This window comes from Dreissena polymorpha, chromosome 3 (assembly GCF_020536995.1).
Source record: "Dreissena polymorpha isolate Duluth1 chromosome 3, UMN_Dpol_1.0, whole genome shotgun sequence".
In the NCBI taxonomy this organism is placed as follows: domain Eukaryota; kingdom Metazoa; phylum Mollusca; class Bivalvia; order Myida; family Dreissenidae; genus Dreissena; species Dreissena polymorpha.
The window spans coordinates 107730601-107874779 of NC_068357.1; the positions used below are offsets into that span (position 1 = coordinate 107730601).

The 144179-nt window shown below is 35.2% G+C and overlaps 3 protein-coding genes and 2 long non-coding RNA genes across 12 annotated transcripts; 3 read left to right on the forward strand and 2 right to left on the reverse strand.

Annotated features, from left to right (window-relative positions):
• Window positions 1-2020: 2020 nt before the first annotated feature.
• LOC127873509 (uncharacterized) lies at window positions 2021-4724 on the forward strand. Its single transcript, XM_052417390.1, has 2 exons — window positions 2021-2504; window positions 2875-4724. Exons 1-2 carry the CDS (start codon window positions 2025-2027, stop codon window positions 3739-3741), a joined length of 1347 nt encoding a protein of 448 aa, XP_052273350.1. The 5' UTR covers window positions 2021-2024; the 3' UTR covers window positions 3742-4724.
• Window positions 4725-9752: 5028 nt separating this feature from the next.
• On the reverse strand, window positions 9753-91905 carry LOC127870915 (uncharacterized). Of its 6 annotated transcripts, none has more exons than XM_052413487.1 (8): window positions 91744-91905; window positions 82336-82704; window positions 81655-81781; window positions 80654-80793; window positions 78373-78550; window positions 65923-65965; window positions 64959-64982; window positions 62398-62762 (listed from the first exon to the last, which is right to left on the reverse strand). In XM_052413487.1, exons 1-8 carry the CDS (start codon window positions 91831-91833, stop codon window positions 62522-62524), a joined length of 1212 nt encoding a protein of 403 aa, XP_052269447.1. In that variant the 5' UTR covers window positions 91834-91905; the 3' UTR covers window positions 62398-62521. The 6 variants fall into 6 exon arrangements, with proteins under 6 accessions (XP_052269446.1, XP_052269449.1, XP_052269451.1 ...); XM_052413490.1 differs by lacking the exon at window positions 91744-91905 and adding an exon at window positions 86520-86657; XM_052413486.1 differs by lacking the exons at window positions 62398-62762; window positions 64959-64982; window positions 65923-65965; ... (3 more) ...; window positions 82336-82704; window positions 91744-91905 and adding exons at window positions 9753-10384; window positions 17919-18096; window positions 20200-20339; ... (2 more) ...; window positions 27191-27816; window positions 30763-30948.
• On the forward strand, window positions 31006-38515 carry LOC127870917 (uncharacterized). Its single transcript, XR_008045003.1, has 3 exons — window positions 31006-31378; window positions 37214-37307; window positions 38085-38515. It is a non-coding gene; the product is annotated as an uncharacterized LOC127870917 (long non-coding RNA).
• On the reverse strand, window positions 53600-54368 carry LOC127870918 (uncharacterized). Its single transcript, XR_008045005.1, has 3 exons — window positions 54313-54368; window positions 54005-54167; window positions 53600-53711 (listed from the first exon to the last, which is right to left on the reverse strand). It is a non-coding gene; the product is annotated as an uncharacterized LOC127870918 (long non-coding RNA).
• Window positions 59308-120054, forward strand: LOC127870914 (WD repeat-containing protein 26-like). 3 transcript variants are annotated; one of them, XM_052413484.1, is made up of 15 exons: window positions 59308-59452; window positions 95054-95359; window positions 97460-97559; window positions 98669-98725; window positions 99110-99246; window positions 102604-102701; window positions 103432-103588; window positions 104595-104733; window positions 106225-106365; window positions 107680-107799; window positions 111225-111370; window positions 111858-111936; window positions 113332-113461; window positions 114614-114793; window positions 115741-120054. In XM_052413484.1, the coding sequence occupies exons 2-15, from the start codon at window positions 95163-95165 to the stop codon at window positions 115785-115787; spliced, it is 1728 nt and encodes a 575-aa protein (XP_052269444.1). In that variant the 5' UTR covers window positions 59308-59452; window positions 95054-95162; the 3' UTR covers window positions 115788-120054. The 3 variants fall into 3 exon arrangements, with proteins under 3 accessions (XP_052269444.1, XP_052269443.1, XP_052269445.1); XM_052413483.1 differs by lacking the exon at window positions 59308-59452 and adding an exon at window positions 86881-87019; XM_052413485.1 differs by lacking the exon at window positions 59308-59452 and adding an exon at window positions 92321-92465.
• The last annotated feature ends 24125 nt before the right edge of the window (window positions 120055-144179 follow it).

The window sequence follows — 144179 nt, forward strand, 5'->3', positions numbered from 1 at the left end:
GATTTGCAACTTCTGACGTTCAACACTGCGTTTCACCTTGTTTTTATTGGTGCAGTGCATTAAAAAACACATCTATGCTGGACATATTAACTACAGATCTTTGACCTTGAAGTATGACCTTGACGCTCTGTCTTACATCACTTGTTCCATGGGTCAATTAATTTTTTTACGGTAATTGATCATTGACCTGAAACTCTTACATTTGCAATCAACAAATATTCATGGTAATGGTGCGATATATGCCGTCTTTCAATACTCGCCACTTTATTTTGTTATACATGTAAACATCGATCCTTGCTATACAAAGTTATGCTCGGGATAGTTTACGGATGCTTTCTGACCTTTTACCTTCATTTGTACCCTTAATCTGGGACATAGACCATGGTTCTTGGGCGCACCACTACCTCTATTCATACGAGTCGCTTCTGCAAAACACTTTGCAAATCATTTAGATCTACTCTGGACATAGTTTTGACCAGACGAGCTTTTCCTGCAGCCCCGCCCCCACCCAACCCAACCCGCCCCCAAGGATATGGCAAGCGGTTCGACGCATAATCCCAAGAAACTAGGTTTCTCATGATTGCACATGGCTTCAAGAACCCAAGTTTTCAAATGAGAACCTAGGTTTTCATGAGAACCAAGGTTCTTATTTGAAAACCTAGGTTCTCATGAGAACCTAGGTTCTCATTTGAAAACCTAGGTTTTCATGAGAACCTAGGTTGTCAGAATGAGAACCTAGGTTCTCATGAAAAACCTAGTTTCTTGGGATTATGCGTCGAACTGCTTGCCATATCCGTGGTTTTCATTTGGGAACCATAGGTTCTCTGAGAACCTAGGTTCTCTGAGAACCTAGGTTTTCAGAGAACCTAGGTTCTCATGAGAACCTAGGTTCTCAGTATGAGAACCAAGGTTCTCATAGAACCTAGGTTCTCATGAGAACCTAGGTTCTTTGAAAACCTAGGTTCTCTGAGAACCTTGGTTCTCTGAAAACCTAGGTTCTCTGAGAACCTAGGTTTTCAGAGAACCTAGGTTTTCAGAATTACGCGTCGGACGGCGTAAACTTGCTCGTTTGGAATACGGGACATATATTATTCAGGGCGCAGGATCAATGGGGTTCACATATGATTACAGACGGGCTGGACAGAATTAAAACACGCCGTAAAGAACTTTATTTTTTCAGCTATCTCAAGTTATTGAAATATGTTTGCAAAGTCTTTAGCGCATAAGTTTTTCTTGCAGTGTTGCCGATATCTTACGATTGAATAATACAATATTATACATAATCAATAGAGATAAATATGGAACGCCTTGACTGTCTTATAATACCAAAACTTGTGATATTACGTCAATCTGACTCTGCATGAATGCCTGTAACCATTATATATATGCATAATCACAATATATAAATACATAATTTGAATATATACAGATAAAGCTTTAATATATAAAGATATAATTTTCTTATATATAGATAAAATGTAAAATTATACAGATATTAATGTATTATACACAGATAATCTTCCATTATATAAAGGTATTTCTTCTTTATATGAAGGCAAAATATCTTTATATGAATGCCTGAAACCATTATATATATGCATAATCACAATATATAAATACATAATTTGAATATATACAGATAAAGCATTAATATATAAAAATATAATAATCTTCCATTATATAAAGGCATTCCTTCTTTATATGAAGGCAAAAGATCTTTATATGAATGCCTGTAACCTTTATATATATGCATAATCACAATATATAAATACATTATTTGAATATACACAGATAAAGCATTAATATATAAAGATATAATAAACTTCCATAATATAAAGGCATTACTTCTTTATATAAAGGCAAAAGACCTTTATATAAACATAAATCGTAATTATATAAACACATATCGTCTTTTTATGCAGATAAAATTTGAAAAATACGTTAAAAATCATTAACGATAACATTTTATATACGAAGCTTTTATTACACACGGAAGACAATTTGTTCTGCATCATTTTACAACAATGGATATGGATTTGATACTTGAGCGACTTGGAGTGGAAGAAGGAGTGATACGGCGCTTCAGACAGGAGAAGATAACACCGGACATCATATCACTTATGTCACTGTACGACTTTAATTGCTTGGGTGTAAATGACAAAACAACTATCATGAAATTGCGTGTTGAATGTGTTTGTTACCGGAGTAATCCGTGGGCACATAATAATGATAGTACACGGTGTCGGAATATACGTTTTGAAATTTCAAGTATCATGATTGAAACATTGTTCGAAGCCGGATATTCAGTGAAGGACACTAGTATTGCACTTGGGGTTTCTGAAAGTACCTTATTCCGGAAGATGGGTCAATTTGGCTTGTCAAAGCTCGCATTTACAGAAATTGATGAAGAAGAACTAAACATTGTTGTTGCCACGACCACCACTGAATTTCCTACGTGTGGAGAAGAAATGCTGCGAAAAGTTTTACTTCAAAAAGGAATTAAGGTACCATGATTTTACTATGCATAACTAGATCTTTTTATAATTGAAGGCGTATACGGTACATTTGTTGATTGATTTTAGTAGACAGTCTATAAATAAACAGATACATTTGTCCGTGCAGATTCCAATAAAGTATTGTCAAACAATTGAAAACTAACTAAATTGTTAAGACTAGTTTTAGAGTACAGTTTGATTTGTGCCAAACAATCATACCTGAAACGGCTATCGCTTTAATCTATTAAAAATAAGAATTCTGTTAGATTTTTTTCATAGAAAATTCTATTGTTTATAAGGCACTTGGCTAAATGTAGAAGTAAATTAAAGCATATTCATTTTTGCATAAAACCAACATAAAGTATTATTTCTTATACAGGTTCAACGTTTCAGGCTTCGTCAGTGTCTGAAACACCTAGACGAAGATGGAATTCGTGCACGAAAAAGAAGGCGATTACGACGTCGCATTTACAACGTTTCAGCTCCAAATTGTTTATGGCACATTGACAGCAACCATAAATTAATTCGATGGCATTTTGTTATAATAGGCGGCATTGATGGTTTCAGTCGTTTAGTTACATATCTTAGATGCACGGACAACAACAAAGCGGAGACGGTTTTGCATTGCTTCAGAGATGGTGTTTCGAAATTTGGAGTTCCTGACCGGGTCAGATCAGATCAAGGCCGTGAAAATATGAAGGTTGCCGACTTCATGATAAATGCTCGCGGGACAGGACGTGGAAGTATGCTCACTGGTAAAAGTACACACAATCAACGTATTGAACGATTGTGGAGGGACGTGTATGACGGAGTCTTGAGTTATTTTTATGACTTATTTTACTTTTTAGAGGACAATGGCCGGCTTGACATTTTAAATGAAATAGACTTGTTTGCACTTCATTACGTATTTATTTCAAAGATAAATGAAAGGTTAAACACCTGGCAAGGTGCATGGAATCACCATCGAATACGAACAGTGAACTCAACACCAATGCGGCTTTACACGGCCGGTATGATGGACAACCCATCAGCACATGTTGATGATATTCTTCCAAACACTCGTACAGAATCTTCGTCTGATGAGGATATGGAGTCCCTGGACAACAGGCCAGTATTATCATCTCTTCAAATTAGTGTTGAAGAAAACCGGATGCGACGGCTCCACGAGCTATGTCCTCAAAACTGGAGGTCAAACAATCACGGCATAGACATCTTTTTGACAGCTAAACAGATATTAAGTGAATGACAACACAATTGATTGCTCGATTTTTACAAGCTGCTTTATGATTTCTAAGCGAAGTTTAAGGGGCCTGTTCATAGACGTTTAACCTTTGCAGAAAGTGTTTTCGTGACATATATACCAACATACGTTTCAATTATCAAAGCAATTTATTTAGTCCCCGATATGTAAATTGACTTAATTAAATCTACTAAAACGCAAGTATTCATTTTTATAATATTTTGTACTTAATTATGGTTATTATAGTGTATTAAAATCTATACTTCAAGATACAAATGCACTTCCTTCATTTGCGCTATCAACGTAACATTTTCATTTTCAATATTAATTGAGAATGAGCAATTTTTTGATGACGGAGGTGCAAATTCAGCATACTCCGCCTGCACATTATTTTTATCACATGCTATACCTTGCTTCCCCATATTATACAGCCATTACGAATAGTTTTATAATAAACATGTGTAATATACCTTTAAGCGTTTTTATTGGCTAGTTTTCATTAAACTGACCACGTGATAATACGGAATATTACGCTAGTCAATTGTTTCAATTGTTCCGCCCCAGAGACATGCCTGTTCGTCCGTCGGAACTGACATTTACCCAGCACACTTCAATGTATGTGACCTACTTTTCGCCACTAATGTATACCTCAAGGTTGCACCATTTGATGACTAACAAGCATAACAAAAATAATCATATTTATGGTTTGTTACATTCATTTCCTCGTTTATGAACTACTGTAGGTCAAGAGGGTTGATGTGAATGAGGAAATACGGTGTTATTTTTGTCAACACCATTTCAATCATATAACGGAGTTCAGCTGCTTCTTAGTGCAACAAGCAAATTCGTTGAATTGATATCCCCCGCCAAATAAGAGCTTTGTCACAGAAAAAAGCTTTTTTCAAGATACAAAGGGCCATAACTCTGTTATTAACAGATGGTGTACAATGCCATTTGGCTTGCATCATCCTCTTATTTATATATATACTCATACCAAGTTTCAATGAAATCCGTCAAAGCACTTCCAAGATATGGCTCTGAACACACAAGTGCCGGACGGACGGATGGATGGACGGACAACGCCAAAACAATATCCCTCCACCTTTGGCGGGGGATAACAACTATGGCAAGTTTCATGGCTCTGGCTCATGTGTTAATGGAGATAAAGCTCTAAGCTTATAGTAAAAAGCATTTTTTCAAGATACCAAGGGGCATTACTCCGTTATTAACAGATGGTGTACAATGCCATTTGGCGTGCATCATCCTCTTATCCATATATACTCATACCAAGTTACAATGAAATCCACCAAAGCACTTCCAAGATATGGCTCCGGACACAAAAGTGCCTATAGTAAAACGCATTTTTTCAAGATACAAAGGGCCATAACTCCGTTATTAACAGATGGTGTATAATGCCATTTGGCGTGCATCATCCTCTTATCCATATATATACTCATACCAAGTTTCAATGAAATCCAACAAAGCACTTCCAAGATATGGCTCTGGACACAAAAGTGCCGGACGGACAGCCGGAAGGAAGGATGGACGGACAACGCCAAAACAATATCCCTCCGCCTCTGGCGGGGGATAATAAGTTAATGTACTTATTACTCCTCAAAACAGTTAACATTACTAACATGTCGGTTGATAAAGTAACCATTCTGCTGTCATAAGTTAAATAGCTTATGATGGCAGGGATTTGAAATGAGCTTTGCTTGGAACAAGGTTGAGTACAAGAATGTTAACAAGCCCGTCCACATAACCCAGTCAATTTGAGCTAATGACCTAGTTTATGACCCCCATGACCAAGTTTTACACTCAGCCGAGATATTGGGATATATGTTCCAGGAAAGTTCCATGGAGGCAAAAGTGTGTCATTGAGATCTAGAGTGGACAGAAGCTAATATGTTTACATACACGCTGGACATAATTAAGGCAACAACACAAGCGTTTTATGAGCATACTTTGCTCAGGTTATTTTATTTACTTTCAATTACAAATAAAACAAATTTTCTTAAATAAAACAAAACATACATGGAAAACAACTAAAATATAGGAATCAAAACAGTAATAAAGCACTTTCATTAAAAAATCTTTGGCTCCATTGTTAACAAAGTTATCTCCTATCTCTATATTTATTTGAAAAAATAAAACTAAATATAAAATTACTAAGAAATAATCCCCAATGATATTTACTGGCTCAAGAAAAGTTGCTGTATATAAATAATTTAGCAAAAAACCTACACTAATGCAATAAAAAATAAAGAAATATGATACATTATTTCAATCACTCTATTATGTATTTACAGTTGGTCAATTGAGATTATTTTGAATTTGTAAATAAAAGTTTCATGCAGCTTATCATTTTGTTTTCATATCTAGTTACAAGAACATAACAATAACACATAGAACTACTTACATAGCATGTACTGTGTTCACATACAAACACACAGTATGAACATGAAGAAAACAGCATAATCAAACATACCTGCACAAACTATTCCCACTGTACATACAGGAATCGAGCAAGATTCAAGAAGAACAAGCAAATTCGTAGAATTGATATCCCCCGCAACATATATTTTGTTCAAGGATGGGTGCAAATCGGACGGATGACGTACTACTATACAAAGGGCCATTACTCCATTATTAACAGATGTTGTACAATGCCATTTGGCGTGCATCATCGTCTTATCCATATATATACTCATACCAAGTTTCAATGAAATCCGCCAAAGCACTTCCAAGAGATGGCTCCGGACACAAAAGTGCCTATAGTAAAAAGCATTTTTTCAAGATACAAAGGGCTATAACTCCGTTATTAACAGATGTTGTGCAATGCCATTTGGCGTGCATCATCGTCTTATCCATATATATACTCATACCAAGTTTCAATGAAATCCGCCAAAGCACTTCCAAGATATGGCTCCGGACACAAAAGTGCCTATAGTAAAAAGCATTTTTTCAAGATACAAAGGGCTATAACTCCGTTATTAACAGATGGTGTACAATGCCATTTGGCGTGCATCATCGTCTTATCCATATATATACTCATACCAAGTTTTAATGAAATCCGCCAAAGCACTTCCAAGATATTGCTCCGGACACAAGTGTTCCGGACGGACGGACAGACAACGCCAAAACAATATCCCTCCGCCTCTGGCGGGGGATAATTACATATCTCATGCTGGCTGTCTATAATTTCCTTGGGCATTTTCATTTTGCTTCTACATGAAGTAACACAGACTAACCTCAAATAACTAAACATTTAATAAGATTCTCAATTACATGAACGCAGCTCGTGTGCATACTTTCACAAAGTTGTACAAAAGAAATATCACATGAAGTCATTCAAACGGACACGGGCAACATGTTATTGCTAGAACTATACCTTTAGCTCATTAATTACGTCTTTACCTGCACCATATGGTCTTGTCTCAAAAGATTGCCATTCATGCTAAGCAATTACAAGTACAAGTCGCTGTCACAGACCACAAAGGTTATGCTCCCTGAATGTGCTTTGTCTCTAATTTTGGCAATACACCTACAACAGTGGCTGAAAAATGGAACATGTGTAAGGCTCAGAGAACTTGCGCTTAACAACATGTAATAACATAGGAATCTTTAAAGGACAATAACTCAGACAAGAAGAACTAACTAATTCCCCTACATGCCACATTGACACAGAATATTTAACCCGTTGTTTTCACAAAGTAAGAGAAACTAATTTTATTTTATTTTAAAGAATAATTTATTATCATGCAAGTGTGACCTTGACCTTGGAGATATCGGTGTTGGTCTTTCATCTGACATACTGTTCAATGATGGTGAACAAATGCACTGAGTCATTCACAAATCTCACAAGGAATGACATAGTAATGGCCCAGACAAGGTCAGTTTATGGCCATATATGACCTTTGAACTGAAAATGTGACCTTGACCTTGGTGATATGGACAGAATTTTTTCGCATCACACACCGTGTAATGATGGTGAACAAACCTGCCAGATGATTTAAAAATCTCACAACAAATGACATAGTTATGGCCCAGAAAAACTCGTCTATGGGCATATTGACCTTCCAACTCAAAGTGTGTCCGTGAACTTGGAGATATTGACATACTTCTTTTGCATGATGCACCGTCCCATAATGGTGCACAAATTAACCAAGTCATTTTAAAATATTACGATTAATGACAAAGTTATGGTCCGGACAAAGTTTTGGGACAGACAGACAAAGTGATTCCTATATAGCCCCCCCCCCCACCAATGGTAGTGGGGGTAAAACAAATGAGATTTTTTAAAGTTTTTCCTTTCGCTTGCCATGGCAACAAGAGCCAGAGTTATTCATGGAATGCTTTTGTTTGAAAAACTTTAAAAGAGCTTCATGCAAGGAACATTCTTGCCAAGTTTAATTAATATTGGACCAGCTGGTAAGGAGGAGATGTCGTTTAAGTAAATAGGTTGACACAAGATACAGGACGACCAACAAAGACAGGTCACAATAGCTCATAAGTAACAATTTGTGAAAAAAAACTTTTAAACAATGAAAAAGATATCACAAAAATATGACAAAAACATGGGGTTACATACCATTAGGAACAAAACCAAATTACACGTCATTTTTATGATTTTGATTTGGGGAAATGGTCAAAATGTTAAATATGAGGAAAAGTTACCACTGAGGAGATAATATGGTTTTTAAAAGTAAATTTGAAGGTAAACAGCATAGTTTTTCTTGGGTAAAAGGGTCAATATACTTTGCTGCTGCAAAAGAAGGAAACAAGCCCAGACAACACTTAAATGAACATCACATTTACAATGTAAACAAGCAAAATGTATTGCATGTAAATAAGACATAATTAACAACATGCTAATAAGCAAATTCAAAGAATTGATATACTTAACACATTGTGTACACTACAATACAGTAAAATTTGTAAATGTTCATGGAAAAAAGGCTTATTTTCATGCTCAACCAACAATGAACCTATCATTAAAAAAAACATTATTACAAAATTACATGAAGATTAGGCATCAAATTTGACCTCTAGTGTTCACATGGTTTTTCTTTTTTGACCTAGTGTTTGACATCTTAATGACCCAATTTCAAACCGAGTCCAGATATCATTGGGACTAATTATTTGACCAAGTTTCATTTAGATCGGACAAAAATGTAGACTCTAGCGTTCACATGGCATATATTGACGATGCACAAAAAAAAGGACTATATGCACAAAAAACAAAGGACTATCACATAAGCTCTACATAGGGGCTATAGTGCTCAGGAGAGGTAATAATGTTATGGGGACAAATGTGCTGACCAAGTTTCAAGATTGCAAAAAAAGGTTGGCCTCTTGAGGGTTCACAAAGTAAATGTTGATTACACCAATATAACTCACATACTACATTCAAAACATTTTTTACTACATACATATACACAACTAGAGCTTTGTCACAGACGTGACATATACCCCAAAATGCTGCAGTGACATTGAATATTTTGCACGCTGTCTTCACAAAACAAGAGAAGCTAATTTATGGCGATTTGGAAGAATGATTATGCCATTGTCTTTTATGGCCATTTTGACCTTTGAACTCTTGAATTCTTTTGCATGACATGCCGTCCAATGACTGTGAACAAAATTAATGTAGGGAGTCATTTTCAAATCTTACAATGAATGACATAGTTATGGCATGGACAAGCTCATTTATGGCCTTTTTTTAATTTTGAACTCCAAGAGTGACCTTGACATCGGAGATATCGACTTAATTCTTTTGCATGACACACTGTCCACTTATGGTGAACAAATGTACCAAGTCATTTTAAAATCTAATGATAAATGATATGGTTATGAACTTATGGTCCAGACAAACTTTCAGTTTAAAACGCAGTTAGTGACCTGTGACCTAGTTTTTGACCCGGCATGACCCATATTCAAACTTGACCTTGACAACATCTAGATACAACTTCTGACCAAGTTTGGTGAAGATCAGATGAAATTTTTGGGACAGACAGACCGACCGACTTGACCTTTGAATTCAAAGTGTAACCTTGACCTTGGAGACATCGACGTCCTTCTATTGCATGACACACCGTCCTATGATGGTGAACAAATGTACCAAGTGATTTTGAAATCTAATGATAAATGACATGGTTATGGTCCGGACAAACTTTCGGTTTAAAACGCAGTAAGTGACCCGTGACCTAGTTTTTGACCTGGCATGACCCATATTCAAACTTGACCTAGACATCATCTAGATACAACTTGTGACCAAGTTTGGTGAAGATTGGATGAAATTTTGTGACAGCCCGACTGACCGACAGAGTGACTCCTATATAGCCTCTATTACCAATGGTAATGGGGGTATAATTATATGTGAATGTCATTTTTTATTCTAAACCAAAGAATGTGTTACAAAATGCTAGATCAAACAAATTGAACAGTTCCTCTTGCAGTGGTAGTGGATTACTTTCATCTGGCAATGATAAATTCATTCTGTTTATGCAGGTATTTGCAGTGGGCAGGAAATTAGCACTTTCCATAAATTGAATGGAAGGCTGAAGAGCAAAGCTCAAGGCATGTTCCTCCTCTGTACCAGTGGCAAACCTTAATATGCTCCCAAGATTTACAGCACCTCGTCTTCCACCTGAAGATATACATAATACTAAAATAATTTGGTAAATGTTAAACTGTTTATACACACTTACCACTCTGCAAGTGGCAATATTAAGGATATATCAACTGTTATAATCATGTGTGTGTGGGGGGGGGGATTTTGATGTGAAATAACTTTTTAGGAATGATTTATGAAATTTTAAATTTTCATAATAATACTTACCTTGAAAATTTAATGGAATAAGCTAACTTACTTAAAACATCCAACATGCTTTAACAGTATTTGAATGCTTGCTTTACAGAAATTATTCTATAATGTTTTGGGCAAAATTTTCGTTTAAAAGGTATGACATATAATGCATACATATACTTTTGCACCAACAGACAGGGCAAAAACAATATGTTCCCCAGTATAGACTGGGGGAGGTTCAAGGTTTGATGAATCCGGAAGTCAACCAGTGAATAGTTTACACAGAAAATAATATGGCTGCCAAATAACATCACACACCAGTTTAAAATGCAGTTTAAGTATTGCCAGCAAATAAACACACCTTGCTGAACAATTAACAGGAGGGTATATATGGAGGCTTATAGTGGTACACAACTGAGACTATAAATAAAATGCACAAACAAGAGTAAAATAACAAAATAATCGTTAGAAGATCTGTGTAATATATATTACACAAGTAGTCATTTCGCTTGCAATTGGAGTGTTTAACTGCAATATAGCGATTGAAATACTAAGTACCAAATTATGCTCTCTGGTGATGACAATATCATTTAAGACAAGCATAGTTTGTACTAAAATATGCGTTGGACAAGACTACTTGGTTTCTAAAAGATGGACCTTTTTCAAATTAAACATAACCATTATGAACATTTGAACTCTTTAACTATGGTAATATACATGACCCTGCCTTTGTGAAGATGAACAAAATATCTTTTGACTGCTACTGTGCAATTGGGGGATAAATATAAACATTACCAAACACAAACAAGAGGATCAATTGACAATAGCCAGAGCTCCAGATAAGGATTTGTGAAATTAGTAACGGTACTGCCACTGACAGAAAGAAAATGAGTAACGCTTAAAATCAATTAGTACCTGTACTACCATATCCAAAAATACAGGTAGTACTGTACTACCCGTGTTCTTGGATATTGAAGGGTGCGTAACTGACTTTACAGAAACATTTGCAGCGGTCCATACAATAACCGAAAAGCACCGAAAAGCACCGAAAAGCACTCAATTTCTCTCTATATATATGCAATATATCGTTTTTAGTGTATGTTAACGAGTTTAATTAGTAATAAATGGTTATATGATTGTATGTTTATACTACATTGTGCCCAAAATGGTAAATATCGGCAATTACCGACCGAAAAGCACTTCATGTGGAAACCGAAAAGCACTCAATTTCTCGCTATATATATGAATATTTGCGTTTCTATTGGGTGTAAACGGATTGAATTAGTTATAAATGGTTATATTTCATGCACATTTATACTACCTTGGGTTTATAACGAGGTATTAATGCCCGAAATTGGATAAATATCGGCAATATACCGACCGAAAAGCACTTCATGTGAAGACCGAAAAGCACTCAATTTCTCGCTATATATATGAATATTTGCGTTTCTATTGGGTGTAAACGGAGTGAATTAGTTATAAATGGTTATATTTCATGCACATTTATACTACCTTGGGTTTATAACGAGGTATTAATGCCCGAAATTGGATAAATATCGGCAATATACCGACCGAAAAGCACTTCATGTGAAGACCGAAAAGCACTCAATTTCTCGCTATATATATATAATATTTGCGTTCCTATTATGTGTAAACGGTTTAAATTAGTTATAAATGGTATATTGCATGCATATTTATACTACCTTGTGTTTATAACGAGGTATTAATGCCCGAAATTGGAGAAATATCGGCAATATACCGACCGAAAAGCACTTCATGTGAAGACCGAAAAACACTCAATTTCTCGCTATATATGTGAATATTTGCGTTTTCTATTGGGTGTAAACGGATTGAATTAGTTATAAATTGTTATATTTCATGCATATTTATACTACCTTGTGTTTATAACGAGGTATTAATGCCCGAAATTGGATAAATATCGGCAATATACCGACCGAAAAGCACTTCATGTGAAGACCGAAAAGCACTCAATTTCTCGCTATATATATATAATATTTGCGTTCCTATTATGTGTAAACGGTTTAAATTAGTTATAAATGGTATATTGCATGCATTTTTATACTACCTTGTGTTTATTATGAGGTATTAATGCCCAAAATGGGTTAAATATCGGCAATATACCGACCGAAAAGCACTCCCGCGACAGCAGAGAATCACCGAAAAGCACTCAAGTTCTCTATATATACATGCAAGTTAACTATAAGGGCCGATTTTAATGGATTGAAAAGATGTACATATTTATTTAGTCAAAGTCTGTTCATATTGAAACTTAATTTTAATGTCTGAAGTCATCATTAACAACTTGTGAACGAACGGCCGGTACGCTTCTTTAATCAGCACAAAGCAGTTTGGAAATAGATTTTCGCACCTTCAATTAATTATATTCCAGATAATGATGAGAAGTTGCGTTATGATCGGTGCCTTTAATTCATGTCCGAACAGTGCGGCTCGTGTGAATTAATGTACAGTTTTGTTGATTTACATGTGCTCAATTAATTATTCGATGTACGATGTGAATCTAATCTTAGTTTTAGTGCAGATTCGTTCATACGACACAAAGACACTATTTTATGTTACGGATCTTTTCGGTTTAGAGGACTGAGACATTCATGTTAAAAATCGAATATAATATATATTTTTTTATAAAAAACAGGTAGCAAGTTATAAATATATCGGCAATGTACCAACCGAAAAGCATTTCATGGTGTTTATCATCTTATACGTAAATTGATGTATATGTGTTAAGTATTTCTAATTGACGTGAAACTCTTGAATAGAAATTGCAGCATGACTTTTAGTTAATGTGCTCTGTATTAATAATAGCGATTTTAATTGAAGATACAAAAAAATCAACATGTACACTTGAAATTCAATAGCTCCCCAAATGAGTGCAGAAAAAACAACGTGTCAACGTGTCACGTATATTTCAGGCACGGGCACAATCACACTTTATTAGCGCCGTCTTTAAACCCTTTTAATCTCTAAAGTACAGATTAATTTGACCTTAATTAACAAAATTAACAAAATTATTTTAACTAATGCAAGCTAGAATTAATATGTGACTACTTGCTATACAATCAGTACCATTCGAAAATGGATCGTATTTAATTGTGGTTCCTTCTTTGAACTTATGTTGACGGCCGACTTTTAGAATAGCTAGTGCCAGTAATAAATGTATTTCTTTAAATTCACATGTTGTTTTTTTAAGATATGAAAGATGCAAATGTGTCTTACTTATATTGTTTTCTGGTATTTAATCTATCTTATATATATGTGACTACGTGCTAATTTTTGGAGGAATGAAAAATTCAAATGTGTCTTATATATATTTTATCCATGTATCATGTGTATTCAGTTTTCATGCGAAAATATATCTTATTTCTTAATTTCCACCATCACACTTTATTAGCGCAGCGCCGACTCAGTAAATTAATTAATGTAATAAAAAAAAAGTGCAACGGTGAGGTGGATCAATTGTTAGTGCACACCACTTCAGCAATAAATGAAAGTTATTTTGGCTGTAAATCCGATATTTCCAATACAGTAGCCATGTTCCTGTGTATTGAGATGATAAGATCACCACAGCAGGTTGCTAATACACAGTGTAGACTGAAATGAAAACAGTTATTTTGGCTGTAATTCCAATTCCAGTACAGTAGCCATGTTCCTGTGTATTGAACTGATAAGATCACCACAGCAGGTTGCTAATACACCGTGTAGACTTCCACTGTTTTATTATAGTAATTGTTATTTACCTGCTTGGAATAAATGGTGTATTCATTCGGGTCTGATGGTGTATTGTAAAATATATAATTCTGATAAGAAACAGTAGCACACAACAGGAATTTGGTTGATAAAAATAACTGATGTATTTATTGAAAGTGAAATTTGCCCAGAATAGTTGTATAAAATTTTTCGTCTAGCGGCCAAGTGCATTAATCCCGATCGCTGTTGGGTATTTTACTGTTTAGTAACACCTTAATACCATCATTTTTAAACTGATAACGGAAATAAAGAAATATTTTTTTTTTGGTAAGTATACGTGCTTGAATTAATGTTACATCTTTCATTGGAGATACATTGCGGCAGAGTTCTAGTTCGCAGCGTAATCAAGCTCCGTGTAATCGGTATCCTACAATAAATAAGTTTTTAATTATGTGTAATTTAATTCGCAACATTGCTTATCTCAACGTTCAATGGCCCGCGCACTTCACAAAATTTTAAAACATCATTATTGTTAAGTGTACATGCTTGATATATTCATAAAATAGCAGTTTTTTAAAAACAATCGGACTTTAACCTTAAATTTGATGCAAATGAACAGAAGAACTGATGTATTTATTTAACGTGAATAACATTTTGAACTAAAAATGTTTTGAATTAATGTTAATGCAAAAATAAATCTATAACATTATACCGCTGTTGGGTATTTTACTGTTAGTAACGCTCGATTGGTCATTGTCGGCTCGGGTAAAACTTACATGTACCCCGGGTACTCTTAAGTAACTCATACTCATGTTGATGCAGTTTTTCTTAACAGAAGTTTGTTTAAGATAATCGTTAGCGCGTTTTACGACATCGGATTTTGGGCGGGAAATACATGTAGGTAGTACCCGAGCCGACAATGACCAATCGATCGTTAGTAAGCCATTAATACATACATTTTTAAAATGTGAACGGAAATAGGGAAATATCGTTTTTTGAGAAGTTTACGCGCTTGATTAAATGTTAGCTGTAGAAATGTCATCCCAGATTAGCCTACGCAGTCCGCACAGGCTAATCAGGGACGACACTTTCCGCTTTTATGGTATTTTTAGTTTCAAGGAAGTCACTCCTCACCGAAAATCACGTTTGGGCGAAAAGTGTCGTCCCTGATTAGCAGTGCGGACTGCACAGGCTAATCAGTGACGACACTTTAAGCACATGCATTAAGCCCACTTTTCTCAGAACGCGCCTCATATATATATAGTGCTTTATTTTCAAACTTAAATCAATATTTAACGAAGTCATCATTGATTATATTAAATATAGAGAGAAATTGAGTGCTTGTGCTTTATCTTTAAACTTAAATCAATATTTAACGAAGTCATTATTGACTAAATAAATATGTACATCTTTTCAATCCATTATAAACGGCACTTATAGCTTAGTTTCGTTTATATATAGAGAAATTGAGTGCTTTTCGGTGATTCTGTGCTGTCGCGGGAGTGCTTTTCGGTGGCCACCAAAAATAGTAATGAGCTTTATATTTAAACTTTTTATTTAATGAAGTCATTATTGACTAAATAAATATGTACATCTGTTCAATCCATTAAAATCGGCCCTTATAGTTAACTTGCATGTATATATAGAGAACTTGAGTGCTTTTCGGTGATTCTCTGCTGTCGCGGGAGTGCTTTTCGGTCGGTATATTGCCGATATTTAACCAATTTTGGGCATTAATACCTCATAATAAACACAAGGTAGTATAAATATGCATGCAATATAACCATTTATAACTAATTTAAACCGTTTACACACAATAGGAACGCAAATATTATATATATATAGCGAGAAATTGAGTGATATTCGGTCTTCACATGAAGTGCTTTTCGGTCGGTATATTGCCGATATTTATAAAATTTCGGGCATTTATACCTCGTTATAAACCCAAGGTAGTATAAATATGCATGAAATATAACCATTTGTAACTAATTCAATCCGTTTACACCCAATAGAAACGCAAATATTCATATATATAGCGAGAAATTGAGTGCTTTTCGATCTTCACATGAAGTGCTTTTCGGTCGGTATATTGCCGATATTTATCCAATTTCGGGCATTAATACCTCATAATAAACACAAGGTAGTATAAATATGCATGAAATATAACCATTTATAACTAATTTAAACCGTTTACACACAATAGAAACGCAAATATTCATATATATAGCGAGAAATTGAGTGCTTTTCGGTCTTCACATGAAGTGCTTTTCGGTCGGTATATTGCCGATATTTATCCAATTTTGGGGCTTAATACCTCATAATAAACACAAGGTAGTATAAATATGCATGAAATATAACCATTTATAACTAATTTAAACCGTTTACACACAATAGAAACGCAAATATTCATATATATAGCGAGAAATTGAGTGCTTTTCGGTCTTCACTTGAAGTGCTTTTCGGTCGGTATATTGCCGATATTTATCCAATTTTGGGGCTTAATACCTCATAATAAACCCAAGGTAGTATAAATATGCATGAAATATAACCATTTATAACTAATTTAATCCGTTTACACACAATAGAAACGCAAATATTCATATATATAGCGAGAAATTGAGTGCTTTTCGGTTTCCACATGAAGTGCTTTTCGGTCGGTAATTGCCGATATTTACCATTTTGGGCACAATGTAGTATAAACATACAATCATATAACCATTTATTACTAATTAAACTCGTTAACATACACTAAAAACGATATATTGCATATATATAGAGAGAAATTGAGTGCTTTTCGGTGCTTTTCGGTGCTTTTCGGTGCTTTTCGGTTATTGTATGGACCCCATTTGCAGCAATTATAATTAATATATGTAGTTCTTAAACAGTTACTGTATTAGGTTTTCCATTCTGAATTATGATGCAAACCCAACTTCACATTAAAACTCATGACTAATACTATTTCTTCATTTTTCTTGACAAGAAAACACAAGCCAACTAGTAAGCTAAGTAAATGAACACTTATTTCACTGTCTCATCCGTTTCCCATCGTGTTTTCTAACGTTTTAAGCCATCGATGCAATCAAATCGTTTAATATCGGGGCGACAATGTCTTTTTCTGGGTTTACAGATTTAATGTCAGGATGGTTAGACGACACCGTATGTAGTCATTATTTGACAACAAAGTGTTGTTCTGAACCGCTTTCGGTTAAGCCGGCATTCCATTGCGCGCAGACATATTGTTTTTGACGGATTTACAAGTTACAGGAAATCACGCAACAGAATAGACAATAATATATGAACCCAGTCTACAACTTTTCGGTAATTTAAATTAACGAAAAAAGCCGTTAGGTTAGAGACCAACAAATCACGCCGCGCTGACGCAGACGAATCGGTACGGCCAGATTTTGTTCGTAAATGCGTAAATGGATATTAAAGTCGTAATTGTACGTCCAGTTTATAAAAATTAATGCGTAAATCTTCATGAAAAAAGGCGTTTTTACGGCTGTACAGCCCTTATCTGGAGCTCTGAATAGCGTTTGACAATCTTTTCCTTTGAAAAGTGGAGCTATTTAGACACAATTTAAGACTTTAGTGTATACAAAAAGGATGCATACCACAATTGAATGTATAAACACTGAATGGAACTTACTTGCAGCTTCACGCATGTATTTGATGAACAACGTGTATGTGGAATTCTCTCTCTGTCTTCTGTTTGACCCTTCAGCACTAAACTGTGGGTTCAATAGGTGTGTCAACATCTTCACCGTTAAAGGATTCGACTGTTGAGGTGTGAACAGGTGAATAACAGCTGGCAGTTCTTGAACAAGCTGAAAACGAAGGTTCAACAAAATCTTGCTGTTCAAAAACTTAAACTCAAACTGCAATTTCTATTGCAACTATACAGGATTTTAATGGATATACACATTCCAAAAACAAGATAGCCATAATATCCCTTAATCGCTCACGATAGAGTGATTGTTTTAAAATATAAAATTAATGTGCTCATAAGAATGGATTTGACTTTGTTATATTAAGATACATGAAATTAACTACATTCAATTTGTAGACCCAGAATCTGATAATGTCAAGAGTTATATATTCTGGTCATATTAGTCACATGGGTTCAAAACTTTGCCCTCTATTGTGTTAAAGATTTTGTAAAACAAGAAAGAAGGCAACTCAACTGATGGATATGATTTGCAATATTTAAATGCTGGACATTGGCCAAATGCTTTTGTATGCTATTGGTAAAAAAAGTTATACTGGTACATCATGATAATAATGTACAACTAGAGCTTTGTCACAGACCAGACGAATACCCCCATATGCCACACTGACACAGAATATTCCGCATGTTGTCTTCACAAAAAAAGAAAAGCTTATCCTACCAAGTTTCATGTTAACAGGTCAAACCAAACTCAAGTTATTGAGCGGAAACCATGATACGGATCAACTCTCTTTACTTAAGTCACAGTGACCTTGACCCCAAAAGCAGTCTGAGGCAAGGTCTCGTCATTAGCATCCTTTAAATCATGTTTCATTACGGTATCTAATATGAAATAGAAATTTTTGATCGGAAACCATTTTTCTATTGTTAGCCACGGTGACCTTGACCTTAATCTGATGCAGGGCTTTTTTCCAGCTGATTTTATAGCCGTTATTTGGTCATATTTCCAATGGCAAAACATATCCCAAATCGAGTAAAAAAATCCCAATGGATAGCCTCAGTTTTAAAAATTCAAAAATAATGAAATTTTTCAGTGCAGAAAAGGACTGGTAGGTTGAAATCACCATTTTAGTGATTGGTTTCAGCTCATGTCGTTCTATTTTATGATAAGTTACCAACATTTTCATAATTTTTTAATACTACTAATATTTTCCCAATTTGTGGTCAAAAGATGCTTAAATTACTAATTTCAAGGGTATAAGTCATGTTCCCAAAGTGGTGAAAAAAAGCCCTGTGATGGACCCCAAAATCAATCCCGAGCAAAGTCTTGATACAAGGCACTATCCTAGTTTCATCAACAGGTCAAACCAAACTCAAGTTATTGAGTGGAAACCATGAAACGGCCCAACTGACAGACAAGTGCACTCCTATATACCCCCCTAAACTTTGTTTATGGGGATATAATAATTGAATGGGAACTTAATTGTTTTACATGTTTTGTAATAATACATATATCATCCTTCTTCGCTGGTCAAATGCACAATTCCATTATGTTGAAGCACTCGTTTTGTTCATAACAAAGTCATGAATGAAGATATATTATTTCGGTTATAAAATAAATGGTATTGTCATGTATATGGGTTTGGTTAAGACATTTAAGTGGTAGTCTGCAAAACCACACATTGGGCTTATAAAAATGGAGAAAAAAACAACAACCCACCTATACTTATTTTAAGGGCCATACAATTAACTTTAAACAAGCTTACAGTTAGTATTGCACGCAATACATGTCCCCTACCATCACCTACCTGCATTACTTGAAGGTTAGCTGTGTTTATACGGCAGCATCTGCTAGATTTACAATGTTATTTGTGCATTTACAGTTACAGCATGCACGATAGTTGAAGAATGTGAATTTAATGTATGTTAATTGAAACCAAATTTCTATTTTTAGTAACAGTGACCTAGATATTTGACCCTTTGACCCCATATGCAATCCCACACCAGATCTTCCCCTAAGCTACCTACAGACCAACTTTCAAACAAATCCATCAGCCCTAAGTGAAGTTATCATCCGGAAACCACCTCGGATAGACACACGGACAGACAGACTGACATCGACAGACACTATAGTCCCCTCTGGAAACAGGCAGGGGACTAATAAGCATGTTTTGTATACCGTAATAACTGTTGGTTCATCCGCTGTACATTGGTTTAACTGCTCTAATCAGAACTTCTATTTGCAACATTCAATATTATTTACCTGAACAAGACCAAGACTGTCAAGACCTTTTCTTAGGTCCTGGATGTACTTGTCTACAGGCAGCACTTGATTGAATACTTTCTCCACTAGCTCTGCTGACATAATTCTAGGTAATCTTCCGTTTTGAATAGTGCTCAGAGCTGGAATGTTAAATGTACCTCAAAATATTTATATATTTTTGTACATGTCTCATTGGGAAATCAACTCCTCACCCAAGAAAAGTTTTTCACATTAGACTATGTAAATGACCAACTGAAAGCAAAATAGTTGATTTCCCCTCTAAACGGGAATCCTCACTTAACCTGAATTTCCTCTTGGTCCCAGGGCAATTTCATGGCAAGGGCATAAAAATGCAATAAAATATTATTAAAGTTAAAAGCTAGAAGGTTTTATGATATCTAAAAATAACAAGCTGTAAACACCTTAAAGGGACCATCAACTACGAATGATGAAAAAAGAAAAGTTCTAAAATAGAGTTCTAAGTTCTATGTTATATACCAGTCCTGGTATTTTAATCAAAATAAACTAATATAAATTGTACAAAAATACGTTATTTTAGAACTTTTCTTTTTTCGTCATTCGTGGTTGACGGTCCCTTTAAAACTGAGAATAAATTACCTTGCTGAAATGTGATATACTATCATAAATTTTCAGAATAAACAATTTGAGATGCTCATTAAAGTTACATTATACTGCAGTGGCCTGTTTTTGAACAAGGATTTACAAATAAAAGCAAAACAGCACCACTTTGGCAATTATTTTAAATCACTATGGGGGAAATTTGTTTCTGAAATGGGAGAACGTCATTATATACATTTTCACTGTGCTTATGGGGCTGAATTTTTGCCTCATATATCAGAGTTCAAGAACCCTGTATGTACAACTGGGATAATGTATTTTTCAAAGCCTGAATGACTTGGACTTTGCCTTTGGAACACTAAGTACAGGCCACTATATGGCACTTTGTCCCAGTCAAATAAGCTTAATTTAATAAATTTACCCAATATTCTGCCAACAGCTTCATAGTCATCTGACCACTCTCTCACTGGCTCGAAGTATTCTTCCTTAATGCAATGCAGGACAAGAGAGAAGAATTCCTTTCTTGGACCTCCAAAATCAGCAGCACACTGCAAAATTAAATGACAGGTACAACCCACTAGATTTGTTACAGACACTAATGTTCGCATTTTTTTTACCAAAATGGTGAATCACCGCATGTTAAAATTGGGTCTTGCACATATACAGTTTTTCCTTATGACACATGTCCAGTTTCAAGTCAATTACTTACACAATTTATGAGTAGTTTGATCCACCTGTTGGAGCAGTCAGAGAGAGATGAACAAACCCACAGCCGACCAACCAACAAAATGACAACTACATACTCCCTTGCAAACTTCGTTTGCTGGGGTGTAAAAGATTACGTTATTCCCATATCATGGCTAGGCAAGAACCCGCTGACACTAAAACAAGGAAATTCAATGCCCCAAAATTTCCAAACCTCTTTGCAACATTCTTTCTATATTTTTCAAAGTTTGAAAAATCATATTTATGAAAAATGTAATATAGTGAAACACAATAATCACAAACAGGGAATTATTTTCAGTGAAGTAGACTTGGAATTGGAAAATCGTATGGTCATTTGGGTATGTGGATTTTTTTCTACACTTTATATGTATTTACCTCTCCATAGAACTGAACTTCAAGGCATTTCCTCATGTCGCTTATTGCCCTTATTTCCTCAATTGCTGTTTTCAGTAGATCGCCTCTGTCTACCAAAATGAAATTGGTTTCACCATAAATGCCCGTAGATGATGTCTCTTCTGTTAGTTCTAATGGTATCCCAGTGACAATCTCTTTTTGAAAGATCTTTAGCACATGAATAGGATCAGACACATCATTGGATTTACAAAATGTAGTACACTTTTTAACAATTGTACTTAAATAATCTCCATTATGCTGATCCTCACTGCCCGGGAGTACATTGTCCAGGGTCACCATGGAAGTTATGCTGGCAATCTCTGGTAAATCATGGAATTCCATGGAAAACCCCTGAAATTGAAACAACTGTGGTGAGGGGTGTATAGTGTGGGGGTCTGGGCATTTATTACATTATCTTCCAAAAATAAGAAAAGAGGGCCTGAAAGGCCCAAAGTCGCTCACCTGAGATAACAAGATATTTTTGGGACAAATCTTCTGACCAAGTTTCACAAAGATCGGAAAATAAATGTGGCCTCTAGAGTGTTAACAAGGTTTTACTATAGCCATATAAGGAAAAATGCCCCGCCCCCTGGCAGCCATGTTTTTCAACCAACCGGCATCATTTTTGAACTAATCTAAGATATTATCAGGATTAATCTTCTGACCAAGTTTCATGAAGATCGGACAGTAATGTGGCCTCTAGAGTGTTTACAAGATTTTACTATAGCCATATAAGGAAAAATGCCCCGCCCCTTGGAAGCCATTTTTTTCAAGCAAACATAATTATTTTCGAACTCATCCAAGATTTATTGAGACACATCTTCTGACCAAATTTCATGAAGATTTGACAATAAATGTGGCCTCTAGAGTGTTAACAAGGTCTTACTATAGCCATATATACCCATATAAGGAAAAATGCCCCGCCCCTGGTGGCCATGTTTTTTAAGCAACCAAAACCATTTTCGATTTTCGAACTCATCCAAGATATCATTGGGACAAATATTCTGACCAAGTTTCATGATGATCGGAAAATAAATGTGACCTCTAGAGTGTTAACAAGGTTTTACTATAGCCATATAAGGAAAATAGCCCAGCCCCTGTGGTGGCCATGTTTTTCAACCAACCGGCATCATTTTTAAACTCGTCCAAGATATTATTGGGATGAATCTTCTGACCGAGTTTCATGAAGATCGGACTATAAATGTGGCCTCTAGAGTGTTAACAGGATTTTACTATAGCCTTATATAGCCATATAAGGAAAAATGCCCCGCCCCTTGGCGGCCATGTTATTCAAGCAAACGTAACCATTTTCGAACTCACCCAAGATATCATTAAGACAAATTACCTGACCATATTTCATCAAGATTGGACAATAAATGTGGCCTCTAGAGTGTTAACAAGGTTTTACTATAGCCATATAAGGAAAAATGCCCCGCCCCCTGGCGGCCATGTTTTTCAACCAACCGGCATCATTTTCAAACTCGTCCAAGATATTACTGGGATGAATCTTCTGACCAAGTTTCATTAAGATTGGACAATAAATGTGGCCTCTAGAGTGTTAACAAGATTTTACTATAGCCATATATAGCCGTATAAGGAAAAATGCTCCGCCCCTTTGCAGAGACAGATAAAACCTCAATACAAACAAGCAAATTCGTTGAATTGATATCCCCGGCCAATATGCTTCTGGACACAAAAGTGTTCTGGACGGATGGAGAACAACCTTTGACCTCAATGTGTGACCTTGACCTTAGCCCCTAGGATTATGGGTGTTGAATGTGAAGCACCCCCAGATGATTGAGAACATCTATGGCAAGTTTCATGGCTCTGGCTCATGTGTTAATGGAGATAAAGCTCTAAGCTTATATTAAAAAGCATTTTTTCACGATACAAAGGGCCATAACTCCGTTATTAACAGATGGTGTACAATGCCATTTGGCGTGCGTCATCCTCTTATCCATATATATATACTCATACAAAGTTTCAATGAAATCCGCCAAAGCACTTCAAAGATATGGCTCCGGACGGACGGACGGACAGAAAGAAGGACAGACAACACCAAAACAATATCCCTCCGCCTATGGAGGGGATAATAACTCATGACTGCATGCTTTAACAGGACAATACGAGATGTGCCCCTTACATTACAATACATGACATCCCCTTTTCTTTTTTCTTTTTTAATTATGATTCGTGCGTGATACATCAACTACTGTATTGTTACATAAGTGAAAAGGTATATGAAAGAAAGAAATTAACATAACCTGTCGTAACACATTATATATTACATCTCTCTTCATAAAATCATAATGGGACTGTGTCTTTTAAAGGGGCCTTTTCACGTTTGGGTAATTTACAAAATTGAAAAAAGTTGTTTCAGATTCGCAAATTTTCGTTTTAGTTATGATATTTGTGCAGAAACAGTAATACTGAACATGTACCATGCTCTAAAATAGCCATTATATGCATCTGTTGACTATTTAAAAACCCGAAAATTATCAAGCGTTGCAACGCAAAACAAATTTATAATTTGGAGAGTTCTGTTGTTGTCGTTATATTTTGTGAAACTTAACAAGGATTGCTTATATAAAGTATAAAATACATCTGGCATTGTATCCAGAACAGGGGCGTAGCTAGCATTTTTTAGCTGTAGGCCCGGATATAATACATAAAAACGGGGGGTCCGGATGTCCTCCCCTGGACAATTTTTAAATCCTATAACGCCTGTGGTGAGATTTGAAGCTTATCTAGACAAATAATAAGATATTTGCCGAAAATATAAGACTTTTGCCTGTTTTTCTTTGATATTTTACTGTTTATCTCGATGTTAGTGAACTAAATTTTACTGTATTATCTTCATACCAGAGAACTAAATTTTAAAACAATATGGAACAGAGAAACATTTAAAAGTGTTACACCACACTTATTCACAAGTCAAACCATGGGAATTCTTTCCAATAATACTGGCTGCATGTCTATAACGGCACCGTAACGTGTTGAGTGTTAAACTAACTTATAGTTCATCTATTACACTAATTATTCTAACAAGTGCATCAATTACAAGAAATCAATATTTCTACACTTAACCGAGGCAAATGTGTTGATGATTTCATTGATCGAAACATCCGTTTCTCTGTGATTAAATTTCCGCGGTCATTTACATCATTCGGAATGTGTCAGAATTGATTGTCTTAGGATAATGTCAACATGAAATGCAGATTTCTAACCCCTCACCCACCTCAGGGTCAACATTTTAATGTTTAAAAAAAATGTAGGCCCAGGCCTGCTTTGCCTAAAAGCAGCTTTATATCCAATGTTTACATTTATCGATACAAAGCATTTAATGACAAACTTCAAAACATGCCAAAATCTGTGAAAAGGCCCCTTTAAACCTCAGAGTTTTAAATGGTTATTGAAAATAGAACATTCCATATGAACAAAATTCAATTTAATTAATATAGAACTTCTTTTTAATTAAATAGTGAATTGAAGTTCATTAAATCAAAATATTAAACAACATGTACGACAAAAGTTATTCACTAAAATAAATGTTCCCTATAAAGTTTCCATAAAATTGTCGCTGTTATCTCAGATTCAGGTTATGTTCAGGACAAAATATTTTTCTAACAAATGCCAGATATACTCATCTCAGGTTTCAGCTAGGAAATGATGGCAAACTGTGTTCACAACAAAAACAAGCTAGAAAGTAGATACACCTAAAATCAAAGCGCTGAAGGCACTGATATTGTTGGCTATTGCATAATCTTAGACGCAACTCAGTTTTCAAAATTATGTTATAGCTTTTTATATGTCAAGTTTGAAATGAACACAACCCATTCAAATTTATAAAGAGTTTGTCTTAAAGCACAGGTTGAGATGTGTTTTTTTTCTTCAAATAATTAATAAGAAAGATAATTTAAGCTTCATTTTGGAAAAACAGGGCTTAATGCATATGCATTCATTGTCATCCCAGTACCACAGACTCTCTTTAAACGAAAATCAACATAAAATCAGAGGGTGTCGTCCTTGATTGGCTTGTGCGCATTGCACAGGCAAATCAGTGTGCACAGGCTAATCTTATTTGACATGCATTAAGCCCTGTTTTCCCTAAAAGCACCAAATATGTACAGATTTTGAATGTATTTGAAGTTTGAAAGCAAAAGCCTTGATACTTTAGAAGTAAAGTGGATCTTAACACAAAATTTAACCAAATATTCAAAGTTACTAAGTCAAAAAGAGCCATAATTCTGTCAAAATGCCAACCAGAGTTATGCAACTTGTCCTGTACAGTCCCCTTATGGTAATTAGTGTTGCAAGTCTGAAAGCAATAGCTATGATACTTTAGGAGTAAAGTGGATCAAAACACAAAACTTAACAAAATTTCCAATTTTTTAAGTATGAAGTGGCCATAATTCTGTCAAAATGCCAGTTAGAGTTACATAACTTTGCCTGCACAGTCCCCTTATGATAGTTAGTAAGTGTTGCAAGCTTATGAGAAGTGCTAACAAGGTTCCAGGAACATCCATCCAGACAGATCTCTGGACAGCACAAAAAAAAAATGTCCCCCCCCCCCACCAATATGGGGGGGAAACATAATTTGTGCAACTTTATTTATTGGTGTTAGTGCAAGTTATTGACACGACACGAAACCATTGCAATTTTTTGCACATTCACACACACAAACACACGGACAGGGTAAACACTATATGCCTGTAGCCATTTCATGGTGGGGGCATAACAACAAAACATTGCTACTAATCCAAAATAACATAATTATTTATGCATTAGTTGGACATAAAAATGTTTATTTTTTTTATTTTTTATTTTTTCTTGTCATAATTTGAACCATTGATTTTAAATATACATGTACCTTTAAAAACAATTAAATTAACATATTGTATTTATTTAAAACTTGACACACTGTGCACAGAAAACTGACAAACGCAGATAATCTGCATAACAGTGATTTTAAACAATCTAAAATATGATTGGGAGAAAAACTGCCGCAACACCCCTTAAAACAAAAACTGCCGCAACACTCCTTAAACAAAAACTGCCCACAGACAGGGAGCAATGACTTCCAACTGACTGTCTCCATTAAAATATAAAGAGAACTGACGAAGCCCCTGGTGGCTATTTTGTTTTATAGAACAAAATTTCTCTGACCAAGTTCAATAAGTATTTTAATAATTAAATCTGTGTACAGTCTGGTTTTGATTATAACATTTTTATAAGGCGAGCAAATACATGCAAGTGTATTCACTTATAAATACCGTAAACAAAGTGCACGTACCTGTTGATGAATTATCTCTGAAGCACTTTCAGGAAGTTCTTCATCTGAATTTCCCTGTGAAGTATACAGGTACGTTCCTGTATGGTCCAGATTTGTGGCTATACAGGACTCAACATGGTTACGTATCTGACCTAAAGAAACGTCCTGTTTGCATATGTCACACTTTGTCATTAACTCTGTTTCTTCATCTTCTGTTACTACCTCAACCGTCAAACACTTTTGAATGGGTCTAATATAAAATTTACCTTGAGGTCCTACAACACTTTTCAATGTTTTAACATCCCATTTACAATTAAGTTTTTTCAATTCTCTGCACGAACTGTTACAATGTAATAGCTCAAAGCCCCCACACTGTTCAAGTTTTGTAAACGGTTTAATAAGAGTGTCGTGAACACTTTGTTCTTTTGCATCTCCTTCAAAAGTTACTTTTTTCAAACCCAAACCTGCCTTGTATAAGCATTCTTTTTCAGCACTGTTAGGTACCTTATTTTGATGATTGTTTGAAAGGCACATCAAATTAGCAGTCCAAGTTCGTGGACGTTTTCTTTTGCCTACAGAAGTACTGGTACTAGGCTGCCTGCACCTACTTGGCATAAATAAAGAGTTCCTTTCTCTTAATGTAGCGTCTGAAAAAAAAAAGCCAAGGTTATCTTTCTTACACATTATTAACTGCATTCTGAAACAGAGATGAATATTATTTTGCTGTTCACACAATATATTAATTTCAAATATCTAGAGCACTACAACATATGACAATGTGCGCTGCAGCACTGAGATATTCATTGTGTTAGCCAAATGAAAAAAACACACACAAATGAGCAGTTGTGCAGAGAAGCTCTACAGGCCTTTTTCTAGAGATTCTGTGGGTCAGAATATCTTACTGATTCCCAATGCAAAATATGACTCAATATGTTTTCCTAATTTGTAGGCAATTTTCCAAATTATATAATAAAAGCCAAAATAATATGTAAAAAAAAATATCTTATAACAAGACGGCCATGATGGCCCTTTATTGTTCACCTGAGGATTGAGTCAACATATTTTTGTCAATATTATAATATTTTTGTCAATATTAACATGTGCCATATTATTTCAATATGGCACATGTATGTTCTGAACAAATTTTATTAAGATTGGGTCAAACATGTTGCCTCTAGGGTAAAAACAATCTTTCCTAAGATTTGACCTAGTGACCTAGTTTTTAACCCTGGATGACCCATTTTCAAACTCATTTGAAACTTCAATGAGAATCACATTCTTACCAAGTTTCATAAAGATTAGGTAAAAAATGTCACTTCTAGGGTGTCAAAAAGCTTTTCTAAGATTTGACCAGTCCTAGTGACCTAGTTTTGGACCGCAGGTGATTTTTTTTTCAAACTCGTCTTTAAAGTCTGCAAATTCATATAACAACCCGGAATCCTCATGGACGAGATTTCTTAATAAAAGATTTCATTCGGAACTCGCGCACTGTTGTTTTTTCCGATTTCTGAGCGCGCGCATGGTCTTGAGCAAATAATTTTCTTCTATTTTTTTAGATGACATTTAAGGAAAAACATCGCAATAGGGCTATATACATTGACATATAAATAACCAACTTATATGAATCAATATATTAGTTCTAGTACTACGAATGGACTGAGGATATTTATGTTTTTGTTGTTTGGTACTTGTCTTTATTATTACCAATACATGTGAATAGTTTAATATATATACGATAAAGTAAATGTCTTTGTATTTCCGTTGACAAACTTCCATTAAAACTGTATGCCCAGGCCTACACACAATTGTATAATAATGCAATGACATAATTACGTCACCAAACCTGTTAATATGTTTCAAATTTGACCCCAGGGGCATAATTTGAACAAACTAAGAAGAGAACTATTACATGTCACTACATACCAAATTTGGTAGCCCTATGCCATACGGTTATGGACAGAAAGATTTTTAAAGTTTTCACAAAATAGGCCTTATATAAGCATATGTTCAATTTTGTGACCCTCGGGGCAGGGTCAAACTTGACCCCAGGGACATAATTTGAAAAAACTTGGTAGAGGACTATAAGATGTCACTACATACCAAATTTGGTAGCCCTATGCCCAATGGTTATGGACAGGAATTTGTAAAGTTTTCACAAAATAGACCCTATATAAGCATATGTTCAATTTTGTGACCCCCGGGGCAGGGTCAAATTTGACCCCAGGGGCATAATTTGTAGAAATTTGGTAGAGGACTATAAGATGTCTCTACATACCAAATTTATTAGCCCTAGGCCCAATGGTTATGGACGAAAATTTTGAAAGTTTTCACAAAATAGGCCTTATATAAGCATATGTTCAATTTTGTGACCCCCGGGGCAGGGTCAAATTTGACCCCAGGGGCATAATTTGAAGAAATTTGGTAGAGGATTATTAGATGTCTCTACATACCAAATTTAATAGCCCTAGGCCCAATGGTTATGGACTGGAAGATTTTGAAAGTTTTCACAAAATAGGCCTTATATAAGCATATGTTCAATTTTGTGACCCCCGGGGCCGGGTCAAATTTGACCCCAGGGGCATAATTTGAAGAAATTTGGTAGAGGACTATTAGATGTCTCTACATACCAAATTTGATAGCCCTAGGCTAAATGGTTATGGACGATAAGATTTTGAAAGTTTTCACAAAATAGGCCTTATATAAGCATATGTTCAATTTTGTGACCCCCGGGGCAGGGTCAAATTTGACCCCAGTAGCATAATTTGAAGAAATTTGGTAGAGGACTATTAGATGTCTCTACATACCAAATTTGATAGCCCTAGGCCCAATGGTTATGGACAATAAAGTTTTTGAAAGTTTTCACAAAATTGGCCTTATATAAGCATATGTTCAATTTTGTGACCCCCCGGGCAGGGTCAAATTTGATCCAAGGGGCATAATTTGAAGAAATTAGGTAGAGGACTATTAGATGTCTCTACATACCAAATTTGATAGCCCTAGGCCCAATGGTTATGGACGAGAAAGTTTTGAAAGTTTTCACAAAATAGGCCTTATATAAGTAATTGCATATGTTCAATTTTGTGACCCCCGGGCAGGGTCAAATTTGACCCCAGGGGCATAATTTGAATATGTTTAATTTTGTGACCCCCGGGCAGGGTCAAATTTGACCCCAGGGGCATAATTTGAAGAAATTTTTGTAGAGGACTATTAGATGTCTCTACATACCAAATTTGATAGCCCTAGGCCCAATGGTTATGGACGAAAAGATTTTTTAAGTTTTCACAAAATAGGCCTTCTATAAGCAAATTTTCATTTTTGTGACCCCCGGGGAGGGGTCAAATTTGACCCCAGGGCATACTTTGAACAAATTTGAAAGAGGTTCACCCCAGGAACATTCCTGAGAAATTTCATCAGAATTGGACCAGTACTTTAGGAGAAGATGTTTTAAGGAAAAGTTAACGCACGCACGCACTGACGCACGCACGACGGACACAGGACCATGACATAAGCCCCGCTGGCCTCTGGCCAGTGGAGCTCAAAACCCAGACTGGACCGAGTTCCGAATTACAACTATTGCATTAGTCAAAACTTACAAGTTATGCTATTCCAGATATGAAAACACTATCACTGTTTGGATTCCGATTGTAGCCATATTGCACTGTGTTTATTGAAAGCTGCATAGTGTTACGTCATTGGTCGTTTATAAATAACTTGTTTATCTATACATAGGATTGGCATTCCTGCCATAAATTTTCAGACCAAATCTGGGACTTTGACTTCAAATTACCGGGACATGTATACATATAGCGATACTACTTTCATTACTAGATACAAGCCACATGTTGTTGGTGTTAGAAAAAGGTTGCGAAGTTGCTTTTGTGTACATGGTCACATGATCTGCAGGAAACACGTGGGCGTATCAACTGCCACATAAAAACTTTGTAGTAGATCTTTACTTTTGTATGAAAATTATGTAGCGCGTAGTTGTAAAATAAGGTGATCTTTACCGTAAACGATACTTTTACAGATAAAATTTTGTAAAACAAGCAAAATGCGCCTTATTGGTTATGCCTATACGTCCCTGGTTATGCTTTTTGTCTATTAGGTAGTTCAGTGCTGATTTGATTTACATTCACTGTACATGTATACACTCAAACAAGGACTGTGTGCAACACATTTGCCAGATTTCCGATCCGGGACATATGGCAGGTATGGGATTGCATTTGGATGAAATTAATATGCCAAGAATATCCTGTCGATTTAAGATGAATTTTTTTATTTTGCCATGTGTGTTTATTAATATTTTACATTTCAGAAAGATTTCAATTGTGTAGTCCTTTTTGTTAACCAGCATTCTTTTTCCTTCTTTAACTAGTACCGGGGAACGGTACCTTTCCCAAAGCCTATATCAGAGGCTGTAGGATCATATTACCCATGCATTCTTTGTTTACAAATATGGGAATACAAAAATTACAGCCACCAAATTGACATCGTAAAACAAAACACTACGGATAAACAGGGATAAATTTACTGCATTTCACAACAATTTTTATTTTGCATCATACATCTCTTAATCAGATTTACTCTAAGACACTTAATTCAAAGATATTTTAAATACATAGTAGATTTACATGTACTTTAAATGTTGTAAGGTAAATTATCATATCAAAGTGATTTAAAGGGATCTTTTCACGCTTTGGTAAATTGACAAAATTGAAAAAAGTTGTTTCAGATTCGCATATTTTCGTTTTAGTTATGATATTTGTGAGGAAACAGCAATACTGAACATTTACCATGGTCTAATATAGCCATTATATGCATCTTTTGACGATTTTAAAACCTAAAAATTATAAAGCGTTGCAACGCGAAACGATTGAATAATTTGGAGAGTTCTGTTTTTGTCGTTAAATTTTGTGAAACTACGAAGATTGCTTATATAAGGTATAAAATACGTTTTCTCTGTGTACTCGGCGGAATAGCTCAGTAGGCTAAAGCGTTTTTACTTCAGGACTCTGGCAGGACTCCAGGGGTCACTGGTTCGAAACCTGGGCCGGGAGATGTTCTTTTCCTTTTTTAAATTTTATTCTTGATTTTTTACTGGAGCTGTTACGATGCAATGTTTACATTTATCGATATAAAGCATTTAATGAATAAGTTAAAAAATGCCAAAATCTGTGAAAAGGCCCCTTTAATTATAAAGTCTTACAAAGATAAGCCTGAGCCAAAATATATATAAATTTCATCCAGAACAGTATATCTAAGTTAATTATTTTCCTCCAAATTTTTAGGAGTGAAAACTTGCAGCTGAATTTGTGGATTAGTCCTATTTTTTCAGTCATTCCAGCCTTAAATTTGTGTCATTGCATTGGTTAACTATTGTATGTATTGAATATAAATGTTGCTTCCCTTGTGTATAGCAAATGTTTCCTACAATAACCATTTAGAAACTGAAATCAAAACTATGTTTATTAATTATCTTAAAGTCCAATTTTGAAATTCTTTTAATATCAATAGTTTTCTAAGTCCAACATTATGCCCCAGAGAAATGTATAAGTAAGAAATTCCGCCCGAGTTAATTTTCTTAGTCAGAAAATCCGCCCCAGACAAATGTTTAAGTATGAAATTCCGCCCGAGTCTTATTTCCGCCCGGAATAGCAAATGAGTTCCGCCTGGAAAAAAAATCAAGAGACATGGTCTTTTTGGGGCGGAAATCAATTTCCGCCTCTGATCCGCCCGGAAACAATAGTTTCCGTCCCAATTCCGTCTCATTTCCGTCCCATTTCCGCCCCAAAATTTCGTACGGGGTGAATCCCATTGTATTACTGATCTTGGGTAGAATGAGAAATTGTAAGTCTTTTGAGGTTTGCATATGTGCATAAAACAATGGTTACTGCTGAGTCTGGATCGGCGGCCGACAGGAACAAGGAGATTATCGATAGGAGTGATGACAACTATGTGGTTAATAATTTTATATAACATGATAAGACGGATTTTTTTTGCTGCGTGTTTTAAGAGTGGGCCAATTTAGGATGTCTATCATATAAGTTACTGAGCTGGTGTTGTGGTATCTGTTTGTTACGAATCTGGCCGCACCTCTCTGTACTTTTTCCAGTTGTTTTATTTGAGCTTTTGTATGTTGGTCCCAGACACTGGAGGAATACTCTAGTTTAGGCCCAACTATTGCTTTGTAAGCATTATCTTTATCTTTTGATGACCTAACTTTTAGAATGCGGTGAAGAAATCCTAGTGCCTGGTTTGCATTTTAGTGATTGAGTGAGTTAATATGGTTATCACATTTTAGGTAACTTTGGTGTGTGAGAGTCAGAGACCTATATATTTGGCATGATTTACTTTTTCAAGGATGTGATCATGTAATTTATATGAGGCGATTATGGGGTTTCTTTTTTGAGTTATGCTGAGATATTTTTTTCGGAGTGGAATTTCATCAACCAGTCCTGCTCCCATCGTCCAGCAGCGTCGATATCTAGTCGGAAGTTCTGGGCGTCTGAGAGGTTGTTAATATTTTTGAAGATGATGCTATCGTCTGCAAAAAAGTCTTGGGGTGCTATTTTTTATATAATCAGCAAAGTCATTTATATACATCAGAAATAAGATGAGCCCCAAGACAGCGCCCTGTGGGACTCCAGAGGTTACAGTTACAGGTACCGTACTACAGACTAAAAAGGTCCCGAGCAATGATGATTGCAATCATGATTGATTCAATAATAACTACAAAACACTACAACGACAACAACAACACCAACAACAACAACAACAACTACTACTACTACTACTTCTACTTCTACTACTACTACTACTACTACTACTACTACTACTACTACTACTACAACTTCTACTACTACTACTACTACTACTACTACTACTACTACTACTACTACTACTACTACTACTACTACTACTACTACTACTCCTACTACTACTACTACTACGTCTAGGCATTATCCAAATATTCCTTTTTCAGCCATAACTTTTCCATATATTCATTGAGTTTATAATAACTTGCCACAATAAAAGAATGTGTCTCATACAGCAAATGATGTGATTCAATCCCAAAGGGAAAGGTGAGTAAAAAGGACAGAAAATAGTTTTAAAAAAGATCATTGCCATTAATGTCTCAGCTTTGCCATATAAAGATCGAGTTTGAAATAACTTGGCACATATGTTGACCGTGATGAATTAGTTTGAAAATTGTGTTTAAACTTTAAGAATTCTAAAAGTATACTCTTATAGACTTTATAGTGTACCATTTAAACAACTTTTTCCATGAAGTTTTGAAAATGAGTCTAATTTTCAACTAGTTTCAAGCAGTATAAATCATTTGTCCTTTATGGAGAATATCATTAGGATATAAGTCAAAACCAGAAAATATGAATGCAAATTATATTTCTTAAAAGGAAAAAAAAGAAATCATTTGAATAAAAAATAAAAAATAAACAAATGAATAGTGTCATTTTTAGCACAAAAATTCAAAACATGCTTATTGTCTGTTTGTAAAATCAATTGATAATTATTCTTGGTGGGCCAAATAACTTCTATGCATTTTGAGAAAGAATTCTGCTCTCAATTAAATTACCAAAGAGACAGAAACAGTTAAAATAAATACTTTTCAAGTTTATAATAACATGCTTCATGTGTATAGTTTCCCCTCTACCTACTTTTAAAACTTAAGTCAATCATCACAAATTACCTGGATTGAACCAGGCTCCGGTTTACTGTTGGTGACCGGCTAACCAGATGGCAGAAGTTGAAGAAAGGAATCGTTAACGGCTGCACAGTTTCCGTGGTGCTCTTCATCATGGGGATGAACCTGCTGATAAATGCTGCCCAACGAGAGACACGTGGACTAAAGACAGAGTCAGAAATCTATCTCCCATCTAGCAGAGGCTTCATGGATGACCTCATATTGACGACAACGAAACACGTCCAAGCTAGATGGATGTTGACAGCCCTGACGGATGTCGCTTCATGGGGAAGAATGAAGTTCAAAGCAGCACAATCCAGATCTCTCGTCATAAAGAAAGGACAGGCAACAGAGAGGTTCAAACTCTACGTACAGAAGGAAGAGATTCCTTCCATAGTGACGAGTCCAATAAAATGCATGGGCAAGTGGTTAGATGCAAGCATACAAGATCGCGACAATATCAAGAAGTTAGAGCAACAGGTAGAGAAGGGTCTCAAGAAGATTGACCGCTGCGGACTACCCGGCAAGTTCAAAGCTTGGCTCTACCAGCACCCACTGCTCCCAAGACTAATCTGGCCGTTGATGCTTAACGAGGTATCCTGAAGTACAATAGTGGAAGCCCTGGAGAGAACCACTAGTCGACATCTCAGGAAGTGGCTACGAGTTCCACCCAGCTTTACCAGTATTGGACTCTACTGGAAGAGCAACAAGTTACAGCTCCCGCTATTTTTACTGTTAGAAGAGTTCAAGACAGCAAAAGCAAGACTTGTGTTGACCTTGAGGGACTCTCCGGACGAGCTCATACGTGAGGCAGGGATCCAAACCCGAACGAGCAGGAAATGGTCAGCGACAAAGTCTGTGAGCCAGGCAGAGAACGCGCTCAAGCACAAATACATTGTATGAGTGACTGCTGTTGAGAATGAAGGAATTGGCGCGAGAAAGGTGGTACTGTGGAGCAGATCAGACCAGAAAGAGAGGCGTGCCATGAATCAGTCTGCGGTCAGGAGAGCGGAAGAAAATTCCAGACAAGCAAGGGCTGTAGAAATGGGAGCACAGGGAGCATGGACCACATGGGAAACCGCAGACAGAAAGTTGACCTGGGGAGACATTTGGAAGTATGAGCTTTTCGGTTTTCCTTTCTTCTCAGGTCTGTCTATGATCTACTTCCAGCCCCAGCGAACTTGTGCCGATTGGGGACTCACAGAAGATCCAAAATGCAGGCTGTATGACAGAGTAGCACCCTAGAACATGTTATGTCATCTTGTACTACAGCACTGACACAGGGAAAATACAGATGGAGGCATGACTTGGTCCTCAGAGAGTTGGCTGACTGGCTAGAGAAAGAACGGAAGAAGGAACGTGGCAATTACCCTCGCCATGGGCACATCGCTTGCGTCAAATCGGGTGAGACCATGAAGACACAGAAACCAACAAAAGCATCAATTCTTGATGGCACGAGAGACTGGAAGACCTTGGTAGAAGGCTTGTTTTCGCAAACGTGGTTCAAACGACCCTATGACCAGATATTGTATTGTGGTCAGAGACAGGAAAGAAGCTCGTCACCATAGAGCTTACAGTACCATGGGAGGCAAGATGTGAAGAGGCCTTCGAGCGGAAGAAGGCAAAGTACACAGAACTCATGGATCTGTGCAAGCAACAAGGCTGGCGTACTTGGCTATTTCCCGTGGAAGTTGGCGTTAGAGGGTTCTGTTCCCAGTCCGTGCACAGGCTGATGACAGCAGTACGAACTACTGGCAGGGAGAGCGAAGTGGCTATCCAGAGACTGAGCTACGCAGCTGAACGGGCATCAAGCTGGCTGTGGCTGAGGCGAGAGGAGAAGAGCTGGAGGCAATCAACCAACACGAAGTGACTGATTACCACTGTGGGCCCACCGCTATCAGAATGTTCATGGAATTAAAAGGGCCGAAACATTCTAAGACGGCGGCATCCATGCTGATGATGTTGGTAGAGGAGCAGTCTATAACCAAGCACAGATTGGTTAGACTGTATTCAAACTAAAATAACTTAAGTCAGGCAATCATTGAATACATTCTCACAACTACAAAAAACGTATTTAATTAGTTATAATTGATAATGATACACAATCATTTATAAATAATTTTGATTAATTATTACAAATAAGTAATCAATTAAGTTTAGACAAATTAAGTTATCAATTAATTTTATATTTTGTTTTGTTTAAACCTTCATATTGAAACTATAAATGTTTTAATTGTAGTTGCAAGGCCAGGCCATTTGTTCACATGACTGTTTCAGGCCTGTGTTTCTGATGACTGTTTGTGTTTCAGACCCTTGTTTTCACATGAATGTTTGTGTTTCAGGCCTTAGCTGCACCAGCTGCCAGAGGGGCTCCTAAAGGGAGAGGTGCCGCTGCCCCTGCAAAACCAGGGGCAGAAACTCCTGCTCTACCAGAAGGTTGAGAATTACTCCTTGCTTTCATTTTTTATAATTTAATTAATGTAATTTTTCTGTAAAATTGGTGTTGGATGTTGCCATTATTGCTCATTAAAAGTGGTGATTACATTTATTTTACCTGTTAATTTGAGTTGTATAGATGTTAGCACAAATATGAATCACATGCAAATTAAGCTGCAATTATATATAAAAAAAATGCACTGGGAAGTTGGAAAACATATCTTTGAAGGCTTGATCATTTAAACTTTTAGCTTGTGATGGGTATTTGATATTCAATAAATATATTTCACATCTTAGCATGTGAGCAGAGAAGAGATTGTCTGTAGTGTCTGAAAGGATTCTAAATGTCTGAAGTTTAACCCATTTATGCCGAGTGGACTCTCCCATCCTTCTAAATTGGATCAATTTTTCCCAAAATTAGGGATGTTTAGTATATTTATTTATATAATTAGAATATTTCTTACAGAAATTACTTTAAGCAAACAGCGAAGACCCTAATGAGACGCCGCATAATGCGGCGTCTCATCTGGGTCTATGCTGTTTGCCAAGGCCTTTTTTCTAGACGCTAGACATAAATGGGTTAAGTTGATTATCATAATCCCCATGAATTAAGTATTATAAGGTCCAATAAAAAGTTCCATTATACCTATCTGTTGCATTTATTAGTCTTATCTTTGTGTTATTATAAATACTTATTTACCATTAAATCACAAATGATGTTTTTCCCCAAAGACCTATAAAAATACGGTATTCTCTAGGTTTTTGTTTTTCCTAAAGCCAAAAATATCCAATGAAGGAGGAGCCAACCAAAGAGGAGGCCGCCCCTTAACCAGCCCTTTATTAGGCCCCGCCACAATAAACACGAAGTCCTTCAGGCCCAGCCTTGGACTGGCCTGGGCACATAGGACAGCCAATGAGATTCCAGATGCCAAGAAATATTATAATGAGGTCATCGCCATATCCCCAGATGTAAAGGTTCTTTCAAATTTTAAAGAAATATAAACATTAAATAAAGACGTGACACACTGAAATTGTGATTTACTGGTAGGTAATAAGATAGATCATCTAAAGTGTACAAAAGCAATATATATATGTTCTTATAAAAGCATACATAATATCTATATATTTAAGATTGCATGCATATTATTAAATTCTGATTTGTTAACTGTTTATTGCAAGTCTGGACTACATTAAAATCATTAATTATACGTTGAGAATATCACTATTGAAAACGAATTTTTATCTGTGAATTTATCGTGGTGTTCCAGTCCTTGCTGTCATTATGAATAAATCAAAACAATTGTGAAATATATCGCAATCTCAACTGTATGCTATCATTTACGGAGCTCATTGATTCTTGATAAATGGAGGATACAGTAACACCATGTACAAGAACATACTACATGTATTTCGGGCAATTAGATAATGTCCTACCAATAGAGGACTAATTTGAAACACTTGCAATAAACTGTATATAATCAAATTGAGATTAAACCATGTAACATGGTGCAATCTGTATTTGTCAAATTGTGAACAGACTGCGACCGATTGCAGAACAGCGTATTATAAAGAACTGACACGCATTTTATCAGGTCTTAGCCATAAATCTTAGAAAATGACAACGCTCAGTTACATTTTAGGTTTGACATAATTAGCTTTCTTATGTAGATAACAGTTGTATTTTTAAGCTACAATTTCAACTATTTAACATTGAAAGAAGCGCTAAGATGTGTACTGTAGTAAAATGATTAAGGGCGTCATGTTAGGAGAGACAATTTTCAAATGTAAATAGTCCCCCTTGTGACTTATCATATTAGCCTTGTTCTGGGAAAACTTGGCTTAATGCATGTTAGCAAAGTGTTGTCCCAGATAAACCTGTGAAGTCTGCACTGGCTAATCATGGAAAACACTTTCTGCTAAAACTTGATTTGTGTTAAGAAAATACTTTCTTACAAAAAAAAATATGAAAGGGAATGTGTCTTCCCTGGTCAGCCTGTGTGGTAGCACAGGCTAATGTGGGACGAAACTTTACGCACATGCATTAATGTCCAATTTACACAGAACAAGGCTCATAATATCATACCAAACGTCACACAAAGAACTACAATTTTGCACTCTGGATCCAACCGGCTTTTTATTGCATAAGGAAGCCTCTGGTATAACGTGGGCGCCATTTTGTTTTCGGACTTCTTTCAAGCAAAATGGCCGCGCCCATCGACAGTTGTCAATTGAAGGAAAACAAAGTGCAAATCATGCCCAATACTTAGGAACGCGATACATAAAGTATGCAGTGCAGTTAGGCTATAGATTGCCTCGATTTAAGACCAAAGTTATGAACGCTCTGTCCTGGGAATTGGAGAGGAACAAGGAAAATTTGGATATCTAAGTTCTGTAGTAGCGGCACCCTGTAATAGCTATAACTTTGTTTTTTAACTTCTAACCATGGTTCGAGTTGTCGTCAGCAGTATTTCTATGAAACTAACAATACAGATTTGTGTTTCATAGCTATAGTGCTTAAGACATAAAACACAATCATCTTCGAAGTCAAGTTTCTTGGAGCAAGTTTGTGGTAAGCATTTATCCAATATTGTTAATACTTTTTGTCAACACAGCTAGATGCACATTAACTTTTCATGGCCAGTTTTCAAGACTTGCCATTCAACCATCTCAAGTATTCTAATTGTCTGGTCAAAAGTACAAGTCCGTGGTCATCGTATGTTGTAAAACTAACATATCATGTGTTTCAACTTTTTTTTTTAAGTATTCATTACATTTTCATAAAGCAAAAATATCAAACACACACATTTTAAAATTGTGTGGGCAATTAATTATGTTTTGTAAGCTTCTTAAACAACCCTATGGCCGAGCTGGACGACACAAGAGTTGAAATTTAATGTCCCTGTCCAACCAGATTGGTTTAACCCGGAAGTAAATTAGTTAAGGTACTGTAATTCAGTGCATCTCAATTATTCTTATGAAAAAAAGCAAAGAATTTAGGTTATTTTTACAGGTCTTCTTTGGAACCAAATATTGCCCATTAAAAAATCAGCTCAATATTAGTGGAGTGTCAAAAAGTTGGTTTATCCAATAATACAACCCCAGTGCTCCAGCTAGGATTTGAAAAGGGCAGGGGGGCTTATTATTCAAAAGGGCACTTTCGGCGCGCAGTATTTTGTCAAAAGGGCACTTTTGACGCGCAGTATTTTGTCAAAAAGGCACGTACGAGCGCGCGGGTGTTTCTGAAATGCTTCCTATTGCATGTTAATTTATATGTTATAAATAATTGTATTATTCCCATTCATATTAAACCATTCAAATATAATGTCTACAATGAGGATTAAAGTAATTACAATGTAATAAGAGATTTATGAATAAGCATATGTAAAAAAAAAAAAAAAAAAATGGGGGGGGGGAGGGGGGGGCAGGGCGGAGGTTCGGGAGGGTAGGGCTCGGCGCCCTTCGATTTATGCCTAGCTGGAGCACTGCAACCCCTACTATGATATTGTTTAATCAAATTTAATATAAAAATAGCGTACAATTACATTTAGCTACAATGACATAACATTTTCATATTACTGAGTACTCCTCAGAACAAAATTTGTCAAAGATTTTGTAGCAGCACAAATGAAACTAAAAAACACACTTGATTACATGTACTTTCTTTTGATACAAATGCATTCTTACTAGTACGTTAAACTGACATGTGATATTTGCACTGATCCGAGAATTAAAATGCGAACACGTGTAAAATAATATGAGTTAACTTAGAAAAAATAGTTGCTATAATTGTTCTTTTAGTTTTTCCTTTAAATCTTTGAGTTAATAAATGTTGCACCGAGTTACTTATTTAGTTTTAAAGGTATTTAGAAATTATCTAAGTTAAATTATTAATGCAATATTTTGTGAACTATGCATAAACTTTTTAAGAAAGCCGCCCATGCAATGTAAAAGCAATACTATGGAAGAAAACAGCTTATTTTTAGTATAAATATGTAATATTTTCTAAACTCTAAGAGAAAATTTACAAAGGGTATTTAAATTACCGGTACTGATTTTGTTATGACATTTGGGTTTCTTATAACAAATTAATCAGCCCTCTGTCCACTATTGTTTATTGGAAAATCCAGACAGAATCTATAAGAACCCCAGAATGAAACTCAAAGCATGTAACAAGTCCATTTACCCGAATAGACTACATTAGTATTGTTGAACTTGGTTGTGAGAGTATTACATAAAAAAATATCAGAGAATAATAGAATAAATAAACCAATAAATATTTGTAAAAAAACAACAACTGCATTTTAAATACACATCATTTCTTAGTTCTTTACAAAATTAATATCACCCTCTTGTAAATTTTAGTTTAAATTGATTGCAATTTGAAGTAATGTAACATTAACTTTTTAAAAGTGATATACATTTTTAATTTAAAAGTTGACTTGCATGTAGGTGTTTCCCTGTATCAATATTTTCTTACTGTGACTCAATAAAAAAAAACTTGGCAAAAAACTAAAGTAATAAAAGCCTTTCAATATAGGTAAGTGGCAAGGTAACACAATCATGTTTGACAGTTATTATTTACTTTACTTTATTCACACTTTTTCTTTAAATATATAATTATGTTGGTTGGTAAAGCAGATTCTTGATTTTCCAGCACTGAGCAGGATTTCTTAATTAATATAGGTCTCACAAGACTAGTACAAAAACAATGTGTTATTAATGCTGAATCTGTACAAATGTAAGAAAAGAACAAAAGATATAAGTAATATTCTTATTACTTTAAATAACAATAATAAGAAATAAGAGTATGCTCCATAGAAAATTTCATACATTAAACTTAAATTTAAAATATGACAAACATATAATTTATTTGAATTATAATGCTTATCAAGCCTTAACACACTGTGTATGTACAGCTCGTTGTCCGGCTTGCTTAAACCTTAACATTGGCTCTAAAATCTCAGTGCTTCCACCTAAAACATTGAAACTTCTTATGAAGCTGCACCTTGATGAGTTCTACATGCCACACCCATTTTTGGGTCACTAGGACAAAGGTCAGGGTCACTGTGACCTCTAATATTCTTCTGAAAAGCTTTCATTTATTCAAAACTTCACCCGCAGCCGAGCATTGGCATCCGCTATGCGGTGCTCTTGTTTGCCACTGTCCTCGGCACAAAACATGATATATCTGCATGTGCATACAACCAAATCAGTTATACTGTCACTTAATTATAGTAAATTTTAGTAAATTATAGGCTTTAAATTGTATTATGACACCACTCATGATGTGACTATTCAATTATACAATTACGGGACACATTATCTTCAAGAGAAATTCCAATACATCACCATATCATCTCAGATTTAAGGCAGATAATCTATTGTTTTTTTAACTGCCATTTTTACATATTTTTATTATTTTATGTTATGATGCATTGATCTTGTTTCTGAATTCACCAAGCAATATATTATCATGTAAAACTTTTGAAGAGAGATGTTATCTGATATTAAAATTATAAAATACAATAACTACAAAGTGAAAAAACTTCAGTTGAATACTGTGACAAACTAAAATTTGCCAAAGAGCAAAATTTTGATTAGATCTTAAATTAAATTAAATACAAGTATAAGAAAAGACTTTGCCTCTTGGATCCCAGTTCAGACTTGTAAAATCTGCAAATTTGCCCTTGGCCATATAGAATTGGGAACTAATTACCATCAAGTCATGTTAAAAGGAGTAGGGTGTAGCATGCTTTTATTTATCTCTTGAGCTTTCAAATGAATTTTATGGGTAATTTTCATACAACAAAACAGAAGTAGCAGATTTGTTTTCATGCATAACACATGATTCATACGAATGATATCATATAGTGTATTTTACCTTTGACTTTGAAGAATGACCTTGACTTTTCACCACTCAAAAGTTGCAGCTCCATGAGATACACATGCATGCCAAATATCAAGATGCTATCTTCAATATTGCAAAATTTATGACCAAGGTTAAGGTTTTCGACAGACACACACAACAGACAGACAGGCCAAAAACAATATGCCCCCCGATCATTCGATCCGGGGGAATAAAAGGTTATTTAAAGATGATTTTAATTCACTTAAGCATATAATTAAAAGAAAAAGTGCATTTAATGCACATTTCATGCAACAGTAATTGCATTGTATTTTTCTGCATTTAGTGTGCGTTCAATACACTTAAAAATGGAGACAAGACACACTTTTAACAGAAAGAATGTATGTGTTCAGCATTTTCCAGCATTAATAATCTTCTAGTGTAATTTTTATCATCACAATTACACTTTACTAGGAAATCAGTATGTTAACCCTTACCCACTCAGAGCTAAAGTGGAAATTGCTATGTGAAAACAACATAAAACCAGAACAGCTTGCGAGTAACTCACAGTCTGTTCTGGTTTTATGCTGTTTGCTTCCCATCAGTATCTAACGAATGGAGATGAAGCCTTTAAAACTTGAATTTAATATAAATAATAGTGAATACAATTTATACAGTACCTAATTAGTAGCATTAGGCCTTATATGGTATACTTGTGGTAGAAATAATGCATTTTGTATAATACAACACACCTGTCGATAATACCCGAAAGGGGGGTTAGACAGTATATATAGATAGATAGATACATTACTTAATCAATATAGCTTCCCATACAGTTCAATACAATGTTCAATTTAATACACAATGCAAAGTTGGAATATGACATCAAGCTTGGAATAATCTTTTCAATAATGTATAATATGCGGTTATAATTTGAAAGTGAAATAGACACTTGCATATAAAAACTGATTTTACATCAAAACTAATTGTTAAATTTGATTTTGTAAATACTCAAAAAATGATACAGTTTATAAATGCAGTCAAAATGATAAAATATGCAATAACTATAAATAATAATGTAAGAGAAACGCGCTTTGGTACTAAAAAACGAATGAATATTACAATTATACATTCTGAATATGTAATTAACAGTTTTGTCTAAGAAAATCACCAATTCTTTTCATATCAATGTACATGATTCTGGCATTGTTTGTGCAACTGTAAATAATATTCTATGCAGTGAAGTAAATTTTTCATTTTGAGATCATAAATTGTTGAATTTGGCACAGTAAATTGATATAAAATGTCCATCTAAGTCAAATTTAGTTTTAGATTTATGTTAGAAGATTCTAGAAAACCAGCCCAGGTACTCACAAAATTTAAAGGTATTAATTACGTTTATGGGATAAACATTAAAATGTGTTCCTTTGTAAAAAAAACTTATTTTTTTATGTACTTTTGAAACATTTAAATCTAAGTATGATCTCGGATACTGGAAATTTTAATCATTGAAGTTTTTAACACAAAGTGAATATCATTTCAACATTTGTGAGTTTCTTGATGATGTAAGTCCTGTATTTAATCTTACACACAATTGCCGGTGTATATTTTTGTTAGTAATGATTTCTGTGATAATTGTGAATAAGTAACATTTATATTTATCATTTGCATTTATTGATTCATTGGAACAATATAGACATACATTGCGCTTTGATGGTTATGTTCATTTAAGCCCAAAAAGTATGGTAGTTAAAACTTAAATAATACAGAAAGAAAGCACTATAAAACTGTTCTTTAAGAGATGTTAATTTTTATATTATATTTAATCATTCTAGAAGCACATACCAGTATATATTAAAAATATTATCAGAAAAATGTTAAAATATAGTGCTACATTTATGAGTAAAACAAGCAAATCCAGTTGCATAGAGCTGTTTATTGTTATTGTAACGATTTTCAATATACATATAGAGTGATAATAGCATTTCTTATATAATATGCAATATAAAATTGCAAAGATATTAAATATAAATGTCATGTTTTTACCAGGCATTTATTTTCTTGCAATGGATAAAGAAGTATCGATATTGATAGATGCAAAATGGAATAACATTGTCCACTTTTTACCTAAATTAGTTGGACTACACATAGTGTAACACATATGTATGCATTAAGGAAGTCATCATAATCAGAACTGATAAGTACCCAACATAAACATTAAGAATACACTATAAACACCTTGATATTGACCTGATTGCAAAAAAACAACATTAAAATGTAAAATCCGTCAAATTTGTTATAATTTTTAAATACTCCACTTAACATGACATCGTCTTTCGCATTAAAATACATCTTTTTTAGACTATTTTCACAAAACGTGACCAGGAAACATCGGTATTTCTTATTCGATTTCAAGTTAATTAATTTTGGATTGATCAAATGTGAAAGGTCATGCAACTGTGTCATGTTTAAGGATAAAACATAGCATGTACTTGATTGAAAGATGTTGCCCAATTCTAGCAGGGACCTATACATACCTGTTTGTATAGTCCCTGTTCTTAATATATACTTTAAATTGCATGTTTATATAATGTATGTAATGGTGAATAAAAACAAACAAGTACTTTAAACATAGTTGTGAATAAATTCTTTCATGGTTCAGAGTGAAAATGGTTCTAATTGGCATCTCTCAGTCATTTAACCAGCCATACAACTACTACAACAACTATTTTGGTTCCCTGAAAACAAGACACTGCTGTTACTGTGGCCAAAATGATTAACCAAATGTAAGCGCAAGCATGTGGAATTGTTTTGAATGTATGAGAACATTTCAATGTCCATTCCTTTCCTGTTTTTCAAAATGTCACCGTTGTTATAATAACACAGTCAAGGCACTTGCAGGTTTACCGTTGCAACCTGCTCTACAGATTTCTTGCATGTACTTTTCAAGTGTTGTAGGTGGTTGCATATGAATAACTCTTGCAATCGAAGGCGCGTTTAGACCCATAACTAAGGCAACTGTTTCAAGCACTAAACAAACTTTTGGATTTTTCTTTCTAAGCTCAGAAATAATGTGAGCTTTCATTCTGTCCTTGTAGTTTTTGAGAAATTGTGCTACAATTCAATCTTCTGGTTGTGTACTGGATTCAGGACAATATGCATGTTTTCCTAGTTCATAGCAAACTAGTTAAAAGCAATAGCCTAGAGATTCCAAATTATCACAGTACATAATTTATGGTGACTATAAACTCAATATGTTGCTTTTTTAATTCAGGCAGCTCTTCATGCATTATCATATCATACTTTTCATATTTGTGAATATTTGGCATTCTTTCTTATTTTTCCCCAAACAATAAACCTCCTGGAACACCCATATAAATAGAATTACAAATAACGCTAATAAATCTCTTGGTTTTCTACACAGGAACATACAGACAAGAAATTCCAACATTCGCCAGCTGGCATACAAGACAATAGTTAGACCACAGGTTGAATATGCTTCTTCCGTATCGAGTCCTCACACTTTACAAAATATACAAAAAATTGAAAAAGTAAAGCGTCGAGCAGTCCGCTGGGTTAAGCATAATTATTCTCCATGTGACAGTGTCACCTCCATGCAACAGGAACTTGGTTGGCAGACCCTACAAGACAGACGAAATGACACTTAATTAATAATCTTTTTCAAAATTGTTCAATTGTTAGCCGTGCCGCTGCCGTCGTATATCGAGCGACCCACCAGATTCACTCGTCACATGCACCCCCTCTCTTTCAGACCGATCCATACCACTGCAAATTATTATAAGTTTTCATTTTTCCCAAGTTCTATTGTGATGTGAAACAACCTCCCTGCCACTACAGTATTACATCCTGATCTTGAAGGGTTTAAACGGTCCCTGCTTTCCCCATCTGCCCCTTGAACTCCGAGAGACATGTTTTTTATCAGCTTTAACCTTAAATCACTTCACCATGCATGATTAATACTTTTATCTTTCTCACTTATTCACTTTTAACACTTTTATCTTGCACTGACTGCGCACCTGTCAATAATACCCGCAAGGGGAGTTAGACAGTATAGATGGATAGATAGAAATATTAGGGCAGTCAGGGTTGGCTAATACTGTGGTGTTCTTGAATTGGAGGCTTTCAATACGAACGTTGATTGTTATTGTTTAAGGTTACGCATGCGCAATTAATTTCCTTCTATATTACATATATAATAGTTGAAGTTCGATATCAATTTTTACCATGATCAAGCGCATACCCACTATATCATCATACATCATTGGAAAGATTAATGCATAATCTTTTGAAAAAAATGCATGTCATTAAATTCTATACGCGCAAACTCAAAATATTTACCTTAGAATAGGCAAACCGGTTTTGACAGCTGTGCAGACAACCATTTTGGGCTCAAATAGTATGACCTACTTTCGAAGCCGGGAACCATCAACACAAAAAGTAGAGCACAAAAATGGCTTATTTTCTTATTGCTTACAAATATACCTTCAAGTTGATACCAAAACCAACCATTTGCAATGTATTTTACAAATCCTCGGCAGCATGCACTCAACAATGTGTGCTAAGTATCAAACTGACTGCATGTAACCCTAAAAACAGGAGTTCCGGTTTGGGGTTATGTGACCTTTAAGAGAACCCAACCCCTTCAAATTTAAATTAAAGGCACTTTTCCCACAGGTATAATCTGTTTTGAGAAAGATCACAAAGTTCCGGTACAATGACACACAGATTAATTCATAAAAGTTGCCGTTGAAAGCGCCATGCGTAACAGCGTTTCGCGTCAAGAATTAAGGTAGAAAAGCCAAACTCGGTTACATCATACATGCAGCACTTAGACTCCATACAAGGCATGTCTTTCGATTCTAATAGGCAAAGCTTATCTTACATATGGCTTAATAAGTGAAAAAAATCATCAATGGCAATATTTGTGCATCAAAGCAGGTTTTGAACTGGATTCGAACAAACTTTTTATATTTTTTTTGCACATTTTAGGTAAAATCCATGTAGAAGCAGCAATGCTGATGTCATTTGACCCAACAAAAGGGCTCGCTTGCATGGAAAAACAACACACTTGGCTTCCTGACTAAAAAAAGTCATCGTCAGACATGAGCTTTAAGTCTTTTGTCACACCTGGACCTATGATTCCTCGGCTCGAGTTCCGTCTAGGGCAGGCTCCGGAAAGTGTCAGTCTGGCCCGGGTGCTCAATTCCGTGTAATCTGAGAAAACAAAAAAGGTTTTTTGTGCGCATTTGCCCATTACGGTGCCAACTAATGTAAGTTAGATACAATTAGAGTAAGCTTTCAATAGTCTTTCTCGCTTTATTTGCTGCAAATGGTTAATTCACCACGCCGGCATCACATTGTCGGGCACACCGGCAAAGTTATCGCCACAAAGTTTGGTTTCAGAGCTGCAGTCAATGTAAAACACACAAATTTCCTAATTTTGGTGACAAAAGTGTGCCAGGATATCAAAGAAATCATTTTACAATAGATTTAATTGAAAATAACGGCGTACTAACCTGCAAAGACACCGATCCTCTCGACACGACTGGGCGAGTGTTGAGGGCCGTCTCCGAATCAGTCACACTGTACAGTTTTTGATGGCCTGTCACTTCAGCCGGACTTGTAAACCAATTGGACGACAGTTCAGGCAGAGCTATAGACCCATTTCGACACCGCCTACAAATGCACACTTAGGTTTACGCATAATATTAAGGTCACTTAAATACAGATTCCCTGGTGTTTTTCATGCAGGGTCTATCGCAACAACATTCTTCCAGGAAAGAAAGCATAATATTATTATCATGTTTGTGTTTTCAGCTGAATACTTGATTTTACTTGAACTCAGCGAGATATCCAAACAGGTAAAATAAGGCAAAGTAGTGTTATTCTGAGTAGATCTGCCTGAATGGGTTGAAGGCGAAGGCGGATAGAAGTGTAGGTCCAAAATTGGCGGGCATTTTTAACAGAAAAAGGCTCAAAAAGTAAACAATAATAATAAATACAGATGAAATAAAGACATGCATTAGGTTCATTATTGAGATTGATGCAAATTAATGTCAAAATGGCACTGAAAAACAATACCGGGTGTTTAAGTAGTCTTAGAATATGTCTCCGGAACAGGTTTCGGTGTGATTTTCCAGCATTTACCCCCCTTATGACCCCAAGTGCAACAGCCCAATTGCAAACAGCCCTTATTTGGGTCAAAATGACATCTGGCAGTTATGTTTTGCAATACAGAGAGTTTTTAATGGTCAAATGTCAAAATTCTGGCAGACGACTAACTTGGTCGGATGTGCTTAAAGGTTACGCATGCGCAATTAATTTCCTTCTATATTACATATATAATAGTTGAAGTTCGATATCAATTTTTACCATGATCAAGCGCATACCCACTATATCATCATACATCATTGGAAAGATTAATGCATAATCTTTTGAAAAAAATGCATGTCATTAAATTCTATACGCGCAAACTCAAAATATTTACCTTAGAATAGGCAAACCGGTTTTGACAGCTGTGCAGACAACCATTTTGGGCTCAAATAGTATGACCTACTTTCGAAGCCGGGAACCATCAACACAAAAAGTAGAGCACAAAAATGGCTTATTTTCTTATTGCTTACAAATATACCTTCAAGTTGATACCAAAACCAACCATTTGCAATGTATTTTACAAATCCTCGGCAGCATGCACTCAACAATGTGTGCTAAGTATCAAACTGACTGCATGTAACCCTAAAAACAGGAGTTCCGGTTTGGGGTTATGTGACCTTTACATTTCGATATTTCCGCGCATGCGCATTGACTGGAGGGCAAAAACACTGGTTACAGTAACGTAAAGCATGTATAAAGGGCTTTTGCTTCGTCAATATTTTGATAACAAATGCGAAATAAAAATGAATATCTTTAAAAAAGATAGTGCTAATATATTATATTAAGTACCAATAAATGTATATTCACATATATATATCGATCCCTCTTCATAAAAACAATGTAGTTATAAGCATCAGAGTAAACGTGGTGGGAATACTAAATACTGACAATCCCACAAAACAAAACAATGAAATTGCCTTATTGTTTCTGATAGTAAGACTTTAATAAATGATATTGCAAAAATAATAAAACACTTATTAATTTGATAATAATTATTAGTGGTATGGATAGGTTTTTTTTCATCAGCTTGTAAGAGGTGCATTTAATCAATTATCAAACAATGCCAAAAACGGAATACATAAAAAATTTAAATGTTATGGTTATATACTTTTCCAATCAATAAATTTTCGTTTCGTTAACATTGAATGCCAATGTTAATAAATTTTATCATACAAACGCGGAAAAAAACCTGCATATTATGCAAATTGAATTGTCTTCGCATGTATATTGAAATCTCTTTACTAGTGACACGGAGCGTATATTGTCATCTTGAGTCCGTGCTAGTGATAATTAGTGATAATTTAAAGTCTAGCATTCTATTATAAACACATTATAAATTTCATTTCTTTAACGCAAGTATTTTTTACCATATTGTGATAGCTTCTTTTCATGATGGTATTGTGTACACTGAAGTAACGTAAAATCTTTACAGGTACTAGCGAAGTTTACATTTACCGGATCCCTTAATTACGTAGCAGTAATACTGCACAATATGTTAAAATTATATTTATTGAACACTGTATTATAATGATTCAATTAACTAGCTAATATAATGCACTAGTTCCTGTTAATCCATTTCTGACAGATTTCGTCATTTTGTAATGTTGAAATATTTTATTGAAGCCACTTTTCTTTTTTGCTTTAAAATTTGGCTTTACTGATTTCTCAAAATGCCAAGAGATGTCATGGAGGTATCGTGAATTGTGTTTAATGAACAGACAATCGTCTGCAACATGTTGTTTATGGCATGGACCCAATGTGCCTTGGTTTATGACACCCTGTTGTCTTTGTCTGGACGGTCTCCGATCATAACGAGATAATCGATTTGTGATGAACAAAGGTGCAATTTAACACCTATGCTGCAACACAGAGTGTCAAAACTGGTGTAACAATTAAATAAATCAATAACATTAATCGATAAAATTTATTTAATGTGTAACAAGGTTAGTTTATTTAGACATATAGAGGTTACTACATGCATACAGGTATGTTGCTAAGATAAAATCTATCTATTTGTTGTTTGTCTTCATCCTCAATTGTTTTCGTTCATTAAATCTATTTTATTCTGAAAGAATTACAATTTCTGAGACTTGTTTTAACTTCAAATGGTCGCAAAGACGTGCAAGTAGAGAAATTTTGTGGTAACCATATACCGTATGTGCTCTTAAATGGTTTTCCACTCCCGAGTTCGTTTGAAGTAAAAACAAATAATAACAATATTATTCAAAAATAAAGTTCCTTGCATGCTTATGTCTTTTCAGACATCATAATTACAATTATATTTGATATTATGCATGATTATCAACAAAAACGTTGATTTTGTCAAGGCAGTACTATGAGATAGATATTGAGATAGAGCTTCTGTATATGCGCTTTTTGCCCTCCAGTAGAAACTCGGGTCATTTAGCAGGTGCGCGTGACGTCACTCGTCAACGTTCGTATAGACGAGTTAATTGTTATTGTTTACATTCGGGATTTTCCGCGCATGCGCACTGACTGGTTGGCAAAAACACTGGTTACAGTCACGTAAAACATGTATAAAGGGCTTTTGTTTAGTCAATTAAACGATAAAAAATCCGAAATAAACATTACAAGTCTTAAACAATAGTGCAAATATATCATATTTAGTACTAATAAATGTATCATCATATATATAATTTCCTCTTTATAAAAATACAAATTAGTTATTAGTATCAGAGTAAACGTGGTCGGAAGACTAAATACTGACAATACCACACAACAAAACAATACATTAGCCGTATTCTTTTTTATAGTAAGACTTTAAAAAATGATATTTCAAAACTTATAAAACATATATTAATTTGATTATAACTATAAACGGTGTGGATATTGTTATTGCTCATCAGCGACCGAAAGTGTATTATAAGAGGCGCATTTAATCAATTATAAAACAAAGCCATAAAAAACGGAATACATTAACAATCGTTAAATGTTGTTGTAATTTTCTTTTCCATAGAATGAATTTTCGTTTCGTTTCCATTGAATAACAATATTAATACATTTTAATATACAACTGAAAATAAAACCTGCATCTTGTGCAAATTGAACTGTCTTTGCATGTATATTGAAATCTCTTAACAAGTAATAAGGAGTGATACATTTAACAATCTAGCATTTTATGATAAATATATGTATTTATTTAATTTATTTTACGCAAATACTGTTTATCCATTGTGATTGCTTGTTTTCATGATGGTGTTACGTGCAATGCAAGAACGTATAATCTTTACACTAAATTGACGAGTTTACATTTGCCGGTACCCGCGGTAAATACATCAATTGTGTAGCAGTAATATTGAACAATATTTTAACTTTAAAGACATAAAGCACTGTATTATTATGATTAAACTGGCTAACAAATAAATACACATGTTCCTGTTAATCCGTTTCGGACAAATATCTTCTTTTTTTAATATGTTAAATTATTTATTAAAGCAAATGTTACGTATTTTGGCTTTAATATTTGGCTTGCTCAATATGACTGCTCAATATGCCAAGAGATGACATGGAAGTATCATAAAGTCTGCCACATGTGGTCTATGCAAGGACCCAATTAAAGTATAGGTCCCTATGTTTATGACGCCGGCATGTTTTCTGTGTAATTGTCTGGGCAGTCTCCGATCATAACGAGATAATATGCTTGTGACGAACAACGGTTCAATTAAACACCAGGTTAGAAATGCTGAAACAAGTGTCAAAATTGGTGTGCACAATTAAATAAAACAATTAGATTTATGAATTTATTTGTTGTGTAACAAGGTAAGTTTGTACAGATATATTAAGATTAAAATCAGTTACTATATGTTGCGAACAAAAAGCGATCTACTTGTTGTTTGTTTCCATCCTTATTTGTGTTCTTTCATTAAATTTAATTTATTCTAAACGAATTTTACATTTCTGAAATTTTGTATCTAAAATGGACGTGAAAATGCGGTTAGTAGAGATTTTTGTGGTAACCACATACCGAGCTCGTAGATAGTGTACGTTCCACTCCAGAGCTCGTTTTTAGTAAAAACAAATAATAACAACAATATAATCGTTCAAAAAAAATGAATTTCCACGCATGCTTATGTTTTATTCAGACATAAATAGTAAATTATATTTGATACAGTTCATGATTATCAGTAAAAACGATGATAATGTCAACCTTCTCTATATGCGCTTATATGAATTCCACCTCTTTTTGCCAACCAGTGGGCGGAGTCTTAACTTTGCAAGTGCGTGTGACGTCACGCCATAACTCGTCTATAAGGTTTTCTATAGCATTTGGTGTTGCTGTCGCTGTAAGTGCCAAGTGAGGTATTTTGGGAAACAAACATGTCAGGTCTCCAAGTCTGTTGAACGCTTTGCAGAAATCTGAACCCCTGTAAAAACAAGACACATTACAAAAATGATGTTGTTCTGTCGTAATTCCAGTAATCCATATTTAATTTATTTTATAACCACGGTTTTTGAATGAACTGGAAAATGCAATCAGAAAATTCAACTTTTTTCATTCTTTAAACAAGAAATGTGTCCATAGTTACTCAGAAATCTATGAATAATAAACAGTCAGATATATTTATGAAAAGTCGCTAGGTGTGGAATTAGCAAATTGCTTATTGTCATTCAACACAATATAACAATCGTGGTAAAGATCGCGAAAACATCTTACTACCTGAAAAATAATGCTTTTTCCTGAGCCAGTTAGGAGAACTGCGATCGTATCTTTCAAATCATAAAGACTCTTTAGGGCTTTCAATTGGTAGTCGCTAAAACTAAACTCTATCTTCAGCTTGCTCGTCGCATATTCTAGATCAGACTTGAAATCCATTTTAACTCTGAAATGTAAACAATACCATGCAATATACCGTTTACCGTTAAAGTCAACTTATCATTTATTATGTAATTATATATAATTCAATTGCTTGTTTTTGCATAAAAAAATAATAAGAAAATGATTTGGAATGGTAATAATGCGTTTACCCTCTATGTATTGCATCACTATTTTTATGCGTAGTATATCGCCTTATGACGCAGGCCAGGGACCTATGTTTGTATAGGTCCCTGCGCAGGCGGATCACGCGTTGGGTGTATCAAAGCCAAGATGGCTGGTAGTTAGGTACGAGTCTACTCTTTACGGAGAATCCGGAGATGGACGAAGTGTTACGATTGACAATTTTGTTGTGACATGTCCTGTATCATACCAAAAGTCACACAAAGAACTACTATTTTGTCATGACATCTGCTGAAACTTTTGATGTCAATCTAACAATGTATTTTTTGAATGCACTCTCATGATAAAAGGAAAATTACACAAAACTTTGAAAATAATAAACGTAACATGCATCATTCTTGCAGTTGATGTGTACTGCAAGATTTTCGTCTCGGAAAAAACCCCGTTCGATGTTGCCTACATTTTTGGTGACTTTGTAATATGACGACCCAAGACTTGGACCAAACATGATCACCTATGGCAAAATTCTTGGTCTTGGTTAATACAGATTTTTAATATTATTGTCAACGATATTCATACATTGTGTTTGAATTTTATCCCACTTTCACCGCGACATTGACGGTATAACACGTTGTGGAATATACTTGCTTGTATTCAACACTGTGGAATATACCTGTCGCGTGCACGGACTACTTTTTAAATGACGTCATGCGATATGCGCTAAAATTAGGTCGATATTGTTTGGTTCATTGATCGAATTTTAAGGTCACCCATGAAAAGAAAATGTGCATATTTTGCAGAAAAAAATATATATGACATATTCACCAAAAGAAATAATGAAATAAAATATAAAATTACACGATTTTTGTTTTGTTATTTTTTTATTTATATTTACTTTACCACTGAATGATTTTTCATAAGAAACAAAGTCGACAAAACTTGAGCTTCAAAATTATACGACCTTCAACCTTTAAATCTAGTCATATGACATTATTTAGTGTAATGTGCATTGTTTATAACCAAAGCATATACTTTTGACATTTAACTTAAGTATTAAGAATGTACAACAAGCCATACACATATCGCACAGTTCATGAATAATCTGCTATGTTTGCTTTCCTATTTAATTCACGTTAGGCATAGAGCTGTGTAAAGTATAAGATGGTAAAAATAGCACCACACTGGAATTGGGAACGTCCCATTTGTACACGGGTATTTTCTACTCATTCATCTGTTGTGTACTTGAATGTTTTCCATTCTTTGTGTATTTATATATTAGATTATTTTTTCGTACAATAAGGGCATTTACCATAGATAAATAAAACACTGTGCAAGTTTAAACATAATTATGTTTATATGCAGAAATCTGCAAATGCAACCGAGTTTACCAACGGCTATTATTAGATAAACTGCTCCGGTTCATTTGAACAGCAGTAATGTAGAGTACATGACGTAGCGTGTGACGAAGAAGAAAGTTTATCGCGTTCATAAACTCATTTGAATAAAGTGATAGAATGGCATAAGGGTCTTTATTTAACTATGCTAAAATAATTATTAAAGACCCTAGATGCAAAATCGTCAATAATTGAGTTAAATGGATTATTAGATGGATTTTAAAGGATAATTAAAGGTAAGATACTAGTTCTTACATGTTTTGATTTTTGATTGTACTTTTGTCGTTCCCTGATCTCGGGGAAATGATTTTAACATGGGCGCCATTGATGCATCGGATCACACACGGCATACCCATAACATTATATAAAAAACACGTTCTGCGCGTCCTGAAATTCGTCGTCCGAAGTCGGAAAACGTATTGCCCTGTATATTTTGTCAAATAAAGTGTCAGTCGCTGCAATTGTCTGTTTACTCGTCAAAATTGTCAAGGTCTTCGATAGCTAAAGAAACTTCAGCGTACAGTTTATTTAGTATTGACAGACCTGTACAAAGTCGCGCCAGTCAAAAATCATAAAAAGCGACATTTAAAGTAATGGTAGCCAGAACTAGGTCGTCGATGGTGTTCATGTATGTTGACATCGACAGCATTTTGTCAGGAGTAATGGCCGCCATATTGGATTTTGATCATTTTCTTTCGAAAATGAAATAAATTATAGTAAAGTAAAATCTTCTTTTCGCGGTCGTAATGTGTTAAAATTCGCATACTGCGTAAAATTAAATGTAGGCATATGGTGATATTTTTTATTTGTTTTACAGTTTGTGTGTGAATTTTTTAAAGACTATTTCGCGTACCAGAACAAATACATGTATATCACTACGCATGGTTACATTTGTTAGATTTTAAGCGCTTTAATGACGGAATTAAAATTATTGTTAAGGTTATTAGATCTATTTATGTTAAACGTCACGTTGAAAAAATCAAATGGGATAAATAGAATACTAGGATTAGCGTTGAATACAGAGAAGTTTATGTTGCTCGGCTCGAACACCGAAAGCGCTCGCCAAGGCTCGCGCTTCCGGCGTTCTAAGCCTCGCAACATAAACTTCTCTGTATTCAACGCTAACCTAGTATTCTCTATGTTACCTGAATACTAGTCAATATAAATTGCCGCCTAAGAGTCTTTTGATGATTTTTGCTTTGGCAGACTCTTGGCGTCAATAGTCCACTCTATCTTTTTAATAGCGAGAGTTTTCCTTCTTTGTCTATATTGATGCGCAAGGAATTTGGTGCGCAACATTCAAGCCCCGATATCAGACAGTTAATATCAACGGATTGCAATAATATATACATACCTGTGTAGATAATTCATTTCTCAATAATGTTCCGTAAGAATTATGTAATGGCTCTTTCAATTTTGCATGCCTGACCAATTTAAATCAACACACTACTCACATTTTCAATTCCAATCGCTGTGCCCGCTGTATACGGCAGGTAGATTTTAATCGATAACACAGCCTATAACACCGTAATGCCTTCTTCTGATTGGTTGATATTTAAATATTTCATAACATGGCGAGAGGTCAGTGATTGTATTGCGATTTAAGCAGAAGTTTAACTGAAACAAATTATGCCTTTTAACTTCAAATCGACGCTATTTGAGGTAAAAATGGACTAATTAACTAAAACTTTATGAGTTGGTAATGTTATTTTGCAATTTTAAGCATATTGATATAATAGTATTGTATTTATTTTTCGTTATGGTTTTTGCAGACCGGAGTTTCAGCGTTCAGATTTATTCTGGACGCGAATTATTTCAGCTACCTGAATACATACTTAGCTTTGTCATGAACAGGATTAACAAGCTGAATGGTACTATAATACAAATGAGCCGCGCTCGGTGAAAATGGGGTTTAATGCATTTGTGTAAAGTGTCGTCCCAAATTAGCCAGTGCAGTGAACACAGGCTAATCAGGGACGTCACTTTACGCCTAAATTGGATTTTTGTTAAGAAGAGACTTTCTTTTAACAGAAAATATCATAAAATCGGAAAGTGTTGTCCCTGATTAGCTTGTGCAAACTGCACAGGCTAATCTGGGACAACACTTTACGCACATGCATTAAGCCCCTTTTTCATAGAGCAAGGCCCAAAGTTATTGTGGGATACTTTATCATCTGTTTTCCTCAATACTAATATGCAAAAGTACTTATCATCATTAGGTACTTAAATAAATTCACGCACATAGGTATCTGCATGTATTATGTGGAGGAGCTTTATTTGCCAAAAAAACATGTTGTACATGTATAAGTTAAATGTATCGATTTCTGAACCATTGTGACGATCACATGAACCATCAAAAGAAGCAATTAACCACTGTAATTTGAAGAGTCTAATGTTACTAGTTGCACATTAAGTACAAAAGGTCATTGGACTTTTTCTGAAATTATATAAAGTATATGAGCAACCAGAAAATGGACAACGTAGTACATGAACTTCAATGCCTGAACACTTCTGTAAATAACATTAGTAGACTACACTTGGATATTTATGTAAAGGATATCCAGTTAAGATGACATTGTCGAGTCATTTTCAAAAGACATTAAAGAATAAAATAATTATGTGTTTCATACAGTGCTATGAAAGAGTTGGAATTAAATCGTAATATATAAGCCGGGTTCTGGGGAGATCTGGGCTATATGCATGTACACAAAGTGTTGTTTAAGAGTAGCCTGTGCAATAAACACGGGCTTATCAGGGACAAACTTTCCGCCTAAACTTGAGTTTCATTTAGAAGAGACTTTCTTTAAACAAAAAAATCACTTAAAGGCATAAAGTGTCTTCCGTGATAAGCCTGTGAAAACTACACAGGCTAATCTTGGACGGCACTTTAAGCTGTTCCATAGTGGAATATTGTTCGGATACAAGTCTTTTATTTAATTGAAGACACAAGTCTCAAGGTAGTTTAAATTGGTTTTAATAGTCAAACTAAAATAATATTTTCAATATCTTAAATTAATACAATGGTATAAATTATAGCCAAATCCTCCCTTACATCTGAATTGTGCGTGATTTAGCCGGAAAGTGACAGACATGAACGGAAATGTGACACATACTGCGTCGCAATTTAACACATCCAATCACTATTTTATTTGCTTCCACAACCAATGTCTGCCTGTGGTCTAATCAAGAGAAAATGCAACTACATTAAAGCGAGATTATACGATTTTTTATATGTGTTAAATTCTAATATATTGATAAAATATGTCACAATAACACAAAATAGGCAAGAAAATTTAAACATTGAAGACGAATTTCATAAAATGCAGCAAAGACAAATTAGCGCCCCGAGCCGATTGTGACGGCAGCGTTTTTTTTCCTTCTTTAACTAGTACCGGGGAACGGTACCTTTCCCAAAGCCTACCGGAGGCTTCCCAATTTTAGCACCGGACCTGTCCCAATCTCGATAAGTACCGTTCCGAACGATTTTAGGTGCCGTTCCCAATAGCCAGTGCCTTTTATTTTCGCTGGAAATATCTTTTGATATTGTCGAGCCTTTCATTTTCGGCCATTAATTTTCGCAGGACATTGTTGCGTAGAAAGTAAACAAAACTTTTCAAATGGGGCGCAACTCTAACCGCTGTGTAAAATGTGAATGGATTACATAACCGCGACGAGTGATCGATATTTCCCGTGAAAGAATTCCATCGCTAAGACCAGTCTTCCTTACATCAATAAACTTTCTCAACACTAATTTTTCGTTGACATTAAAAAAAAGGTAACCGTATTGAGTTAAATGCGCATATTACTTCTATGTATAGTTTTTTAAGTGTCAAATCCGGACAGTAACTATTCGGATACGGATATAAACAAATAAAAGTTTAACATAAAATTAAAAATAATGAGACATGGGTGTAAAATCCTATAGTTATTTACAACATATACATAAGCATTTAATGGCAGATGATCTTAATATCTTATTTGAGGATTTGAAAAAAAATCAAAACAAAATATAAGACTTACCTTTGAAAATTATTGTTAAAGCATTCCACTCTAAAAACTCATTTTGGTTACGTGTGACTATTCTCACTGTCTATTGTTAAAAGATGTCAAACCAGTACAAGATCCATTGTTGTTGTTTTTGTTTAGTTTTAAGTTTTTAATTTAACTCACATGAAACATTGCAGGGCTTGTAAGACTTTTAAGGGCTAAAACAAAATTATTAATATTATTTTTTATGCAACCTCAGTGCTTATGCCTATCACTGGAAGATATTTTTCCAATTGACGGGCACATTCTAACTGAAGTGGCAATAACACAATTTTCACATGACATGATACGATAGCCAAATATCATAACCGTACTGTAGTTTTTCTGTCAAAACCTAGAGTTTAAAATGCTTTGTGATGCAGAATATAGCCCCTAATGATAGATTACATGCATTTTAAAGGTTCCCAATTCATCAATTTTGCGACTCGAATTTTTCCCAATTCATTGATTTCGCGACTCGTTTTTTCCCAATTTGAAGATTTCACGACTCGAAAAATTCCCAATTGTAGGGGTACAGGTACCTTTCCCCTTTGGGGAAAAAAAACGCTATACCACATAACATATCACTTTTATAAGTATCATGTGTTTCACATTTAAATCTATTTGGTATTTTATTCACAATGTTGACTGTCACTAAAATACCACCAGATACGGGGCATTTTTTTCTTTTTAAACTGAAATAATTAATTTCACAAGTCGATGATTATATCAAACCTGTCTCAAACGAAATCAGTATGGTGTTTTTTGTAACTGCACTTTCATGCGACATTTTACATGTATATATATATATATAATATATATATATATATATATATATATATATATATATATATATATATATATATATATATATATATATATATATATATATATATATATATAAACAAAAACGCTGTATTTATTTTTGCCGAAGCTTTCGACCTCACGGTCTTCATCAGCGGCCATTTTTATTTTCAGATCAAAAATGGCCGCTGATGAAGACCGTGAGGTCGAAAGCTTCGGCAAAAATAAATACAGCGTTTTTGTTTAAATACAACAAGGCTTATAGAGACTTTGTTATATATATATATATATATATATATATATATATATATATATATATATATATATATATATATATATATATATATATATATATATATATATATATATATATACTAAGTGCAACCTTTAAAACAGCCCTTTAAATCTTCTTTATAATATTTTTATGTCCCCCACCACAGTAGTGGGGGACATATTGTTTTTTCCCTGTCTGTTGGTTTGTTTGTTTGTTTGTGTGTTTGCGTCAAACTTTAACATTTGCCATAAATTGTGCAATATTGAAGATAGCAACTTCATATTTGGCATGCATGTGTATTTCATGGAGCTGCACATTTAAGTGGAAAAAGGTCAAGGCCATCCTTCAAGGTCAAAGGTCAAATATATGGGTCAAAATCGCTTATTTAATTTACACTTTTGCACATTGAAGATAGCAACTTGATATTTGGCATGCATGTGTATCCCATGGAGCTGCACATTTTGAGTGGTGAAAGATCAAGGTCATCCTTCACGGTCAAAGGTCAAATATATGGGGACATAGTGTTTCTAAAACACATCTTATTTAATTTAAGTTACAACCACATAATTTATGCCATCATTAGATGTGTCTGAATGTTCAACATCAATACCAAACATTGAAATCTAAGGAAATGCCAATAGTTTCTTTTTGCATTCACATATGTACAAGTCGTACGTCAAGCGTGTTATATGCATAACATACACTGGCATCTATCATATGAACGTGCATTTAATCACCTGTAGCTATCAATGGCATGTATGGACTTAAACCTTTGTGACATTTAGAGGCTTAGTTCTATCTCTCCTCTTTTATCTCCCTAAATGAAATCTTGTGTACAATATTTCTGTGTACTTGCCCCAGGGCTTCTAACATCAGCTGAAAATTCAGGGAGTCTTTGTTGTTGTCTTTTAATGTCCACGGATGTCGGAAACCGATCTCAAAATCACTCCGAATTTTTGTTCAAATTGTGATAAATAAGTTACAAAGATGGAATTGTGTGGACCTTTGAATGTGTGACCTAAATTCGCAGCAACCATTACTTCGTTTACACGCGAAAAGCGTTTAAAATATATACTTCAGTTATTTAACACGAAAATAGTTAACGTTTATGGGAGTAAAAGATGGGTTGGCATTCTTCAAGGTACTGCACAGCTACAAAAAGATCGTTTGAAATTTTAAAAAACAAACACACAATTTAGATGTGATTCGTGTTTATGTGAAACTGTCAATCTTCCTTATTTTATCGACAATAGATTGACTACAGGCAAATTAATACTTCGGCATTTACCCTTTTAAAGAGCGTTCAAAATATGTGTATGGGAATTATACGTGTGTCTGATTCACCAAACAACAAAAGCAATATTCGACTACGCGCTCACCGTTGGAATGGTGCATGTGGATAGGTTGATGTGCATAATTAGGAACAACTCCGTAAACTCGCCATTCATAGAGGGACATGCGTAAGTACGATTGTTTAATGACGTAGTGTATCAGACTGAGTGATGTATCTGCTCATAATTATGCCACTTTAACGATTAAACCATTATTTTACAAATTAATAATTGTTTAATAACTAGGGAAAAATAAACAACAGAAAGCAAATGAAATGCCACATACTTTATACAGAAGTCACTTTATGTTTTCGTACATTTCGTAAAATATATTATGTACCGTTTCATAAGACGATTTACAACAGTACAAAATACGGCGAAATGGTGTTATTTTTTTCAATGAAGTATGTTAACATCCAGCCAAGGCGCTGTAGTACTCAACTCGGGCGACATTTCGTTGATTTATAAAGGCAAAGCGCCGAAGACGAACACCAGTATCACTTGCAATACCAGTAGTGTGATGGTAGAATCCCGAGATGTTTGTGGAGATCGCACGATCACACCGCTTTGAGGGGGCGGGGGGGGGGGTGCAGCCGTGCTGGTGCTGGTGCTGGTGGTGGTTGGTAATGTTGTGGGTTGTATCGTTACTCCTGTAAAATGTGGTTAATCATAAATGTTCGACAATCTTTCGATATTGTTTCGGAAGTAAAAGAACACAAAGGCGAATCCTTTTCTCCCGTTGTGGAGATATTAAAGATTTGCAAAGGATTTCGTTTGATAAATATTGTGTTTTCCTAGTGGGTGAACAAACAGTAGATCAGTATCTTCATATCATAAGTGTTTCATGTGTTGTGTATCCTAAGCTTTTGAAAATTTGAACAACACCAGGGTAAACAAAATGGTCTAAATACCGTTAATAAGTATTGTATAAAGCGTACACATGGTGCAAGTGCGCGTGAATTTTGAAGATACACAAATAACAAGCGCTTGACTATATTTTGGCTTTGATAATATAAAGCGGATTATCTTTAATGATCCAGATATGATTACTTGAACATTATCTGAGCGGGAGAATATCAGTAGTAGTTACAGAGTTATTTACAAGATAAGTATTGATGCAAAGCATCAAAGGGCGTCGGGAATTTCAGTGAAAAAGGCACTCAATGAAGTTACATGGAACGATTTGTTTTCTACTGTAAATATTAATATATTGACCGATTATTTTAAACAAAATAGAAAAAGATACTTGTATAACCATTATCTATGATTTTGTGCTATAACCCCTAAATAACCATTATCTATGATGTTGTGTTATAATCCCCAAATAACCATTATCTATGATTTTGTGTTGTAACCCCCAAATATTTCATAGTTCATTTTATTTACATTGGTTTCCTTTTTTACTGGCATCCGTGTGCAGTTTTCATTAATGGAACAAAACTGTGTAGGTTTTAAAAAATCTGCTTCACCTTGTAAGCGTAATTTCATATTTTTCTCAACTTCAAGGGGAGGTGATTCTGAACTTATTCTTACGTTGCTCATTTACGATAGGGGTTGAGTACATTGATATGAAAACACTGTAAAAGTTTTAATGTGTTTAAGAACCCACCACCCTCTCAAACATATATTTCATGGGCATAATAAAAACAAAAAATTGTTACAATAAAACAGCATATATATTTTAATTAAAATGTCTACATCAAAACAAGAAGTTAACATAGAACACAAATAAAATAATTTGATTCTACTGGGGATCGAACCTTGGGCCTCTCACATGTGGAGCGAGCGTGTAACCACTACACTACGGAACCGCTTGAAAATCACCTTCTAACTAAGATATTAATAAGCTATTAATAGTCGGTTTAAATGTAAACCCGGAAGTTTAAACGCTGGATAGTGAGCGGGGTTAAAGGTCCATACCAAAGGGTCCATACCAATGGCAAGATACGGGTCAGGCCTGCGGCCTTCTATATGTGGTTCTTAAAAAAACCTGTAGGAGGACTTGATAGTAATGAGACTGGGGTGCTGTGATGATGCACCTCATTGATAAGCGGCTGCTTCCTTTATCAAGACTCATTATTACAATTATTAATACGTGTCGCGCTTCACGCTCTTTAGCGCCTTTATTAGTAACTAGGTGGTTGCTAGGATAGTGGAACAAAAAAAGTTTTGGTTTATACAAAACCAGAAAGTTTCACCGGTTCGCGTATTTGCCCAGTCCCTGTGATCTTTTATTATTGCCAAGTCCCTGTGATCAGTTATTAATTAAAAGAATTAGCTGTGCATTATTGGCAATAAACGTTGCAGTAAATGTAAAGGGCACAAATGCATTACTTATCTACACTAATTAACACAAAAAATCACCACTATGCAAGATATTCTGATAACAAAAATATTAACATTGATCCGTAAAATAACTTCTCCTCCCATAAGCGAAAAAAACGTATTACATACTAGTCGCCGCACATCAGTGCGACGCCAATAACTTTACGTAAAAGAGCCATTACGGCAAACGTTCAAAGCAAGTAATGACAATTAATGCATGTTCTTACAAAATGAATATTCAATCTGCCTTTAAGTACCACCAGGCGTATTCTTTAAATTAAAACACAACATCCCAGTGGGCACCCAAACGTTGCTGCAACGTTGTATTTAGGTTGCATTCAAACGATGCAGTTTGGTTGTACCAAGATCGTGGCTAGATCGGGATGATCGTCGTAAAGTCGCAGCTCTGTGAGAACGTTGGGGGGGGGGGGGGTCACACTGACATGAACAACAAATATGCTATACATCTTACAACAAAGTTTGCAGTTGTTTATTTAATGATAATGGTAAGAGGTACTTACCGCCTGCGCTCCAAAAGTAGAACACTGAAAAAGAGGATTTTCTTCAATTGCTTCATACGTTAAGATATGTCTTATATGCGATTTAATTTGCCAATTGAAGTCTTTCCGAACAAAATCACCAGGGCAAGGCAATGTCTAAGACAGGTACATCAGTTAACATTTTTTGTAGAAAAGAACGTTACTATAGTACGAACCAAGTACTCAATCTATATAGCCCAAAACGTTTTTCCCAGCACGTTGAGCGTACTGAGTACCATCGTCCTGGGAAACTTTCATTAGCCATGCAACTTACTATTAAAATTACTATTTAAGCCTTGTTCCGAGAAAATTGGGCTTAATGCATGTGCTTAAAGTGCCATCCAAGATTAGCCTGTGCAGTTTGAACAGGCTAATCAGGGACGACACTTTCCGCCTAAACTTGATTTTCGGTAATGAGGGACTTCCTTGAAACTAAAAATACCATACAATCGGAAAGTGTCGTCCCTGATTAGCCTGTGCGGACTGCACATGCTAATCTGAGACGACCCTTGCAGCACATGCATTAAGCCCAGTTGTCTCAGAACGCGGCTCATTTATCTAAACGGGCCGGCTAGGTCAGTTGGTAGAGTGCTAGACTATAGATCCGAGGATCGCGCGTTGGATCCTTGGACCCGCTGCCTCACTTGTGACGAGGTGTGTCATGAAATCTTTTCTACGGTAACTCCCATCTTCAGACTCAAGTAGGGAATTCCTCAATTACTAGCATAAGCATGTGATTTAGTTCTGATGAAACAGCTATTCTAGGAAAAGTGAGAGTTAGTCAAACACCTTAAAAAAGCTAAGTAAAAATTAACCATTTATATATTTATAAGTTTATGTATCAGAATACTTCTTTACCATTCAAATTCATTCGAAACATCTTCTACAATGTAATCGCGCGTTCCAAATCGACTGAGTGGAATGTATTATTTTTAAAATGCCTTACCAAACAGCACTAGAGAAACCAGTAGGATTTTGGAAAGCATCTTCTGAAATAAAAGAGTGAGATACCGTGTACTATAAGTAAACGAAAACATATAACGGACCATGTTGAACTTCGTATATGTTCTTTATCAATTGCAATGATTGTGCATTTTTAAATTATTGCACATATACAAAACTACATTTAAAGAAAAGAACAACTGTTCAACAATTGTCAACACTTAAGAAAATTTGTCACGGATGGATTTCACCTAGGAAGTTTAAGAGAACATAGTCATCCCGTAAAAAGAATACAGTTACACAAATGTACAAGTACAACAATAAAAAGAACATTAGGGTGTCACCTGATTAAAATAAATGGTAACGATACCAGGGTACAGAATCAACGCGGGCTGGACAGAATGTTATCACACCGTTAAGAACTTTATTTTTGCAAATATCTTAAGTTATTGAAATCCATTTGCAGACATCTTTAGTGTATAAAAGACAGATTTTCTTGCAGTTTGTGCCGATGTTAAGGGATAAGAATAAATACTTGAATACGTCTGATATCGGTAACAGAATTTCACATTGCGTAAAGCATAAGCTAGTAGTACAAGTCAAATTTTAAACAAGAACATAGGCTTATTCAATACAGTAATTCTGATGTATTTAACATTGCCATAAGCAGCATAAAAATCTGTCTTGTATGCACTAGTTGAAAGTATTAAGAAAAAGTGTTTTAAAAAATAAATCGGAATGAAGCACCACTTACCGTCGTGTGTACTACCATTAAAGTTAAAAGGGGAACCTCGCAAAGTCACGTGATCCTGCACTATGATGGATACTAACCGTGTTTACGATTCGATTGTTCGTTATACACTGATTCCTCCTTATTACAAAGATATACGCTCTAACTTAACGGTAAATGTCCGAATTTGCTATATAACTGAACCACCGAACAGTACATTTCATTTTATATTATCGAGAACCGCTCCCGGTCATATTTTTACAGGAAGACTTTAGTGTCAATACAAATTCAGGAAGTGTCAATACACATTTAGCCATTACATAGGTGCTTATAATCAACGTACAGTTAACCGCTAGGTCAGTTTTGACTGTAAGTAAGTAAGTTAGTAAATTGTTTCTTATAGTAACATGTGCAATATAACAAAACATCATGTTAATATATATATAAATGTGTTTTGCATCCGACCCGATGAACCTATAAATCACAAAACAGAATATTTCAAATTATATACAATAGCTCCACATACACTGATACGTGAATAATATATTACGAATATGAATATGAAACAAAAATTGTAAAGGAATTTATGTCGATGATATACTCGTTCAGAACTATGCATAAGTAACGCTTTAATAATCAATTTAGCCAGTTTTCGTGGACATAAAGACATAAGTATATTCAGTTTATTAAAAAAAATATAAGGGATGCTAAGTTATGTTGTTATAATACTGCCAAAGAATGCCTTATAAGTTATAAGCACTGCCAGGTTTGATTTTTGTTAAAGGTTTGAATATGGAACGCCTTGACTGTCTTATAATACCAAAACTTGTGATATTACGTCAATCTGACTCTGCATGAATGCCTGTAACCATTATATATATGCATAATCACAATATATAAATACATAATTTGAATATATACAGATAAAACTTTAATATATAAAGATATAATTTTCTTATATATAGATAAAATGTAAAATTATACAGATATTAATGTATTATACACAGATAATCTTCCATTATATAAAGGTATTTCTTCTTTATATGAAGGCAAAATATCTTTATATGAATGCCTGAAACCATTATATATATGCATAATCACAATATATAAATACATAATTTGAATATATACAGATAAAGCATTAATATATAAAAATATAATAATCTTCCATTATATAAAGGCATTCCTTCTTTATATGAAGGCAAAAGATCTTTATATGAATGCCTGTAACCTTTATATATATGCATAATCACAATATATAAATACATAATTTGAATATACACAGATAAAGCATTAATATATAAAGATATAATAAACTTCCATAATATAAAGGCATTACTTCTTTATATAAAGGCAAAAGACCTTTATATAAACATAAATCGTAATTATATAAACACATATCGTCTTTTTATGCAGATAAAATTTGAAAAATACGTTAAAAATCATTAACGATAACATTTTATATACGAAGCTTTTATTACACACGGAAGACAATTTGTTCTGCATCATTTTACAACAATGGATATGGATTTGATACTTGAGCGACTTGGAGTGGAAGAAGGAGTGATACGGCGCTTCAGACAGGAGAAGATAACACCGGACATCATATCACTTATGTCACTGTACGACTTTAATTGCTTGGGTGTAAATGACAAAACAACTATCATGAAATTGCGTGTTGAATGTGTTTGTTACTGGAGTAATCCGTGGGCACATAATAATGATAGTACACGGTGTCGGAATATACGTTTTGAAATTTCAAGTATCATGATTGAAACATTGTTCGAAGCCGGATATTCAGTGAAGGACACTAGTATTGCACTTGGGGTTTCTGAAAGTACCTTATTCCGGAAGATGGGTCAATTTGGCTTGTCAAAGCTCGCATTTACAGAAATTGATGAAGAAGAACTAAACATTGTTGTTGCCACGACCATCACTGAATTTCCTAGGTGTGGAGAAGAAATGCTGCGAAAAGTTTTACTTCAAAAAGGAATTAAGGTACCATGATTTTACTATGCATAACTAGATCTTTTTATAATTGAAGGCGTATACGGTACATTGTTGATTGATTTAAGTAGACAGTCTATAAATAAACAGATACATTTGTCCGTGCAGATTCCAATAAAGTATTGTCAAACAATTGAAAACTAACTAAATTGTTAAGACTAGTTTTAGAGTACAGTTTGATTTGTGCCAAACAATCATACCTGAAACGGCTATCGCTTTAATCTATTAAAAATAAGAATTTTGTTAGATTTTTTTCATAGAAAATTCTATTGTTTATAAGGCACTTGGCTAAATGTAGAAGTAAATTAAAGCATATTCATTTTTGCATAAAACCAACATAAAGTATTATTTCTTATACAGGTTCAACGTTTCAGGCTTCGTCAGTGTCTGAAACACCTAGACGAAGATGGAATTCGTGCACGAAAAAGAAGGCGATTACGACGTCGCATTTACAACGTTTCAGCTCCAAATTGTTTATGGCACATTGACAGCAACCATAAATTAATTCGATGGCATTTTGTTATAATAGGCGGCATTGATGGTTTCAGTCGTTTAGTTACATATCTTAGATGCACGGACAACAACAAAGCGGAGACGGTTTTGCATTGCTTCAGAGATGGTGTTTCGAAATTTGGTGTTCCTGACCGGGTCAGATCAGATCAAGGCCGTGAAAATATGAAGGTTGCCGACTTCATGATAAATGCTCGCGGGACAGGACGTGGAAGTATGCTCACTGGTAAAAGTACACACAATCAACGTATTGAACGATTGTGGAGGGACGTGTATGACGGAGTCTTGAGTTATTTTTATGACTTATTTTACTTTTTAGAGGACAATGGCCGGCTTGACATTTTAAATGAAATAGACTTGTTTGCACTTCATTACGTATTTATTTCAAAGATAAATGAAAGGTTAAACACCTGGCAAGGTGCATGGAATCACCATCGAATACGAACAGTGAACTCAACACCAATGCGGCTTTACACGGCCGGTATGATGGACAACCCATCAGCACATGTTGATGATATTCTTCCAAACACTCGTACAGAATCTTCGTCTGATGAGGATATGGAGTCCCTGGACAACAGGCCAGTATTATCATCTCTTCAAATTAGTGTTGAAGAAAACCGGATGCGACGGCTCCACGAGCTATGTCCTCAAAACTGGAGGTCAAACAATCACGGCATAGACATCTTTTTGACAGCTAAACAGATATTAAGTGAATGACAACACAATTGATTGCTCGATTTTTACAAGCTGCTTTATGATTTCCAAGCGAAGTTTAAGGGGCCTGTTCATAGACGTTTAACCTTTGCAGAAAGTGTTTTCGTGACATCTATACCAACATACGTTTCAATTATCAAAGCAATTTATTTAGTCCCCGATATGTAAATTGACTTAATTAAATCTACTAAAACGCAAGTATTAATTTTTATAATATTGTGTACTTAATTATGGTTATTATAGTGTATTAAAATCTATACTTCAAGATACAAATGCACTTCCTTCATTTGCGCTATCAACGTAACATTTTCATTTTCAATATTAATTGAGAATGAGCAATTTTATGATGACGGATGTGCAAATTCAGCATACTCCGCCTGCACATTATTTTTATCACATGCTATACCTTGCTTCCCCATATTATACAGCCATTACGAATAGTTTTATAATAAACATGTGTAATATACCTTTAAGCGTTTTTATTGGCTAGTTTTCATTAAACTGACCACGTGATAATACGGAATATTACGCTAGTCAATTGTTTCAATTGTTCCGCCCCAGAGACATGCCTGTTCGTCCGTCGGAACTGACATTTACCCAGCACACGTCAATGTATGTGACCTACTTTTCGCCACTAATGTATACCTCAAGGTTGCACCATTTGATGACTAACAAGCATAACAAAAATAATCATATTTATGGTTTGTTACATTCATTTCCTCGTTTATGAACTACTGTAGGTCAAGAGGGTTGATGTGAATGAGGAAATACGGTGTTATTTTTGTCAACACCATTTCAATCATATAACGGAGTTCAGCTGCTTCTTAGTGCAACAAGCAAATTCGTTGAATTGATATCCCCCGCCAAATAAGAGCTTTGTCACAGAAAAAAGCTTTTTTCAAGATACAAAGGGCCATAACTCTGTTATTAACAGATGGTGTACAATGCCATTTGGCTTGCATCATCCTCTTATTTATATATATACTCATACCAAGTTTCAAAGAAATCCGTCAAAGCACTTCCAAGATATGGCTCTGAACACACAAGTGCCGGACGGACGGATGGATGGACGGACAACGCCAAAACAATATCCCTCCACCTTTGGCGGGGGATAACAACTATGGCAAGTTTCATGGCTCTGGCTCATGTGTTAATGGAGATAAAGCTCTAAGCTTATAGTAAAAAGCATTTTTTCAAGATACCAAGGGGCATTACTCCGTTATTAACAGATGGTGTACAATGCCATTTGGCGTGCATCATCCTCTTATCCATATATATACTCATACCAAGTTACAATGAAATCCACCAAAGCACTTCCAAGATATGGCTCCGGACACAAAAGTGCCTATAGTAAAAAGCATTTTTTCAAGATACAAAGGGCCATAACTCCGTTATTAACAGATGGTGTATAATGCCATTTGGCGTGCATCATCCTCTTATCCATATATATACTCATACCAAGTTTCAATGAAATCCAACAAAGCACTTCCAAGATATGGCTCTGGACACAAAAGTGCCGGACGGACAGCCGGAAGGAAGGATGGACGGACAACGCCAAAACAATATCCCTCCGCCTCTGGCGGGGGATAATAAGTTAATGTACTTATTACTCCTCAAAACAGTAAACATTACTAACATGTCGGTTGATAAAGTAACCATTCTGCTGTCATAAGTTAAATAGCTTATGATGGCAGGGATTTGAAATGAGCTTTGCTTGGAACAAGGTTGAGTACAAGAGTGTTAACAAGCCCGTCCACATAACCCAGTCAATTTGAGCTAATGACCTAGTTTATGACCCCCATGACCAAGTTTTACACTCAGCCGAGATATTGGGATATATGTTCCAGGAAAGTTCCATGGAGGCAAAAGTGTGTCATTGAGATCTAGAGTGGACAGAAGCTAATACGTTTACATACACGCTGGACATAATTAAGGCAACAACACAAGCGTTTCATGAGCATACTTTGCTCAGGTTATTTTATTTACTTTCAATTACAAATAAAACAAATTTTCTTAAATAAAACAAAACATACACGGAAAACAACTAAAATATAGGAATCAAAACAGTAATAAAGCACTTTCATTTAAAAATCTTTGGCTCCATTGTTAACAAAGTTATCTCCTATCTCTATATTTATTTGAAAAAATAAAACTAAATATAAAATTACTAAGAAATAATCCCCAATGATATTTACTGGCTCAAGAAAAGTTGCTGTATATAAATAATTTAGCAAAAAACCTACACTAATGCAATAAAAAATAAAGAAATATGATACATTATTTCAATAACTCTATTATGTATTTACAGTTGGTCAATTGAGATTATTTTGAATTTGTAAATAAAAGTTTCGTGCAGCTTATCATTTTGTTTTCATATCTAGTTACAAGAACATAACAATAACACATAGAACTACTTACATAGCATGTACTGTGTTCACATACAAACACACAGTATGAACATGAAGAAAACAGCATAATCAAACATACCTGCACAAACTATTCCCACTGTACATACAGGAATCGAGCAAGATTCAAGAAGAACAAGCAAATTCGTAGAATTGATATCCCCCGCAATATATATTTTGTTCAAGGATGGGTGCAAATCGGACGGATGACGTACTACTATACAAAGGGCCATTACTCCATTATTAACAGATGTTGTACAATGCCATTTGGCGTGCATCATCGTCTTATCCATATATATACTCATACCAAGTTTCAATGAAATCCACCAAAGCACTTCCAAGAGATGGCTCCGGACACAAAAGTGCCTATAGTAAAAAGCATTTTTTCAAGATACAAAGGGCTATAACTCCGTTATTAACAGATGTTGTGCAATGCCATTTGGCGTGCATCATCGTCTTATCCATATATATACTCATACCAAGTTTCAATGAAATCCGCCAAAGCACTTCCAAGATATGGCTCCGGACACAAAAGTGCCTATAGTAAAAAGCATTTTTTCAAGATACAAAGGGCTATAACTCCGTTATTAACAGATGGTGTACAATGCCATTTGGCGTGCATCATCGTCTTATCCATATATATACTCATACCAAGTTTTAACGAAATCCGCCAAAGCACTTCCAAGATATTGCTCCGGACACAAGTGTTCCGGACGGACGGATAGACAACGCCAAAACAATATACCTCCGCCTCTGGCGGGGGATAATTACATATCTCATGCTAGCTGTCTATAATTTCCTTGGGCATTTTCATTTTGCTTCTAAATGAAGTAACACAGACTAACCTCAAATAACTAAACATTTAGTTTAGCAGCTCGTGTGCATACTTTCACAAAGTTGTACAAAAGAAATATCACATGAAGTCATTCAAACGGACACGGGCAACATGTTATTGCTAGAACTATACCTTTAGCTCATTAATTACGTCTTTACCTGCACCATATGGTCTTGTCTCAAAAGATTGCCATTCATGCTAAGCAATTACAAGTACAAGTCGCTGTCACAGACCACAAAGGTTATGCTCCCTGAATGTGCTTTGTCTCTAATTTTGGCAATACACCTACAACAGTGGCTGAAAAATGGAACATGTGTAAGGCTCAGAGAACTTGCGCTTAACAACATGTAATAACATAGGAATCTTTAAAGGACAATAACTCAGACAAGAAGAACTAACTAATTCCCCTACATGCCACATTGACACAGAATATTTAACCCGTTGTTTTCACAAAGTAAGAGAAACTAATTTTATTTTATTTTAAAGAATAATTTATTATCATGCAAGTGTGACCTTGACCTTGGAGATATCGGTGTTGGTCTTTCACCTGACATACTGTTCAATGACGGTGAACAAATGCACTGAGTCATTCACAAATCTCACAAGGAATGACATAGTTATGGCCCAGACAAGGTCAGTTTATGGCCATATATGACCTTTGAACTGAAAATGTGACCTTGACCTTGGTGATATGGACAGAATTTTTTCGCATCACACACCGTGTAATGATGGTGAACAAACCTGCCAGATGATTTAAAAATCTCACAACAAATGACATAGTTATGGCCCAGAAAAACTCGTCTATGGGCATATTGACCTTCCAACTCAAAGTGTGTCCGTGAACTTAGAGATATTGACATACTTCTTTTGCATGATGCACCGTCCCATAATGGTGCACAAATTAACCAAGTCATTTTAAAATATTACGATTAATGACAAAGTTATGGTCCGGACAAAGTTTTGGGACAGACAGACAAAGTGATTCCTATATAGCCCCCCCCCCCCACCAATGGTAGTTGGGGTAAAACAGATGAGATTTTTAAAAGTTTTTCCTTTCGCTTGCCATGGCAACAAGAGCCAGAGTTATTCATGGAATGCTTTTGTTTGAAAAACTTTAAAAGAGCTTCATGCAAGGAACATTCTTGCCAAGTTTAATTAATATTGGACCAGCTGGTAAGGAGGAGATGTCGTTTAAGTAAATAGGTTGACACAAGATACAGGACGACCAACAAAGACAGGTCACAATAGCTCATAAGTAACAATTTGTGAAAAAAAACTTTTAAACAATGAAAAAGATATCACAAAAATATGACAAAAACATGGGGTTACATACCATTAGGAACAAAACCAAATTACACGTCATTTTTATGATTTTGATTTGGGGAAATGGTCAAAATGTTAAATATGAGGAAAAGTTACCACTGAGGAGATAATATGGTTTTTAAAAGTAAATTTGAAGGTAAACAGCATAGTTTTTCTTGGGTAAAAGGGTCAATATACTTTGCTGCTGCAAAAGAAGGAAACAAGCCCAGACAACACTTAAATGAACATCACATTTACAATGTAAACAAGCAAAATGTATTGCATGTAAATAAGACATAATTAACAACATGCTAATAAGCAAATTCAAAGAATTGATATACTTTACACATTGTGTACACTACAATACAGTAAAATTTGTAAATGTTCATGGAAAAAAGGCTTATTTTCATGCTCAACCAACAATGAACCTATCATTAAAAAAAACATTATTACAAAATTACATGAAGATTAGGCATCAAATTTGACCTCTAGTGTTCACATGGTTTTTCTTTTTTGACCTAGTGTTTGACATCTTAATGACCCAATTTCAAACCGAGTCCAGATATCATTGGGACTAATTATCTGACCAAGTTTCATTTAGATCGGACAAAAATGTAGACTCTAGCGTTCACATGGCATATATTGACGATGCACAAAAAAAAAGGACTATATGCACAAAAAACAAAGGACTATCACATAAGCTCTACATAGGGGCTATAGTGCTCAGGAGAGGTAATAATGTTATGGGGACAAATGTGCTGACCAAGTTTCAAGATTGCAAAAAAAGGTTGGCCTCTTGAGGGTTCACAAAGTAAATGTTGATTACACCAATATAACTCACATACTACATTCAAAACATTTTTTACTACATACATATACACAACTAGAGCTTTGTCACAGACGTGACATATACCCCAAAATGCTGCAGTGACATTGAATATTTTGCACGCTGTCTTCACAAAACAAGAGAAGCTAATTTATGGCGATTTGGAAGAATGATCATGCCATTGTCTTTTATGGCCATTTTGACCTTTGAACTCTTGAATTCTTTTGCATGACATGCCGTCCAATGACTGTGAACAAAATTAATGTAGGGAGTCATTTTCAAATCTTACAACGAATGACATAGTTATGGCATGGACAAGCTCATTTATGGCCTTTTTTGAATTTTGAACTCCAAGAGTGACCTTGACATCGGAGATATCGACTTAATTCTTTTGCATGACACACTGTCCACTTATGGTGAACAAATGTACCAAGTCATTTTAAAATCTAATGATAAATGATATGGTTATGAACTTATGGTCCAGACAAACTTTCAGTTTAAAACGCAGTTAGTGACCTGTGACCTAGTTTTTGACCCGGCATGACCCATATTCAAACTTGACCTTGACAACATCTAGATACAACTTCTGACCAAGTTTGGTGAAGATCAGATGAAATTTTTGGGACAGACAGACCGACCGACTTGACCTTTGAATTCAAAGTGTAACCTTGACCTTGGAGACATCGACGTCCTTCTATTGCATGACACACCGTCCTATGATGGTGAACAAATGTACCAAGTGATTTTGAAATCTAATGATAAATGACATGGTTATGGTCCGGACAAACTTTCGGTTTAAAACGCAGTAAGTGACCCGTGACCTAGTTTTTGACCTGGCATGACCCATATTCAAACTTGACCTAGACATCATCTAGATACAACTTGTGACCAAGTTTGGTGAAGATTGGATGAAATTTTGTGACAGCCCGACTGACCGACAGAGTGACTCCTATATAGCCTCTATTACCAATGGTAATGGGGGTATAATTATATGTGAATGTCATTTTTTATTCTAAACCAAAGAATGTGTTACAAAATGCTAGATCAAACAAATTGAACAGTTCCTCTTGCAGTGGTAGTGGATTACTTTCATCTGGCAATGATAAATTCATTCTGTTTATGCAGGTATTTGCAGTGGGCAGGAAATTAGCTCTTTCCATAAATTGAATGGAAGGCTGAAGAGCAAAGCTCAAGGCAGGTTCCTCCTCTGTACCAGTGGCAAACCTTAATATGCTCCCAAGATTTACAGCACCTCGTCGGGGGGGGGGGGGGGGATTTTGATGTGAAATAACTTTTTAGGAATGATTTATGAAATTTTAAATTTTCATAATAATACTTACCTTGAAAATTTAATGGAATAAGCTAACTTACTTAAAACATCCAACATGCTTTAACAGTATTTGAATGCTTGCTTTACAGAAATTATTCTATAATGTTTTGGGCAAAATTTTCGTTTAAAAGGTATGACATATAATGCATAAATATACTTTTGCACCAACAGACAGGGCAAAAACAATATGTTCCCCAGTATAGACTGGGGGAGGTTCAAGGTTTGATGAATCCGGAAGTCAACCAGTGAATAGTTTACACAGAAAATAATATGGCTGCCAAATAACATCACACACCAGTTTAAAATGCAGTTTAAGTATTGCCAGCAAATAAACACACCTTGCTGAACAATTAACAGGAGGGTATATATGGAGGCTTATAGTGGTACACAACTGAGACTATAAATAAAATGCACAAACAAGAGTAAAATAACAAAATAATCGTTAGAAGATCTGTGTAATATATATTACACAAGTAGTCATTTCGCTTGCAATTGGAGTGTTTAACTGCAATATAGCGATTGAAATACTAAGTACCAAATTATGCTCTCTGGTGATGACAATATCATTTAAGACAAGCATAGTTTGTACTAAAATATGCGTTGGACAAGACTACTTGGTTTCTAAAAGATGGACCTTTTTCAAATTAAACATAACCATTATGAACATTTGAACTCTTTAACTATGGTAATATACATGACCCTGCCTTTGTGAAGATGAACAAAATATGAACAAAATATCTTTTGACTGCTACTGTGCAATTGGGGGATAAATATAAACATTACCAAACACAAACAAGAGGATCAATTGACAATAGCCAGAGCTCCAGATAAGGATTTGTGAAATTAGTAACGGTACTGCCACTGACAGAAAGAAAATAAGTAACGCTTAAAATCAATTAGTACCTGTACTACCATATCCAAAAATACAGGTAGTACTGTACTACCCGTGTTCTTGGATATTGAAGGGTGCATAACTGACTTTACAGAAACATTTGCAGCAATTATAATTAATATATGTAGTTCTTAAACAGTTACTGTATTAGGTTTTCCATTCTGAATTATGATGCAAACCCAACTTCACATTAAAACTCATGACTAATACTATTTCTTCATTTTTCTTGACAAGAAAACACAAGCCAACTAGTAAGCTAAGTAAATGAACACTTATTTCACTGTCTCATCCGTTTCCCATCGTGTTTTCTAACGTTTTAAGCCATCGATGCAATCAAATCGTTTAATATCGGGGCGACAATGTCTTTTTCTGGGTTTACAGATTTAATGTCAGGATGGTTAGACGACACCGTATGTAGTCATTATTTGACAACAAAGTGTTGTTCTGAACCGCTTTCGGTTAAGCCGGCATTCCATTGCGCGCAGACATATTGTTTTTGACGGATTTACAAGTTACAGGAAATCACGCAACAGAATAGACAATAATATGTGAACCCAGTCTACAACTTTTCGGTAATTTAAATTAACGAAAAAAGCCGTTAGGTTAGAGACCAACAAATCACGCCGCGCTGACGCAGACGAATCGGTACGGCCAGATTTTGTTCGTAAATGCGTAAATGGATGTTAAAGTCGTAATTGTACGTCCAGTTTATAAAAATTAATGCGTAAATCTTCATGAAAAAAGGCGTTTTTACGGCTGTTCGGCCCTTATCTGGAGCTCTGAATAGCGTTTGACAATCTTTTCCTTTGAAAAGTGGAGCTATTTAGACACAATTTAAGACTTTAGTGTATACAAAAAGGATGCATACCACAATTGAATGTATAAACACTGAATGGAACTTACTTGCAGCTTCACGCATGTATTTGATGAACAACGTGTATGTGGAATTCTCTCTCTGTCTTCTGTTTGACCCTTCAGCACTAAACTGTGGGTTCAATAGGTGTGTCAACATCTTCACCGTTAAAGGATTCGACTGTTGAGGTGTGAACAGGTGAATAACAGCTGGCAGTTCTTGAACAAGCTGAAAACGAAGGTTCAACAAAATCTTGCTGTTCAAAAACTTAAACTCAAACTGCAATTTCTATTGCAACTATACAGGATTTTAATGGATATACACATTCCAAAAACAAGATAGCCATAATATCCCTTAATCGCTCACGATAGAGTGATTGTTTTAAAATATAAAATTAATGTGCTCATAAGAATGGATTTGACTTTGTTATATTAAGATACATGAAATTAACTACATTCAATTTGTAGACCCAGAATCTGATAATGTCAAGAGTTATATATTCTGGTCATATTAGTCACATGGGTTCAAAACTTTGCCCTCTATTGTGTTAAAGATTTTGTAAAACAAGAAAGAAGGCAACTCAACTGATGGATATGATTTGCAATATTTAAATGCTGGACATTGGCCAAATGCTTTTGTATGCTATTGGTAAAAAAAGTTATACTGGTACATCATGATAATAATGTACAACTAGAGCTTTGTCACAGACCAGACGAATACCCCCATATGCCACACTGACACAGAATATTCCGCATGTTGTCTTCACAAAAAAAGAAAAGCTTATCCTACCAAGTTTCATGTTAACAGGTCAAACCAAACTCAAGTTATTGAGCGGAAACCATGATACGGATCAACTCTCTTTACTTAAGTCACAGTGACCTTGACCCCAAAAGCAGTCTGAGGCAAGGTCTCGTCATTAGCATCCTTTAAATCATGTTTCATTACGGTATCTAATATGAAATAGAAATTTTTGATCGGAAACCATTTTTCTATTGTTAGCCACGGTGACCTTGACCTTAATCTGATGCAGGGCTTTTTTCCAGCTGATTTTATAGCCGTTATTTGGTCATATTTCCAATGGCAAAACATATCCCAAATCGAGTAAAAAAAGCCCAATGGATAGCCTCAGTTTTAAAAATTCAAAAATAATGAAATTTTTCAGTGCAGAAAAGGACTGGTAGGTTGAAATCACCATTTTAGTGATTGGTTTCAGCTCATGTCGTTCTATTTTATGATAAGTTACCAACATTTTCATAATTTTTTAATACTACTAATATTTTCCCAATTTGTGGTCAAAAGATGCTTAAATTACTAATTTCAAGGGTATAAGTCATGTTCCCAAAGTGGTGAAAAAAAGCCCTGTGATGGACCCCAAAATCAATCCCGAGCAAAGTCTTGATACAAGGCACTATCCTAGTTTCATCAACAGGTCAAACCAAACTCAAGTTATTGAGTGGAAACCATGAAACGGCCCAACTGACAGACAAGTGCACTCCTATATACCCCCCTAAACTTTGTTTATGGGGATATAATAATTGAATGGGAACTTAATTGTTTTACATGTTTTGTAATAATACATATATCATCCTTCTTCGCTGGTCAAATGCACAATTCCATTATGTTGAAGCACTCGTTTTGTTCATAACAAAGTCATGAATGAAGATATATTATTTCGGTTATAAAATAAATGGTATTGTCATGTATATGGGTTTGGTTAAGACATTTAAGTGGTAGTCTGCAAAACCACACATTGGGCTTATAAAAATGGAGAAAAAAACAACAACCCACCTATACTTATTTTAAGGGCCATACAATTAACTTTAAACAAGCTTACAGTTAGTATTGCACGCAATACATGTCCCCTACCATCACCTACCTGCATTACTTGAAGGTTAGCTGTGTTTATACGGCAGCATCTGCTAGATTTACAATGTTATTTGTGCATTTACAGTTACAGCATGCACGATAGTTGAAGAATTTGAATTTAATGTAAGTTAATTGAAACCAAATTTCTATTTTTAGTAACAGTGACCTAGATATTTGACCCTTTGACCCCATATGCAATCTCACACCAGATCTTCCCCTAAGCTACCTACAGACCAACTTTCAAACAAATCCATCAGCCCTAAGTGAAGTTATCATCCGGAAACCACCTCGGATAGACACACGGACAGACAGACTGACATCGACAGACACTATAGTCCCCTCTGGAAACAGGCAGGGGACTAATAAGCATGTTTTGTATACCGTAATAACTGTTGGTTCATCCGCTGTACATTGGTTTAACTGCTCTAATCAGAACTTCTATTTGCAACATTCAATATTATTTACCTGAACAAGACCAAGACTGTCAAGACCTTTTCTTAGGTCCTGGATGTACTTGTCTACAGGCAGCACTTGATTGAATACTTTCTCCACTAGCTCTGCTGACATAATTCTAGGTAATCTTCCGTTTTGAATAGTGCTCAGAGCTGGAATGTTAAATGTACCTCAAAATATTTATATATTTTTGTACATGTCTCATTGGGAAATCAACTCCTCACCCAAGAAAAGTTTTTCACATTAGACTATGTAAATGACCAACTGAAAGCAAAATAGTTGATTTCCCCTCTAAACGGGAATCCTCACTTAACCTGAATTTCCTCTTGGTCCCAGGGCAATTTCATGGCAAGGGCATAAAAATGCAATAAAATATTATTAAAGTTAAAAGTTAGAAGGTTTTATGATATCTAAAAATAACAAGCTGTAAACACCTTAAAGGGACCATCAACTACGAATGATGAAAAAAAGAAAAGTTCTAAAATAGAGTTCTAAGTTCTATGTTATATACCAGTCCTGGTATTTTAATCAAAATAAACTAATATAAATTGTACAAAAATACGTTATTTTAGAACTTTTCTTTTTTCGTCATTCGTGGTTGACGGTCCCTTTAAAACTGAGAATAAATTACCTTGCTGAAATGTGATATACTATCATAAATTTTCAGAATAAACAATTTGAGATGCTCATTAAAGTTACATTATACTGCAGTGGCCTGTTTTTGAACAAGGATTTACAAATAAAAGCAAAACAGCACCACTTTGGCAATTATTTTAAATCACTATGGGGGAAATTTGTTTCTGAAATGGGAGAACGTCATTATATACATTTTCACTGTGCTTATGGGGCTGAATTTTTGCCTCATATATCAGAGTTCAAGAACCCTGTATGTAAAACTGGGATAATGTATTTTTCAAAGCCTGAATGACTTGGACTTTGCCTTTGGAACACTAAGTACAGGCCACTATATGGCACTTTGTCCCAGTCAAATAAGCTTAATTTAATAAATTTACCCAATATTCTGCCAACAGCTTCATAGTCATCTGACCACTCTCTCACTGGCTCGAAGTATTCTTCCTTAATGCAATGCAGGACAAGAGAGAAGAATTCCTTTCTTGGACCTCCAAAATCAGCAGCACACTGCAAAATTAAATGACAGGTACAACCCACTAGATTTGTTACAGACACTAATGTTCGCATTTTTTTTTACCAAAATGGTGAATCACCGCATGTTAAAATTGGGTCTTGCACATATACAGTTTTTCCTTATGACACATGTCCAGTTTCAAGTCAATTACTTACACAATTTATGAGTAGTTTGATCCACCTGTTGGAGCAGTCAGAGAGAGATGGACAAACCCACAGCCGACCAACCAACAAAATGACAACTACATACTCCCTTGCAAACTTCGTTTGCTGGGGTGTAAAAGATAACGTTATTCCCATAGCATGGCTAGGCAAGAACCCGCTGACACTAAAACAAGGAAATTCAATGCCCCAAAATTTCCAAACCTCTTTGCAACATTCTTTCTATATTTTTCAAAGTTTGAAAAATCATATTTATGAAAAATGTAATATAGTGAAACACAATAATCACAAACAGGGAATTATTTTCAGTGAAGTAGACTTGGAATTGGAAAATCGTATGGTCATTAGGGTATGTGGATTTTTTTCTACACTTTATATGTATTTACCTCTCCATAGAACTGAACTTCAAGGCATTTCCTCATGTCGCTTATTGCCCTTATTTCCTCAATTGCTGTTTTCAGTAGATCGCCTCTGTCTACCAAAATGAAATTGGTTTCACCATAAATGCCCGTAGATGATGTCTCTTCTGTTAGTTCTAATGGTCTCCCAGTGACAATCTCTTTTTGAAAGATCTTTAGCACATGAATAGGATCAGACACATCATTGGATTTACAAAATGTAGTACACTTTTTAACAATCGTACTTAAATAATCTCCATTATGCTGGTCCTCACTGCCCGGGAGTACATTGTCCAGGGTCACCATGGAAGTTATGCTGGCAATCTCTGGTAAATCATGGAATTCCATGGAAAACCCCTGAAATTGAAACAACTGTGGTGAGGGGTGTATAGTGTGGGGGTCTGGGCATTTATTACATTATCTTCCAAAAATAAGAAAAGAGGGCCTGAAAGGCCCAAAGTCGCTCACCTGAGATAACAAGATATTTTTGGGACAAATCTTCTGACCAAGTTTCACAAAGATCGGAAAATAAATGTGGCCTCTAGAGTGTTAACAAGGTTTTACTATAGCCATATAAGGAAAAATGCCCCGCCCCCTGGCAGCCATGTTTTTCAACCAACCGGCATCATTTTTGAACTAATCCAAGATATTATCGGGATGAATCTTCTGACCAAGTTTCATGAAGATCGGACAGTAATGTGGCCTCTAGAGTGTTTACAAGATTTTACTATAGCCATATAAGGAAAAATGCCCCGCCCCTTGGAAGCCATTTTTTTTCAAGCAAACATAATTATTTTCGAACTCATCCAAGATTTATTGAGACACATCTTCTGACCAAATTTCATGAAGATTGGACAATAAATGTGGCCTCTACAGTGTTAACAAGGTTTTACTATAGCCATATATACCCATATAAGGAAAAATGCCCCGCCCCTGGTGGCCATGTTTTTTAAGCAACCAAAACCATTTTCGATTTTCGAACTCATCCAAGATATCATTGGGACAAATATTCTGACCAAGTTTCATGATGATCGGAAAATAAATGTGACCTCTAGAGTGTTAACAAGGTTTTACTATAGCCATATAAGGAAAATAGCCCAGCCCCTGTGGTGGCCATGTTTTTCAACCAACCGGCATCATTTTTAAACTCGTCCAAGATATTATTGGGATGAATCTTCTGACCGAGTTTCATGAAGATCGGACTATAAATGTGGCCTCTAGAGTGTTAACAGGATTTTACTATAGCCTTATATAGCCATATAAGGAAAAATGCCCCGCCCCTTGGCGGCCATGTTATTCAAGCAAACGTAACCATTTTCGAACTCACCCAAGATATCATTAAGACAAATTACCTGACCATATTTCATCAAGATTGGACAATAAATGTGGCCTCTAGAGTGTTAACAAGGTTTTACTATAGCCATATAAGGAAAAATGCCCCGCCCCCTGGCGGCCATGTTTTTCAACCAACCGGCATCATTTTCGAACTCGTCCAAGATATTACTGGGATGAATCTTCTGACCAAGTTTCATTAAGATTGGACAATAAATGTGGCCTCTAGAGTGTTAACAAGATTTTACTATAGCCATATATAGCCGTATAAGGAAAAATGCCCCGCCCCTTGGCAGAGACAGATAAAACCTCAATACAAACAAGCAAATTCGTTGAATTGATATCCCCGGCCAATATGCTTCTGAACACAAAAGTGTTCTGGATGGATGGAGAACAACCTTTGACCTCAATGTGTGACCTTGACCTTAGCCCCTAGGATTATGGGTGTTGAATGTGAAGCACCCCCAGATGATTGAGAACATCTATGGCAAGTTTCATGGCTCTGGCTCATGTGTTAATGGAGATAAAGCTCTAAGCTTATATTAAAAAGCATTTTTTCACGATACAAAGGGCCATAACTCCGTTATTAACAGATGGTGTACAATGCCATTTGGCGTGCGTCATCCTCTTATCCATATATATATACTCATACACATACTGGACCGAGTTCCGAATTACAACTATTGCATTAGTCAAAACTAACAAGTTATGCTATTCCAGATATGAAAACACTATCACTGTTTGGATTCCGATTGTAGCCATATTGCACTGTGTTTATTGAAAGCTGCATAGTGTTACGTCATTGGTCGTTTATAAATAACTTGTTTATCTATAGACCAGTTGACGAGTGACGTCACGCGCACCTGCAAATATTAGACTCCGCCCACTGGTTGGCAAAAAGAGGTGAAATTCATATAAGCGCATATAGAGAAGGTTGAAATAATCATCGTTTTTATTGATAATCATGCACTATATCAAATATAATTTTACTAACTATGTCTGAATAAAACATAAGAGTGCAAGGAAATGCATTTTTGGAACGATTATAGTGTTGTTATTATTAGTTTTTAACTATAAACGAACTAGGGAGTGGAACACAATATACGAGCTCGGTATATGTGGTTACCATAAAAATCTCTTTTTGGCACATTTTCGAGACCATTTTTCAGATTAAACATTCTCAGATATTGAAATTTTTTCAGAATAAATCAAATTTAATGAACACAAATAAGGATGTAAACAAAAAGCAAATAGATCGACTTTATTTACGCACCATATAGTAACGTATTCGAACATCTATGCCTGTAAAAACTTACCTTGTTACACATTTAATTAATTTTCTTGATAAATGTAATTGTTTTTATTTAATTATTCACACCAATTTTGACACTCTTTGTTTCAGCGTTTTTAACCCGGTGTTTTATTGCAACTTTGTATATCATAAACCGATTATCTCGTTATGATCGGATACTGTCCAAACAATTACAAAGAACACATGGTGTCATAAATCCAGGCACCTATTCGGGTCCCTGCATAAACCACATGTGGCATACAAGTGTCTGGTCATAAAACAACATTTGTTATCCCTCCATGTCATCTCTTGGCATATTCAGCGATCATCTTAGCAAATTGTAAAGCCAAAATACGAAACAGTTGCTTTAATCAAATATGTTAACGTTAAAAAAATGAAGATATTTGTCCGAAATGGATAAGCAGGAACTAGTGTATATATTAGCCAGTTTAATCATACTAATACAGTGTTTAATAACTATAAATTAAAAATATTGTGCAATTTCACTGCTACACAATTAACGTATTTAACGAGTACCGGCACCTGTAAACTCGGCTATTACGTGTTATGATTGTACGTTACTGTAGTGTACGAAACGACATCATAAAAACAAGCAAACAACAAAAGGGTAAAACAAAATTGCGTAAAATAAATTAATATATAGATTTATTTATCATAAAATGCTAGATTGTTATAACTCCTTATCGCCAGTAAAGATAGTGCACGCAAAGACAGTTCAATTTGCATAATATGCAGTTCTTGTTGTTCATATGGATGCTAAACTTTATGATAATGTCATTCGATGGAAACGAGATAGTTCATTCAATGGAAAATAAAATAACTACAATATTTACAAATTGTAATGTATTCCGCTTTTAGGGCTTCTTTTTATAATTGATTAAATGCACCTCTTACACCTTCGTTCGCTTATGAACAATAACACTATCTACACCATTTATAATTACAATCAAATTAATATATGTGTTATTATCTTTGAAATATAATTTATCAAAATCTTACTATCACAAAGAATACGAAAGAATAATTGTTTTTTTGTTTTGTGGGATTGCCAGTTTTTAGTCTTCCGACCACGTTTACTCTGCTGTTAATAACTTATTCGTATTTTTATACAATGGAAATTATATTTATGAATAAACATTTATTGGTACTAAATGTTATATTTTTGCAATATTATTTAAGAGTTTTAATGTTTATTTCGGATTTTTGTATCGTTTTATTGACTAAACAAAAGACATGTAAACATGTTTTACGTTAGATCTACTGTAACCAGTGTTTTTTGCCAACCAGTCAGTGCGCATGCGCGGAAAATCCCGAATGTAAACAATAACATTCAACTGGTCTATACATAGGATTGGCATTCCTGCCATAAATTTTCAGACCAAATCTGGGACTTTGACTTCAAATTACCGGGACATGTATACATATAGCGATATATATAGACATACATGTACGATATATGCACTTTTGGTACGCATTTTTTTCGCGATATCCAAGCTATGTAATTAGGTAAATTTCACATGTAACTTACCTATAATAAACAAAAACTAACATCCATGAGATCAATACACAAACAATAAGTCCAAACGCCTATCGGAAATACACTAGATCTATTAACGTCAAATTAAGCATTACTACTTTCATTACTAGATACAAGCCACATGTTGTTGGTGTTAGAAAAAGGTTGCGAAGTTGCTTTTGTGTACATGGTCACATGATCTGCAGGAAACACGTGGGCGTATCAACTGCCACATAAAAACTTTGTAGTAGATCTTTACTTTTGTATGAAAATTATGTAGCGCGTAGTTGTAAAATAAGGTGATCTTTACCGTAAACGATACTTTTACAGATAAAATTTTGTAAAACAAGCAAAATGCGCCTTATTGGTTATGCCTATACGTCCCTGGTTATGCTTTTTGTCTATTAGGTAGTTCAGTGCTGATTTGATTTACATTCACTGTACATGTATACACTCAAACAAGGACTGTGTGCAACACATTTGCCAGATTTCCGATCCGGGACATATGGCAGGTATGGGATTGCATTTGGATGAAATTAATATGCCAAGAATATCCTGTCGATTTAAGATGAATTTTTTTATTTTGCCATGTGTGTTTATTAATATTTTACATTTCAGAAAGATTTCAATTGTGTAGTCCTTTTTGTTAACCAGCATTTTTTTTCCTTCTTTAACTAGTACCGGGGAACGGTACCTTTCCCAAAGCCTACCGGAGGCTTCCCAATTTTAGCACCGGACTTTTCCCAATCTCCATATCTACCGTTCCCAACGATCCTCAGTGCCTTTCCCAATGGCCAGTGCCTTTTATGTTCGCTGAAAATATCTTTTTCCCGTGAAAGAATTTCATCGTTACATAAATCAGTCTTCCTTACATAAATAAACTTTATCAACACTAATTTTTATCAGCAATTTCATCAAAAAACTAGAAATGGCGCGGCAGAGGCCGACGCGTATCCCCACGCCGAATGTTTGACCTAGGTGTGCCCCAGGGTTGGTAACGGGGCCATGCATAGCTGAGATTGACCGTATTGTCATAAGAGAAGTTCATCATCAATTAGAAGTGAATTGGTGTAGAAATGAAGAAGTTATAGTAAAAGGCAATTTTGGGTGGGTGTGACATATGTGGGCAGGGCGCCCCAGGGTTGGTAATTGTGCCATGCATAGTTGAGATTGACCGTATTGTCATAAGAGAAGTTCAGTATCAATTTGAAGTGAATCGGTGTAGAAATGAAGAAATTATAGTAAAAGGCAATTTTGGGCGGGTGTGGTCTATGTGGGCGGGGCCCCAGGGTTGGTAATGGGGCCATGTATAGTTGAGATTGACCGTATTGTCATAAGAGAGGTTCAGTATCAATTTGAAGTGAATCAGTGTAGAAATGAAGAAATTATAGTAAAAGGCAATTTTGGGTGGGTGTGGTCTATGTGGGCGGGGCGTCCCAGGGTTGGTAATGGGGCCATGCATAGTTGAGATTGACTGTATTGTCATAAGAGAAGTTCAATATCAATTTGAAGTGAATCGGTGTAGAAATGAAGAAATTATAGTAAAGGCAATTTTGGGTGGGTGTGGTCTATGTGGGCGGGGCCCCAGGGTTGGTTATGGGGCCATGCATAGTTGATATTGACCCTAATGTCATAAGAGAAGTTCAGTATCAATTTGAAGTGAATCCGTGTAGAAATGAAAAAATTATAGTAAATGGAATTTTTTGGTGGGTGTGGCCTATGTGGGCGGGCGCCCCAGGGTTGGGATTGGGACCATGCATAGTTGAGATTGACCCTAATGTCATAACAAAAGTTCAGTATCAATTTGAAGTGAATCCGTGTAGAAATGAAAAAATTATAGTAAATGGAAATTTTTGGTGGGTGTGGCCTATGTGGGCGGGGCGCCCCAGGGTTGGGAATGGGGCTATGCATGGTTGAGATTGACCGTATTGTCATAAGAGAGGTCCAGTATCAATTTGAAGTGAATCGGTGTAGAAATAAAGAAGAAAATGTAAAATAACCTAAAAAAATGAGTGATAATTTCTGACGCGGCCCCACCCCAACCGCTATAACTTTTGACCCAGGGGTCAGATCAAAATTCCAAATAGTGCAGGGTCGCACATATGCTCATAGCTACCATGTGTGTAAGTTTCAAGGTTCTAGTGCTTTTAGTGTAGGAGGAGATAGTGGCCAGGACGGACGGACAGACAGACGGACGGACGGACGGACGGCGGAGATAACCACAATATCCCCACCTTTTTTTCAAAAAGCGTGGGGATAAAAATCTTAATTGGACATCATAATGAGTCAATTAACGCCAAATACTACCGGAAACGATTAAAGAAAGAAACAATTACCAGCTGTTAATAGAGTTTGAGCGATTGCTTTTAGTTATCCCCACGCTTTTTGAAAAAAAGGTGGGGATATTGTGGTGATCTCCGCCGTCCGTCCGTCCGTCTGTCCGTCCGTCTGTCCGTCCGTCTGTCCGTCCTGGCCACTATCTCCTCCTACACTAAAAGCACTAGAACCTTGAAATTTACACACATGGTAGCTATGAGCATATGTGCGACCCTGCACTATTTGGAATTTTGATCTGACCCCTGGGTCAAAAGTTATAGGGGTTGGGGTGGGGCCGCGTCAGAAATTATCACTCATTTTTTTAGGTTATTTTACATTTACTTCTTTATTTCTACACCGATTCACTTCAAATTGATACTGGACCTCACCTATGACAATACGGTCAATCTCAACCATGCATGGCCCCATTCCCAACCCTGGGGCGCCCCGCCCACATAGGCCACACCCACCAAAAATTTCCATTTACTATAATTTTTTCATTTCTACACGGATTCACTTCAAATTGATACTGAACTTTTGTTATGACATTAGGGTCAATCTCAACTATGCATGGCCCATATCCCAACCCTGGGGCGCCCGCCCACATAGGCCACACCCACCAAAAAATTCCATTTACTATAATTTTTTCATTTCTACACGGATTCACTTCAAATTGATACTGAACTTCTCTTATGACATTAGGGTCAATCTCAACTATGCATGGCCCCATAACCAACCCTGGGGCCCCGCCCACATAGACCACACCCACCCAAAATTGCCTTTACTATAATTTCTTCATTTCTACACCGATTCACTTCAAATTGATATTGAACTTCTCTTATGACAATACAGTCAATCTCAACTATGCATGGCCCCATTACCAACCCTGGGGCGCCCCGCCCACATAGACCACACCCACCCAAAATTGCCTTTTACTATAATTTCTTCATTTCTACACCGATTCACTTCAAATTGATACTGAACCTCTCTTATGACAATACGGTCAATCTCAACTATGCATGGCCCCATTACCAACCCTGGGGCGCCCTGCCCACATATGTCACACCCACCCAAAATTGCCTTTTACTATAACTTCTTCATTTCTACACCAATTCACTTCTAATTGATGATGAACTTCTCTTATGACAATACGGTCAATCTCAGCTATGCATGGCCCCATTACCAACCCTGGGGCACACCTAGGTCAAACATTCGGCGTGGGGATACGCGTCGGCCTCTGCCGCGCCATTTCTAGTTAAATGTAACTTTGTGCCTGTGTCACTGTGAGGAGAGATTAGTTTGACTTTGATCTGATTATCACCTGTTTAGAATTAAACATATAATTTGATAATTCCTTATTATTATTTTAAATTGTTATTAATTGATATCACTGAAAATGTTAACACAAAAATTACTTTCCAGGGCTTGTGAGACTTTTAAGGGCTTAAACACAATTATTAATATCATTTTTTATGCAACCCCAGTGATAATCATTAAAAAAAAATCTATTGACAGGCACATTCCTACTGAAGTGGCAATTACACAATTGTGGTGAGGATTTCCAAGTGTTCTATTATTATAAATGTTTGGACTATATACAATTAAATCACCACATTGAGTTCATTTACAACACAACACTTTGATAATATTCTTGATCATATTTTATTTTCTATTTAACCACAAGTTTCATAATATTCCAAAATAAGCTATTTTTACTTTAACACTTAATATTAAGTTCTTTCCTTATTGCTGGTCTAAATGCAACTGATGTTTACTTCTTGCTGGTCTTATTGCAACTGATATTTACTTCTTGCTGGTCTTATTGCAACTGATGTTTACTTCTTGCTGGTCTTATTGCAACTAACTCTAAAATCCCTAAAAACCGAGAATTTCTAAAGTATCTGGTGTCTGTCATAAATCAAAGAGATACAGAATTGACATGTTCTCTGATTACAATTAAGAGAGAGCTTGGAAATGTAAACATCTAACCCCATTTGAACTAATTAATAAAGCCATTAACCCAAGTTTATCAGTCCCATCGCCATGCTCTAGGGAGTCTACAGGTCAGGGAGTCAAGTATCAGCCCCACCATGATGTCTGGTAAATTACTCGCATTTCGCGACAACAATTTTCACATGACATGTTATGATTGTCAAAATATCATCACTAGTAGTTTTTCTGTTAAAACCTAGAGCTTAAAATGCTTTGTGATGCAGAATATACATGTACCCCCTAATGATAGATAAAATGCATTTTAACGATTCCCAATTCATCAATTTTGCAACTCGATTTTTTTCCCAATTTATTGATTTTGCGACTTGTTTTTTTCCCAATTTGAAGATTTAACGACGCAAAAATTCCCAATTGGGGGAAAAAAACGCTGTTAACTGATTTTAGCAAAAGATTAGAACCTGCACATAAGTATCTTTTCATCCGAAGTAATTTTATATTTAAGAGTAAGAAACAAAAACAATGTGTATTTTGTTAACAATATATATTTTAAAGATCTACAAAGTGATATTCTGACATAATTCGCACACTTTAAAGGGGTAATGGTGGTCTTTACATGTAACTAATGATAATTGCATGTGTTAGCAAAGATTAAACAGGAAGAACTGAAATAAAATTTGAAAAACAATTTGCAATAGGAAAACGATCGTAAATTAATCATTATTTGAACTATATAAATCTAAGATGGCACAACCATAATTTTGATTAAAATAGTCCAGTTTAACAAAATAAATCAAAGTTTCAAAGGAAAAACATTTATATTTTGCTGTTAACTTGACTTCAAATGGCCTTGTGACTTGTTCATTGGTTTGCATTGGCATGTGGATTTGCTAACGACAGACAGGAAAAACAATGACACTGTACTGAATAACCAAATAAACATTTAATAAAATATATTAGAAAAGTGTACCTGTCGAGATCCTAGATCCAGATGCGGCCGTATCGCTCTCAGCCATGCCCATGGGCATGATGGGCATGGATTGCCAATGCTGCACTGCATTTTTAAACTTAATTCTTTCACCAATGGTCACCAGACCTAAATTTGTTAACTGGTTATCTTCTAACGATTTACAAATCTCATATAAAGAAGAAATGCCTTTATATAATGGAAGATTATCCGTGTATAATACATTTGTATCTGTATATTTTTACATTTTATCTATATATATTAATGCTTTATATGTATATATTCAAATTATGTATTTATATATTGTGATTACAGCGTTTTTTTTCCTTCTTTAACTAGTACCGGGGAACGGTACCTTTCCCAAAGCCTACCGGAGGCTTCCCAATTTTAGCACCGGACCTGTCCCAATCTCGATAAGTACCGTTCCGAACGATTTTAGGTGCCGTTCCCAATAGCCAGTGCCTTTTATTTTCGCTGGAAATATCTTTTGATATTGTCGAGCCTTTCATTTTCGGCCATTAATTTTCGCAGGACATTGTTGCGTAGAAAGTAAACAAAACTTTTCAAATGGGGCGCAACTCTAACCGCTGTGTAAAATGTGAATGGATTACATAACCGCGACGAGTGATCGATATTTCCCGTGAAAGAATTCCATCGCTAAGACCAGTCTTCCTTACATCAATAAACTTTCTCAACACTAATTTTTCGTTGACATTAAAAAAAAGGTAACCGTATTGAGTTAAATGCGCATATTACTTCTATGTATAGTTTTTTAAGTGTCAAATCCGGACAGTAACTATTCGGATACGGATATAAACAAATAAAAGTTTAACATAAAATTAAAAATAATGAGACATGGGTGTAAAATCCTATAGTTATTTACAACATATACATAAGCATTTAATGGCAGATGATCTTAATATCTTATTTGAGGATTTGAAAAAAAATCAAAACAAAATATAAGACTTACCTTTGAAAATTATTGTTAAAGCATTCCACTCTAAAAACTCATTTTGGTTACGTGTGACTATTCTCACTGTCTATTGTTAAAAGATGTCAAACCAGTACAAGATCCATTGTTGTTGTTTTTGTTTAGTTTTAAGTTTTTAATTTAACTCACATGAAACATTGCAGGGCTTGTAAGACTTTTAAGGGCTAAAACAAAATTATTAATATTATTTTTTATGCAACCTCAGTGCTTATGCCTATCACTGGAAGATATTTTTCCAATTGACGGGCACATTCTAACTGAAGTGGCAATAACACAATTTTCACATGACATGATACGATAGCCAAATATCATAACCGTACTGTAGTTTTTCTGTCAAAACCTAGAGTTTAAAATGCTTTGTGATGCAGAATATAGCCCCTAATGATAGATTACATGCATTTTAAAGGTTCCCAATTCATCAATTTTGCGACTCGAATTTTTCCCAATTCATTGATTTCGCGACTCGTTTTTTCCCAATTTGAAGATTTCACGACTCGAAAAATTCCCAATTGTAGGGGTACAGGTACCTTTCCCCTTTGGGGAAAAAAAACGCTGTGATTATGCATATATATAATGGTTACAGGCATTCATGCAGAGTCAGATTGACGTAATATCACAAGTTTTTGGTATTATAAGACAGTCAAGGCGTTCCATAGATAAAACTTGTATTTTATACCATAATGATTGCTTCCTACATGTAGATCACAGACATACTTTAAATAGAAAACTGTACCGTACAGTCGTTTGAGGCCCGAACAAGGGAACTGAATATTTGAAACTCATTTAATGCTGTAACAATGTATTATGTAACGATTGATCTGAATTTTTAGTCTCAAAATAATATTTACAATTAAAGATGTATTTCATAAACAGTTCAATTTTTTATTAACGTGTTCAGACCAATGTCGACCGATTACTTTACTAATTTCATTCCTCAAGAACACCCATGCACGGAAACATGAACAAGAGGCGATCACCGACATTGTTCAGAAAATGCTCTTGGGGAGAAACATTCACGGTTTCACGCCTATTTCTATTCATTTTACACATATGCCGCCCGCGTGTACCAAGCAATGGGAGACAACTGGAGGTTAATTATGGCAAGCGGTTCGACGCATAATCCCAAGAAACTAGGTTTCTCATGAGAACCGAACCTAGGTTTATGAAATCCCAAGAAACCAAGTTTCTCACGAGAACCTAGGTTCTCATGAGAACCTAGGTTCTCATGAGAACCTAGGTTTGCATGAGAACCTAGGCTCTCATTTGAAAACCTTGGTTTACGCTTGAGAACCTAGGTTCTCATGAGAAACTAGGTGTTTCATGAGAACCTAGGTTCTCATAGACACATAGAAATTAGGTTCTCATGAGAACCTAGGTTCTCATTCTGAGAACTTAAGTTCTCGTTTGGTATCCTAGGTTTTCACAAGAACCTAGGTTCTCATTTGAAAACCAAGGTTCTCATGAGAACCTAGGTTCTCATTTGAAAACCTAGGTTCTCATGAGAACATAGGTTCTCATTCTGAGAACCTAGGTTCTCATTCTGAGAACCTAGGTTCTCATGAGAAACCTAGTTTCTTGGGATTATGCGTCGAACCCCTTGCCATACAAGGACGTTTCAATAATCCACTTTTTGTTCAAACAGGGAAAATAAACATAATAATTAATACCATAAATATAATGATGGGTAGTTTTAAAGAACATGCGATTTTAATTTATGTTTCTTTAATGATATGATTTCGAGTGTGCACTAAAGACTTCTAGATGGACAGAATTTACAATAACAAATATTTATATAAAAGTTATTTGTGATTCGTTGAGCCCAGTAGAATTATTACTTATATACTTATATTTAGTGACAGGCGTCTGGCTATTTATTGTGTGGTTTTATGTTTTATAATGAATTATCAAATGGGCGCATACAATTCTTAAACCTTGTTAGGAAAATGTCTAGGTCCCGGAAAGTACTAATAGATCTCTAAAATGAAAATGAAAGTAGAAGTGGGCGTGGCATAGAGTAGTGTTTAATAGGGCGTAACGTTATTGATAATTAGTTACCATAAAAGAATAACCAATTCATAATAGAATGTTATAGGTCATCAACATATTAAAATTCTTTATTTAATCAAATTTTGTTTTCAAATTTGTGTTTTGATTGTTTTGTCGTAAGTTCAGATTACCAAAAAAACAACAAGTTCGCATATTCTCCCATCATTCGTACAAGGTGCGCGTGACGTCACAAACAAAAACATTGTACAGTCGACACAAATCGGTGCATATATGTCGCATAATTCCTTTATTTTATTTTCTGGGTTACGTATCCAGACAGGCAACGGCTCCAAAGATCCGCGCTAACATACTGGCATCGTCATCGGACTCCGAGAGCGGTGGTGTAACCCCTCCACCGCGCAAAAAGCTCAAAACTTGTGCCAGTATGCAGACGAACGGTACGGTTTCACAGCACAATGGCGAGACCTTAGATACTCTCTCGGTTCCGCTGCAAAATGGGAATACGGAGACATCGATGAACGGTGGAGTGGAAAACAAACGGAACCCTCAAAAGACCATGTCCAAATCAGACATGGACATCATACGTTTGATTGGGCAGCATCTTCGTGGATTGGGGTTAAAGTAAGGCATAGAACGTTGACCGATCCAAACTGAGGCTAAGGGGCCACTGTCAGTTTTAATTGCGCAAATCAGTTTTGACACATCAACTGGTTTCAGATCTGCACTGTTTATGGTCTCCATGCTTTTCTTAGTAAAATATTTCACAGTATATGACTTGTCACTTGTTGATAAACAACCACGTTATCAGATTTTTTTGTCAACAATGCCATGGGTCACACATGCAAATTAAAGACATTACCTTGATGACATCATTTTTAATTAAAGAAAACTAAAAAATTTAGTTAGACAAACTGTATTTAGTTAGGAAATAAATGAAAACAAACTTTTAAGTTTACATACGCAATACATGAATTGTTTGAATAACAATAACACACTATGGTAAACAATATCCATATTTTGTATTTCATTATTTTATTAATATTATTAATCTTAACAAAATATTTGTATATGATTTTATATTTTATCATAAAAAATGTGGTTTCAAATTCGTGGTAATGTTATTGTTATTCAGTTGCTTTTACCTGTACAACATATAAGTAAATGAAGTTATTAATTAATTTAAACATGTAGGTACTTGCCCATACAATATAAATTATTCTTTGAAATGATTTAAGACTCTTGATTTTGTTCTTTTTGTGTTCTGCGAACAAATTATCTTCAGAACTTTTAAGTACCACACTGCATTTCAATGAAAAATAATGTACATAATTTAAAAAAACAAACTCTTTACAGTAAAAAGTTGATTTGTTTCACATAATGCTCAATTTTAAGTATTTTGATGACAGATGTTTGGATTTGTCTTATCCGAAAACATTCACCATCAATCAGCTAAAACCACAAGACTGTGGCCTCTTATGCCTTTGTATCTCCCATGACTGGGCTGTGTGACTGGAGTAATTAAGCAATCTGAATCTTAGCATAAAGGTCCTTTTTATGCCCCGGTAGAGTGGCATATAGCAGTTGAACTGTTAGTCAGTCCGTCCGTCCGTCCGAAAACTTTAACCCTTTACCACTTAGATAAGAATTTTGACGCATGTGTAGGACCCCTTAGAAAGTTTAATTTAATTTAAGACCTTTCTTACTAAATTCACGTTTTAAAGGCTTAAATTCAAGTTTTAAAGGCTTCATTTCCAACCCTTAGTTACTGATGAGCAGCAAACAGCATAAAATCTGAACAGACTGTGAGTTACTTGCAGGCTGTTCTGGTTTTATGCTGGTTGCAAAAGCCACTTTCACTTTGCTTCTTATGAGGGGAAAGGGTTGACATTGCATGTCCATAACTTTTGCAATATTGAAGATAGCAACTTGATTTTTGGCATGCATATGTATCTCATGGACCTGCACATTTTGAGTGGTGAAAGGTCAAGGTCATCATTCCAAGGTCAAAGGTCAAATATTTGGCTTCAAAGCTGCGCAGTAGGGGGCATTGTGTTTCTGACAAACACATCTCTTGTTTACTGTTGTCGTTCATATTGTGATAGGGTAAAAACTGGCAACACCCTACCGTTGGCACATGGTTTATGTGAACTTGTTATATTGTGCAGCCATCCAATTGTATTTGTCCATCTGACATCTACTCCATTTTAAACGTGAATTATTGCAAAATTTTGACAACTCTTCACTATTGATTGATACTCTTAAGATGTACTTTGAACATGCACTTCAAAGTGTCTATGTTGATACAACAATGGTGATGTGCCAAAATTGGCAAGCTTTCGGAAAAACCTGCTTATGTCAGTGTTCTCCAGAAAAATCATCGTAGCCATTTATATTTTCAACGTAGACAGCAACTAAGATATAAAACAGGTGTATTTACACCATTTGAATTGATATTTTTGGGAAAATTAGCCGGCATATAGATTCAATGTAACTGGTGAAATTGCCAGCTGCCGTTGCTTCCGGAGAACACTGCTTATGTGCTGTTACAAACAAAGCATACCTATTTATAATTATTTTTAAAATGTGCCTGCAAAGTTAGCACTTAGGTATAAGTGATTATTTTCAAAGTCTAGCACAATCCGGGATTTTGAGCATACATGTAACTTTTATTGGTATGACTATGAATATGGGTTATACTTAATTTGTTTACCTGTATTTCAGTCACACTGTAAATGAGCTTATAGCAGAGTCTGGATGTATGCTTGAACATCCTGCTGCTGCCCAGTTCAGAACTAACATCATGAATGGTGAATGGAACAAGGTACATTTTACATCCAAAAAGTCTTTGTGATTTTCCGAATTTTACAGATCAATCAAATGCTCCAGCATGAACTGTAAGGCATTGTCATTAAATAGATTTGGCATAAGTTTTCCTGTATTTAAAATTTAAACATGGGGCTTGCATGGTTAAAAAATTTGAGGCAAGATAAGATATTATATGGTGGACTCATGCACTGAGTGAAATATTCCATGGAGAGGCCAGAAATTACTAACAGGGACCTTTTTACAGATTTTTGCATGTATGGAAGTTTGTCCTGAAATTAATTAACTTGATAAATCTAAACATTGGGACTAAATAACAAGTCAAAATCAAGAATAAAATTAAAGAAAGAAAACAGTAATCCTCAATTGGGCTCAAACCACTGACTTTGGGAGTAAAAGTCTGGTGCTCAAACCACTTGACCATCAGTGCTTTTATAGTGTGTGGTGTATTTTACACTTTTTAAAAGCAATCCTGTTCATGTCATGAAATATTACGATATCAACAGAATTCTACAAATTATTCAATCGTTTTGCGGTTGTAAGGTTTTATAATTTTCAGATTTTTAAAAGATGCATATTATGAACATTTTAGAGCATAGTAAATATTCATTATTACTGTATCTTTCTAAATATCATAACTAAAACGAAATTTGCATATCTGAAACATTTTTTTTTGTAATTTGTCAATTTACCAAAACGTCCCTTTAAACTGGCCATAAAAGAAATTTGCTTAACTGCTTCACAAATGAAATCCAAATAGAATTCAGTATAATAAAGTGTAAAATAATTATTTCTTGATAATTGTTTGAACTAAAATAATACAAGTATTTCCCGATAGTTTGAGGTTTTTTGTGTGTAGTTTGTTTAATAAAATTAGCTATACAGTGTATTTATATTTTAACATATTTTTTAACCACCTTTTCAGCAGCAAGGTTGTCATCTATGGTACCCATGATTAATCATACCTTTTACTAGAGCTAGCATTTGATTAGCAGCTCTTAGGAGAAGGGTCGAAAATTGGTATCCGATAGTGCACTTAAGTATGGTAAGACAAATTCAAATCATGATGCTATTATTAAAAAACAATTGCGTACATACTTATTGTAGGCAGATGAAGACCTTGATGATTTGAGGATTCTGGTTGAGAAGTCTGAAAACATTCTGGTGAGTGGATGCATTATACTTAAGACCAGTTTTAAGGAACAGATTTTTTTGTTGGTTTGAATTTTCTAATTTTTTTTTTTTTATATCTGCCTTAGTGTTTAAATTACATGTAGCTGAATCTTGCAGACTAATACAGGTCGGCACTGTTTGTCTTCATTCTATGTATGGTGTAAAAAACACACTAAACAGGAAAGAAATTAAAAATGGGAAAGAGTTCTTCCAGATCAGCCGTTGCAAACTGCATGGGTTTATCTAGGATATCTAGGATGACACTTTTGGATGCAGATTTGTTCAAGCAATTGTCCCCTTGCTAGCCTTAAATTCAAATACGATAGCGATAACCATAAAAATAAACCTTTGAAGCATTCATGGTTTATTTTGCAGGAAATGAAATTCCTAATCCTGGAACAGAAGTACCTGGAGTTGTTGGAAGATGGCCACCTGTTGGAGGCTTTACACTGCCTGAGACATGAACTCACTCCTCTCAGATACAACACGGAGAGAGTGCACGAGCTTAGCAGGTAAAATGGGGCTTAATGCATGTATATAAATTGTTGTCCCATATTAGTCTGTGCAGTCCCCTTTCCTCTGTTATGGTATTTTGGGTATAATTAAAGCCACTACTTAGCAAAATTCAAGTTTGGGCGGGGAATGTCCTACCAGATTAATACGTGCAGTTTGCAATCTATGACAACACTTTACGCACATGCAGTTAGCCCCGTTTTTTCAAAGGGAGGCCTTATTAGATTAAATAAATGAAATTTAATTCTGTTATAGTGCAGGGTTTTACGGGACGCGATATTCTGCGTCAAATACGCATAAAGTGCCAGTCAGGACCCGTCATTTTTAGCTCATCTATTTTTTGAAAAAAAATTATGAGCTATTGTCATCACCTTGGCGTCGGCGTCGGCGTCGGCGTCGGCGTTGGCGTTGGCGTTGGCGTCGGCGTCCGGTTAAGTTTTGCGTTTAGGTCCACTTTTCTCAGAAAGTATCAATGCTATTGCATTCAAACTTGGTACACTTACTTACTATCATGAGGGGACTGGGCAGGCAAAGTTAGATAACTCTGGTGTGCATTTTGACAGAATTATGTGCCCTTTTTATACTTAAAAAATTGAAAATTTTGGTTAAGTTTTGCGTTTAGTTCTACTTTTCTCAGTAAGTATCAATGCTATTGCATTCAAACTTGGTACACTTACTTACTATCATGAGGGGACTGGGCAGGCAAATTTAGATAACTCTGGCATGCATTTTGACAGAATTATGTGCCCTTTTTATACTTAGAAAATTGACAATTTTGGTTAAGTTTTGTGTTTAGGTCCATTTTATTCCTTAAGCATTAAAGCTATTGCTTTCATACTTGCAACACTTACTAACTATCATAAGGGGACTGTGCAGGCAAAGTAATGTAACTCTGACTGGCATTTTGACAGAATTATGTGCCCTTTTTATACTTAGAAAATTAAAAATTTGATTAAGTTTTGTGTTTAGGTCCACTTTATTCCTACAGTATCAAAGCTATTGCTTTCATACTTGCAAGATTTATGAACTATCATAAGGGGACCGTGCAGGCAAAGTTATGTAACTCTGACTGGCATTTGAACGGAATTATGGGCCCTTTATACTTAGAAAATTGAAAATTTGGTTAATATTTATGTTTTGGTCCACTTTACCCCTAAAGTATCATAGATATTGCTTTCATACTTGGAACACTCACAAACTATCATAAGGGTACAGTAAAAGGACAAGTTGCATAACTCTGGTTGTCATTGTTACGGAATTATGGCCCTTTTTTGACTTAGTAACTTTTAATATATGGTTAAATTTTGTGTTTCGATCCACTTTACTTCTTAAGTATCAAGGCTATTGCTTTCAAACTTCAAATACTTACATGCTATCATGAGGTTACTGTACCTGGCAACTTTAATTTTACTTTGACCTTTGAATGACCTTGACTCTCAAGGTCAAATTATTAAATTTTGCTAAAATTGCCATAACTTCTTTATTTATGATTAGATTTGATTGATACTTTGATGAAACTACTCTTACCTGACATACCACAATAGACTCCACCCAAACCATCCCCCGTGCCCTCCCCTCCCCCCCTCCCCCCTCCCCCCCCCTATTTTTTTTTTTTTTTTTTTTTTTTTTTTTAAGATCATCTCACAAATGACCACCAAACCCTCACACTATACCCCCCCCCCCCCACCCCCCCCCCCCCAATTTTTTATTTTTTTTTTTTTTTTTTTTTTTTAAGATCATCTCACAAATTACTTTTAAGATCATCTCACAAATTACCACCACACCCTCACACTATACCCCCCCCCCCCATTTTTTTTTTAAAAATGGTTATGTTTGAAATACCGTCCAACCATCGCACCCAAACCCCCCCCCCCCCATCGCCCCCCCCAACCCCCCCCCCCCCCCCCTGATTTTTTTTTTTTTTTTTTTTTTTTCGCTTTTTTGGAAGATAATGTTATAAATGTCCACAACCCCACACTATACACCCCTCTTCACTCCTCTCCTCCCTCCTTTGTGATTGAAAATGAGAGTCCCTTCACCTTTAAAAAGAAAATAGATGAGCGGTCTGCACCCGCAAGGCGGTGCTCTTGTTGTTGGTTTGCGTCCCATGGGACGCACAATTATTTAGACGTATTGGTTCTCATCAACAAGAAAATCTGAAAGACAACTGCAGTACGTCATTTTCTAGAAGGATGTAGGATTGTCTCGCTTGTTTGATTAATCGACCAATTGTATTATTGCGCACCTGCTGTTGCTAGGTGCAAAGTCCAGTCCCGAATTGAGATTACAATGCGTAAATGCGAGCTATTTTATGTTGCTAAGAAAGAAAAGCTTACCGAGGTTATGATAGCTTATTATCTGGCTAGCAAGATTAAACTGTAAAAATAAATACATTATACAATCTTTAATTGTATAGGTGTGTGTTAAATCGCGGCTATTGTTTACGTAAATAATCGATTACTAAACTTTAAGTTTTAACTGTTTGACTTTAACACAGCCAGCATTTGTAGCATACATTCGCTGCTTGTAACTCAAATGGCATGCATTTTAAAATTCCCTTTTTCGTCTACAAAAATGTCAAAACAAGGTGACTTACGCGCATTCTTTCAAAGTAGTTCAAAAGATGCAGAATCTGCCACACAAGAGCAAGGTTCCTGTGGGACTGAAACAATGCCCCCTGCCACTAAAAAGGCTCGAAAGTTTTTGCCGGAATGGCTTTATAAATATCAATGGCTTTCATTCAGAAATGATTTGATGTACTGTGAAAAACATGCAAACAAAACTTGCCATGCATAAAGGACCATTCACGTGTGCTATACTACTAATATATCACCTAATTTTCATTGGGATCCCCATTTTTATTGACAGGACCCCTGAAAATTAATAACAGAAGTCCTAGGGACCCCTAAAATTTGACATGAATGTAAAACCCTGATAGTGTCTGCAAAAGCCATAAACTGATGCAAGGTCAGGCAAGCACCAAACTGTTACTGGCCCAAAGTCCAATCTACTGGCGAGTCAACTTTTTAATGGGACTTGACTATAACTTTTAAATGACTTTAAGGGCCAGTATTCTGGAAAATATTTTAGGACCGTGCACAGTATTACTTACTTTGTCCAAGGTTTAGTGACTTTTGTATGGATTGTTGTTAGAAACCTGCTGATAACATCATCATTGGAGTTTTTAATGTTAAAGTTTTATTTTTTTTTCAAATTTTACGCCTGAACAACTGTTACAAGCTTTTCAAAACATCGACAGACTTTCAAACCCAATTTTTGCTTTCCCCATCTTTTTCTGAATGTCTGTGTTGATCAGTACCAAATACTACCGTGAATACACTTAATTTCATCCTCAGTTACATGATGTGCAGCAATCCAGAGGACCTGCATGATATGTCTCAGTGGAACGGTAAAGGGCAACAGACCAGACAGAAACTCGTAGAAAAACTACAAGGTATGTTATTTGATACTTTGTTGTCAATAAAAGTTAAATGTCACATCTCTCTTCAATGTAAAATCCTTAAAAAGATGGGAGACAAGATTTATAGCCTGATTATACAGTTATTACAGTGGAAAATGAATAAAGCTATTTTATATTGTTGATTGTGACCTGGTTTACTATTTATCCCATGATTGTTCGGCCTTATTTTGAAAATTAACCAACTGAAATCCATGATATTGAAAAACATAAAATGATATCATAAAGTGCCCTTATTGGCTGTTTTATGTCACATCGAAGTACTGGTGTGTTATATCTTCGAAATAAATCGGTATTAAGTACGGTATTACCACCCCCAATTGTTTTTATACCCATCAAAACTTGACAAGAATCAATCAAATAGCACTTTTCTTAATCTATTAAAATTGCTCGGCTTAATGATGAGATATGAATGTATTAGAGCCTCACTCTGGTGAAATAGGTCTATATGCGTGTGTGCCAAGTGTTGTCCCTGATTAGCATGTGCTGACTTTACAGGCTAATGTGGAACGATAATTTCCACTTTTATGGTATTTTTAATTTAAAGAAAGTCCCATCTTAGCGAAAATCCAATATCTGCGGAAATTATCGTCCCTGATTAGCCTGTGTGAACTGCACAGGCAAACCTGAGGTGACACTACGCACATGCATTAAGCCCCGTTTTCCCAGAGCGGGGCTCCAATGTATTTGTGTGTCCGGGTTGCAGCATTCTTGCCACCGTCAGTGATGCTCCCTCCTCGACGTCTCCTCACACTGCTGAACCAGGCAGTGGAGCTTCAGAAGGAGAAGTGCCCCTACCACAACACCAAGTTCTCTAATGGCTTGGAAGACGTCTCTTTGTTCTTGGACCATGTTTGCAGCAGGTATGCAGGCTTGTACACTGAACCTTTTACTCCTCAGATACACATTTTGACCTGTTTGATGACCAACATAAAATCAAATTCATTAAAGACTTTTCTTAATAGAGCTAGTTAGCAAGGCTGTTTTCGGAGAAAACCCGAGCTATTGTCATAGCCAGCTCGTCCGCCGTAGGCGTCGTGCTAAAACCTTAACATTGGCTCTAAAATCAAAGTGCTTCCACCTACAACTTTGAAACTTCATATGTAGATGCACCTTGATGAGTTCTACACGCCACATCCATTTTTGGGTCACTAGGTCAAAGGTCAAGGTCACTGTGACCTCTAATATCAAACTTTAACATAGGCTCTAAATCAAAGTGCTTCCACCTACAACTTTGAAACTTCATATGGAGTTGCACCTTGATGAGTTCTACATGCCACACCCATTTTTGGGTCACTAGGTCAAAGATCAAGGTCACTGTGACCTCTAATATAAAACTTTAACAAAGACCTTAACATTGCCTCTAAAATCAAAGTGCTTCCACCTACAACTTTGAAACTTCATATGTAGATGCAATTTGATGAGTTCTACAAGCCACACCCATTTTGGGTCACTAGGTCAAAGGTCAAGGTCTGTGACCTCTAAAAAAAAAAAAAATCTGACAAGCTTTTGCAGCAGAGCGTGGCACCCGTTATGCGGTGCTCTTGTTTTAAAGGTTTCATTTCCAACCCTTAGATACTGATAAGCAGCACACAGCATTGAACCTGATCTGTTGTCGTCACCAGTTTTTTGCTGTTTTAAACTTGTATATGCCTGTAATCGCTAGTGAATTCCCCCTTATTAATAATTACACTGATTTAATGAACTGCAATACATGAATGCACTCTATATTTAAATGTACCAGTGTATAAATACCAAATTATATAAAGTAGAAAAAACTTAACATAACTCATAGTAAGCTTTTTGTTCACTCGCTACACAAGTTTTACACTAAATCCTTCAAAATGATTAATGAATACCTGTCTGCAGGGAGCAGTTCCCATGTCAGACAATGCAGGTGCTCAATGAGCACTGTGACGATGTCTGGTTCCTACGCTTCTCTCCGGACGGTTCCATGCTCGCCACTGGCTCTAAAGAGGGATCACTTATCATCTGGGATGTCGATAAGGCAGGTTACCCCACATTGAAAGGCTAAATATGAATGATTTACGTGCAATTGTTTTATTTATGTACATTTCACAAGATACAGATTAATAACAGATTCGGGTTTGGTAATGAGAAAGCTATGTTGCAGAATTTATTTGAGCCACATTCTGGGAAAATGGGGTTTCATGGTACGTGTGTAAAGAGTCGTCGTGGGGTTTCATGGAATGTGTGTAAAGAGCCGTCATGGGGTTTCATGGAATGTGTGTAAAGAGTCGTCATGGGGTTTCATGGAATGTGTGTAAAGAGTCGTCGTGGGGTTTCATGGAATGTGTGTAAAGAGTCGTCGTGGGGTTTCATGGAATGTGTGTAAAGAGTCGTCGTGGGGTTTCATGGAATGTGTGTAAAGAGTCGTCGTGGGGTTTCATGGAATGTGTGTAAAGAGTCGTCGTGGGGTTTCATGGAATGTGTGTAAAGAGTCGTCGTGGGGTTTCATGGAATGTGTGTAAAGAGTCGTCATGGGGTTTCATGGAATGTGTGTAAAGAGTCGTCGTGGGGTTTCATGGAATGTGTGTAAAGATTCGTCGTGGGGTTTCATGGAATGTGTGCAAAGAGTCGTCGTGGGGTTTCATGGAATGTGTGTAAAGAGTCACTGAAACGCATTTGAATGTATTATTGATTTTTTTTAGCTCATGTTAAAGGTACTGAATCACTTTATCACTAAGTCCAAACAACAAGTAACTAAAACATAATGCATCTTGAAGTCCATATTCCAATATTTCATACTACGGTTATCTCGAAGTCAATTTTGAAATCACAGTGACATTGAGGTAACAAAGTTAAGCTGTAAATAGGGTAATTACATTTAAGCTTTATATTCGTGGAATACTGGATTTTAATATAGGTAATTTTAATGATTTACTTAATTACATTGAATGTATAAATACTTTAAGCAAATATTCATCCATTTTAAATTTTTAAAATGTGTCTACTAATTTTTTGTATTGACCTTTAACTCCTTACCATTTTACAGATTGTACTGATATTTGTGTGGTTGACCCTTAATGTTTATTCAAGTAAAGTCAATTTTATTGGCAAATACATAAGTACATAGCCAAACAACATTCATAAGACATGTAATGGCGATGTAAATAAATGCTTATTCAACATTGTGATGAAAAGTATGGTATATATAATTGACATGAAATAATAATTAATGGTTGTGTTAATGTTGACCACAATAAATAACACAACAACAAAAAATTTACGCACACGCATATATATATGTGTGTATATTGTTAGTTGTTGTGTAATACTAATTGTGACTAGATCGAAGGCCATTCTAGTAAATTTACCCAGGTTAATTACCAGCAATGTCTTCCTTTTCGAAGTAGACATCAGTTGCTTTAATTTTATAATTGAAGGCCATCATATCTGATATTTAGGTAACAACAGTTTTCTGTAGTCTCTATATAATGGAAAATATCATATATTATTATTATATTTTATTCTTCAGGATACTGGTACAGTGAAGTTTAAGCGAACGTTTGATAACCCTTCATACGGCGTGTCATATATTGCCTGGAGTCCGGACTGTACATACATCATAGCCTGTGGACCAGACGAATGTGCAGAACTCTGGCTCTGGAATGTCATTGTACGAATTTGGTTTTTAAATGAGCCTTGTTTTGTGTTATTAGGTTTTAATGCATGTGCGTTAAATGTAATCCAAGAATATCCTGTGCAATCAGCACAGGCTAATCAGGGACGAAACTTTCTGCCTACACTGTTTTTTATTTGCTAAGAAAAGACTTTTTTTAACTGAAAAATATCATACAAGTGTAAAGTGACTTCCCTGATAAGCCTGTGTGGACTGCCCTGGACGACATTTAACGCACATGCATCAAGCCCAGTTTTTCCCAGAGTGAGGCTAAATTATTTTTTCAAGCTTTTCTGTGTCTTCTGTGTCAAAGATGGATAATAAATGTTGAATATACTTTTTGTATTGTAGTATAAAATTATTGTTTTTTACAGTATTTCTTTTAAATGTTCATTAATGTTAGTGAGATTGACTGTAATAGGCTTTGATAAATTGTATTCCTGATATTGATGTTCTGCCTGTGTTGTTGGGCAAACAAATATTGATGGTCATTGGTGCATTCATATTTGTTGAATCTTTTATTGTGTTCTAATGCTACTAAATTCTTATTCGGCAATAACAAAATTTCAGTCCAAGCTGTCCACAAGGATCTCACAACTTTGCTCGTGAATTTAATGTTTACTTTTTTGCATGCTTTTAATAAGGACAAAGAGTTAACATGACACATGACAACAGAAAATGTTCATGTCTTTTGAAAGCTCTTGTAGGTTTTTATGCCCCCGGATCGAAAGATCAGGGGTATATTGTTTTTGGCCTGTCTGGTTAAAGTTTTGCGATAACTTTAAAAAAATTGAACATAGCAACTTGATATTTGGCATGCATGTGTATCTCATGGAGCTGCACATTTTGAGCGGTGAAAGGTCAAGGTCATCCTTCAAGGTCAAAGGTATTTTTTTTTAATTCAAAGCGGCGCAATAGGGGGCATTGTGTTTCTGACAAACATATCTCTTGTTTTTTATTTAAAAGACATATTTAATTCCTTAAAAGTACAACAGGAGTATTTTTTAATTGCCACAATTCTGTTGTGAAGTATAGGCGTTGCAATTTTCAGATAAATGTATGTTATCAGCCCACAAAACTTTTCAGTGACATATTTAGTGCATTGTCCAGACTGGATAGTTAAAGGTTAAGACTAGTTTGTGTAAACAAAATTCTGTACCATTTGTGTTAATGTCCTGACTGATTCATTGAAAGTGACGATCAGTTTGTGTAAAATACCGTGTTGTTTTCAATGGTCTAGACTTGATAGCTGAAGGTGAAGATCAGTCTTTGTAATTTAATTTCTGTACCATATGTGTTCTCATTGTCTAGACTGGGGAGTTGAAGGTGAAGATGAGCCAGTCTCCGGAGGACAGTCTGACGGGCGCCGCGTGGCACAGCGACAGTAGGAAGTTTGTGACGGGGGGCACCAAGGGACAGTTTTATCAGTGTGTAAGTGCTGGATTGCACAATACGGGATCCAAAATCTGTGAATGGGACATCTTTACTAAAAGGGCTTTTTGAATATCTTTCTAAAGATACCAAGTACTGGTTCCTTCCAGGCAAAAAGATAATAAAATAACTAATAATGCTTTCGTATCTGCTCACTTGACACATCAATAAAATTGATTGCACAAGATTCATGATAATGTATTCAGCACAAATATTTGAACATTCATATTATGTTTTAAATGAAAATATAGTTAAAAGGTCTAACTTTTAATGTAAATACAGTGAAATCTCGCTATTAAGACCACCTGTGGGACTTTTGAAAAATGGTGTTAATAGCCAGGTGGTTTTAATTCGGAGTTTTCATAAATTTGATTGACAGATAAAACAAAAATGTTAATATTCAATGAATTTTAATGTTTTTGCATAAAATATAACAGTAAATTATTTATGCAGTGTACAAATATAATATGTCCAGCTTTTCAAACAAGAAGTTAAATTACATGTACATGTACTTTTCATCATGATACTATCCTTTAGGTTTACTTAAAGAGTCAATTGTCGTCGGCTTAGAAGAGCTTTTCACCTTCACAACTTACAAAGGAAAAATAAGAACATTTAGAATGGGTTATACAATTAAATTTTAGAACTGCAGACGCCATTTCACATCTGACATGTTTTTTTTAAACATAGCTGAAACAGGAGTTTCTCATAACGGGAAAATTTTATTAATAGCCAAATTTCTTTCTATGGCTTATGCAATTTTGTTTGGTCAAATGTAATAGGTTTAATAGCTGCATAAAAGTCTCATTAAGCGGATTCATGTCCCAACTATCAAATAACGGCACGGAGCCAAGCAAATGACGTTTTGGAGAGACTGAACAAAATAACACACCTGAGTCTTTCCAATGCCGAATAAATGGACCAACTGCCGTTGAGATTTCCCATCATTCGCGTTAATCAAATCAATTTTTTCTTTTAAACACAACTCTTTCCGTTTTGGCTTATCCATTTTGAAAAACGATATAGTATAAAGGTAGGATTTTTATCCATCATGAACAAAACCATCTTACTCAATTATCCTAACTGTTAAATTATTCGCCGTATTTAATCTTTAAAGTGAGTACCAAACAATAACCAATTTACCCATCTTGGTAATAATAGCTTATTGTCAAACAAAAATCAAGGGTTACAAAGAATAACAAGTGCCAAAAATCAAACAACTGCGTCGCATATGTATGCCAAAAACCATTGTCATGAATTGTGGTTGATTGAGTCACAATGGCTTTGTACACAAACCTGATCGAACCACAACACCAAATCAAGTATGGTGTGAAAATTACTGGTTGTTTGGAAATTTAGAGTAATTTAGTTCATTGGTACTGATTAAAGTGGTCGTAATAGCGGGTTGGTCAGATAAGTGAGTGTAACGACTATTTAAATATAGAAGGAAAAAATCAGGACTGAAAAATAGTGGTCGTCTTAGCAAGTTGGTCGTAATACCGGAGTGGTCGTAAAGAGAGTTTTTACTGTATTACATAAATAAATTGATCTTAAGTAAGCTTAATTGACCCTTAGAGTTTTGAGCAACTCCCTGATTGCAAAGACTAATCAGGGATGACACTTTATACATATGTGTTTAACCGAGTATTCCCAGAGAGATACTCGTGTACATTTTTAGCTCATCTATTTTTTGAAAAAAAATTATGAGCTATTGTCATCACCTTGGCGTCGGCGTCGGCGTTGGCGTTGGCGTTGGCGTCGGCGTCCGGTTAAGTTTTGCGTTTAGGTCCACTTTTCTCAGAAAGTATCAATGCTATTGCATTCAAACTTGGTACACTTACTTACTATCATGAGGGGACTGGGCAGGCAAAGTTAGATAACTCTGGCGTGCATTTTGACAGAATTATGTGCCCTTTTTATACTTAAAAAATTGAAAATTTTGGTTAAGTTTTGCGTTTAGTTCCACTTTTCTCAGTAAGTATCAATGCTATTGCATTCAAACTTGGTACACTTACTTACTATCATGAGGGGACTGGGCAGGCAAATTTAGATAACTCTGGCATGCATTTTGACAGAATTATGTGCCCTTTTTATACTTAGAAAATTGACAATTTTGGTTAAGTTTTATGTTTAGGTCCATTTTATTCCTTAAGCATTAAAGCTATTGCTTTCATACTTGCAACACTTACTAACTATCATAAGGGGACTGTGCAGGCAAAGTAATGTAACTCTGACTGGCATTTTGACAGAATTATGTGCCCTTTTTATACTTAGAAAATTGAAAATTTGATTAAGTTTTGTGTTTAGGTCCACTTTATTCCTACAGTATCAAAGCTATTGCTTTCATACTTGCAAGATTTATGAACTATCATAAGGGGACCGTGCAGGCAAAGTTATGTAACTCTGACTGGCATTTGAACGGAATTATCGGCCCTTTATACTTAGAAAATTGAAAATTTGGTTAAGATTTATGTTTTGGTCCACTTTACCCCTAAAGTATCATAGATATTGCTTTCATACTTGGAACACTCACAAACTATCATAAGGGTACAGTAAAAGGACAAGTTGCATAACTCTGGTTGTCATTGTTACGGAATTATGGCCCTTTTTTGACTTAGTAACTTTTAATATATGGTTAAATTTTGTGTTTCGATCCACTTTACTTCTTAAGTATCAAGGCTATTGCTTTCAAACTTCAAATACTTACATGCTATCATGAGGTTACTGTACCTGGCAACTTTAATTTTACTTTGACCTTTGAATGACCTTGACTCTCAAGGTCAAATTATTAAATTTTGCTAAAATTGCCATAACTTCTTTATTTATGATTAGATTTGATTGATACTTTGATGAAACTACTCTTACCTGACATACCACAATAGACTCCACCCAAACCATCCCCCGTGCCCTCCCCTCCCCCCCTCCCCCCCTCCCCCCCCTATTTTTTTTTTTTTTTTTTTTTTTAAGATCATCTAACAAATAACCACCACACCCTCACACTATACCCCCCCCCCCCCCCCCACCCACCCCCTCCCCCCCTAATTTTTTTTTTTTTTTTTTTTTTTTTTAAGATCATCTCACAAATTACCACCACACCCTCACACTATACCCCCCCCCATTTTTTTTTAAAAAATGGTTATGTTTGAAATACCGTCCAACCATCGCACCCAAACCCCCCCCCCCCCCCCCCCCCATCGCCCCCCCAACCCCCCCCCCCCCCCCCCGGATTTTTTTTTTTTTTTTTTTTTTTTTTTCGCTTTTTTGGAAGATAATGTAATAAATGTCCACAACCCCACACTATACACCCCTCTTCACTCCACTCCTCCCTCCTTTGTGATTGAAAATGAGAGTCCCTTCACCTTTAAAAAGAAAATAGATGAGCGGTCTGCACCCGCAAGGCGGTGCTCTTGTTTTCTCACTTCTAGGACCTTGATGGTAACGTGCTTGACTCCTGGGAAGGTGTGAGAGTCCAGTGCCTCGCTTGCCAGAACGATGGGAAACTCGTGTACGCTGCAGACACACACTTCCGCATAAGAGCGTACAACTTTGATGAACTTACCGATTCCCATTTGTAAGTCATGCCTTTGTATAGGTGCTGTGAATATGCATGTTATATCGTTCAGAAATTATATTCAAGTATGCTACAGTTTAACACAGACATGTCATAAAAAACTTGTATCCAGTTGCAAATATTTGTATTTAATGACAAAGTATTTCAGGTACCATACTCAGTGTTTGACATTTATTGAAACGATGATTTTTACTGCAAAAGATTGTTAAGCTAAATGTATAAAGCTAAATTTTATTTTTATTGTACCTCACATTATTCTTTCTATTATAATGTCCTCTTTTTTGGTATTCCTCCTATTTTAATACCCTCTTTTTTGGTATTTTTCTTTTCTAATATCCTTATTTTGGTATTCTTTCTTTTCTAATGCCCTGTTTTGTTGGTCCTTGCACTTATCTGTTTGCATGACAGCATACTGACATGTGGACTTACCCTCTCTTCAACATCTAACAAGTCTTATTTGTTAAACATTAACTTATTTTTCTTCCAGAATTCAAGAAACACACCCTATTATGTCTTTCACATTAAATGCAACAGGGAGGCTGTGCCTACTAAATATAGCACATCAGGTAAGCAGACAAGATATCCAATTTAATCCAGACTCTGGGTAAATGTTTTTATCGCATATGCATATATTTTTGTCCCAGATTAGCATTTGCAGTCCACACAGGCTAATCAGGGACAATACTTTCCGCCTAGAGTTGCTTTTTGTTTAGAAGAGACTTCTTTTCAATGAAAAATGACATAAAAGCGGAAAGTTTCGTCCCTGATTAGCACTACGTACTGCATTTATCCATTACCCCATAAAGAGCAAAGTAAAAATGGCTTTTGCAACCAGCATAAAACCAGAACAGCCTGGGAGTAACTCGCAATCTGTTTGCTGCTCATCAGTAACTAAGGATTGGAAATGAAGCCTTTAAAACTTGAATTTAGTAAGAAAGGTATTTAATTAAATGTTAATTTTGGGGGGACTACAATGCGTCAAAATACATTTTTTAAGTGAAAAAGGATTAATCCTCATTTTACACAGCGAGGCTCATTTTATATCCTATGCTTTCCCTTTTAACACAGCAATTACCATATAACTACGTTCAAGATAACTTTTTGAGTGTTTTCATGACATGAAATGGTGTATCTAATATCAGGTTGTTCATAACATAATATTACAAATAATGGATTTGTCATCACATTTTCAATAATTAATTGCATACATTTATTTTAAAACTGCCAAATGAAGATATTTTTATCACCTTTGCTGAAAAATGAAAAATGTAGGAAGTGAAACAAAATTTATTTGTGAAAGCATAAACCAAAATAAGATTGGTTTGTGTATTCAAGGGTGTTCATTAAGCAGTGAGCAGTATTGTTTTAAAGTAAACAAACAATCTTCATCAAATGTGAACAGTATGCCATTTAGTTATTTTCCCTATGCAACAATATGGCTTGAATGTAAGTCAATATAATATTGACTACTTGACAACATTTAGTTATCAATTTTAAATTATTAGTAAGCAGAAATTCAGATACACCAATTTCCCAATAAGAAGACTTCACAATGCGAAATTCTCCAATGTCAGAGTTTTTCGCACTATTTTTTCCCAAATGGGCTGGTATTGGTACTTTTCCATATTGGGAAAGAGCTGTAAACAAACAATACATTTTCTTGTTTATGTACTTTAGTCTGTGTGGTTTTTTTTTGTTCAACATGAACTGCCCTCTGGGAAAAAGGTGCTTAACGCATGTGTGTAAAGTGTTGTCCCAGATTAGCCAAACTAAAATACAACATAAAAGCGGAAAGTGTCATCCCTGATTAGCCTTTGCCTTATACTCAGGCTAACTTGAGACAACACTTTACGCACATGCATTAAGCCTCGATTTTCTAGAGTAAAAATCTTACATATATTATACTTTGAATTTTTGGCCAACACTTTTGCAACAGTAAAATCTGAATCCCCTTCTTTCAGGGTGTCCATATGTGGGACTTGAAGGACCGAGTGTTGGTGCGGAAGTTCCAGGGTGTCTCACAAGGCACATATGCAATACATTCATGCTTTGGAGGTCTCAATCAGGATTTTGTGGCTAGTGGTAGTGAAGGTCAGTAAGATGTGATTCAACCCATTACCACTTAGAGACGCACATGGATGAGTTTGTAGTCCCTTAGAAAATCAATTTCATTTTAATACCTTTCTTACTAGATTTAAATTTTAAAATCTTGATTTCCGTCCATAAGATAGTAATGAGCAGCAAACAGCATAAAACCTGAATAGACTGCTAGTTACTTGTGTTCTGTATTTTGCGGGTTGCATTTTCTCTTTGTATCAGAGCTTCAAAAAGGTTGAGAGGATAACTTGAAGAGATATAATGCTATAGCTTGCTATGCAGCCTACAATTCGGAAATTTCAGCAAAATGTAAATAATTTGCAAATCTGTATGTGCCTCGTTTGATTACGAAAGAGTGCTTAAATTCCTAACCGTATTTAGAAGGCATTTTTGTTAGTCAAGAATCCTGTTGTAGTTTATATACAGAATACAGTCCAACCCCTACTTCCAGTCACCCCTCATCGCCGGTCGCTCCGTGTAGGCGGCCGTTCTGTGCCGCGACCGTTGATAAACACTATATAATGCACCCCTCTTAAGCGGTAACCCCGTTTCTCCAGCCAGCGGCCAGCAATTTTGCATCCCAAATGTTAAATTTCCCCCATATGAGTGGTCACGCGCAAAAAAGTCAGTCATGTACATTGGCAAAATCACACAGACGCAATGGCGAAAAAATCGATATGTACTTCCAGTCTGCGGTTTAGGCTCTGTAATACTGAAGCGTGTTATGATTCCAAGTCATATGTAATTAAATGTAATTTATCAACTGATATATGTATATTTATTACATATGCAACATGGATTTCTGATATAAATCACTTTGTTGGTATTTGTAATATTGGAGACCTATAAACATGTATATTTATACTGGGATAACAAAGTTTAAATCCACACAGTACGCAAATCAAAAGTGAATTAATATCAGTCAATAAAAACACACAACCTAAGTTCTAGTGGAAATTCTAGTAATTATTTGGAAATTTATTTTTAATTTGGTTAGTCATGTAAGTTCATTTGTCTATGATTGCTGGACACACTCAGGGTCCTCACATAATGCAGCCTCAAGGGCAGAATTTTCTCATTAATTTACACCTGGAAATAAAAACTTCAGACTTAAGAGACAATAATTTCTTATAACTCTATTTCCAGATAACAAAGTGTATATATGGCATTTGCGGCGTGAAATGCCAATAGCAGTATTGGAGGGCCATTCTCGCACGGTTAATTGTGTTCACTGGAACCCCACAGTGCCTGGCATGCTGGCTAGTGCGTCAGATGACGGCACTGTCAGAATATGGGGACCTCGACCTTCAAGTCCATCAAAATTAGGTGACATTTTTGTGGTGTTCTCATTAATAGAGCCTTTCTCGTGGGAAACTTGGCTGAATTCATGTGCCTAAAGCGTCAGCATAGATTAACCTGTGCGGTACACACAGGCTAATAAGGAACAACACTTTTCACTTTTGTATGCCCCTGGATCGAATGATCGGGGGGTATATTGTTTTTGGCCTGTCTGTCTGTCTGTCTGTCATTGTATGTGTGTGTCTGTCTGTCAGTAAACTTTAATCTTGGTAATGACTTTTGCAAAATTGATGATAGCAGCTTGATATTTGGCATGCATGTGAATCTCATGGAGCTGCACATTTTGAGTGGTGAAAGTCAAGGTCATCCTTTAAGGTCAAAGGTATAAAAAAAAAAAATTCAGAGCCACATTAGGGGACATTGTGTTTCTGACAAACACATCTCTTGATACATGTTCTTCTTAACTTTTATTAGCTCCACTGTTTTCGGAGAAAACCCGAGGTATTGTCATAGCCAGCGTGTCGTGTCCGTCGTCGTCCCCGTCATGCTAAAACCTTAACATTTTGTCAAGGTTTTGATCATTGGCTCTAAAATCAAAGTGCTTCAACCTACAACTTTGAAACTTCATATGTAGCTGAACCTTGATGAGTTATACATGCCACACCCTTTTTTGGGTCACTAGATCAAAGGTCAAGGTCACTGTGACCTTTTAAAAAAAAATCTGACAAGCTTTCATTTATTAAATACTGCACCCGCAGCCGAGCGTGGCACCTGTTAAGCCGTGCTCTGGTTTTAATTAATATTGAAACATATGTATGATAAGTTTTTTACACATTTTATATAAAGTCATAAATTTGTGACAAAATCCTGCATACCCGCTTAAATGTTATTTGTACTTCACTATAAACATACATTGCAAAGCAGCACTGTGGACAAGAATACAATTAACATTTATTTTTTGTCTTATTTTTCAGGTTCAAATAAAAACTGTATAGAATCTGGCCGCAGCACCCCTGTATAGCATTGACCCCCCTTGGTAGCTTCCAACATTTCTTCGCATCCATCCATCATCAGACATTGGCTTTCTTCATGTGAACGCCTCTCATCTATGGAAATCAGTTATTTTCTTATGCGAAAACCAGACTTTCAGTGACTGAATGAAGACTTTGATTTTTGAGTTTCCTACACTTACATTGACAAGTTATTTGGGCGTTTGTATTTAAAAATGGTTAAAGTTTGCAAAGAAATTGAATTTATAATAACATAATTACATTTTTCAAGTTGTTTTTCTGGTAAGGTTTTTATATCATGACGTGGGAATAGGAGGCTTCAAGCAATTATCTTGTCACTATGTATATATTGGGTTGTGTTTAACACTTTTGTCCCCAGCTAGAAGTTAAAGGCTTCACTGAGGTTAAAGTTCACATACAGCCATAATATAGTTTGCTTTTGACCGTGTAATTCACAAATAAAAAGCCTCATAATAAAATTTACTGTCAGTTATATGCCTAGTGTGTGCACCTCATTATTTAATGTTGGGGCATCAGTGTTTGTACCAGACATCCTGTTAGTAATTTACTGCAAGTTTTGGGCTTCACCGGGATAAATGTGAACCCACTCAAATGTTGCATACATCTTTTATCTTCAAACATGTAGGAATAAGGGACCTAAGTGATATTTCAATTACCTCCCTTGACAAACAAACAACAAGGTAAACCACATTTAAATTTGTTCAAACCGTTTTGGCATTCTCGTTTTTTCTTGTCGTTTTCCATATATATAGTGTAATAATAAATTGCTTATTTTGTAATATTTATGTTAAAATAAGCAGGAAGTAATGGAGTATTTTGATATAGATACGTTTTAAAAGCCTGTATTTCAAAAGCATATATCTGATAACATAATGAATTGATGACCCAATTAAGCAATTCACCATTTAGAACAATAAAAACCAATTGAACCAATTGTTATGACATAACTTTTTGTGGGGAGTATTCATGGGAGATAAATGCCTAAGATCTCCAATTATTTCATGTTAGTATGTCAAACTAGTATTCTAAGGAATTGTATACAGAGTTTTTGTTTAAGTTTGCCATTTTTGTTTTGAATCAAGTATTGGAGCTGAAGAGCTTGATGTTTTTTTTATGATGCCACCTCCTGCTGTTTGCAATTATTTTTTTCTCACAAGTCTTATTTAACAAAAAAAATCCACCAGTCGGAAAGTGCAATGCTGGTCAGTCGGGGCTTGAAAAACTCTTCAAGCACAATTACTGGTATTTAGTCTAGTTTTCCAAAAATATGCTTCGTTAATATTTATATGTGATTATACTTTCATAAAGTGTTTGCATAGAAAATCTAGTAAATTTTCACAGCACCAAAATAAAAGGATTTTTCTTTGCATACATGTAGTTACATTTACAGGATCATGTTAACATGGTGTGAGGGCATGGAACATGCGTTGTTAAGTCGCAATGTTATTGACTTGTTGTTATTTCAAAAACACGATTTCAAAGATTAATAAATTTAGGACTAGAATAGAAAGTCTGTGTGTGTGGTTTTCACTTTCATGTTCATGTATTTATGTAGGGTAGTTTGAAAAATAACCCTTTTTAATTTTTGTGTAATTATGTTTTCTACATAAACATGTATGTGTATAAAAGAATGTATTATTTAAGAGGGAAAATTATAAATAGTGTGACTTGTAAAATTGTGATAGTGACATTTATGTAATGTGAATTTCGACACAGGTTACATCTGATTTGTGTTTTTACGAATGCTTTTTTTGTATAATTTGTACAAGATAGTGAGGTCAGCTGTTGTACGAGAGCTCATTTTTTTATGTATTTGTACTAAGTAGATAAAGCGAATGTGTTTTTTGATAAGTATGTTATAAATTGTAGGAATGTAGGAATATTTTGAGAAAAGGTTTCTGATGAGAATAGGGATATTAAAACCATTCATGTCAAACAATTTATTTGCCTTATATTTCCAAATGTTTTTTGTACATATGATTCATAAGCTAATAATTTCCCAAAACATATGATAAAGATTGATAGTAATTATTGAAAGACACTGTTTACAATGGATTGACCTATCCAAAAGTTAGACATTTACTGATCTGTACCCTGCTGAGTAGTTGCCCTTTAAAATAACCATTACCCACTAATCAGGGTCGTTTCGCCCTAATACCTATTTGCCAGTGAGTCGTTTCGCCCTAATACCCGTTCGCCCTAGGTCGTTTTGCCCTAATTCCTGAGTCATTTCGCCATAGTTTTCATATGTATACAGCAATACAAAATAATTTATCTTTAGATTGTCACAAGCTGAATTCATACTTCCTTTTGAACTTTAACAACGATGTTTGGGGATAAGGGGATCATAAACAGCACATAACTGGCAATCTTCATTGTCTTCTTCAATGTTTACCATATAATTTGCACACAACAATGTGTCTAATATTCTATAAAGTTTAGGGTAAACAAGTCACCGATACATACAAAACAAACAAAATCAATATTAAAAGTATACTGCTTAGAGTTTAGACAAGGAAAAAATGTTTGTAATTCGGTTCACTGCACATTTCTTAAGAATACGATTGTGTTGAGTTACTAACAACACCAACAAGACATTACAAATACGTGTAACAGATCAGATATTCTTTTTTTAATTATCTGAATATACGGTTGTCACCATTAACGTCTCTTTCACACTTGTGGGTGGTATATTTCATGGGTAATATATCTGTGTGTAAGAGTTGTGAAAGGTATTATATACAACGTACTTTAATTAATTATCCGATTAAAGATAATCGGCATGTTAATTAATCCGCTTTAATTGTAATTCAACCTAAAATAAGGGCAAAACAACCCACTTGTAAGGGCAAGACATCCCAGGGCAAAATGACTCAGGGTGTCCTAGGGCGAACAGGTTTTAGGGCAAAACGACCTGATTACCATTACCCATTTTGAACTTTGAACCGTTTGGAAGTCTTGCTTGGTTTATATAAACACTAGCTTTGGAAATGAAAGCTTTTTGTCAATAACATCACTATTAGCAGTGCATTTCTATTCAGCGGTGGTTCAATTTAAGATGATAGGTTGATTTATTTTACTGAACTGAATGGTTTTCTTTAATGTTATGCTTTTTTTAATATAATAAGTCAGAGATTGACAGAGATGAGCCATTGGTAAATGATAAAATCTTGAGCTTTTGTATTTGTTTCTAAAAATATGATTCTGTCATTCAGACTGTTTTTTAGTTATTCTGAAACATTTGCATTTTAAAATAATAAAAAAAATATTATGTTGATTCAGTACTTAAGAAATTGTTGCTTATTGAAAATAAAAGGAATGTTTTCTGTCACTTATGTTCTACAAAGATTTTTTGTTCTCTGTATCTCGTCCTAGATCCAGATCTAATTTGTTGTGCATACTTCTATTATTTTAGGATATTAAAAATTGCATTGGTGCCGCCAATTAAAATGTGAGCAACGTAATGTGAAAATATGTCTTATGCCATATTTGCAGTCTGGTCAGGAACTAAGCATTCCCCTGGTAAGTCACCCAAGGTTTAGTTGTCTCTTTAACAGAAATTGTAGCTTCTGACCATACTGCACAGATGCTAAGACTGGTCTATATCTACACAGACAGGAATATGGCATAGGATACATTTTATATGACGTGTGTCATATAATACTCATTATAAATGTTCACTCCAATTTTAATGAATTGCAAGAAAAAAAGTCATTACTAAGTGTAATTACTGTTACTGTAAATACAGATTATTTACAGAAATATTTATAAATACAAAATAGCATGAATTGAATTTATTTATGGTGCAGAAACACACACAAAACAGGTAGTCTGTAGTAATGACATGAATATTGTCAAAAGTTTATTTCTACATATTTATTGTGATTATTTTATTATTTATGCCATACTACTGGCTTGAAATAGCGAATAGTTGTATAGCAAATAAATGTTTAGAGTGTACATAATGAGTAGATGCTTTGATATGTTTACAATCTTATTGTTCAAAATAGAGCTACAGAGTAAATAATCTTATACAAGTTTTGTTTTCTTTTGTTCAAATTGAGTTGAAAATGAAAAATTGGATGTTTTTGTGAGACTTTGAGAAAGTGAGTATTTGGAACGTGATTTTGTTCACCTAAGGTATTTATGTGAAACCAGAATGTTTGTAAATGTGTTGCTTGGATTTTGTTTTATTCCCTCATGTATTCTTTGTCTACACTATTTTATAAATGACTAACAGTAAAGATTTTAACAAAATATTTGAGTTACTTATGATATATTATCGTCTTAATCACAAGCGTATATATATAGAAATAAAATACATTGTAGATGAATTCTTAATATTACATATATAAGGGCATATCTTGCCATTAGATAGATAGATAGATTTATTTTGGCAAGAAATGCATACATGGGCATTAACAACATGTACATGCCATTCATTATAGCGGATTTGTTATCACATTTTGTATATATAATGCGTTTGTCATTTTAACATTTTCTGTTTCTAATAGTTCAACAAAAGTCATCATTTTTATAAGATATCCAAGTTAAACAAGAAATGCATATTTGTGAATAAAACGTAAACATTGTTAAGGGTACAATATACATCAAGCAAAACTTAATATTATAGAAAAATATGTAACACACACGTTCACGAACGTTGAATATAAGAGCTGCTTTTAAATCAATGTAATATTATGTTATAAAATTTATACATGTATGATGTGGGTTTTTAGCTCCACTGGCCAGAGGCCAGCGGGGCTTATGTCATGTTCCTGTGTCTGTCTTGCGTGCGTGCTTACGTTAACTTTTTCTTAAACATCTTCTTCTCCTAAACTACAAGTCCAATTCTGATGAAAGTTCTCACAAATGTTCCTGGGGTGAACCTCTTTCAAATTTGTTCAAATTATGCCCCTGGGGTCAAATTTGACCCCGCCCCAGGGGTCAATAAATTGAACATATGCTTATATAAAGCCTATTTTGTGCAAACTTTTAAAATCTTTTGTCCATAACCATTGGGCCTAGTGCTACCACATTTGGTATGTAGTGACATTTATTAGTTCACTGGCCAGAGGCCAGCGGGGCTTCTGTCATGGTCCTGTGTTCAGCGTGCGTGAGTGCGTGCATTAATTTTTTCTTTAAACATCTCCTAAACTACAAGTCCAATTCTGATAAAACTTCTCACAAATGTTGCTGGGGTAAACCTCTTTCAAATTTGTTCAAATTATGCTCCTGGGGTCAAATTTGACCCCGCCCCGGGGGTCAATAAATTGAACATATGCTTATATAAAGCCTATTTTGTGCAAACTTTAAAAATCTTTCTGTCCATAACCATTGGGCCTAGTGCTACCACATTTGGTATGTAGTGACATTTAATAGTTCACTGGCCAGAGGCCAGCGGGGCTTATGTCATGGTCCTGTGTCTGTCGTGCGTGCATTAACTTTTTCTGTAAACATCTTTTCCTCCTAAACTACAAGTCCAATTCTGTTAAAACTTCTCTCAAATGTTGCTAGGGTGAACCTCTTTCAAATTTTTTAAAATTATGCCCCTGGGGTCAAATTTGACCCTGCCCAGAGGGTCAATAAATTGAACATATGCTTATATATAGCCTATTTTGTGCAAACTTTAAAAATCTTTCTGTCCATAACCATTGGGCCTAGTGCTACCACATTTGGTATGTAGTGACATTTATAAGTTCACTGGCCAGAGGCCAGCAGGGCTTATGTCATGGTCCTGTGTACGTTGTGCGTGCATTAACTTTTTCTTTAAACATCTTCTTCTCCTAAACTTCAAGTCCAATTCTGATAAAAGTTCTCACAAATGTTGCTGGGGTGAACCTCTTTCAAATTTGTTCACATTATGCGCCTGGGGTCAAATTTGACCCCGCCCCAGGGGTCAATAAATTGAACATATGCTTATATAAAGCCTATTTTGTGCAAACTTTAAAAATCTACTTGTCCATAAACCATTGGGCCTAGTGCTACCACATTTGGTATGTAGTGACATCTAATAGTCCTCTACCAAATTTGTTCAAATTATGCCCCTGGGGTCAAATTTGACCCTGCCCCGGGGGTCACAAAAATGAACATATGCTTATATAAAGCCTATTTTGTGCAAACTTTAAAAATCTTCTGTCCATAACAGTAGGGCCTAGGGCTACCAAATTCGGTATGTAGTGACATCTAATAGTTCTCTACTTAGTTTGTTCAAATCATGCCCCTGGGGTCAAATTTGACCCTGCCCCGGGGTCACAAAAATGAACATACGCTTAAATAAGGCCTATTTTGTGCAAACTTTAAAAATCTTTTTGTCCATAACTGTATGGCATAGGGCTACCAAATTTGGTATGTAGTGATATCTAATAGTCCTCAACCATGTTTGTTCAAATTAAGCCCCTGGGATCAAATTTGACTGTTTCCCAGGGGTCACAAAATTGAACATATGCTTATACTGGGCCTTTTTAATGCAAACTTTAAATCTTCTTGTCCATAACCATTGGGCCTATTTCTACCACATTTGGTATGTATTAAAATCTTAAAGTTCTCTACCAAGTTTTTTCAAATTATGCCCCTGGGGTCAAATTTGACCCTGCCCCGGGGGGGGGGGAGGGTCACAAAAATGAACATATGCTTAAATAAGGCCTATTTTGTGCAAACTTTAAAAATCTTGGCTACGAAATTTGGTATGTAGTGACATCTAATAGTCCTCTACCACATTTGTTCAAATTATGCCCCTGGGCTCAAATTTGACCCTGCCCCGGGGGGGGGGGGGAGGGTCACAAAAATGAACATATGCTTAAATAAGGCCTATTTTGTGCAAACTTTAAAAATCTTCCTGTCCATAACCATTGGGCCTAGGGCTACCAAATTTAGTATGTAGTGACATCTTATAGTTCTCTACCAAGTTTGTTCAAATTATGCCCCTGGGGCCAAATTTATCCCTTGAAGGCTCCCATCAAAAAGTTGTTCAAGCAAATTTGATTCGTCAAAAAACATGGCCACAGGAAGTCGTTGAACTTTGCATGTTTATGCGTTTTTGCTATTTTTCATTATGGTATGAATAAACTATGTTCTTCTTAACCTAAAAGTTTATCAAAATACACTTTGAATAACTTATTAATTATAAGAGATAAATGCATGCATTTCGAGTGTGAAAGGTAGACCAACATGTTAACCATCCATAAATGTTAACCCTTTACCTATCGACACATTTTGGACTGCCCCAAATTGAAAGGATTGCAGACGAGAAATAATATTGTAAAGGACTATTTATAAATTGGCTAGGTGGGGTAGAAATCATTGTGATTAATGGAGAAATTGCTCATCATGAGCAATTTCTCCTGTTTGAAACCGGAAGTCCTGTTTTCAAAACGAAAACAAACTCTTCAGAAGGAGTTATGGTCTATTGGAAGGTCGAGAATGGCATTTGGTACCTAATCATCCCATATCTACAAAGAAATTAAATTTATAAGCTTTTTTGCCGTTAATGTGATAACCCATTAGTTCAAAAGCACGATCGAAAACCTTTCTGCATATGCACGGACCAGTCTAAGACGTTGTTTACATAATTAGTTCCAAGGTCACAACAACAACAACAACAACAAGCCTACATGCATGCATGGGAATCAAGTCTTTTTGCGTCCGTTTGTAGACATTATCTTTACTTTTTGAAGCATAGGAGATGTTTATTAATAAAAATCTATCAATACATGTAAGCAGATGCACAACTATTTATTTTATTTTTTGGAAATCAATGTTTATACAGACCATCGGAAATTGGGTCACGAAGGTGTGGGAAAAAAATGTCGATTTTGTTGTTTTCTTCTGATTTTCTTGTAAACATGAGATAAAACCCTTTCATTTAGTGTCATTTTAGGTCATATGGTGACTGCTTACAAAGGAATTGAAGTAAGAACATATGTTATTCATGTTTTTCTTATAAACTGAAAAAAGTCGGGTTTTATTTAAATATGTCGAAAGTGACCATATTTCCGGATAAAAATATTTCGGATGACATGTTAATTTCATGTCTATTTAGTAGTGTTTAAACCAGTTTAATAATATCTTATTGATTTTAAAAATACAACGTCCATGAACATAATTATTTCAAGAAAAGTCAATAGTATATGACTTATAATTCAATTGTTTGTCTCATAAACATTTACTTTGTTTAACAAACAACCTCTACAAAGTTATCATTCCAACTGCCTTTCGGCACCTCATGAACCTGAAAAACTCGTAACTTTATGTGTCCTCAGGCAAATATCTTGTTTGTACAATAAACAATTTCTTCAGCACGTTAACAATCCTGCTACATTCACTAATGCCTCAACAATGAAGTAAAGTTCAGGTGACCTACGTCATTAGGTATTTTGCATATGTCATTAACTATATAAGTAACAGAAACTTTGAAACCTACAAACACTTTTTGGAAGTTTGGAAAATATTCATGATTGAATGAAGGAACTTTCATTAATCTTATAGAACATGCGTAGATTTGATCTTCAGCATCTAAAAATATGTGAAATAGAAAGAACGAAAATATCTTTTGGAGAGATAAATGTACCTACGTTATAAGCAAAGGAACTGTGCGACAATTTCCGGGCTTTTTAGTCTGTTTAGTTAACACCGTAGTAAAGTTTTTTATATATAAAAATGCTTACCCATCCAACTTTAAGCGCCCAGTGGGACGAGGGATAGAAAGAGAAAGTCACATGCTTGAGTACATTTCAACCCATGAGAATTGCACGCTTTGTTCGCATAAAAAACAGTGGAGCGATACAGGGCCATCATGGCCCTCTTGTTTAGAAGTAATCGTGGAAAAAAATTGTTTTGACTAAAATATCGATTTTGAGGCATTCCATTTTGATCTAGTTAAATCAGTTTCGAGTTAACGGTTACTACATGAAAGAATGTTTCTATGCTTATCATTTTTCTAGCAATTTTCTGTCTGACATAGCTAGATCTAAATATGGCCTTCTCACGCTCACATATTTGTCGCACTCGGAGACGTTACCCGAAATAGCATGCTTGTCCTTTCTTAGTAGTAGACGGATGGCATGAATCATAGCGAAGATGCAGTTTAGATCTTTAGCTGATTTTATAGTTGTACGGACCATTAAATATGAATATTTGATAGATAGATAAACAATGATAATCATGTTAAACACCACCTTCAGCATTGAGATATGATGCCCGGTTTGATTATAATACGAGTATTACTACATGTATTTGAGTTTGAGAGCGGAAAAGGTAAAATATTGGCCCTTTTTTATTTAGCAGAAGGCGATATACGATAACAATTGATATGGCTTACCATCAAACGTGACCGGAATGTCATTAACACAAAAAAATAGTTTTATAATGATCTGACTTAACGTTTAAAAACGAAGCGGGAGTCACCCTGGACGCCGGCACGACTGCCGGAGCTTCAACATTATTACGCTCCGTTTTTGAATGGGTGTATACACTTCCTTTCATTGACGCTGGGCCAACGGTCTTCCTTCGCTAATAACAAAAGCTCATCTCTTTAGAAATATGACATTTCTGTTCTCAAATAGATTTATCAAATATAACCAAAAGTCCACTGTACGGAGCTATTACTTTTGGGTATGCAGTCATGTTAGTATACTGGTAATTTTGTTGAAGCTAACCAACATCTACGGTATTGTATATATTCAGCTCAGCCGTAAGCAAGCATTTATAACATGCTTTAATTCTTGGATTATTTAGGAACATAATCCGTAGACCGCTTTGAGAATGACACAGGGAAAGCGATTTCAGGTCAATTAGTGATAATTTAATATTTTTTTACGGAGGGAGGCATTTAATCCCTCCGTAATTCTATGACTAATAGAATTACAATACAACTTCACCTTACACGGTAAGTCTCGTTTAATTTTTAAATTCTATAACGTCATAATTACTTCGGCATTAAACGTCTTTTTTTTAGAAGAAGACGCAATGTCCTTTCCCATCGTGGAGGATGACTTAGCTGTCTTATTTTCATCCTTCGCACTAACACACGTACATGCCGTAGTGGGTGGGGTAACCTTCCCTGAGGAAGTAGTTTTATTAGCCGGATTTTTTTCGAAAAAATCTCGGCTTATAGATTGATGTTGTCGGGCGGGCGGGGGGGCGGGCGGGGTGGCGGCGTGCTCGAAAATGTTAAAGTTCTTATTTCATGGTATAACTTTGGTATGCTTGGACCTAGAGTCTTCAAACTTGACATGAAGGTTGGCCAGGATTAACAGATGACCACTGGTCATTTCAAGGTCATTCATTTGAAGGTCAAGGTCACTGTGACCTTCAATATAAAAAATGTTAAAGTTCTTATAACTTTGGTATGCTTGGACCTAGAGTCTTGAAACTTGACATGAAGGTTGGCCATAACTAGTTAGTAACCACTGGTCATTTCAAGGTCATTCATTTGAAGGTCAAGGTCACTGTGACCTTGAATGTAAAAATGTTAAAGTTCTTATTTCATGGTATAACTTTGGTATGCTTGGACCTAGAGTCTTCAAACTTGACATGAAGGTTGGCCAGGATTAACAGATGACCACTGGTCATTTCAAGGTCATTCATTTGAAGGTGAAGGTCACTGTGACCTTCAATATAAAAATGTTAAAGTTGTTATAACTTTGGTATGCTTGGACCTAGAGTCTTGAAACTTGACATGAAGGTTGGCCAGAACTAGTAAGTAACCACTGGACATTTCAAGGTCATTCATTTGAAGGTCAAGGTCACTGTGACCTTGAATGTAAAAATGTTAAAGTTGTTATAACTTTGGTATGCTTGGACCTAGAGTCTTGAAACTTGACATGAAGGTTGGCCAGAACTAGTAAGTAACCACTGGACATTTCAAGGTCATTCATTTGAAGGTCAAGGTCACTGTGACCTTGAATGTAAAAATGTTAAAGTTCTTATTTCATGTTATAACTTTGGTATGCTTGTACCTAGAGTCTTCAAACTTGAAATAAAGATTGGCCAGTACTAGAAGATGACCACTGGTCATTTCAATGTCATTCATTTGAAGGTCAAGGTCACTGTGACCTTAAATGTTAAAATGTTAAAATTGTTATAACTTTGGTATGCTTGGACATAGAGTCTTCAAACTTGACATGAAGGTTTGCAAGCACACTTAGATGACCACTGGTCATTTCAAGGTCATTCATTTCAATGTCATTCATTTGAAGGTCAAGGTCACTGTGAACTTAAATGTTAAAATGTTAAAATTGTTGTAACTTTGGTATGCTTGGACCTAGAATCTCAAACTTGACGTAAAGGTTTGCAAGCACACTTAGATGACCACTGGTCATTTCAAGGTCATTCATTTGAAGGTCGAGGTCACTGTGACCTTGGATGTAAATATGTTAAAGTTGTTAATACTTTGGTATGCTTAGACCTAGAGTCTTCAAACTTGATATGAAGGTTGGCCAGAACTAGTAGATGACCACTGGTCATTTTAAGGTCAAGGTCACCGTGACCTTGAATGTAAAAATGTTAAAATTCTTATTTCATGGTATAACTTTCTTTTCCTTATTATTTCATCTAAGTTTATTTTCTTACATTTGATAATGAAATTGATGGAAACTTCAAACAATATCTTACTAATTTGCTAATAAAAAAATTGAGATCAAACTTTCCTAATTGTCAATTCAAGTTCATATTTGTGACCTTAAATGTTATTGTTGTTCATGTATATGCATGCATTCAAAACATAACACAAGGTTTGCTCATGCCTTGAAAAGTACTTACATTTCATTTTGACCTTTGAACAATATTTCAGTAATTTAAGTATTGCATTGACAAAAACACGAAAGGTACTTTCCTGTCATTTAAATCAAAAATCCGGCTTCAATGCGGTCATCTCCGACCGCGGAACTCTTGTTATCCATATTTGCTACGATGCGTAAATCGATAAACTAAACTATTGTACTAAAACCTGTATATACAAGCGTTGAAAATGATTAATAAAAACGTTGCAGTATTAGAAAAAAGAACGATTAAAAAAAACGATTAAAAAATGGCGACGTCTGCGCCATGCGTCGGTAGTACACTGATGCGCATGCGAGGCGGGTACAATCTCATTTAATGCCGAAGTAATTATGACATTATGTTATAGAATAGTTGTTATGCTAGTGATTATAGTTGTTATGTTTAGAATTCACGATCGCTGCAGGGAGTTTTTTTTTAAATATCCATAATCTTATTATTATCTGTATTGTCGCGTCTATATTTGCCATACGTATTAAATTTCATGGAGGGAGTCATCATGAAGAATACATATGCATATATTTTGTTGATAATTATATACAAAAGAGCATGACATGTTAATGCAGTAAAAAAAATATACCGCCAAAAATGTACATAAACGAAACTTCTACACTTATATACAACTTGTTGACACCATTCGTCCATGTACAAGGGGCGCAACTATTAAACGGACAGCGCAGCTAAAGGGTAGAATTATGGTTCTTTCTTTTCACAGGTTCTGACATGTTTATCTGTTTTCATTATTTTATTTATAATATAAGAAAATAATATTAAATGTACCCATCTATTTCTAAAACAGCAGATGAAGCATTATTAAATTACGTCATTTTACATGATAATCGATATTTTTAAACGACAAAATCATCAGAAAACTATCGGATGAAGTTTTGCATTTACATGCTTTTTCTGTGAGTTGAATCTTGTGCTTGTCATTTGTTCAAAATAAACCTACGCCCTTCCCATCGAAAAAGTGTGATAATGCCAAACATTTCTCTATAAACTTAAATATATCAGTCATAAAATATAATTCCACGAATATTAAAGCGGGACTGCACGATTTTTATATGTGCTAAATTGTAATCTATTTATAAAAATATGTTACAATAACACAAAATAGGCAAGAAAAATTATACATTGAAGACGAATTTCATAAAATTCAGCGAAGACAAATTAGCGCCCCGAGCCGATTGTGTCGAAGATATTTCGTACATATTTTCCTACAATAACCGAAGCATTCGTCTTTTTATTAGGATCGGTATTAAGAAAGCTAGCCATGTATTGTTTAACATGCTTTAAAATAAGAGAAAATGTCTTATATATGTAGTGTTAAATAGAAATACATTTTTACAAAAAAATAAGGTCAGAAATATGTAATTATACCTATATTTGTAAACCTATATGCATAACATTGTGTCACCACTGTGTATTAAACCCATCCATGTACCATTCTCACAAAATATGTTCACGAAATATGTTTATTTCGTGTTTATTTTGATTATTTATTCTTTAAAATGATGTGTGTTTTTGTGTGTACTTCAACGCATGCTGTTATTTATATGTGTGTTAATGACGATGAGCTTCACATGCTTAAGTAAAAAATAAACTATTCTGTTCTGTTCTGTTCGGTATTAGTGTTCGTGTGTCGTATGAATATATATTGTTGCAGGAAATTAAAAAGATCCGTAAAACTAAATTTAGATTCACATCGTACATGCATAATATACATGCTGGCGAATTCGACTGTACAGACATGTTCGATTTCAGAATAAAAAATATGGCTTATTTCGCATTTTGCGACACATGTTCTTCTTGTCTTTTATTTTAATTTTTATAATAGTTTTTCACACATTTTATATAAATTCATAAATATTTGACAAAATCGTGCAGTCACATATCACATATCAATTCTAAACAAAGGGAGTGAATGATGTTTTTGAATCGTATACATTTGTCTTGGAATGACAACGCAAAAGCCTTTTTTCAAAAGCATATGGTTAAATATAAATTTTAGTGAAATAAGATATAATAACAAGTTCAAGGAGCGTATATGTGCTTCAATAAGAGATTGTAGATAAACCATATGGAGCACAATTCCATACACCATGGTTTATAAGTAAAATACATTAAATACATTGCGATTTACATTATCAAACGTATGATCAACAGCTGGTATTTGTTCGACACACCGATTACAAGCTGATTACCTGGTAGTTAAAACGGAATATGATACGCGAATGTCAGTATTGAGCAATAGCTCACGAATTTGTCGTTTTTGGAACAACGCATGTTGAAATTTAAGACGACGCACGGAAAATGTACAGTTTTTATACAAAAAATACAGTAAATCAACATTTCCGCAGATCTGTATCTAAATACAGAGCTTTAAAATTATCTGAATTTGTTTAATAATATCAATTGTTATGAACTCCATGTCAGACAATGATAAAATATACGGCATTGAAAAATAGCTCAATCTATCAACAATGGATCTGTTCGACCATAAATTATCATCATTTATGATCACGATGTCCCTTTTAAGTCCAGTAAATAAAGCAAGTGGCCTAGACTTAAGACCTTGACATTCGCCGACTATATTTATAATCGAACGCGACACATTGTAATGTTATTGAATTATTCTATGATGAAAGAAAGTTCGTGGCATTCGATCTTAGTGCTTTGAAGTTGTACGTGACACATTTGCTAGTGATGGGGAATAAGTGGTGGATTATATCAAAATTTATCCATGCATCAGAAATGTTCCGTAGTAAGAACCACACATCCAACAATTAATAAGAAGTACTCAATATACGTTGTCCCTATATGTACCCGAGAAGTACGAGTTATAATTAAGTTATTGTGATGGGCATCATTTGTAAAAATCATGCCATGTCTTAAGTGAGTTTGTTGCAGTTTCGGCTGGATAGTGATTTTCGTTTGAAAAACGTTAATAATCTTACTTCAATGTTTTATAAGACAATAAAGCTTTTTTGTGGTTCATAAGGTTCGTAATCTAAGCAAGTGATATTTCATTTTACTGAAAGTAATGTTTCCTGAGATTGTATGTGTCTGGGCATTATTTCCACTCTGAAAGCGTATCTTTAGTGCTTTTTACCGCAATTATAACTAGCACATAAACGTAGATAAAGGGTATTTTATATCATACAAGTTCACCAGTTAAAACCGGGAAATAGTGATTTATTAGATAAATATGTTGTCATACAGACGCACTATTAACAGCTGGTGGCTGTTTAAGTTGATATTATGAAAAAGTCTTTCGTGTCTATTAATATCTGTTAGTTGCACTTTTAACAGACAATTATCTGTATTACCCAATGAATAAGGTGATGTCCTGCTGCTTTCCATGGAGCACATAGAGCGCTCATCGGGACCACGGGCCACGAATCGTGGCAACATCTTTTCATATAAAGAAGAAGCGGAACAATATGGTCGTTATCCGGTGCTACGTCCTGATGATCGACAGTGAAGTGGACGACAATTACATCTTTTACAAGAGACTGTCTACTATTGCATAAGACTTCAACACAAAGATCGGCAGTGACAACCGAGGATATAACAAGATCATGAGGAAGCAAACTCTGGGCTATATGAACGACATCGGTGAGAGATTCGCCGTCCTGTACGCCATAAGTAACCTTATCGTCGGGTGAAATATTGTACATCACAGACGGAAAGACAAAGACATTAAGTTTCACCCGACTTGTCAATGAAGCACAGGATTGACAACAAATTCATCTTGAGTATGTTTCGTCGCTTTCTTCACGATATACGTGTCAAGCGAGGATCAGACGTTACTTCGGTGTCGCCTGATTAAAACGGAAGCTGAAGAAGATTTGAGAACGAGGGGTCCAGCAAACGCCAGTTTTACAGAACCGCTACGCTGAAATGCAATTGGAATCAAAAAGTTTAAAGGTTCTCTCTTTCATAAGTTCCATGTCCTAGAGGAGCTGCTTAAAGAAAAGGCTTCTTTAAAAGAAATTGAAAGTAAAAGTAAACTTAACAGGCCAAGAAACCATGAGCCCAAAGTCTTACCCAAATGGAGTCAATATAAGCATAGATGCTAGAGAATTTAGAAAAAGAACAGAAAGAAAGTTTCAACAACAGTAGAACACAAAACAGAACAAGCAATAACTCATGAACAGTACACAGAAGCAAATGTGAATGTCAAGCAAAGTATAAGATAAGACAAGCGGGCCTATATAGAGACCCTGACAACAGAAGCAGAAGAGGCAGAACACCAGACCTGAACCAAGGGTCTGTGCTCCATCATCAAGAAAAAAAGAATGCAAAGTAAAAAAAATCAGTAAGGGACACGAATGGAGGAGTGATAGCAAATGACGAAGGGCAGAAGAGTAGGTTAATCGAGCAATTTCAGGACTAAACATCAGGCAAGCTCTTTCTCACCCACTGGAATTACCGCCCCAAACAAGTGATCTAACAATCAAGTGCATCCATGAAGGAGCAGATCTGAAGCGCCATCAACGATTAAAGAACGGAAATTATGCATGACCTGACAGCATACCGGAGGAAGCGCTAAAGGCTGACGTCGAGACATGTGTGGAGCTATTCTACACGCTCTCCAATAAGATATTGGAAGAAAACAAATACAAAGAAAGAGAAAATAAGAGGCATCATCAAGCTCCTTAAGAAAGAAACCACAGTTTCTGCTCCAATCACCGAGGGATAACGCTGATGTTCATCCCAGAAAAAGGTGTTTAATCGCATCATGCTGAACCATAAAAGATGATGTAGACCCGCATCTCCTTGACTAACGAATCGGCTTCCAATGGACACTTTGGAAGCAGTTTGACGACCTCGAATTTGCTGACGATCTGGTTTTTCTCAAATCCAACAACAGATGCATGTACTGACCAAAATCGTTACGGACAACTCAGCTAGACTGTGTCCCACCATCAACGGGGTAATGAACTTAATGTTCAAGATGTTGAAGATGGGTAAAGCTTCCCCTATCTGGGAAGCACCCAGTCAAACATGTATGAACGGATGCAGGCGTCAGAACCTTCATCGTTTAATACTGAGCAGCCTTATATCATCTGCAGAACATCTGTAGATCCAGTGCGATAGGCATCAACACCAATATCAGGCTCGTCAATACCATCTTGAATCCAAATCTCTTCCTTGATAACCTTAATAAAGAAAATCCATTTCTTAATCATCCCCTGCCCAAGGAATCACCAACAAAGACTGTTTTAGAAGAACAAAGCAGCAGTCCGTTGAAAACATCCTTAAAGCACATGGCACCGAGACCTGGATGCAGATTGAAAGCAGAGGGGCAATACGCAGGGGCAGCATGAAAGAACCGAGACGCCTGGAGGAAACTGGTCAGCGGCCTATGTACCAGCTAGGTCCAAACGCGAAGATGATATTAAATGATGGTTTCCAATATATCAACGAATCGCCGCTTGAGCCTTTTAAACTCATTCACTTACGTTCGATAACCAGAAACAAAATTATGGTATAACTTGTGTTGTTGTTTTTTTACGAGGGCAGTATATTTTTGTCATTAACTTGTTATAAATTAAATTCGACATAAAGCTGTATTTAGAATATTATACCTATACTTATAACGGTACTGGTTTTCTGATATGCTTTAGCTTAAATGAATTGCTTATAGCTTGTGTAAAATACCAGAAAAAAAAAGAAATTCTAAAAAACTCTGTTATATTCTTTGATTATTTAAAGCAGTCGAAATTGTCTTTTTAAAATTAGGCAATGCTGGTGTTAATGAGAATTCTTCTTCGAATAATGTAAATGCATGTTCAGTTTTCATATAGATCATAATCAATATAATGGCTTTGTAAAATAACAACACTAATTTATGTCTACATGTTGTTTTTGTGAGATGGAAATAATACCGTCATTAACCGCATGGTCGTTTAATTGACAACAGTGTTTCCAAACTTAAGATGCTTTATAACTGCAATCGTTCAACGTACTTTTGAATGAATTTGAATAACTTTGAAATGTGAATAAAACATTTCTGCGGGTGAATCCCAGAAAAAGACAATTACTTCAAAAATAAGGTACACTGTAAACACACTGGAAAATGAAACATATGCCATTATACGTAAAACTGTATATGCTTAATGCAAAATCAAATCGTCGGTTTCTTCTGAAATTGTTTTTCTATTTAACGTAAACCTTTGAGATGAAATATGGTCAGGATGTCAATCTCATGTATTACAAATATAAACGTTTGTTAGATTATGCATTTCATTGCCCTACATGTATAAGCGTCAGTATTTATGTTTTTAACCAAAGAAAATTTGCAAAGTAAATGGGCTATACAGAGACGCGTTTCACTAGTATCTACTGCAAAATCTCATTCATCGAATGTAAAATAATCCGCAATCAGATCTTTTTACAGATCTCCTTTGTATTGAATAATTTAAATGACAAATCGTACTGTGTAACACAAGCCATGCGTTTTTCATGCTTTAACAATGTAAAATTGCAAACATCTCGCACCGTGTAACCCAAGCGTTTTCATGTTTTATTCATTTAGATGTCAAACTTAACAGGACAGAACCTATCTATGCATGCATTGACGGAACATGTTTATTTAAGAAAAACAGATTAATAGAAGTTCATACTGTCATAAATATTTAATAATTTTAACAAAACAAATAAATAGGATCGATTACCAAGTTTAAGGTCCAATAGGGTTTGTTTCATTGAATATATATTTATACCTTGTAACAGAGCTTAAATTAAAGTAAGCCATACCTTTTCACCGTTTAAATCCCATCCACGTATAATTCACGGTTTTGAGGAGGTAAACGCCGTAAAAGGTTCTTGTACGCGCTGTGTCAGCTGTTTGAGCTCCTCGATAACGCTGTATTGACGCTGTGATGAGGCTGATACAGCGCAATGACCGATGCAATATTTTGTTTGACATATTTCGCGGCCATCATAAAGTTGGACATGCTCTTGAGCTGTTGTTCCTATATAAATTGCCCTGTATCGTGAATGCAAGTTATCACATGCCTGATAATAATATAAAAGGCGATGGTAACAATAGTTTTGAACTCTCCCGGTGAAGTATCTGACCTTTATTTTGATAATTTCAGTAGTTTTGATTATACCTAGTGAGTTTGAACAACATATGCATATTAAATTCTACAATAAATTACATAAACCGTATTCGTTTATAGCGTTGTGTGTATCAAAATCTTTCTATCACTCCGAATTCTTTTAAATGTTAATATACACAAGTTTTTCGGATCTCGGGTCTTATCGTCATTCCGCGACAAAAATATTGACTTTACAAGAAATATCGTTTATGATATAGGTTTTTATGTAAAACAATAAAATGTCAAATATTGTACTCGCATCGTTAGTTGAATGTTACATGGATTGCAGTTTTAATGACTTGCCACTAATAACAGAAGCAGTTCAAATCTATTATTTTTTATTGTTAAGAAGGCTATTTAACAATTACACTGATAAATAGCATCCCTATTTCTAAAACACTCCAGAAAACAACTTGTCAAAAAGTTATTTTAATCTACTTAAGGCGCATTAAGATAAAACCATAGTAAAGCTTTGTGCAATATATCTCTTTGTCACTTTGTGTTATTATGCCTGTAATTTCTCCTTTTAAAAACTACTATTAGTTTTCCATGAACTCTATTGAATTGAAAGTAAACGTGATATTGTGTATACAAGACGATATCATTTGATCTATAGTTCTTTGTTCCTCATAATCGTACCACATGGGGAGAATTCAATGACAAGATTGCTGCGGCTCATATTTGTTCATGCGCGCGTACATACTTTTCGTTTCAGAAACAATTTAGTACAAACCTTTTTAAACAATCTTTCTAACAAAGAAGGCCATCGACCAATCAACAAGAGGAATTCCTTCAACATTTCAGTATAAGAATTTTTAAACAAATGCAGAGGGGATAAAAATCGTCGATAAAAACTCAATGCACGATACATCATCATGACTGTATCAAATGATACGACCAGTCCCAACATCAGGTTGGGTCTTTAATACCTACGGTATGTATCCCCTATATCATACAACTTAAATCACTCAAACATATACGGCGTTGTAGTGATTATCATAATTGTTTTCAAGCGGAGACCATTAATGATGCATTAGTCGTTATAGATTGTCGATTTTGGTTAACAAAAACATTCGAGATGTATATTTGGATTAAGGTCAGGTTCTAAATATTGAATTTTATTTATTTCTGCCAAGACTATTGTTTGATCATCTTCTTGAGGTCAAAGATGGTCACCCCAGATTAACTCTTGTAAAATCTGCCTTTCGGTGTAAACAATGTAAATGTGAAGAAAATTGTTCACGACTCGCGAAATACGTTACGCGACGACAAACGCCGGACAGCCGTCACTTAAGTAATATTAATCGGCCACCTTTACCACATAGACATCAAAAGCTCGCGTGTAAACGTCTAGTGCATCACTTATGTTCAAGCTTTTGTTTTTTGTACCGGGGCTTGATTGACCTTACTGTTACTCTAAGTCCCATAAACAGGTTCATATGAAATATAGTAAGCTTTTTCGAACCAGATACCTACTGGGCCATCTTTAAATGTATGCGACATAACTTGGAAATGAGTCTCTCATGATTTATAAATAAGGTTACTTTTTTACGCCTAACTCGTTTACAATCACACCAGTGTTACGTTATTCAGCAAAAATAATACCAACATGTTACGTGGGACGGCCGACTGGGTCGTCCTTTTAATGTCGGGGTGGTAATTGGTTCAACGTTGGCTTATGCTTGTAATTAATTTCAAAATGCTATGTTATCTTGATTACGGTAATAAATAAACTTGTCCCGGTCTTGAGCAACGTCATCATCAACATGCTTCTGCAAGTGATGCCGCACCAGAAGTGCATCCGTTTGGAAAAAAATAATGAGGCGTTTATCCCGTAAAGTCCAAAATATGTATTTCGATTTGATACTTGGTATATTTGAATGCATTGGAACGTATTTCTTTTGTATTTGACGACAACAATAGATAATGCATTTAATAATAGTATGTCAATTGTGTTAAACTACAAAACAAACGTTTTATTTAAAGCATACATCAACAACAAACATATATAAGCGTAAGTATTAATGTTCCATGCACTAGAAATAACTTCACACAATTAAAGAGCGCTGTTGAAAACTGTATTTCATGTGGACCTTTTTTTTTAAACTTTACATTCAAGAGCAGGTATTTATACCATTCATCGCACCTTAGAAATTAGCTATGAGATCCTTTTGAAAAATACGAATGGCTGCGTTTAATATTTTGAAATTGTACCTATTACTTGTGTGTATTTACTATACAAAAATGCAAACAATATTCGCACACTGTAAACACCATAGTATAGATACGTACATTTTAGGCAAATAAACAAGTTAACGCATGAATGCCCGTTTACAAAATAGGTTTATAATACTAATATGTTTTAACAGAAAAGAACACTATGATAGAACAGTTAGTATATTTTCCTTTTTATCTTGTAATATATCGTCTGGATTTAAGTTCAATGAAAATGAGCTATGGCATGGTGATGAGAGTTTCATTCTTGACTTGGTCTCCCGAATGCCATTACTTGTTTAAAAAAGTAAGTTTTATACAAATTAAATGCCGTTGGCGATGGCTGGACAGATTAATTAATGTTAACTGACTTATATTACGGGTTGTGTTGCGTACGTTTCGAAACACAGGTGGTTAGCCTGTGGCTATGATATTAATTTGTGAAAACATCATTTTGAATGATAAATATTTCAAATTATAACAAAAAATCAACTTTTCTAAAAAAAATGTCACTATCAAATATTATATATAACAAGGTATTCAACTCAAACAACCCGAAAACGGTTCGAGCCCAGTTTAGGAGTACTTTTTTCTTTCTTTAATTTTAATTTTATTTTTTACTAGCGCTTTTTAGATCCAATATTTACATTTATCAATATTGAGCATTTACTGACAAACTTCAATACATGCCAAAATCTGTGAAAAGATCCCTTTTAGCGAATCCGGATCACTACTTCTACATCATATGCGTCCTTGAATCTCTCTGATATGTCGTGCATGCTTTTAAATGCCGATGCCACGTGTAACACTTATCGAACGGACTGCCACCTAACTGTTGTCAATGCCAGATGATGTCGTTGTCTGATGGATACCAATACTCCTATATTTATCCTTCGTGCGTAAACTTAGTTAATGTTAGATCTTTTTTTTAATAGAACGTACTTGCCGATAGTGCTTTCGCCTCAGCTGCTATAATCAATTACTAACCTGTATAGAATCCTACCGACTATAAGAAAGAGCAGGAGCATACGTGGTGGAGGTCAGCACGCAGAAGTCAAAGATTATGGTGAACAGCACGAACAACACCAGTGCGGACATCACCATGAACGACGAGAAGCAAGCAGAAGTGACCAAATTCAAGTACTTGGGCGCAACCCTGTGCAAGGATGGTAACAGTACAGCTGAGGTCCAAAAAGAATTGCTATGGCGACCGCAGCGAGTGCCAGACTGAGCAGGTTGTGGACACACAGTTTTATCAGCTTCCCTACCAAGTACAGGCTTCACAAGTCCCTTGTAATCTCCATTCTACTCAACGGCTGAGAGACCTGGACGCTTTACTGGAACACATAGCACAGGATACATGCATTTGAACATAAATGTCTCCGAATACTTCTCCGTATCTACTACAAGGAGCACAAGACCAACGAGTACGTACGAGACATGACTGCAACACTTGTTAGTCCACAAGAGCATCTATTTGCGCCCATCAAACGACGAAAGCTGGCTTGGTTGGACTGGTCATCAGGCACGACTCTCTGTACAAGACTGTTCTCCACGGCACGCTTGAGGGAGGTCGACGTCGAGGCCGTCAAAAGAAAAGCTGGATGGACAATGATAAAGAGTACACATTCCTTCCCATGGATCAAGTACTCTCAGCAACATACACCATACCTGACTGGAGGAGGATTTCTGTATCGTCCCTCATTTCCCCACAACGGCCAACTCCGTAAGGGGAATGATGATGATGGTGACGATGGTAATGGCGATGATGATGATGATGATGATGATGATGATGATGATGATGATGATGATGATGATGATGATCGTCTTATCGGTCTGGCATGTTGGCGGATTTGAGGGTATACAACACGGGACACGAAAGAAATGACAAAAATGGGAATCATGTCATAATTGGTGCCTTATTAGTCGTTCTGACCTTTATATTTGTCGTTGTAGCCTTTGGCAGTTTTGAAAATTAACCGATAGACACCACGTTTGAACGACACCCTGTATCCTCCAGAACGGCAAAAAGAAGGGCGACACTCGTCGCTGGTGTTTTGCGCCCGTTTTAAGTTCTTGTGGAAATGTTGGTCATTCTCTCATATGTGCGTGCTGTCGGGTTTAAAAGTCGCAAACCTACAGCATTTCAAAACGACAAATATAGCTTCCAGGGCCGGTATTCATAAGGGTAATTTTAACTTGAGTTGTACTTAATGGAAAATTCAAGATTTAATTTACTAAACGTAATTCAATGTTTCCTGCTCACTCAAGATTTCAAATTCAATCACTTTTAACATTTACCGATGTCTAACATTTAAGTGTCAAAAAGCCTATACATGAAAAAGCCAGAGTGTTAAGGATTGTTTTTCTAATTAAAGGGGCCAGTAGATTTAGGCCTAGGAAACGCAATTTTAAAAACTGGTTACAGTTGGGCTACAAAGCAGGGCAACTAGCTTTTTCAAAGCTTGAAACAACTCAATCCAATTAAACATATAATACAAATTGGCGACTGTGGATCAATTAGGCGTAGGAAATGATTAATTCCGACTCACAACAAGACATGATGCATTAAAAGTCTGTCCTGTCGGCAAAATTGTTGCTCAATAATTAAAAAAAATAAAAATAAAGTATTAGATACACATAACACAACATGTACATGATTTTAGGCTCGTTATTCTTCAGCAAGGCAACCAAAATTTTAAAGATGGTTGCCAATGCAGCAACCAATTGCGAAAAAAAAGAGACATATTGTTGTAATTGTGTCTAAGTTATCTTTATAACATAAATATGAGGATAAAAGGCACCCACATCTCGACCTGTGCTTTAAGACACACTCTTTATAAATGTGAATGAGTTGTGTTCATTTCAAACATGCGATATCAAAAGCTATAACATAATTTTGAAAACTGAGTTGCGTCTAAGATTATGCAAAAGCGAACAACATCAGTGCTTTCCAGCTTTTGCACGGCATGTTGCAAATTAAAAAAAGGCAGATACCACAGAATAAATTATTGTTTAATCTTAAATAAAAACAATACTTTAAACACTGAAATCATGTTAGTTCATGGTATCCGAAATTAAATTTGTTGTTAATGAGAGGAACGATATAAGAATTATTTATTTCGTTTCAATCCTTTTCTGATATCTTGTATTGTGTATTTTGATATACACGTATTGTACTTGCCAAAAGAAATAAATATGTTTAAAATAGATACCGCAGTATTTACTTGCGTTGTTCACTAAAATGTGAGTGTGTTAAAATTTATGCGCGATTCATATGAATTTGTCTGTTGTAGATTGTGTTTGAATGGATTAAGCGAGTAAGTTATGAAATAGCGGATAATACGAATTAAATAAGTCAGAGAATTATACTAGATTTCAATTTGTAGTCTTTAGGCCTGCTCCGACACTGCAGTTTACTGTAAGCAAATGGTTGAGAAAATTCTTCGTAACTTGAATACATACAATGTGAGGTTACAGTCTTCATTCATTTGTAAAAATGTTCCTGAACTTAATTTAAAGGCATACGTTTCATCAGCCTAGCTTACGTCAGGTTTGAGTCATCATAGAATCCAGATTTTGATATAATTTCTTCAACCATAGGACATGCAAACATAACAAATACATTGTTTGTCGGACGAAAACAATCTATAATTGCTGGCAATAAACAATGTATTATTTATTTTTTAAGATTATGACCATTACATTAACATATCAGTCTTGAATAAAAAAACAGACTGTCTTTCTCTAAAATGTGGTCTTAATAGCTTTAAGATTGAATCCTATCAGATAATCATATGAGATAATTTATTACACAAATAACTTACTGAAAAGATTGCAAGGCATATTAGAAGCCGTTTTATCATTTTACAAATCAGACCCCAACAGTCCTGACAACCTGTTTACGTCCATTAATGATATAAAAGAAGTGTCATAAAACACATTAGTAACTGAATGAAGCATTCCATCAACCTTTTGTGATGTTGTGATTCACATTGAAATATAATATTTGATGAATATGGTGATATTTAAGGACCTTTCAAAAACTGACAGTAAATTATAACGTGATCGTATACTCCTCATTAAAGTGTCATGTTCTGTATGTCAATACTGAATAACCTCAATCGCATTTGTTTAATTTATGTGTGGGTGCCATTGAAACAGTCTAATATCACAATATGGCAAATACTGGTTTTATGAGCTTTTGTACTTCTATTCACATGGCAGTATTTATTTTTGAGCTGTAGGTAATAATTTTTCTATATGAAACAGAACTTAAAAAAGGCCCTTATTCTTAAAGACGACATTAACATTAAAAAAATGACGTTATTTCTCCATAATTAAGAATGAATTAATACATAAATCATGCCTATTTCATCAAAAGGCTATGTTCATAATTCACATAACAAAATCTGCGTATAATATTTTAGAGTACAAGAAGATATAAGTAGACATTTATTATCAGTAACGATAACACCTTGATTGAAAATATAATAATGAAACTTGATAAAAGACATTAAAATACAGTGTTAAAGAGTATTTAAACTATCATTTAAAACATACGTAAATCAACACGGTAGATATACAATAGATAGATAGATAGATTTATTTCGGCATAGGAAGCATGTACACAGTTCACAACATAACATAGAATAAAATAATAAGCAATTATTAAAAACTATATCATGTACAATAAACTATGACATGCTCACCAAACCAAGGATAACACAAAAAAGAGCAAGCCCTTATTTCCATTGTGGTCCTTATTATTGGTGGCATGACAAAAAGAGGCAGACCTTAAACATAACTATGTTGACCTTAAACATAACTATGTTCACAGTATAATAATTATTTAATGAAATAAAAAATATATATCACCGTTCAAAAGAGATCAAACTAATTATCACAGTAGTGCTCAGAAAATATGACAGGAGCTGGAATTTAAGATCAATTGATAATGTTATCAATTATTGCAACACATAGATATTTTGACAGTTGTAATTTGATGATATGAGGTATCATGAATTATCTAAATTAAATATATTGCTAAAATGTATGTTATGAAGTATGAACTAATAATTATTAAAAATAAAAACCTAAGACGAAGTTAATATCTGCTTATTAAAAGTGAAAAGATACACATATATAAAAAGTTAAATATTATTCATTAAATGACTTTTAATGGCAACCTTAAAGCCTTCTAACCTGTTGACCTCAGTGAGTGACTCAGGTAAAGAGTTCCAGAGTTTAATGCTGTTAAAAGAAAAGGATTTGGAACCATGACATTTGACCTTGGGTAAACAATACCCACCCTTTTTACTAAGCCTAGTGCTGTAATTATGCATAGAATCTTGGGAAACAAAGTGTTCACTCAAGTAATCTGGAAAAAGGCCATTTCTTATTTTGAAGACATGACATAACATTATTTGATTTACTCTCATGTGAACTGGTAACCAGTTGAGGGACTTAAAGTGAGATTGGTCAATATGAACTCTAGAATCAAGGTCAAAAACAAACCTAATTAACTTATTTTGACAGGTTTGTAACTTATTTTTTAAAAACTGAGTTATACTATTATACCAAACAGAACAAGCATAATCATAATGACACTGAATCAGAGACATTACAAGAAGTTTCTTCGTATGCAAAGTAAGGAAATCTTTCTTACGATAAAGGAATTTTAACCTAGAATTGGCCTTTTTCAAAAGAGACTCAGCCATTGAGCAGAAAGAAAGGTTTTGGTCAAGGGTTATTCCAAGATACTTAACGGATGATGTAGAAACAATGGGTGTACCATTACAAGTTATATCAATGCTAGATTGTGACCTAAGTTTTTGCTTGGACCCAAACACAATTGACTCAGTTTTACCTAAGTGCAATGACAACTTATTGTCGATCAACCATTGGCTAACCAAGTTCATATCATCTGTTAGTGCTTTTTCAACATCAAGTACACTTTTACCAGAAACAAGGATTCCAGAATCATCAGCATATAATAACAATTTATTTTTAACCACAGCTGACATATCATTCACGTAAATAAGAAAAAGAAGGGGTCCAAGGATTGAGCCTTGGGGTACACCACAGGTTATACTGGCCTTAGAAGAAAAGGTACCGGAGACATCAACAAGCTGGTTTCTATCCGACAAGTATGATTTGAACCAGTTTAAAACGCTATCACTAAGACCGGATGCACGAAGCTTCATGAGAAGAATTGAGTGGTCGACTGTATCAAACGCCTTCTGTAAATCTAACATAACCATGCCAACTATATTACCTTTATCATTTTCATACCTGATAAAATCTGTTAGGTGAATTAAACAAGTATCCGTGGAGAAGCCACTTCTAAAACCTGACTGAAATTTATACAATAATTTATTATCTTTAAAATAAGATTCAACCTGGTCATATAAAACTACCTTTTCAAGGATTTTAGAAATAACATTTAAAATGGACACAGGCCGGTAATTACCTACAGATAAATTGTCATCCTTTTTATAGAGGGGAACAACTCTTGCCGTCTTAAGATCATCGGGGACGTGACCTTGTATGAGGGACAAATTAATGATGTGAGTTAAGGGACTAACAATAACAGACGACCCGTCTTTGACAAAACGCGAAGGTATGCCATCTAAGCCAGTAGCTTTCTTTGTACCAAGTGAAGTTAAATATTTAAGAATTTTACTCTCAGTTACAATTGAAAAAGAATAACTATTAGCATAAACACCCTTATTTGCATAAAAAGAATTAACAAAATTAACACCAAATTTGTGTACACTTTCAGGTAATTTTGCAACAAGTTTACATGCAATAGTTGTATAGAATTCATTAAATGTTTCAGCAATAAGTTTCTTTTCAAAACAAATATTATTATCAATGTTTAAACACATGTTGGAGCCAGATGTTGCTGAACCTTTCTTGGAAGGCAAACCAAGATTTTTAAGAGTTTTCCATAAGGATGATGAATCATTTTTATTTTGATCAAGTACATTGTTAAAATAATCTTTTTTAGCATTGTGAACAAGTAACTGAGCTTTATTTCTAAGAGTCTTAAATATGTTATAATTATCTACACTTATATCCTTTTTATAATTGTAAAAGGCTTTGTCTCTTTCATTCATAGCACTGAGAATGTCTGAGTCTATCCAAGGTTCTGTTCTCTGCTTAATTCTAGTCTGTTTTACAGGAGCTATGTTGTCTATCACAGATAAAAATAGATGTTTAAAAATACACCAAGCTTCATTAACACTATCACATAACAGAACAGAAGTCCAGTCA

What these genes read in the sequence shown, in the direction of transcription:
- LOC127873509 (XM_052417390.1), top strand. Translation starts at nt 2,025, where the DNA reads ATGGATATGGATTTGATACTTGAGCGACTTGGAGTGGAAGAAGGAGTG. An exon ending in TACTTCAAAAAGGAATTAAG is followed by an intron (nt 2,505 to 2,874) that starts GTACCATGATTT and finishes TTTCTTATACAG; the next exon opens with GTTCAACGTTTCAGGCTTCG.
- LOC127870915 (XM_052413486.1), bottom strand. Translation starts at nt 27,784, where the DNA reads ATGCCAAGTAGGTGCAGGCAGCCTAGTACCAGTACTTCTGTAGGCAAA. An exon ending in ACAGTCTTGGTCTTGTTCAG is followed by an intron (nt 18,097 to 20,199) that starts GTAAATAATATT and finishes CTTCGTTTTCAG; the next exon opens with CTTGTTCAAGAACTGCCAGC. An exon ending in ATACATGCGTGAAGCTGCAA is followed by an intron (nt 10,385 to 17,918) that starts GTAAGTTCCATT and finishes GTATATCTTCAG; the next exon opens with GTGGAAGACGAGGTGCTGTA.
- LOC127870914 (XM_052413483.1), top strand. Translation starts at nt 86,952, where the DNA reads ATGTATACACTCAAACAAGGACTGTGTGCAACACATTTGCCAGATTTC. An exon ending in GAACTTACCGATTCCCATTT is followed by an intron (nt 111,371 to 111,857) that starts GTAAGTCATGCC and finishes TTTTTCTTCCAG; the next exon opens with AATTCAAGAAACACACCCTA. An exon ending in TTCAAGTCCATCAAAATTAG is followed by an intron (nt 114,794 to 115,740) that starts GTGACATTTTTG and finishes CTTATTTTTCAG; the next exon opens with GTTCAAATAAAAACTGTATA.